Genomic DNA, 144,179 nt, shown 5'->3' on the forward strand with positions numbered 1-144,179 from the left:
CATGTTAGCACATGTATCTCAATCATAATCTACCCTTAACTGAAAAGAACACATATTTTGTCTTTTTGGAGTAGGTTACTAGTCTCTATTGAATAGGTGGTATTTGCAATGTTTTACCTTCATTTGGGTATCTAGAACCTTCTTGATGAGGTTGATGGAAAGAATGAGTAGGCCTATTGATTTGTTTCTTCAATGAAATGAGCTCATTAAACAATTTTTGAAGCATGGCTTCTATATTATTTAAAGTACTTGTTGTATTACCCCTAGTTCTAGATTGAAGTTCTCTTTTCCACTTACCAGAGGCTATCATGTCATCTCCATCTCCACAGCTAGTGTTTGGGCAGCTTGTAAGTTTGCTACATTTTCTCTTCTAATTTGATATCCCAAATCAGGAGGCATAAAGATAATGTAGAAATTCTTCTTATTTTTATCTGTAGGTGCACTTGTAATAGGTATTCTTTTGATGAGTTTATTGAAATTTGCATTAAAATTTCTCATAGAAACTGATGGTTCTTTCTATTAGTGCTCAAATTGCATTTCCATTTTGAGTGCCTATTCCAAATTTTGAGTTGCTTTGAGCCCCTATGAACGCTTTTCATGCATATGTACCCGACTGTTGTCTTAATGTCTAAATGGTGTTTTATGTTTCTAACACCCTTCATTCAGCCTATCCATGTGTTCCATATTGATAAACTAACATTTTGAACCATTCTGTGAAGTCCCATTTTGAGTTGTTTTCAGTTCTACATTTTTTGCCTGTGTCAAACAACGACAGGAGCCTAGTTTTCCTTTGAATATCTTTCACTCGGTTATGTTTCATGGCTTGCCACTTTGCAAAAATTTAATATGCATATCAGAGAATCTATGTTCCAATTTTGAAGTCATTTCGGATCTATTTGACTAGGTTTTGAACCCCTCAAAGTTGGTCAGTTACCCTTGCTGTAAATTTGCATATTGTTCATAATTTCGGATAGCCCTGTTTGATAAGCCATAACTTTTGACCAATTGACCCAAAAAATAAAATTCTTTTTTTAAAATATTCTAGGGGTTAGAGACTTTCTACGCTCTAGATTTAAGCTTATGAAAAATCCATTTGATTAGTTTTCAAATGTGATTCCATTTGCAATTTATAAAGTTTCACTGGTATTCTGAAGTGTAGATTGATTGGGAGCCTTTTCAGGATGTCATATCTTTGATTCCATGATTGGTGGGATTAAATGGTTTATTACCTTGTGTTCTCCATTGAAAGTACTACAAGTGTGTCAGTTTGCAAGTCTTGAAAAATCTGTCTACATATTTTTCCAGGGTCATTTCAGATGCAAAAAATACTATTTTACTGGTGTTCACAGTCCTGCAAATCCAAGTAGCCAACTTCAGACCTTCACCAAATGCATCTCGTGATTCCTCATGAGCCCAAATCATAGAATCATTTTCTCCTCATGACAAAGAACCCGTGCCCCAGTTTTCAGAACTTCATGTGACCATTTGCCCAGTTTTCAAAGTCAATTCCAAATGCAATTTCTAGTTTTCTGACATGTTCATTCATAGGCAATTTTAAGAAGGTAACTTCAGAGGTCGATATCTTTTGACCCCAATGTCATCATGGAACAAGATTTGGTAGACCTGTTGAATGCATTAGAAAGATAATATATCCTAAGTTTTGGAGCCCAGCCAAGTGTTTATGTCAGTTTTTAAAGCTAGGCAACAAGCCTCCTAACACAAATTTCACAGTGACATAAATGTTTTAATTTGAGTTTTATGTGATGATTCAACGTTCAAATTGGTTTCCAGTCAGTTCAAGGAGGTCGGTGGATCAATTTTTCATGTTATTTGTTCAGCAACGAATTTTTTTTAGCCAGACCCAATTTGGGGCCCAGTTGATTCCATCAGGTTAACATTGACTATAAAGGCTATGAGATGATTAATCAATGTTTATTATATGCTTAGAGCATCATGGAATTATTGATCAAATTTTAACATATAGCTTCATACTTGAAGATTTTTGAAGATTTTAATCAAAACCATCTCCCTACTGTGGCTTTTGGCCAATCCAGAGCACTTCATCTATCCTTTTGATTATGGTGTCTTCAAGTTTTTGTTCTTCCCTGAAAAATAATGTTCTCTTTTAAATAAGGGGGTTTAGTTTTTCAATCATTGCTACAAACGAAATAGAGGGCAGTCCCAAGCTTTAAAAGAAGGGCACATGAGGAGTAAGTGCAGGAAGATGGCAGGGGTCTCCATGGCATTACATGCCACTACCCAATGGATCTAGCTCAAAATAAAGGGATGACTTACGTCTTTCTTGGCAGAAGTTTGAGGAGTACATAGGATTACAAGTTTTGAAAACAAGGCCAGTCTTACATATGAACTCTGCTACTGTGCAAACATTGGCTACAACTATGGAGAAATTGTTAGGCCATCACAATGGCCCAGGGCCAATGTGCTTTGGCTGAGTGGAAATTACTCTTGCAATCACCAAGCCACCATTTACAGAGAGATTTTTGCATCTTTGAATCAGAATCCCAAAACTAGGCCGCCCTTTTCATAGATTTAGTGCTGATCAAAATTTAGAATCTGAGATTGACATTCAAATGGAAGCTCACATATTGCAGAAGGCTCCACGTTTTATTTGGAACAACCCACGGCTTCTACGCAGGTTGCCTGCATAAAGCAGCAAGGATGGAGAAAGAATCCATGCAGGGGGACATCTCACACATCAAACAGAGGGATTGCCATGTCCAAAGCATAGGACCATCCACATCCAATGAGAAGGAAGGCACCAAGCAAAGTCCAAGCCCACGATTTAATAGGAATGTGCAAATCCAAAATGACAGAATGTTGTCTCATGCCAAAATAAAAGGTGTAATATTTAATGAAGCCGCAACAGTATAAGGAGATCCACGTCTAGGCTGGAGAGAGTAGAGGCAAGCCGTTTGGCAGTGGGGTCTCCTCAAAACACAGCAAGGCACCATTTATGCAAAGGAGAATACGACAGGGGCAACCCATGCATATGGAAGGAAGGGTTTTTGTTTTCAAGTTTCATGCCATGGGGCAACCTATGCCATCTGAGCACATGGTAGTCGCATTGATTTATAGCCCACAGTGGAGCAGAGCACAACTTTTACACAAAATGAGATTTTAGTTGGGCATTTTTGTCCCATATGGTTGGCACAATTAGATATTTATTAGTTTATAATATGAGCGCTCAGATTGGTTAAGCAACACAAGCAGTCTACTTGTGGACATGCGAGCACATGTACTAGGTCTCATTCATAGCTTAACACAAGGTCAATAAGGCTTGACCACCTAGTCACATGATTGAAAGGAAAATTTTGTGGAGTCCCAACCTTATGACATTGTCATGTGGTCGGGGAATGGGCTTTGAACTCGTGCAATGATCCGAAAAATTTGTAAAATTGTAGGTGGAAATAAAAAGGTCCTCAATCCTATGACTTCATTGTATGATCGGGGCAAAATTTTTGATGCTTCACAATGTTGTGATAATGTCATGTGATTAGATGGTTGGGACATCGTAAAGCTTCAAGTCCATGATCTGCGATATTATGATGTCATCGTATGATCTGGAATGCCAAATTTGAAGCATGAGATGCTACGATGGAGAGCTTTAAAAATAAATATTTCAATGTATTAATATGTTTATATGATCTTTTCCATAAGATCGGAGAAACAAGTTTTCAATGGTAAGATAATACGATGAATTTGTATTTTTCAAATGTTATGAAATATAAAGGGGGTGGGGCCCATTCAGCGAATAAATGATGGACACATGGACTTGGAGATATAATGGGAAGTAGAAAATGATTTTAAAATCATATTTCATAATGTTTGAATGCTTGAGTTTTAAATTTGAAAGGATTTGAATTATTTTAAAGTTTATAAAGTTTATACTATACAATCTTTTAAATTTTTCAATTTTATATGTTCTATTTAGTCATGGGGACCAAATTTTTAGAATACTCTTAGGGAGGCAATTTTTATCCGAAATGTATAATGTAATATATTGTCGGAACCAGAAAAGAGAAAATTTTCCATTTTTGAAGTCAAATTTTGAGCAAGTGTCAACTTGTGGTAGCTACAGGAGGTTTTTTGATTTCGGGGGCTTCATAGTGAAAATTGAAAATTCAATGTTGCAGAGAAATTGCAATCAAATATAGAGATATTTTCATTTGATTTGACTTCTTTGGCAACTGTAAGGATGAATTGAATGTTTTTGATGTAGTTGGGAGTAGTTATGTTTTTGGAAACAACACAAGTGAATTTCACAGCAAAGCAAATGTGACATGTTCAAATCAGATTTTTTGAGCCTCAGTACAGATTGTGATGATTTCTTGATATTTCTCCATGAGATATTTGTATATTTGTAGGTGAGATATATTCGATATTTTGGGATCATTTATGGTTTTCAAGTGTAGGTAGATGAGGAAGTTCAGTTTCAGCAACTTGAGATTGAAAGCTCTTTTAGTAGGATAGATGTCAATTCCATATTACATTTCCTGAAAGATCTTCTCTCCTATATATCTTCCTTTCCTATTTGTTGTAAGGGTTCCAATTTTTTAGGACTTGTGAGATCACAAGGTTGGCTCCAATTTTTAGAGTTGTGATACCAGTTTTGTCAGTGTTTTTCCTATTATGAATAGCATATTGTATCTCTTTTGAAGCATTGTTATATTACACAGTCATTCCTTTGTGTATTTTTTGAACTTTGATATATAGATGATGTATTACTTTCAATGAAAATTAATGCAAAGAGTTTAACCTTCTTAGTTTCATTATGATTCTCATCTCCTACTTCTGTTACTTGCAATGTTTTATGCTTAAGAACCAAGGTCTTGAATTCAGTTGCAATCCCTTAAGGTTGTATATCAGAATAGATTTTCTGTTGGAACAAAGATCCAAGTAAATGTTTTTTATGCTAATAGGATTGCAAGTTGCACTAGAAGGATTTCATTATAAACACGAGATTTTTAATGAAGATTGATGTTTATTTGCAAGTCAAATAGATAGATCATATACCTATATATATGAGTATACTTTACATATCCATCTACATGTTAAGGTTTAGTTGATGCCCAAATGGATAAGGGACTAGTCAACTTGAAGGATACATGTTCTCTATTGTTGCATACCCATATGATGTTGAGATATAAATCTTAATCGAATATCTTTCCTTTTGTGTTTAAGAATTAAAAGAGTTTTCCCTCACTTGGTTTATCAGGTTCATGTGCTTTGTTATCAACTATTTCATCCATGAATGCTTGCATAAGCATAGAAGATTAAGGGATTTTATCTATTTTCTAGATTTAGTTGTATGCCTTTACACTAGTACCATATAAAGAGTATGAGGTCCACCTGCCTAGGTCTAATAGAGCCTGAAGAAGAAGAAGGATTTATCCTTATAGTTGGCCCAAGACTGCAGTCAAGTGCATCCATCATAGGAATTAGCTAGCCTTAGATGTATTGGTCTGGTTTCTTGTTTATTTCCAAAACTATTAAATCAAGAGCCAACACTTTCTTTATATGTGCCAATTGTAATAACAATACTTGTGCATCCTCTCTACTTTTATAACATTCTTCAAACCTTTTTCTCATAGTATCCCAATTCATGATGCATTGTGTAGGTAGGTCTTGAAACCGATCAACAACATTGCTACAAGGGTATTCACAAACATTCTGACAGCCACATCCTCATGTTGAGGATTTACTACACCACAGGCGTTGTGAAAAGAACTTAGGTGTTTTTCTATAGAGATGATACCATCATCATTAAATCTTGGGAAGGTCTTCCTTGATTCTCTTGGAAAATCATTATTAGCTCCAAGGGTGAGAGGACCAATATTATTTCCCCAAGGAAGTGCCATAGCTACTGGTAAAATGATATGGTGTGTCTAGAAAGTAAAAGAAACTGGAAGTGTTGTACCGATCAACAATAAAGCATCAAAAATAGGAGAAATAGAAGTCCTAGGAATAGGAGGAGAAGATAATTGAATTATCTATGTTCTATTACAAACAACTATAGATAAGTGAGTATCTTGGAGTTTTTTAGTCATAAATTCCCTTGCATGTGCTCTTCCTCTTCTACAAGTTCTTCTAGAATAGGAAAGTTGGCCTTCTTGAGTTCCTCATATATTGGGTCGATCCTTCCTCTTTCCTTGGCACTCATGGTATACTTGGGATCTAGGATGTATCAAATGTTATAGAAAATGGTGTTATGAGTTTACCTTAACCCCTATGATCAAGAAAACTTTACTAGTCTTCAACTTTGAATTAGCTTTCTTCTCTCTAGTAGGTTGAGTTTTTAAAATGGTATCAGGTTCTTATGGAAAATACCTGACTTCCAAAAGACCTTTTCTTGCAACTTAAATGTATATAGAACTAGAATGAAAATTAATATAAAGAAAAATTCTTCAAAGCTTTCATTTTTGAATTCTCCCAAGCGGAGTCACCAAAAACTATTGGTTAACAATTTTTCTCCTATTAGATTTTATAACCTAACTCTTTGATACACAATGTTTTGGAGAGATAAAAGGATGTCATGAAAAAATGGGTCAGTGTATGTGTTCTATCACTACCCTCTGAATTACAATGTACAACTCCATTATGACTTGTAATGATATGCAATTAATACATCTTTATTAGATTAGAAGTTTTGACAAAATAAGCTCTTAACCTGTGAGCAGTAAAGGATAACCAAATTTTTTGTAGGCACAAACAATTTAGGAAAAATAGATTTGGACAACCTATCACACCCAATGAAATGAATATAATATATTATCTTGAAATTTATGACTCTTACTTCTATTCTAAATGTAGATTAACCATCTAAATGCAAAATAGGAAAGGAGGAAGAAATGCACCTGAGAGAAAATGGAATTGTTTTGACTACTAGATTTGAATGAAATGGAATTCAGTAAGTTATTAAAATTTTCATTTACACTTATCCTTCAATTCCCAATGAAACTATCTAGCATGTTATGAAGCTAGCAAGAGAGGAAGAAAAACCATACATGAAGAAAGTAAATGGAATTACCTATAATACAAATATCAAAGTGAAATGGAATTCATTTGATTATCACAAGTTCACATGTAATTGACCTTCAACTCTTAATGTAGAACTAATCTAAGTATGGGAAACAAAACATGACAAGAAAATAGGGTAAATTGAATTACATAACCAATTCCCCATCAATTTTGTTGACCTTTATATTATCAAAAGAAATTACATTTATAGTTTTTTGTCATCCCTCAGTTTAGCAGAGCAACAATCACAAAATAGAAAAGACAATGATATGAAAATATAAAGTTGTCCATGTGGCATCTTTCCTATCAATTATTCTAAATCCATGGTACTTTAAAAACACACGATGACTATTCATCTTCATGCAATCTCAAGAAATACTATAGAAATCATCATTTTCTTCATATTTTCTTATTTGGTGCCAAGTCTTATAATTTATATTACAATGGTCACTATGCTTTGAATTTACATCATTGATCTCAAATCAATGGTAAAGATTAAATCATTATAAACCTTCTATATTTTTTCCCTTTGCACTTTCCTCTGTAGGTCCCTCTCTTTCATATCGCAGCTTCACAACTTTCATCCCTTCGATATCTTCATTTATGCAATGATGTAACTATGGTTTACTAATGCTTTTTCATTATTTTTTTTGTCTTGAATGAGGTTTACCTTTACTCTCTATGATGATACGACTATCATTGATCTTCAGGATTAAATAGATGAGATTCAAGAAACCCTGACTATCTAGTTTTCCTTATAGTATGAACTCACCTATTCCATGTGTCGTATTCTCATTTTATCACTTTGGTTATTCTTTGAGAAACTCTTTATAGATACATAATAATAGCCATCAATCAATTGATATCTGATGGTCACCATGAAAACTAAAAATCCTTTTTATTATGCCTTCGAATTCATGATTTGACAATTTGGCAATCTTATGATCCCCTATCTATCGCATAGTTGAGAGTCTGCATTTTCAGCTTCACAATGATAATATAACATGTAACACTTATGATATGTCAATAAAATGATCTCACTATGTCATTGCAGTATGTTAACCTTGATTCTAAAGGTTTTCGATCTTTCAACAATCATGACTTTTTTTTTTCAAGTTTACGATCATATGACAATATAATATTGTGACCTCTTTGTAAATTCTTAACTCTTTGACCTTAGCCTTTTGATGATATGATACACTTGACTATTCAAGATCTTATCATGATATGATCTTACAATTAAGTGTAAAATCTCAACCTTTCAAACTTAGCTTCCTGATCATATGATATCTCTTGTAGCTTATGATCTTATGATAATGTGATTCCATGACAAGCATAGTATCTCATCCTTTCAATTGAAGACTTTCAATCTCTTAACTATCATATCTTCTCAAATTTACCTTTAATTTCTTATGATCTAACAAAAAATCATAGCATCATATCTCTATTTCTTTCCTCTCTCAATCTTATGATGAGGGCATCATTGGTGTACCATCGTAACTGTTTGAACTTTTATGATCTAATGATCATTCAAAGCATAACTTGAAATGGAATGAATAGGACCTTACTAACAGGTAAGTGTTTAACTTCAAACTAGCCAATGGTGTCCATTATTTCATCAGTTTGACTTTTCACCAACCCATGTAGCTTGTTATGATCACATCTAAACCATCCATTCATTGAATCAATGATGTGCATTTACTTATTTGATAGTAAGGGTTTCTAACCATTTTCAAAAAATGAATTACTTTCTCTGCATATTGATCTTGAATTTTTGCAATGTCTTCCATTTAAATTGCAACATAGCATGAATCCTTGTCTTTAACATGATTAGGAACAAAGAAATATGAATCGATAGAATATCTAGACCTTCTTCTCAATGAAAAATGCATAACAAACCCTCCAACACCTAATCAGCTAGCCTTGGACTATTGCATTGCTCATATAATCTCCCACATCAGGTCAACATACAAGAATGATGAGAAGAAATACCATCCTATGGGTAATCTAGACTTAGACTCAAGACATTGACACTTGATTTGAGTCAAATTCTAAAGCAAAAAGTTATGAACTAAAACTTGGACAACACATTGTTGGTTTACTTTCATGTACAAGTTATAAAGTAATTAACAATATTCAGTTGTGGGAAAAAAATTTTAGAATACATAATCACATCCCCCCACCTCCACTCAATATTATCTATTTCTAATAGGAAGGTTGACAACATTTGATCTAGATAACTATGATAATTATGTTCCTAGTTCTAGCAATCTTGAGTCTACATTTGAAACCAAGTTATCACTGAAGAAGAAAATTACAAATTCTAAAGACAAACAATTTGAAAGTGAAGAAGAAGATAGTTTTGACAATGATCTTGAAGCCCTACTTTCAAGAACATATCCCAAAGGAAAAGGTAAACTTCCTCTAATCTATTTTTCTCATGAAGAAGTTGGTAACATTACAACAAGGTGTCCAAATAGAGAAGAAAAAGATGAAAAGAAGAATAGCAAGTACAAAGGCAAGAAGGAATTCAAAAACTACAAATATTGCCAGGATAAAGGTAAGAAGTTTTGTTTCATGGCTAAAGATTCAGATAGTAGTGATGATGATGAAATGGTTTATATTGCTGTAAAAGATGAATCTGATGATGAAGAAGATAAAATGGCACTTATTTCTCTTATTAGCAAAAATGATACATGGATTAATTATAGTGGTTGTTCTAATCATATGATCGGTGATAAACAAAGTTTGAACATATGGAACACTATGGTGGTGGGAGTGTAACATTTAAAAATAACAAACCATGTTGCATAAAAGGAAAAGGTTGTATTTCTCTAACTGATGAACTTAGATGTGACAATGCTTATTGGGTTGAAGGATTGAAGCATAATGTACTGATTCTAGTTGGGTCTAGTAACAAAACAAAAGGTAACTTATTCTACCTCGATCTAAGTGAAAGTTCATGTTTTATTGCTCAAGTTGAAGAAAGTTGGTTATGGAATAAATGGTTGTGTCACGTGAACTTGGATAACTTGATCAAGATAAGAAAAAATAAAAGATTCAGAGGTATTCATAGTTTGAGGAAACTTGATATGGGCCTATGTAAGAATTGTCAAATTGGTAAGATGGGAAAGACAAGTTTCTAGAGAAAGAACTATCATTTTGAAGAAGTCTTGAAGCTAGTTCATATAGACATTTGTAGACCTATTGGTTTAGAGAGGTATAGAGGAGATAAGTATTTCATTTTATTTGTTGATGATTATTCTAGAATGATGATAGTAATGTATCTAAAAGATAAGCTTGAAGCTTTTCAAAAGTTTAAGTGGTATTTGGAAAGAGTTGAGAAAGAAATAGTAAAGAAACTAAAGTTTTTAAAGTCATACAGAGGAGGTGAATTCATTTATAATGAATTCAATGAGTTCTACACTAAGAAAGGAATCAAAAGAAAAGTATGAGCCCTTGGTACACTTCAGTAGAATGGTATAGTAGAAAGAAGGAACATATCAATCATGGATTGTGCAAGAACCCTAATGATAGAAAAGAATATTGCAATCAAATACTCTAAGGAAGCAATCAATATAGCTAAAAAAAGACTCAAATCAGACTCTTTATGAACTATGATATGGCTACAAACCTAATGTAAGTTACTTTAAAGTATTTGGTAGCAAATGTTATATCTTGAAGGAGACTAGAAAAGGTAAATTTGATGTCAAAAGTAATGAAGGTATATTCCTAGGATACTCCAGTAGAAGTAAAGCATACAAATTTTTTAATCTAACTACTCATAAGATCATAGAAAATACTCATGTGAAGATTGATGAGTTTGTAGAAAAGAGTGAAGAAGAGAGTAGCAATGAACCTGAAGACTACAAAATGTTTATTTACTTTGAGCCTAATACATTGTCTAATGCAATTGGAAGTCAAAAAATTTCATCTCCCAAGTCCCCAAAATCTCTTGAAGTACCTAAGTTATAGCCAATATAACTCAAGTCACAATCTAAAGGACTTGAGTTGTAGTCAAAAGCTACCAAGTTTCAACCAATGCAACTCAAGTCTGAATCTGAAGGACCTGAGTCACAGAAAGTGGGACTCAAGCATGATGCTGAAGATCATGGTGAGGAAAGTGGAACAAGTTCTAAATCCAAAATGCATGTGCTACCAAGATATTTCATAAGGCACCATGCACTTGAGAAAATCAATGAAGACAAATCAAAAGGCATAATGACAAGGAACAAATTAAAAGCTACATGTTTTCTTAGTGAATTTGAACCTAATACAATTAAAGATGTTTTGGATAATGAAAGTTGGATTGAAACAATTAATGAAGAGATAGAATAGATAGAAAGGAATATGACCTAGAATCTTGTTCCTACACCCAAGAATAAGAATGTAATTAGCAGAAAGTGGGTGTTCAGAATAACCTGAATGAAGATGGAGAAGTTTCAAGGAACAAAGCGAGGTTAGTATGCAAAGGTTATTCTCAAGAGGAAGGTATTGATTATGGTGAAACATTTTCTCATGTTGCAAGATTAGAAGGTGTTAGGACTCTACTTTATTATGTTTCATATAAAGGAGTTAAAATGTATCAGATGGATGTGAAATTTGTATTCTTAAATGGAACTCCAGAAGGAGAAGTCTACATAGAAAAACCTGAAGATTTTGTAGATCCTAGAAAAAAGGATATGGTTTGTAAACTGCACAAAGCATTATATGGTCTCAAACAAACTCCTAGAGCTTGGTATGAAAGACTTCATAATTATTTGATGAAGATTGGTTTTCAAAGGACAAATGATAACAACAGTCTATACATAAAAGAAGGACCAAAAAAGAAGATTGTGTTGGCAGAAATATTTGTGGATGATACATTATTTACTAGAAATGATGATTTGTGAAGAAAAAAAATTAGAGGAAATGAGTAAGGAATTTGAGATGTCAATGTTTGGTGAAATCAAATTCTTTGTTGGCCTATAGATTTAATAGAAGAAAGATGGTATCTAAATTACTCAATCCAAGTATATCAAGGAGATACTAAAGAAGTTTGAAATGAAGGATTCAAGACCAGTTGGAATACCTATGTCTATTGGACATAAGCTTTCCACAAGTTATGATTCCAAGGAGGTAGATCAAACAACATACAGATCAATAATTGGCAAACTTCAGTATGTACTTACATATTAGAGCTGATATTGCTCTTATAAATGGAATTCTTTCTTGGTAAGAGACCAGTATCTTGGACAAGTAAGAAGAAAAATTGCATCTCTCAGTCTATAATAGAGGTAGATTATGTTTTAGTAGTAGTCTATTGTTCCAATATTGTTTGGTTCAAATAATTGTTCATAGGTATGAAGGGGGAAATCAAGGATCCAATGGTTATCTTCTATGATAACACTAATACAATCAATATATCAAAGAATCCTATTGTGCATACCAAGAACAAGAATATTGAAATAAAATATCATTTTCTAAGAGAGTTGGTGCAAGAAAAAGAGGTGAGATTAGAATATGTGAGTACTAAAGAACAAATTGCAAACATATTCACCAAGCCATTACCTAAGGATACATTGTTGTATCTTAGAGGTAAGCTATGAGTTATTCCCCTATCTGAAGCTCACTAAATAAAGTTTAGTGATGCATCAACTAAAGCATGTTGAAGATTAATCAAGTTGATGTAGTAATGAAAATGTTGATTACATATGAATCTGTACATCAGGTACATTGGACTTCATTGAATATTATCTTTGGCATAAGATGTCAAAGAGGGAGATTTTGTTGTCATATCATAGAAATTTTCTAAAGAAGGAGAGTCTACTATCATATCACAAAAAATTTTTTTGAAGATGTCAAAGAAGGAGAACCTAGTCTAATATCAAAGAGCGAGAGTTTTCTTACAGAGGGAGAAATTGAAGTCAGAAAGAGTTCACATTGAAAAAGGGAGTTCTCATGGATGAGAATCAAAATGAAACTAAGGATATTATTCTTATAAGAATTTTTCTTAGGGAAAATTCACCCAAGATCGAAGAACTCAAACACAAGCACAACTATAGACCAAAAAAGAGTATGGTCGATATATCATAGCATGTCTTGATACATCACTATGTTTAGATTAATTGTACACACTAGGAGTGCCTATTTATAAAGGCCTCTCAGGAAGCATCTAGAATGGGTCCAAAAAGAACCATGAGATAAGATAAGCATGAAAACTAAGCACACATCATATCCATCTTTCTAGATGAGAGGATAAGAATGACAAGGTGTATCTCAAATAGAGATGTGTAGACACCATGTGCTTAATTAGTGTGCTAACTCCTATGTTGTAGACACCATGTGCATAAAAGAGGTGCGAACTCTTGTGTTTTCAAAATGACAACTCACAAGAGTACACATACTCCTAGGTGACTAATAAATAAAGAATAAAATATGCATTAACTTAAGTAAACTTAAGTAAGTGTAAATAGTAAATACTTATTTACACCGACCCCCCCCCCCCACCCCCAAGTGCAACTTAGGGGAATGCTTTTAAGCTTACAAAAACTAGAATGAAATGCATAATGGGTCTCGACTACTAGGCCATGTTAGGTAGCTATATACATAATGATATATAATGTCTTAGAAAGTGGAGAAAGAGGGAAAACCTCATGGGAAAAACCCTCCCCCAAAAAGAGAGATGAAAAGGGATACATGGATGGATGGAGTAATCAAGATCTCTCCATTATGACATACATCTAGTATATACAAAAGAGGAAAAAGGAGAAGGACAAAACCCCCTAAGAGGAAAAAGTCCTCCCCAAAAAGGAGAAGAAGAAGGAGACAAGGTAGTCCCCCCCTAAAGCTAGTGTGTTGATTAGTGAGAAATGCTTCAATGTAGAAGTTGATCCATGACCATTGAATGTTGTTCCTCCCCTTTGGAAGAAACAATGGTAGAGGTACAAGTGAGATGCTTCCCTTGGGTGTGGAAAGAATCTCGATGATGAAAGGTGTCTCTAAAACTTGTTCAAGTGTCCTTGTGTCAATACTAATGGTGGCTCCTTCCAAAACTACTAAAAAGAAGTGCAAATTTAGCAAGGATTGTTGTAGAAACTATTTCAAAGAACCAACAGTCTCCTTAAATGATAGAGAGACCTCTTGCAACTACTATACATAAGGATCCACAATCACATTAGCTTGTAAAGACTAATCATGTAGAGAATGGACATGAGGATCAGAGTGAGCCCTCTCAACAACTATAGAAGGATTTTCCTTAGCAAAGAGAAGTGGAATATCATCAAATAAGTCCTCCAAATTTGTTGTGTGTGACTCTATAAACAAACCTGAAATGTTACTCAAGAAGTCATCACCTGAGGCTAGAACTGGAGGATAAAGTGTACCTTGTTGTGCTAAAGTACACTAATCTATCACTGCAAAAATAGATGAAGAATTCACCTTGAAGAGATGATGAATATCATCAAGGATGTCTCCCACATCATCAATGTGAGACTCATAAATAGTTGTGCAATGTCTAGAAGGAAGTCATTGCATGAAGGTAAAGTAGGAAGACATAAAGTTTCCTGTTGCACTGAATCTAAAGCATCTATGGCTGGAATAGGATCAATAGGAGCAATAGGAGCATTTGGAGGAGTGATCTCATCTAGAAAGGATGCAGTTGTAATTGGAAGCATTAGATCTTTTGAGAATGGAGGAATGTGTGGATCTCCATATGTCTCCCAAAGATGAATCTAGTGATCATAATGATCATTTGCCTTAAGGTCAATAAGTGAATCCAAAACCTCCATATCCATATGCAAAAAGAGAACAGTACCAATGAGGGAAGAAGTCTCAACATCATATGTAAGTCCTCTCACATATTGTAGTCCATTGTGCTGACTAAGATATTTGATAGCTAATTGACTCTATTCCTGATAGTTTTTTGGTGTCAAGTAAATCAAATCTTCCTCTTCCACGATGGACTAAGAAATGTAACTCCCAAAGATGCAAAAGAAATCAAAGAACTCCCCCTAATGTATGATTTAGGCACTTGGTAGCCACTTGCCAATTTAGGGTCTATTTTTGAAAGTAGTATTTTCATCCACAAAACCTATAATCTAATTGTAAATCTAGAAAGTAGACAAAAAAAATGCACTTTCCAAAAAATAGAACCTGATTTGGAGTCCAAATGAGCCCGTACTAAGTATTTGAATTGGCAAAAATTGGGATTTACAAGTTGTAGAAAAATTCAGGAATAGAGATCTCAAACCACCTACACCAATGTGTAGATCACAAAATTCTACCTCAAAACAAAAAAAAATTGCTCTAAAAAAGGAGTCTATATGAGTGAGATATCATTGTTTGAAAATTGTTGCCATTGTTATTTTTTCTAGATCATTACCATCGCACCTCCAAAAATCAAATGGCTCTAGATTTTTCCTCAAATATCTAATCTGGATGAAACAAAATCCAATTTGGGGTTTTTTTGACCTTCTAAATGTGATGCAAATATTTGATTTGCACCAGCAAGCACCAATCTTCACCTGCAAAAAATCTCTCCTATGGCCTGATGGCCAAAAAAATTCCAAAAAATAATGCAAGTCCAAAAAAATAGCAGAGATGCAGATGAAAAAATGCAAATCTAAAAATTAAATGTAAAGATTTGAAATGATCATAACAATTCTATAAATCGGTCCTTTGGGTGCTAGTTTGCAAAAAAAATTGCCTCACAATCAACTTTGGCCTAGGGTAGGCAACTTTATAGCCAATTTTCACCAAATCAATGTTCTAGATAGAATGGTGAGGTCAGATTTGGTTCTAGATACTCCTAATGAATGTGATACTCTGGATCTGGGCCAAGGTCTTGAAGCAAAAAGATGGTCTCAAACGGCTATGTAAAGAGAAATTCTCCAAGAGCTCTAATACCATGTAAGAATTTGTCTTAGGACAAATTCACCCAAGATCAAAGAATTCAAACACAAGCACAACTGTAGACCAAAAAAAGAGTATGATCAATATATCATAGCATGTCTTGATACATCACTATGTTTAGATTGGTTGTACACACTAAGAGTGCCTGTAGATAAAGGCCTCTTGGGAAGCATCTAGAATGGGTCTAGAAAGAACCAGGGGATAAGATAAGCATGACAACTAAGCACACATCTTATTCATCTTTCTAGATGAGAGGATAAGAATGACAAGGTATATCTCAAATAGAGATGTGTAGACACCATGTGCTTAATTAGTGTGCTAACTCTTATGTTGTAGATACCATGTGCATAAAATAGTTGTGAACTCCTATTTTGTCAACATGATAACTCATAAGAGTACACATATTCCTAGGTGACTAATAAATAGAGAATAAAATATGCATTAACCTAAGTAAACTTAAGTAAGTGTAAATAGTAAATACTTATTTACACCAACAATTTCTAATTTTATTTTTCTCTAAAATTTCATTGTATTATGGCATGTTGTGTTGCCATCAACGAAAAAGAGGGAGATTATTGAAAATAATTGATTAATTGTATATTATCTTTGATGTTACACAAGATTTCATATCTTTTCCAGTCAATGTCTATCAAGCTCACTAGGTGAGGAAGACAATTTCTTGTTTCTGTTGAGCATTCCAATATTTACCAAGTTCAAAAGATAGTTTCTATTGAGTTCACTCAGGTGCTTAAGAGAAATTCATAGAAGTTGATTGCTAACTGAGCTCACTTAGTTAACAAAGGAAAATTTGGATGGAACTAGTGTTAACTAAGCTTACTTGGTTACCAAAGAAAGATTATGAAGTTGCAATGTTAACCAAGTTCACTTGGTTAACACAAGAAAATCATTTCAGTGTTAGTGTCTATGGAGAAGGGTTATCTAACAAAAATTTCCTATTTTGGCATGTTGAGTTTAATAGATTTGTTTGTTAGTTCTAGCTAACTAAAGAGATGAATAATAATTGTTATAAGTTGTATTCATGCCAACCTGATAATGTACCTGGTATAAGTATAAGGTCAATTTGAGGATTGAATGTAAGTAAGAATGTGTGGAAGATAAGAAGATGCTTAGAATAAGTGAATTGGAAGGATAAATAGAATATCCTTGAGGATCTAAAAAGATATATATGATCAAGAAGGATCAAGTACTAAAGCTAGAATTGAGATATGAAATCAGAAAAGATAATTTTGCATTAACAATCTATTGGAAATGCTTTGGAATAGCTGAGAGGGGGGGTGGTGAATTAGTTATTCAAGGTCCAAATGTCCTGATAAAACTTTTTCACTAAGTATAGTGAGCCTATTAAACCAATCATACATCCAAGCTAAACATTCTTTTTAGCAAGTTAATGAAAAATCAACATGCAAGAATAAGACATGAAAGATCAACATATAACACAGTGATTTACATGGAAACTCAATTTGGGAAAAACCACCAGTAACATGCATCTCCTTTCTCACTCTTTTGAAGTGATGCCATGTGAAAGGCATGCCCTGTTAAAGGCTACAACACACTATTAAGTGTGACCCAATTAAAGGATTTCAACCACCCTATTAGAATTGGGCCTTGTTAAAGGACTTTAGAACATTCACTTGGAATTTCACCCTATTAAAGGATTTACAAAATGCTTATTAAACCAACCTAAGTTTGTGGGATTTTACCCTAACTGATACAATTGCTAGAGAGTAACAATAACATATTTTGATCTAATACAACTCACAACATAACTTGCAAATTTTAGATCTCAATTCAACTCACAAATTTACCTAGCCTTCAGTCTGTTTAGCTCTGACAGCTTGTCCTCCTTTCAAGCTTTGTCTCCCTAAGTCTCCATGTTTATTGTGCCAACGCAATCACCTATGTGGTCACCTATCAAAGTAGAGTCTCGATACTCTATTCCTCCCTCTTGATGCTTTCTTCTTAACATCACATACTCTCTCCAACCAACCACTATTTATTCTTGACCTGTAACTCCTTAAATAGAAGTCTAGAATGATTCTCTTGCTCTTATTTTTGGTTTGAATGGATTAGGTAAGATTCATTGAATATATCCTCAATCTTGTTTCTTCTAGAAACATCATGAAGAATCCACTTGTATTTTCCTAAAAATAGTTTACCTAAAATTTTGTGTCACCAGCTCATCATCCTTATCTTCCATTTGGTTTGCAAAATTCAGGTAACAAACTTATCATCTCAAATTCGGTGAATCTTTGACTTTTCAAGTAATGCAGCAGCTCAGCACTATTGACTTTCTAATGTTGAACACATACTATGTTACTTAGCACCTACTATGGATTCACTTAGCATCAACTAAGTTTTGCTAATGCTCAGTACCTATTACATTTGTGTCTATCTCGACACCTAAACTTGCTCGACACCTTCTGTTTCACTCGGCACACACTAGATTTTGTATTTTCTTGGCACTTACTGATAATCTATTTGGCATGAACTAGCTTGCTCGGCACCTACTAATGAACTTAGTCAAGCTTTACAAACAGCTTTGTTACAACTTATTCTTCTAAAGTTTCTAAGTGCAGCCAACCTCTGTATCTTCAAGTGTATTATCAATACATCATTTTACCATTGTCTTAGTTGATCCTTGCATTTTATTACAAAACCATAACTCAACCTTTCCCTTAGGTGCTTTTGTTACATCTTATTGATTAAATCCTCTTCATTAATTAACTAAGTGATAGTACTTAGATCTTATAAGCAATTGACATTCCAGAAAATAAAAAGTTTGACATCAGTGACAAAACAATGATTAAAAAAATTCTTTACTAACAATCTCCCTTCTTTAATAGTGATATTTTCAATTAGATTTCAACAATTTCCCTCTTGGCATTGATGGCAAACCAAACTGATCAACCAAGTTATCAAAATGCTAACTAGGTTAATAATAGTAAGTCAAATGCCAAAAAGAAAACTATCAACAACTTTAAATTTCTTATGACTACCTCTAAAAACTCCCTCTTTCAAAGTATTAGGGATATCTCTCTTGTTGATACACTATCTTCTCCCTTTTTGTTCTACTCCCTCTCTAATCTTGTCATCTTGATTGATTTGTTCTATTTTCTCTCTCTTAGCTATTGTTTTCTTTCTCCTTCCTTTCTGCTATTTTCCTTTTATTTCTCCCTCTACACATTTGATCTTGTAGATTTTCTATTTCTCCCTCTACATGTCTACTCAGTTTCTACTATTTCTCCCTCTTTGACAACGATGCCAAAACATATTATGTCAGCATCTTATCAAGCAAGTGTAGCTTTTTGTAGGAGCTCCAATTTCTCCCTCTATCACCTTGCTTGTGACTTGTTTGGAATTTTAGTGTTTTAGTTACTTCAGCAAAAAACTTAAAGCAAGTGTCCTCTGCATCAATTTATATCATTTCAACAATCAACTCATTTGATGTAGGGCAGTCTTGTTGTTGCTCAAATAGCCTTAGATAGGGGTATCATGCCTAACTTACCTCTAAGATATTCAAATGCATCTTTAGGTAGTGGTTTTGTGAAGATGTCAGCAATTTGCTCCTTTGAGTTGACATATTCCATCTTCACTCGTTTGTCTTCCACCAGTTCTCTTATATAGTGATACTTAATTGCAATGTGCTTTGTTTTGGCATGCATCATAGGATTCTTAGATATGTTGATGGCACTTGTGTTATCATAATAGAGTATCATATGTTCAGTCATCTCTTCTTCCATACTTTGCAATAGATGTTTGATCCATACAATATTGGTGCAGTTGATGGCTGTAGCAACATACTTAGCTTCATTTGTGGACTGTGAGGTACAACTTTGTTTGTTGTTAGTCCAAGTGACTAATCTTTTACATAAGAAGAGTGCTCCTCCACTGGTACTTTTTCTATCATCTATATTACCTCCCTAGTATGCATTAGTACAAGCATTCAACTCAAACTTTTCACTCCTCTAGTAGTATAAGCCAAAGTCATATGTTCCTTTTAGGTACCTCATTATTCTTTTTACTTCCATAAGATGATTTTCCCTTGGATTTGTGAAAAAACTTACCCCTATTCTAATAGGTAATGCAATGTCTAGTCTACTATGTACAACATACTGTAAATTTGCAATCATTGATCTGTGCATTGTTTGATTTACTTCAGCTAACTCATCATTCTTGGATAACTTATGTCTATTTTCCATTGGTTTACTGATTAGTTTTGAATCCTCTAAGCCAAATTTTTTGAGTATCTCCTTGATATATTTTGATTGAGTCACAAATATGCCATGTTTTAGTTGATGTACTTGCAATCTAACAAAGAATTTGATTTCTCCAAACATTGACATCTCAAACTCATATTTCATCTAATCAACAAAATCTTTGCATAGTGCATCTTTTCCTCCAAATCTTATATCATCAACAAAGATTTTAGATATCAAGATATCTTTACCTTTTTCTGCCTTGATATATCATCTATTCTTTCAAATCCTATTTTTACAAGATATTTGTGAAGTCTCTCATACCAAGCTCTAGGTGCTTGTTTCAAACCATAGAGTGCTTTATACATTTTGTAAACCATATCCTTGTTGTTGTCATCAAAAAATCCCTCTTGTTGTTCTATATAGACTTCATCTTCTAGTATACCATTCAAAAAAGCAGACTTTACATCCATTTGATTGACTTTAAAACCTTTGTAGGTAGCATATACAAGTAGTGTTCTTACTCCTTCCATCCTTACAACAGGGGCAAATATTTCCCCATAGTCCAGTCCTTCTTCTTGTGCATAATCTTTTGTAGATTAGTTTGACCTTATTTCTTGTGATCTCACCATTCTCATCTAGCTTGTTCCTAAATACCCACTTGGTACCAATCACATTCTTATCAATTGGTCTTGGAACTAAAGTTCAGGTTTTGTTCTTCTCTATCTGCTCAATTTCTTCTTCCATAGCTTTACACCAATAAAATTTGGAGTAGTGCTTCCTCAACTCCATTGATGTAATCATTGATGGGAACTTCAATAATATCCGAAATATTTTTTATGTTTAATCAAATTGAGAGGCCATGAAAAGTGTGCTCACAAGAGACAAAATTATATGCAAGAACAAAGATGATCCTTTCTCCAATTCATCACAATAGAAAAAAAAATTAACACAAGGCAAACACCAGAACTAAAAGATTGCACAAACATGAAAAAAAAAAGCATTGGCTCCATTATGATTAATGAACATGCATTCACAAAAATAACATAGTCTGAAAATAATAACTACACTAAGAATGAGAGCACTAATAACATATATTATTGCATTAAAATAACGACATAGTGTAAGAATTTGGTATAGCTCTGATACCATGTAAGAATTTGTCGTAGAGAAAAATTCACCCAAGATCAAGGAGCACAAGCACAAGCACATAGTAAGCCAAAGAGTATGATCAATATAAAAATGATTTCTATTATCAAAAGCATGTACATACACATTAGGAGAGCTTGTATATAAAGGCCTCTAAGATGCATCTAGAATGTGTCTAGAATGTACTAGGAAATAAGCATGACAACTAAGCACATATCCTCCACAATAAGAGGATAAGCACGATGAGGTGTCTAGAATGTTGTAGACACCATGTGCTCAAATAATGTGCTAACTCCTAAGTGTAAACAACATGTGCATAATTAGAGTGCAAATTCCTGTGTTGTCATCATGACAACTCACACGAGTATGCATACTCCTAGGTAACTAATAAATAAATAATAAAATATCCATTAATCTATGTAAACTTAAGTAAGTGTAAATAGTAAATACTTATTTACACCAACACCCCCCCTTAAGTGAAACTTAGGGGAATGCCCTTAAGCTTACATAATCTAGGATGAAATGCATGATGGGTCCTTGCTACTAGGCCATGTTAGGTACCCATGTACATAATGCAAAAGCAATCTCTCATAAAGCAGAGAAAGAGGGAAAACCTCATGGAAAAAACCCTCCCTCAAAAAGAGAGATGAAAAATACACATGATGTATGGATGGATGGAGTAATCAAGACCCCCCCATTATGAAATACATACAATAGAGAAAAATAAGAAGAGGAAGAGAGACAAGATAGGCTTCCCCCCACCCCAAACAAGAATTCCTACCAGTGACTACTATGATGAAGAAGCTAATCCAAGGCTACGTAATGGTGTTCCTCCCCTTAGGAAGAAACAATGCTAAAGGTAAAAATGAGATGCTTCCATTGTGTGTGGAAAGAATCCCATGGATAAGTGATGTCTCTAAAAATTGCTCAACTAGCTGAAGAACCTATCTCAAAGAACTATTTGTCTCCTCAGCTAATGAAGAACCCTTCTACAACTGTTGATCATAAGTATCCACAATCACATCAGCTTGGAAAGATTAATCATGTAAAGAATTAACATGAGGGTTAGAGTGGGCCCTCATAACAACTGTAAAAGGATCACCCTCATTAAAGAGGAGTTGAATATCATCAAAGAAGTCCTCCAAATCTATTGTGTGTGACTTGATAAAAAAACCTAAAATGTCAGTCAAGAAGTCATCACCTAAGGCTAGAACTAGAAGACATAGTTTACCCTATTGTACTAAAGTACATGAATCTATCACTGCAGCAATAGATGAAGAATTCACCTCAAAAAGAAGATGAATATCATCAATAGTGTATCCCACATCTTCAATGTGAGACTCCATGAACATGGCTTCAAGGGTGGGAAGGAAGGAAGTTGCATGAAGGTAGAGTAGGAAGATATAAAGGGTCCTGCTACACTAAATCCAAAGCATATGTGGCTATAACTAGATCAGTACAATCAACAGGAGTATCAGGAGGTGAGATCTCATCTAGAGTGACTGGATGTAGAATGTCCTCTAGAAATGGAGGAACACATGGATCTCCATATGCTTCCCAGAGAGCCATCCAAACATCACGAGGAAAACTTTCCATAAGAAGAGGAGCAAAGGATTCCTTACTCATACTATTATACATAAAGGCAAGAAGTTTAGAAAGATATTTGAATGAAGGTGGTATCTTTGAGCAAACAGAAGGAATCACTTCCTCATGTTCTCTTAGATGATCAAGCATCAAAGCACTCCAATTTTTTATAGTTTCTTGGTGTCAAATTTGGTCTTATACTAGACTGACATATGTGACAAGCCTCCATGAGATCAATGAATGTATGCACCCCCCAAAATATATAAATAATCAATCAACCCCCCTAATGTATAATTTGGCACTTAGTACAATAGCCACATGCCAATTTAGAGCCTATTTTTGAAAGTAGTATTTCTATCCACAAAACCTATAATTTGATTGTAGATCTAGAAAGTAGACAAAAAAATATGCACTTTCAAAAAAAATAGAACCTATTTTGGAGTCCAGATGAGCCCATACCAAGTATTTGAAGTGGCAAAAATTGGGATTTGTGACTTGCAACAAAATTCAGGAATAGAGATCTAAAACCACCTGCACCAATGTCTAGATCATGAAATTCTACCTCAAAACAAAAATAATTGCTTGCAAAAATGAATCTGTATGAGGAAGATATCACTGTTTGAAAATTGTTGTTATTATTATTTTTTCTAAATCACCACCATGCTTCCAAAAATGAAATGGCTCTAGATTTTACCTCAGATGTCCAATTTGGATGAAACAAAATCTGATATGGGAGTTTTTTGGCCTTCTAAATGTGATGCAAATATCTAATTTACAGCAGCAAGCTTCAATATTCACCTACAAAATATGTCTCCTATAGGCCTGATGGCCAATTTTTTTGGAAAAAATAATGCAAATCTTTAAAAAAATTGTAGAGATGTAGATGAGAAAATGCAAATCTAAAATTAAATGTATAGATATGAAATTATCATACCAATTTTGCAAATCAGGTCTTCAGGTGCTAGTTTGCAAAAAAAAATTGCCTCAATTTTGACTATTGCCCAATATAGGCAAATTTATAGTCAATTCACCAAATTGATGCATTGGACATAGTGGTGAGGTCTGCTTTAGCTCTAGACACTCCCAATTTCTACCAATTCTCTAGATCTTTGGATCAAAGGTGCTAAAGCAACAATGGTCTCAAATAGGCTAGTGACGAGAATCTCCCCAAGCTCTGATACCATGTAAGAATTTTTCTTAAAGAAAAATTCACCCAAGATCAAGGAGCAGAAGCATAAGCACACAGTAGACCAAAGAGTATGATCAATATGAAAATGCTTTCTATTATCAAAAGCATGTACATACACACTAAGAGAGCCTATATATAAAGGCCTCTAAGATGCATCTAGAATGTGTCTAGAATGTACTAGGAGATAAGCATGACAACTAAGCACATATCCTCCACAATAAGAGGATAAGCATGATGAGGTGTCTAGAATGTTGTAGACACCATGTGCTCAAATATTGTGCTAACTCCTAAGTGTAGACAACATGTGCATAATTAGAGTGCAAAATTATGTGTTTTCATCATGACAACTCACAAAAGTATGCATACTCCTAGGTGACTAATAAATAAATAATAAAATATGCATTAACCTAAGTAAACTTAAGTAAATGTAAATAGTAAATACTTATTTACACCAACACATGGAGTACATATTACATCTTGTATTTATAAGAAATCATCTCCTCCTTTTTTGTTAGAAGTGAGAACTCTTTAAATGAAAACTTATGCTAATAACTAATAAAAACAAATCTAATTATATACAAAGTGAATCTCTAAATGCTGCTAAGTACATCTCTATCCATTAATGGGTATATGATCCTTTATATGACATAAAAGAATAAAATAATGAGAATATAAGAAGATAGAAGTTGTAAGATCATCTAGAAGTCTCTAGAAGCTCTAAAAATGGGAGCTTGACCTTCTTTAGACATTTTTGGGAGTTTAACTATTGTCAAAATGTGTTTCTAATGCATAGAATGCTCTACAATAGCAATTGAAAATTAACTATTGGTGCACTACTTCTTCAAAATTATTGGTGTACCTCTTTGAAAAGTGCACCTGAGCACCTATGCACCTTGGTGATAGGTTCAAAAAAACCAAAAAATCTTCTATGTATCAAAACTAAATTTTCAGCATCTGGGTTTTCTTCCCCTTTATACCAAAATGATGTCTAAATGTTTATTTTTGAATTTCTCTATTATCTCTACTAGTGCACTGGATTTTGGTAAATATAAAGCATCATACTTATTCTTTACTATCTATTGGTAATTACTAACTTCTATCTAAGTCTATGTGAAATGCTTAAGCTTGGTGTCAAGTTCCAACAATGCCTCTTCAATTCTGAATGCTTGTCTTATACCCTCTTTTGATGAAGCATCTTTGAATTTTCCTTTGAATTGTTGGACTACTGATGGCACTGCAAAAGCTTGGTCTTTGAATCATCTTCAAAAGTCTCAAGGCTAGTGGCATTATAGTACCTTTTCACTTCCAAAAATTTCCCTTAAGCTTTGTCTTTTATCTATTGGATTCCCTCATGTAATCCCTCCATTACTTTATTACTTGTAGATATCATCTCTATCTAGTTGTCAAGCTTATCTAGCTCCTTTGCAACATATACCTCCATTAGCATCTAGTAGCTTTGACCCTTTATCAATTTGAGTTCTTGTAGATCATTTTCCTAGGTATGTACTTCATCCATTAGACCAAAATCTTGGTTTATAATGGGAACCAACTTGTTGTCATTTTATTGGATGTTGTGCAATAGGTTCAAATTTCCTTGTATTATCTACAGTCCCCTTTCTCCAAAATGTTCACGCTGACATGCTTCCAAAAAAGAGTTCATTTGTGGCCCTACTTGTTTCCTTCCTATTGTATCTCCAAGAGTGACTTCTATATTTTCTAGGTCAATGGATCAATGGGTCCCAATACTTCATGTAGGTAGCCTCTAGGTAGGGCATTCTTATTTCATAGTGTTATCAATTCTGATTCATCCTAATCCATGTGTTAAAATACCTCCTTCAGGCCTATAGTAATCAACACTTTAGCCATGTCCACCGTGGGCTTTCCCAAAATGACCTCCTTCATTTGATAATCTTTACAAGTTAGTTCTTCAGTGTCAGCATTAGGAGGAATGGAAATATGGGCCACAAGGTCCTAATCTTGATTCTTCATGATGAATGCAAGTGTTCTAGCATCACCCTTAGGTGGCTCAAGCTTCTTTATCACTTTGATAAATTCCTCCATTCCCTCCACTTATGTCACCTCTAACTGCTTCTTATGTCAAAACATAACATCCCCCTTTAGCCATGATGGTGTGGTCCCCATAGGTGACATGTAATTGGCTGAAAAACTTGGTCCTAAAGTAAGATCCTTTCCCTTATTACTCATCTCTAGAGTCTTCTCATATTGAGGAAGATCTTTGGAAGAAGTCTCTATGCTTTTTCAGGCTAAGGATATAGCCTCTGTATCTAGGGGAGTTTGTTGAGTTTATTGTATTTGCCCCTCTTCAGATACTTCATCGACATGAAGTTGTTGGTATTCTTCATCCTTAGTTTCTTGACTTTCTAGTTCCACTTGTATTGCCAGAGGAGGTGGAGCTACTAACCCTTTATCCAAAATGGTGTCCATATCATGTGGTGATAGTAGTGGAATACCCAGAGTTCCTTGAGGTAGAGAAGGCAATTGATTCCAATCCTCTCCTAATGGCTTGTTCTAGGAGTATCTCTTATCTTTTCACCCACAATCTCAGTGCCCACTTGCATAAAATTTAAGTCTAAGAGGTCAAAAAAATCTGTTCCTTCATCCTCTATCTCCGCTATCTACTTCTATTATTCATCCTCTGAAGCTTCTACTTGGATAGGCTCTCTTGGAGTGGATGGAGGTGTCTATGTATAACTTCTCCTCATCTCTTCCTCTGTTGCTTTGGCTGAGCTAGTTTCTCTAATTTAAGGGGAAATTTTCTATTTATCCCCCTTCTTCTTCATCTTCTACTTCCAAGATGGTCTCTAGAACCTGTAGGGAGGGAGTAGTTTTCTTCTTCAATCTCCTCCTTCGAACACCCACCACAGTTGTTTATGTTCTTCCTCTCTTTGTTACTAAAAGGGAGGCTTCTTCCTCTAAAGTTCTCAGTGGTGGCACCTCTTGTTCCTTTGGCACTTCCTTCTCTTTTTTCTTTGGATGAGCTTTCTCTAGTTGAGGTTGGTCGGCCAACTCTGATTCAACTTTCCCTTTCTCTTGTTCTAGCTCAACTTGTTGGGCCTATACTATTGGTTTCTTTGCCTTAGGTGTTGTCCTTTTCCTCTTTTTTCCCTTGTCTACCTCAAAATACTCAACGTCCCACTCATGTTGATGCACTATTTCTGGCCTCACTGAGGATTGGGTAGGTTTGTATGATGACCTTAGCACCTTTACCTTTCTAAGGCCTTGCCATAGTTTGTAGGGATATTTCTTGGGGAACTGGATCCATCTGGAATGACTTTTGGATCCATTCCCTTGTGAGCTCTACCATATGTCTAGCCTAATAATCTATGTCATCATTCTCTTCACACCCTATTTTTGCATTCATAATTATCCTGTCATAGATTTTTTCATTGTTATACAGAGGATCTACTACTTTTGGGATATCCTTGTCTAGAACTTTTAGAGGAATCTTTATTTTGAGTTCATTTTCTATCCTACAATAGTCCTTTATGAAAACATCATAGTCATATATTGCATTCATCCAATGGTCTTCAAGGAATTCTTTTTGCACAAACTCTTTTCCCACAAGATGTTGGACCATCCCAATATTATCAAACTATGGGTGAGGAGAGTTATGTTCTTCCAAGGGATACTAATCCCATTTTAAATCAAAGGTAGCAATATCTTGTTTTTGCTTAACCTAGAATGCTACAATGGTAATTGACTAGACCCAGGTCTTCTTATGGTGTTTCCTCACTCTATCATATATATTTAGAAGTGAGTTGGTGGACTATCTCCAATAGTATCAACCTATCTAAAGGGTATCTCAAGATTTTTTTGAGGCATAGAAGAGTACCTACTAGTTGAAGATATGTAAATTTTTTGACATGAATGTAGTAGAATCCTACTTCATTTATTCTAGATGCTAACTCTACTAATATTATTTTAGCATAATCTCTTTCAATGAACCTGATGATAGAAAAAATGAATCCATCATTGACCATCTTCTATTCTACACTTCGCAGTGGGAGCTTCTTCTTTACCAGTTGTGGATATACCACATAGGGCCAAGCATTTTCTTTTTGCATGATTCTTTTCCTATATAGCCCTAGGTAGTCAGTAATTTTGGTTGCTAATAAGTATACCATGTATGATGCAATGTAGAAGTGAGGGTCTATCTTGACCATGACTAATTGTTCATCCAATTTTTCACTTAGGATGGTAGCCCAATCAATTGGCATCTTTACAATTTTGATAGTCTTAATGAAGTGAACCATCCATGTTTGTAGGTGACCTCCTATAGGGAGGCCCATTACTCTACTGAGGAGGATAATCAAGTATCCAATTCCATCTTTCATATCCTTGGTTTATGTCTACTTTGCATAATCTTTAGCCCAGAGGTGTCTAATTAATCAAGAATGAAGTTTGGACCAATTTCTTCACCTCTTTCTCATTTTCTCTATACCACCTATCTACTCCATCATAAGATATTTGGAGGTATTGATCTTCTCTCAAAAGGTGGAACACTTTCTCTATGTTACAAGGTAGAGGGTTTAGGACTATCTCTCACGTGATATTCTTCAGGACCTCTTCCCTTACATAGTGTTCTGCCAGTGCCTTGATCAGTTCAAAAGATTACATTGATGTGGCATGTGATGCAACATTTACGAACCCACTTTGAATCAATGTAGATATCATCATTGACCTCTCCTTTAGTTTTTTGCATATTTTTAGAAAGCTATTCTAGTCAATGTGATCCAGTTCAATATGTTGGATCTCTACATGCCTGTCTTGGAATCTAGATTTCCTTGGCACTGCTTGGTACTTGAATACAACTAGTCTAGGTTCCATTTTCTCATCCATGGAAGATAATGATAATTTTTTTACATCTTCACAACACAAGAAAACATTATTCATCTTATGTTGAAACCCAAAAAAGGACTCTACGGGACTCAAACTAACAAAAAAATTGGTCAACACAGTCAAAATTGATAAAACAGTGAATAAACCCTCTTAAAAGCTAGTTTTGTGTCTTTAGTGCACCTAGTGCACCCTAGTAGGTGTATTAGTGCACTCATCTAGCCTTGGAAATGGCTCAATATGAAAGTACACACTCAATTCACATGGGCACCTTGTCAAGGTGCGTAGGGTTCTATTTGTGTAGGTGGGGGGCAGGGGGGCTTAATCTTGATTTTAGTTTTGGTCTTTTCTTTTTATTTGGTGTACACATCTGCACCTCTTGGTGTATTTTTACCTCAAGTTTGTGTGTGGAAGGCATGTGGATTAGTGAAGTTCTTGGAGATGTAGAGATTTAGCATTATTAGGAGTGTGAAGATAAGTGAATGAAAGGGGAGGGGTCAAGGGATTTATATAGGCCTAGGGAATGGACTAGTGTGCATTTCTAAAGGTGTGCACCTCTGATGCTGTGTGCATCCCCAAAGTGGGGGTGAATTTTTCTTGTGCATGATTGGTGCACAAGTGCACATATGTGCACTTTGAGTACAATAAAGTCCTACATCTTGATTTTTGCTTCTCTCCAACTACCTAACCCTTCTTGATTAGAGACTAAGGTTTGACCTAGAACCAAGGGAGGGTCCAAAATTACCAAGGCTTTGGACTAGATGCCTTGTAGGGAATTTTGAAACTAGGAGTTCCCCATTTTGAGTCACAAAATGGGACATGCATTGTGAGACCACAAAAAATAGCCCCAAGAAAAGAGAAGAAATAATAAAGGCATTTCTTCATTGGCAAGCATTCTTCTACCATATGTCAAGAGATAACTAGATTTATAATATTTCAAGTAGCTTTCAATTCATTTGGAAGTCAAAACTTTAGAATCTTAAATTTACAAGCTCAATGTGTGCTTAATGTATCAATTCCCTTTGACTTCTCAAAGTATAGTCTATCATGAGTATCTAGCAACTTGGAGAAAATCCTTGTCTCCATCAGTCCATTCATCAAGAATCCTCATAAATCTATTTGTTCATTATCTAGCCAAATGAGAGAATTTTTTCTAAGGGCTCTTAGCAAATTATCAATTCTTTCCTTTTGAATATTTGGAAATCTTATTTAACTTGCTTCGTGCATCTCATGTGTTTCCACTTGATTCTTCCTTGAAAATTTTTCATTTATTGTATAGAATAAGATAGACATTTTGGAGCATGTATCCCTCTATCTAATTACCTTTTGCAATCATCTAGAATATTTAGATGTAACTCCTTTTGTATTTCTTTCTTTCTTCACAACCTTGACCATACTTAAACTGTGTGGCCAAGGCATTGGTGTTGTTTTCCAGATCTGGTCTTTAGCTGATAACTCTTGCATTCCTCTTTTAATGAATTATTTAGGAAACTCTCACACCAAATAGTGATCTTAGTAGTTCCTTGAAGAGACTATTTGTCTAAACCGACAAGTTTTGAATTATTCCTTGCTACCATCAACCTAGATTCAAAAAAGACCTAGATAATAAATTATTAAATTTGTAAATTTTTGAGATCTATTGATTTACAATTCTGATCTTAAAATTGAAAGTCCTCTACAACTGCAAGCAATACCTATTTTTCAATTGGTTCAAGAAACAAAAAAATTTGAATGCTTTACCAAAGAAATACCTCTTCTCTAAAGTTGAAACCAAATGAGATGATCTATTTGTATGCATAAAGAAAGGATATTGATTTCACTTAGCTCTCAGACTAACAAGAAAATACTAACACAACTTTTTTTTAAAAAAAACACAACTGAAAGTAAACACACTTGTAGAAAAATAAACACACATGTGGAAAGTAATTTTTTTTTCCATCTTAGGCTTCAAATTAATGTTTTAGAAATTGACCATTGATTGGAAATGGAACCAATTCTCATTGTAAATAACATAGCCTAAAAGTATTTTCTCCAAAAATATTTGCAATCTGATAAGGACCAACCCACAGGCATTGAAACTTGGTATGACTATCTTGTTTTTCTTTTTCCTTTTCACATAGAAGAATAAGGTTTGAGATTCTAAAAGATTTTATCATGGCTCACTTGTTGAACCAACATTTTATGATACTCATATGTTTTGACATGTGCTCTAAAGTTGCTTTCCTTTTCTCATCCAATTCCAAGAGATTCATCAATCTAATTTGGAGTCTATCATCATCCTTAGCATACCCTTATATAAATCTCAACACTAGAATCTTAAGATTGAGTGGGAATAATAGTTCCTATTGGTAGATGAGTAGATATGGAGATGTTCCCAAAGTGTTCTTAATCCTAACTCTATTTGTCCATAATGCATTCTTCAATTGAGTGTGTTAGTCTTTTTTATTCTCCATGAGTAGGTGTGTTATTACCAACACCATTCCCTTGGGGGTAGTAATTGGATGAAAATTTGATTATAAGTTGATTTTCCAATGCCCATTGATTAAGGAAAATTGATGCAAAAGATGATCCATTATCACATACCAAGAAGAATGACATTCCAAACCTAAGTAACAATATGTTCTTCTAAGAAATCAGTAATCACTTTTGTTGTTCAAAAAGTTTCAGCTTCAATCTAATGTGTTCAATAATTTGTAGTTGTGAGGATGAACATGTGTCTAGTTGATGATGGAGGGTTTATTGGTCCAATAAAATCTATCCCTCACTTGGCAAAAGGTGTAAGGAAACTTGGCAATAAAGAATATAACCATTTCCACATAACCCATAATAAATCTAAAATAAACACGGAATTAAAAAATCCACATGCAAGAGAATAGACAACATACCCACAAAATTATGACACAAGATATACCCTAGGAAACCCTTATTGAGGGAAAAACCCAGCCTCCAAAAGCATCCATCACCATGTATTATTCAGCAAAAATACCATTGCCATACAACCATGGAAGCCTTCATGGCCATAGACACAACCGAGCAAACTATGTGAACAAGCATGAATCCACACATCCCATGCCATGCTTTCAACCTTCACAAATGCTCCCTTGGCTAACCTGTCAAGCCTTGTCCCGCTCGACTCTTGCCTTTTGTCTTCTCCTTATCAATCTCTTTCTCTCTACAACAACTACCCTTGTGGCTGCTTATATAGTAGCAAGTCCCACAAAACCACTAAGTGGTATTACATAAACCATGTGCTAAAACCATGTGTTACCTAACCCACTGACCCCACATTTAATATTGGGCATTTAATTCTTTTCCCCCAATATTAAATAATTACATGAAATATTTTCACAATGTTACAATGCAACTCATCAAGAATATTTCATGGGAATCTTTACATGTTGCACGTCCATCTAGGTACAACATTACATAATAAAAAATAAAATAATAAAATAACAATATTATGCAATGTGTGCAACACCCATTATCTCAACAAAAGGGTGTACCTCAAATAATGGTTGTAGTGGCATAGCTAGGTGACTTTTTCCATGTGCACTTGTTTGACAAGTGTGACAAGAGCATACATGTTCAAATGTATCCTTAAAAACTATAGGCCAAAAGTAACCTAGTCTCAAAATCATATTTGTTTTAGCTTCTATTGATCCATGTCTATTGCCTTATTATCATGATATTTTTCCAATACCTCTCTTGCTTCTTCACATCCCAAACATTTTAAATAAATTCCCTCATAGTTCCTTTTATAAAGTTTCCTATTTTGAAGCATGTAGGATTCACATTTCATCTTGATTCCTATGTGTTGAGAACTACCCATCTAGTGAGGGTATTGATTCTGTAAGAGGCAATACACGATATCTTGATACCAAATATTTGTGATTATTCCTTCATCAATGTCCACTTGAGACACCATAATCTATTTTTCATCATCATTTTTTATCTCATTATCAGCTATCATCTTATTCAACCCTTGTCCTCTCACTAGCTTTATTGGTTGAATTTCCAAATCAAACTCTTGTAATCTAGCCATCCATTTTTCTCTTCTTTTGACTAATTCATTATATATCAGTAATGACTTGACTATAGGATCAGGGACAATAGCATATACTTTATGTATCATCTTAAATGGAAGAATTTCCATATTAAGAGCATTTAGCCCTTATATTAAGTGGTATGTGGTCATATCAAGTGCCTTGAATAGGTCTTTGCATGGATCTATTTGTTCCTCCCTATTCTTCTTCTCTCTCCCTATTTCTAGCCTCTTTCTAATAATTTTCTCTATGATACTAAAGACTTTGACTTTCTAGCTCAAGGACAACTTGAAGGGTCAAGGTCAACCTCAACCCTAAACTAGGTCAAGGACAACCTTGACCCTAACCTAGGGTGGGTCAACCTTGTCCCTAAACCCAGGTCCAATTTTTAATTTCAGGATATCAGGTTTCAAAAAGATTCATTTTCCTGCTTCTGAGTTAGTTATTTTAGGTTTTGGAATGGTAGACTCTTAAATTACAATTAATCTATGTCCATTTCTAGGGATTAAGGTTAATTGGGATTTAATTCTCCAATGCTAGCCTTCTCTAGAATTTTGTGCCCTGGATCTCTATATAAGGAAGCCTTTTCTCTCATTTTGACATCCACTGATTATGAAGTTTTGACATCTACTTTTGGAAACCTACGAGAAATATCGAAAGAATGGTTTTTCTATGAAGGGAATATCTACTATCCATCAAGTGTTCAAGCATTCAAACATTGAATTATTCAAGCATTCAAATCATCAAGGAGATCCACTATTAGCCATTGAAGGATTCAATCTCTATAGAGCCTTGTTGTTGAGTATTTCTCCATCCACATCCATATTCATCCAAGCCTTTTCCTATGCAAAGATCCATTAAATATTGGTGTTGAAGATATAATGCCATTAATTTTAGACATCCTACATTCATTCCTACATTCATTTTGGAGCATTCATACTTGTGGATTCAAGGATTTGAATCCTCCAGAAGGATTTCAATATAAGCAAGGTGAATAGTTCCATTTTCTTTGTTTATACATATTACAATTTCAATCATATTTCAAGATTGATTCCAAACTAGGGTTTGACCAAGGCAAATCCCCCATCCAAACAAAAAAAATTATTTGTATTGCATGTACAGGTACACCAATAAAATATGAAATACTAAGAATAAAGACATCAAACCACCTGCATGAGTTTGGTATGGATGTTAAAAAACTAAATTAAAAAGAATCACATTGATATCTATTGTAGAAAAAATGTTATGCAATTTAAAAATAGTGTCACTGTTTAAAAATTAGGTTTTTGACAACATACCAATTTTCATTGGAGAAAAAAAAAATCAAATCAATTCTATATATATATATATATATATATATATATATATATATATATATATATATATATATATATATATATATATTATATACATAGAAAATCCTAAAGGACTCTAATTTATTTCATCTTCAAATTCCTAACTGTTAAATGGAAATTTGCATCTGAAAGTGAATATTTTTTGTAAAATTCATAGTTTAGTGTTAGTTTAGGAAAAAAAGTGTAACCCTCTATTGTGGGTTCACCCTCAGATATTTGTTCCCTAGAAGGTATTTAGTGGAGAGAGTTACAACCAAAGGATATCCAAGGTACTTCCTTTCCCATTATGGAAATAAGGTGTTGGTGGCTTCAGTAATTATCTAAGTAGAGGATGCATCTCCTACACCCAATGTATCTAATTGGTTAGAGGATGGTTCTTCTTGGTATCGGTTCAAGGAGGGTTATGATCATGGATTTTCTTTGCAACATTGTGGTGAATTATGTAAAAGATGTTCACATGTTCTAGGTTTGACCAAAGGCATTGTTGGGTATAGTAGAGGCCTCAACACAATATTATGGCAATGGAGAAGAACTATTTGGGATTTAAGGAAGTAGGGATTGAAGATTTTTTATCAATTAAGAAGTTAGAGGCTAAATCAATTAAGGTTATTTAGAAACTACAATTAGAGAAATTGTTGTGGGTTAAAAGCACAGATATGTATCACCTTTTAGGATACCAAAGCTTGTTTTGGTCAAATCTTGTTTCTCTATCAAAACTTAATTTTTTTCAACAACTAAAAATACCCTTTTATAAATCTTAGATTTAATATCATCATTATATAAATTTCAGAGTGTTTTGATGAGTTATAATATGTTATAATTTCAAAATATTATAAGTCAATATTTTAGTATTTCAAAAGACGCTCCCTCAAAAAGGAATATGTAATTTTTTTTCAAAAATGTGTACATTTGATAGAGAAGTTTTGATGGGAGGAAAAAGATGTTAGATTCTAATAAGGTCAACCTTGAGTACTTATAACAAAGAAAATATCCATCAAAAATATTTTTATTTTTTTGTTCCCTAGCTATACATGTCATCTATAAGATATTTTCAAATTAAAGTAAAAAAAGATGATTTGCATAAACCTGTTTGACAGGAACTACACCCTATATTTTTTACAATTAAAAAAGGGACTTCAAATTTTTTATAAAATGAATAAATTATTACTCAAAAAATTATAAGCATAAAATTCATCCAATTCCACACATTTCATGAGTTTACATCATCTTCAAATTCTAAACACAAATACCATTTTTTATGTCATTAAAGTTGAACAATTACATTCTGGTATCCTTTTTCCTTTATAATAGGTGATATAACTTTGTGCTTTTACCCTAATATGTTGTCATTGATGTCAAACCTATCGGTAGGACACGGTGTTAAACCTATTTGAGAGACATTCACTAGTAGTCTAGAGTGCCATATGATTTAATTGATCAAGAGTATTTTAAAAGAAGTGATCATGAGATGATCTAGTGAAAGGTTGAGTTGCAATATGTTAAGTGTCATGAAATACAATGTGCAATTGATAAGTTAGTCCTTGACAAGATAATATGTTTTTTAATAAACATGTGAAGTGTAGAAGACAATTGGATGAAGCTAAGACTTGAAACAATTCATAAGCATAAGCTTGACCGAGTATTAGTATTGCACAGTCAATGAAGGAATTAAAGCTAAGTAGAAGTTAAGTGAAATAGTTCAAGTTGAGCATTAGTGATTGCTGAGAAAATGTATGAACAAGTGTAATTGTGACCAAGCATAGTATTATTCATGTTGCTCTTGTTGATGATGAGTGAGAGAGTATAGTGTGTTGAGTTGCACCCTCATGACTAAGTTAAAGAACACAATGATTGTCGAGTGACAACAATAGTTAAACTTTGAGAAAGATTTGAGTTTGAGGCCAATTGATGGGACTCAAAATTACATTCTCATTTTGGGTACAATTCTGTAATTTTGAGTCATTTTGAGCCCTATAAATGCAGTTTCTTGCTTATGTACCTTGTTGGTCTGATTTTTCACAATGCAAAAATTATGGAAAAATTTAGTGAAAAATCATTTGAATCTTAAAATCTTTCAAAATAGGGTTTTTTTCCTTATATTTTGAGAGTCCATAGATTTCCCTAGTTCATAGCTTGGTCTCTATGTCTTTGAAATTCTATTAAATTCTCAAGGTTTGTCTTCAAAGAATTTCTCAGAAACTCTAGCGCCATGTCTTGTTTTACCCTAGTTTTGAAAACCCTCGAAATAGTTTTTCATAAAAATGGTTTTGAAAATATATCATTTTACCCTAATTTCGGGCCTACATGAGCATGGTTTTATTAAAAGCTCATTTAAAAAACTTATTGACCATATTATTTTATTGAGAAATGCCCAAAGTATTATTAATTCTGTGTGACCGTTGATCTTGTTTAGATCAACAGATATCACATTCCCACAATATTGAGATGCAAGGCTTTTAAATAAAGCGAGCAAGCAATTTTTGGACACGTATCAAGGTGGGGTCAGGAGTTCTTAGCATATGTTGCAGTGTACCAAATTGAAAAGTGATTGCTGACATGTACTACCAATTGTGCTATTAAGGAGGTTTCCCTGCCATATGTGATCAAAGTTTGGTCAACCATAGATCCTTCAAAGATCAAGGGCTGGTGCAAGCCTGCAATAAAGAACTGCTTGTTCAATAAGGAATACGAGAATGCACCTTTGTGTTGTGTGTCATAGTGGGGCCGAGATTAGGATAGGAAACTGAGTCATGCTATGTTGTATGCCACATATGCTTTTAGATGCTTAAAATCATCCCTAAATACTATATTAATTAATTTTAATATTGCTCGTGACATTGTAATTAATTATTTATTAATTAATTATATTGCTCACATTGTTCTACTTATTTAATTAAATTAATTAATTAAATGAGCTCATTCTCTTGAGTATTTAAATCTAATTTAAATACTTCTAGCCTTAATGTGTTAAATTAATTTAACACATGATCCTCCATGTTTTCCCATTTTTAAATAAATTTTATTTATTTATATCCTCACATCCCACTAATTCCTCTAAGCCCATGATTAAATTAAATCTCATTTAATTTAATCTTAAGCCTAGCCTAGAGCCTAGCCTATAACTATCATTTTCATCCTCTTAAGTCTACTTCTTCTCTAATCTCACTTAATCAACCTAATCACCCTTCTAATCCCCCTCATTAGCCTAAGAGTGTGCTCACACATGTGTGAGATGGCACTCTTGTCTCCCACTCTTTCTCTCAAGTTTTCTCACACATGTGTGAGAAAACTTTGAATTCTTGACCATTTGCATGGCTTGCATGTCACTTTATGTGGCATCTACATCGATGCCACCTCACCAAGCCTTCACTCAAGCCTATAAATAGAGGGCCTGTCTGAAGCATTTTACACATCTCCCATTATTGCATTGTTACCATTCCATTTTGAGTTTTGAGTTCTCATGCTAAGAGTTTGCAATTTTGTAGCTTCATTTTAGCTTGAATTTTTATCATAGTTTGCATATCTAGTTAGTTCTTTCATTTCATATTCATCCTCATCCTTGGATGTCTTCAAGAATGGCTCTCTCCATAGCCATTTCTTGAGGTATTCTTACTCTCATTTAGTCTAGATTCATATCTTACTTGCATACACACTGGCACTCACTCACTCAAGAGATTTCATTATTGTTGTGTTTGGGAGAGCTCACCAAACATACCCTCCATCCTAACACACCAACAAGGCCTCTCATGGGTGCCTTTGTTGAGCAATAGAGGTGGCTGGAAGGTTGGATTTGTTGGTTTCTTAGGGTTGCAAAACCCAAGCAAGCATTAGTTGATGTTTGTTCTTTTTATTTTGATGAATCTTTGATGCACTTTCAAGCTTTTAAACTAGTGTTTGTTTTTTAACCCATGCTTCTTGCAGGTCTCATTTTCTAGCACACAATGCTTAGCTGGAAGTACTTATGTTACAGGAATAGAAAGTTTAGAGATTAATGCAGTAGTTAGATTGGTCAAAGCACAAGAATTGAAAGCAATTATTTCATTGGCCCAAGTAGATGAAGCAACCATAAAGTGCAAATTTTTTCTTACAACATTGATCTTGTTTTGATCAATGGAGGGCACTTGCCCACATTGAGAACTTGAATGAAGTTTAAATATTGCGGGTATGCGCCATGCAGATACATGTCCATGGTGATGTCACTATTTCTAACTCAGAAGGATTAAAGGTATAATTAGTGTCACTGTTGATATTTCAAAGATCAACGGCTAGCGCAATCCCACAATATGGACATGCTTGTTCAATAAGGAAAGCAGAAATGTGCTAGCTTGACACATGGAAAAAATGATGTCAAGTATTCATTCGCTCAAGAGGTGAGATGGGACCTACTTGCATGGGAGTTTTCAGGAGGCACGGATTCACATAAGAGCTTTCCCATTGGTCAATGTAGCTGACTGGGCATTATTCATTTCAAATTTGGTATGATCGTTGAATTTATTTTGATCAACGAATACCGCTTACCCGCAATTTCAAAGTGCAAGAAATTTAAGGAATGTGGGTAAGCGGTAATGCACGTGACCATTTTTTTCCCATAAATTTCATTGCTTTTTTAATTAGAACCACTCAATGTGGTGAAAATCTATAGATAAAATTTAAAGCTGATTGCAATTTGGAGGTAACGGTTACTGAGAGTTAAATATGGCACAGAGCTTATTCGTGTGATTTCAATGCTTGAATATAATCTATGATCTTGCCATTATTTGAACTATAAAATTGAAAGAAATTAATAGAGCATAAAGAATTTTCAAAGCTAGGGCACAAAAAATTTATCTATCAATTTGGAGAGTTGTAGTGGGAATTATACAAAGAAGAAGTTTAAATTTTAGAAGGTAAGTAATCTATAACTCTAGAAAACCAAGGATCTGTTGTTGCGTAAATTTTAGGGTTTTCTCAAAATGCCCCCACAAAAGGAATTCTTTGGAAAAACTGATTACTTGAAGAGGGTCGTGCATGATGATTTCTTGGAATAGTTCCCTTTGTTAGTAAATGAAATAACTAAGGGAAGGGAGTTGATTCCTAAACACCCTAGCGTAGCCATAGCAGAGGGAGCTAGATCAAGTATTTTATGAAAGAATAAATAAGGTTATAAATGAAACGGGCCATTTGTTATGAGAAATGATAGATGAGGAGTTGGTAAAGGTATAGTTATTCTATAATATCATTAGAAAATATTTTGTTGATATAGAGGCAAATGCAAATTCTTTAGTAACTATACAAAGAGAAGTTCTAAGTTTTGATTGGCCGGAGGACATTGCTTATAATGAGTGGAAAGATAAATTTATGTCTATGGAGAAAATGGAAGAGGATGATGAAGTAGAAGATGATGAGGAGGAAGGTGCAAAAGTAAAAGTTACCCTCACAGTTAATGATGAAGACAAGGAAAATCCTCGGGTTAAAGTAAGTTTGCAGGTAATCAGAGATGCCTCATCACTTTCAACTTGATGGTCACTTACTCTGAGGGATCAAAGTAATCAAAGAATTAGCTAGTAAAACTTTTGTCTATTTAGGTGGAATAATAAAAAGGGACCCACAAAGGAATGTTTTATATATATGTATTTCTGTTATTTTGTAGTTTTGTCTTTTTGTGATAGGTGTATGAAAGTATCTCTTTGTGGAGGGACACCTGTCAATCACATTTTCCATTTGCTTGTTGCAACTCATGTCTATATAAGTGAGTTTTCAAGGCAATGTAAGGGTCCAAAAACTTGTATGATTTTTGTTTTTCTCAAGAAAAACACAGACAGTTGGTCCAATAGTATGCAGGTGCTTTGAGTTTGCTTTTGATTGTACTCTCTGATAACACATTGAAATGACAGAAATAGCAATTTGCTCTGGGCTTTCAATTGATTTCTATTGGCCATTGTTGTAGTCATCTGAAAGGATAATACAAAGAATCACCAATTTCTATCTCCATTTTATGAGTTTGTTTACTTTGAAGTCTCTTAAAAAAAATTTTAATTGGCTGAATGCAATCTGGATGGGTTGTATACTGGTTTTATTATTGCTTTTAATTCAGGGAATTATGGAAATGCTTCAATAAAATAGTAGGGTTTGTGAACTTATAAAAAGGATACTTCATAAGAATGGTAATGGGTGATTACAATTGATTCATTCATTTACAAGTTATTTGAATCAGATCTCCCGCCAATACTTAATTTTCTACCCAATGGATAAGGCACTGGTCACATAAGTTAGAAGTGAGCAAGAGTGAATTTTGTTGTTGCATATCAAATCATTTTTCAAAAATCAAAACCATTTCATTCCATTTTGTTTAAAGTTACAAATGTTGGTTACCACTTGTTTGCATATAGTTTTATGAGTCTTAGATAGCTGCTAATTCTAGGAATACTTGTAAACTAATAGAAGATTTATAACCAGATTTGCTTATAGGGGATGCATATAGATTTGAGAGCTTTTAGAGAAAATTGATAAACTGTGTATGTGCCTGAGGGTAGAAGATGAGAATCAAAATGAAACTAAGATAATTTCATACCATGATTTGCATTAGAATCATCCCTAGGTATACCCACCTTGGTTTAGTAGAGCCTAAAGAGTAGAAAACCATTTTTGGTTTTGTTGAAGTAGGGTCAAAGTGGTTTATTCATGTAATTTCTACTAGGAATTGGCTAATCCTTAGATTGTGTGAGTAATTTCACTATGATATTGAGCATTTTGTTGCTCAGTAGTTTCAAACACCAACATACCTAATTTTATTTTAAGGTCTAATAGGTGTTTAATGTTTCTAACACTTGCATTCAGCATGTCTATGCATCCTATGATGATAAAATATCATTCTAAGTCATTCTGTGAAGTTATATTTTGAGCAATGTTTAGTTCTACATTTTTCCCTAAGTGTCAAACAATGATAGGAAGCCTAGTTTGTGTTTGTATATCTCACACTCAGTTATGTTGCATGACTCTCCACTTTGAGATTTCTTAGCATGCATATCAATGGACCTATGTTTCAATTTTCATATCATTTTGATATGTTTTGACTAAGTTTTGTGTCATGTCCCCTCTTTCATGCTAGTTCTTTTGGCTCCTGGTTAATCCATCTCCACATCTGGATAGATTAACAACATTACTAGTAAGGATTCTTTCCAATCACAAAGGAAGATTTGTCTTAAGTTTTCATTTAATGTATTAAAGTACTTTAATAAAGTTACTTTATGTTTTAAAAAAGTCATTCACTTTATAAAGTTACATAAGTGACTAGAAGACAAAATTGGTGTTTTATCCCACTTCTCTTATTCCAGCACTCTTCCCCTCACTTTGAGGTTATGAATAAGAGACTCCATCTTGGGAAAGAGAACAAAAAATATATGCTATTATTCAAATATTAATTAGGTTTCTTTAATGTGACTATATTTTTTCTAAGGACAAAATCCCTTAAGGAAAAGAGAGTGAGACTAGATGCAAACCTAGCCTTCACCATTTTTGCTTCAGATTTATGTTTCCAAATTGATTAACATATTTTAGTATTGGGAAAGTAGTAGCAAGGATTATTCTACTATCTAAAGTTTAGTAAGAAGTAATACATACAAGTCAGTAAAGGTGTTTAATTTTTGGAAGATTAAAAGAAAATAATGGTCTTTCTTGGATAGTAAAATAATTTCCCATGTGAATATATTCCATTCTAGTCAACTGTGACTACTTTTTTTATCAACAAACCTCTGAATTTAATGTATCATTGTTAAGAGAACTGGACAAGGGAATTAGTTTATTTTAGAATAACATCTACACAGAATGTCATCACCAAGAGGATGGTCAGCTCAGATAGTAATAGTCCAGTAGCCATTATCTATAGTAGTGCACATACATTATACTACTAGAGTGTGGATGAAATGGCATAGCCCAAGAAGTTAACATTGTTAGTCTAAAACCACATACACTTGAGCATTAAGAGGCTATAAATGTGATAGGAGGATAGAATATTACTAACATCTAAGTGAGTGTATCATAGCCAATAATATAGTAAATTTGTGGCAGACATCTAAACATGAGCACATGAAGGGCATCCTACCACCTCTAGCTACCCTCAATGGCCCCCACACTATTAACAAGTTGGTATATATTTTCTATCCTATCATAACTCAAACATTGTGGAATCTTAATGTCTACATTCTAGGATTTATCATTTACATATCTATTAATGGTGCTAGTTCATTAGTCTGATCATAGACTATTTCTTCAATATAGAGTTTTCCTTCATAATATCATTCTTAACTTGACTTCATAAGTTAAACTTGTTATTTCATATTATTGGTGTGCAAAAATAGTATAGTAGCTGGTAGAGGTTATATTAATTTAAGTACTTGGTTACTAGACAATTGTTTTAAAAAAATGTATAGTTCAAGTGTAACATTTTTTATCAATTCTGACCAAGGATAGTACATTTTGAATCCCTCAAAGTTGGTTTCTTATCTCTGACATGTTGATGCAAATTTCCTCAAGTTTTGGAAGTCCTTGTTTGACTGATTATATCTTTGACCCAGTAGACTATACTAAGAAAATTCCTTTTGCATTGCATTCTAGATTTGATCTTATGATGAATCCTTTTGATTAAGTTTTCAAATGCAATTCCAAAATGCAATTTTTAACTTTTTACTGGTGTCAAGAAGTGTAGATTGATTAGTACTCCTATTTGGGATGTCGTAACTCTAAATCCACAATAGATGAGATCAAATGGATTATACCACTATGTTCTACTACAAAATTTCTTCAAGTATGCCAATTTTCAAGTCTTGACTAATCCATCTGCACACTTTCCCAGGTTCATTCCATTTGCAAAAACTACAGTTCTACTGATGTTTCCAGTCCTACAAGTCCAAGTAACTTACTTTGCACACTTGCCAAATGCACCCCATTATTCTTCATGATCCCAAATAATAGATTTATATTCTCCTCATGGAAATGAACTAATTCCCCAGTTTTTAAGCCTTCATGAATCCATTTTCCCAATTTTCAAAGCCAAATCCAAATGTACTTTCTAGTTTTCTAACATGTTTATTTGCAAACAATTTTAACTAAGCAACTTTGATGCAGGAGCATCTTGCATGGGAAAATTAAATTATTAGAAAGAGAAAAAAAAAAAAAAATTGTGGATGAGAGAGAAAGTGACGAAAATAGAAGGAAAAATAATTTAAAAATAAAATAAGGGAAAAAGGAGAAAAGAGGAATTTCTATTTTCAAGATGCATAGGTGGCATAAATAGAAAAATAATAAAAATAGTTGTTATTCCATTAATTGAGCTGTGTAGGTGGCATCATGCATAGAAAAATAATAAAAATAGTTGTAATTCCATTAGTTGAGGTGTGTAGGTGTCATCATGCATTTAATATTTGTTGTGATCCACAAAAGAAATGTAATTTTCTAATTGGGCCACATAGTGGTGCTTAGTTGTATTTAGGTGAAAATTCTAGAAGGTTGTAGATATTGTAGAAGGTTGAGGAGATTCTAGAATGTTGTGGATAAATCATGCCTTGGGTGGTAAGTGCCTATTTAAGAAAGGCCTATTATCATTTGTAATGAAGTTCAAGAAATGGAAGCTCTTCTAATGGAAGTTGGAGAAATAGAAGCTCTTCGAGACAAGCTCTTCAAGTAGAAGCTCTTCGGATGTAATTTCTTGTAGAAGCTCTTAGTGAGCAATCTCTCTTATATTGTAAGAATTTGGAGTTTTTCCATTTGGAAATATTCTAATGAATTTCAAGTATTAATGGAAGTTTTATGAAGAATTTTGTCATCTCTCTTGTCTCCATATTATTGCATTTTTGGTTGTAAGTTGGTACAGGTGGTGTGGCCCGTCATCAGTGGTATCAAAGCAGGAATTCCTGAGAGTGCGGACAGATCGCCGAACGTGAGGCAGTTTGCACCAGGACCTTGAGTTGGTTGAAGTTTGTCAAGAAGTTCTTGATTGTGTAGATAGATCGTCGACTATGAGGCAGTTTGCACAAGGTTCTTGTGTTGCATGAGATTTGTCTTCTAAAGACTTGATTATGGAGAAGAGAAAGAAGAAGATGACTTAGACTGGTTGAAGTTTGTCAAGAAGTTCTTGATTGTGTAGATAGATCGCTGAATGTGAGGCAGTTTGCACAAGGTTCGTGTGTTGCATGAGATTTTTCTTCTAAAGACTTGATTATGAAGAAGAGAAAGAAGAAGAAGAAGAGGAGCATCCAAAGGTATAAGGGCAATCCTGTGTCACCCAAAAAATGTACTTAGACTTAGTTTCTGTTTCATGTCTTTACATTTTTGGATACCCATTTGGCTCAAATAAAGGTTCCAACTCTCATAGTTCAACTATCAGTGCATTTGAAAATCCCAAAAAAATAGGAGCATGTATTTGGGCCATCATTTCAAAAAACTAGAAGGTGTGAATCGGCCAAATGAATGTAATCATGATTTAGAGCATTCCAGAAAAAGAATCAGGTCAATAGGCCCCACGGTTTGAAAGTTATTGCAATTTTTCAAGTTTTGGAGACCTCCTAAGAATGCTTCAAAGTCAGGTTGGGGCATTAAATGACCTTAAAAAGGGTCAAAAAATGGGGGATGAGCAAAACTGGTACATAGGGATATAGAGCACTTTGAGAGCTTTCCAAAAATGTAAACGGTTCATCAATCAGAGCTACGGTTCAAAAGTTATGCCTCCCAAAAGTTCGGTTACCATTTCTGGATTCTTCTAGATTTGCACCAACTTCTAACGCATCTTTCAGAACCTTCTATTTTTTTGGTGGATGCCTACTAGCACTTTCTAGAATGTACTCCTAGTCCTTAACCCTCCAGGGTCTATTTAAGGAGATTTCTGGCATTGTAAAAGGAGTTCGGAGTGGAGTTTGAGAGGAGTTGCTAAAAGGAGAAATATTCTCCAGATTTATGCTATTGTAAGCCCTTAGGGCATGTTCTGAAGTTTATTTTCTCTGTACTATTTGTACTAGCTTATTTTCTTAGTTAATATAATTTCCCTTTTCTGTTGTTTCCATTCTGTTTTTGGGTTGTGTCCCCATCAAACTTTGACGATCAATATCTTTTGACCTATATGTTAGAATTCTTTAGAATAACTAAGAGGGGGGGTGAATTAGTTATTCAAGGTCTTGTAATGTCCAATTCAAACTTTCTAATAAAACAGGAGTGAATTAGAAGTACTATCCTTTTTACTTTCTTATCATGCATACAATTTAAACATTAAACAATTATGAAAAGTAAACATGCATCACACCATAACACAAAGGATTTTGATGACCTAGAAACCCTCCAGGAATAAGAAGGTAAAAATGGAGTGGGGATGACACCCACAAAATAACTACGCAATTGATTTCAACCACTTCTTATGGTTTGCCCTGTTAAATCCTACAACACGCTATTAAATGTGACCCTATTAAAGGATTTCTACACCCTGTTAGGAGTGTGCCCTGTCAAAGGACTTAAGAAAATTCAACTTAGAATGTCACCCTATTAAAGGATTTACGTAGAGCTATTAGGCTCACCCAAGTCCATGAGATTTATAGTCACCTTCTCAAAAGAATCTTTTATCCCTCTCTAAGGATCTCCTATCCTCCTCCTAAGGATCTCCTATCCTTTTCTTGAGGATCTCTTTATCCTTCTCCTAGGGATCTCTTTATCCTTTTCCTGAGGCTTATCCACCTAGCTATTAAGCTAACCTAGCAATTTAGGATTTCAATATCTAATACAATGTTAAGAAAGTATTAGAAAGGTTTTTACCTGATAAAGATTGCAACCCTAACCTTGCAGATTTTAGATCAATCTTCAGTTCCTTTCTTTGCTTGGCTTTTCTCCCTTTCAGTGCTAACAGGTTGTTCACCCTTCAAGATCTATCTCCTTGAGTTCTTCCACTCATAATTCCAATGTACTCTATGGCCACTCGATCAACTCAAAGTCTTGATGCTATGTACTTATTCAACACTGTGTCCTTTTCTTGACACTTCACACTAGCCTTCTCTTGGCTTCTTCGCATGACCACTCTTCTAACCAACTCCCTCTCTCTTTTTTGATCTCTGACCTATAACTCCTTATAAAGAAGTTATGTTCTTCATTTCCCGCTCAATCTTGATTTGATCTTGAGAAAATAGTATTGTTTTCCCTCCAAATTGCTTCTTCTAGAAACTTCATGATAAATCCATTAGCATTCACCTCGAATTGGTTTGCATGGTTTACATAAAATTCTATAACATCTACTTATCATCCTTATCATCTAACTAATTCAAAAAATTTGATGTAACAAACTTATCGTCATTGATCTAGTGAATCTCTTGTCTTAACAAATAATGTAGCAACTCGGCATTATTGGTTTACTGATGCTCGGAACCATCTGTGTTACTTAGCTCCTTCTATTGTTTTACTGGTTCTCAGCACCTATAGTATTGCTACTTTGCTCAGCACTTGAAGACTTACTTGGAATCCATTACCTTTTTCTGCTACTCAGCACTTGAAGGATTCTGTGTTACTCGACATCTAAATAATCACTCAGCTTACACTAAAGTTGAACTTGCTTGGCTTCAACTAAGAATCTGCTCGGCTCTAACTAGCTTGCTCGGCTCTCTCCAATGAACTTAGTTAGGTTTTACAAATGACTTAGTTAAACCTTACATCTTTGATGTGTCTCAGTGTGTCCATCTTCTTAGAGTATGTCATCAATACACTATTTCATCAATGGCTTAGCTAATCCTTATACTTTTTTACAACATAACTTCAACCTTTCTCTAGGTGCTCTAGTTACATCTTATTGATTGCCTCCTCCTTGTCAATCAACCAATTGATAGTATTTGGATCACTTAAGCAATTTTCATTCTTGCAAGTAGCAAGTTTGACATCAATGAAAAAACAATGATTGAAAACATTCTTTACTAGTTCCATTATTCTTCATTCATGATTCTTTCAATCATTTCCAACACTATATATCATCATGACATGAGATCTAACAAGGTGCAAGAATGTAGAACAAAGTATTAGCGTGCCATCTTTTAGGGCTCTATTATATATTTCTATTATTTTTTAAAGCCAACCAATAGGACCTATTATTATAAAATCATAGTTTATAGATAAGTGATAAAATGAGTTCTAAATAATGGCTTAGTAGTTGAGTTTGATCTTGATTGGTACCTAATGTTCATCAAATTAGTTTGAATTGTTAGTTGTTTGAAAATGAATTTTTTTTAGGTGGAACCACTTTGGGGCACGACTGACTCTTGTTAGATTATTAAGAGGTTTGGGCATTGAAAGATACATTTAGAAGTTGCAATATTTGTAATGGTCAAAAATTTAGTTACATTATTCTTTTTGTGATGAAAGGAAAATATGGATTATAAACAATGCCATTGGATAAAGGAGGGAATGAGGGATCATTTGAAGTAAATCAAATGCTAAGATATTAGAAGGGGTGATCTGCTTAGGAGTTTTATGTTGTCTTCAAGATATAGGCAGAGCATGAAAATAAAAAAATATGATGGATCTAATGGGCAATGGTAAATAAAATGGGGGAACTTATTTGTAGTAATAGAATGAGTGTTGTGAAAATTTTAGAATGGAAAATTAATGTTTTCATCACCACTTTTGAGGAGGTTTTTGTGAGGAATCTACCTACCAATGGAGAAGTTTTTTAACATAGGAATAACCTTTTGTTGTTTACATGCGTGGATTGAGAAATCTCTAGCTTTGATGATTCCCACTCCAACTAAAGTCTTTTATTGAATCCTCTAAAATCACTATTCACAAATAGATGATGATGCTAGTATGGACTATGTATTGAAAATTGGTGAAGAAGGAAAAAGTTAGGATATGGAGTATGGATCAACATTTCTTGTGGAGTGCACAATGAATGAAGTTGTTGGACTTCATTCAGATGAAGGGATTCCTAGTAGTAGAGGTCTTTTCCTCATCTAGAATGGAAGCAATATCAGTCCCTCCTTTTTTCATTAGTGTCTCATGGTAGAATTGAGATGTGAGCCTAGCACTAGAATCAGATTTTGGCCACCAGATGGCTTGTTGCAAAGGAGGTTTTTTATATAGAGGAAACGAGAGTTGAAGAGCTACACTCCACACAAGAAGTGCAAGGCACCCACAAATAGGTCACAACTAGGGAAATCAAGCCATCTGTAGGAAGAGCTCCACATAAAGTGGTGTTCCACATTGGAGTAGACTCACAAGGCCAAACAAGAGCTCCAAAGAATCCATGGGGATGAAGGGGAAAAGGATGAGCATCTATAGTAGAGGTAGAGCTCCATGGTAAAAGGGAACATCCACAAGAACTCCAAAACATCTATGCTATTATGAATACCACTGCCCCTCACCCCCCCCACATTGAGAAAGATCTTCTCCATGCAAGTTAGGAGGCTTTGGTTATAAGGAAGCCCATAGAATGAGGGAGATGACAAAGCTCCATATCAAGAGCAAAGAAATCTACAGTGGGAGTTGGAGTAGAGCTTAATAATAGAGACATGAGAAGAGCATTTTCATTAAAAAAGCAAGATGTAAAGCATCCATGGCAAGTGCAAGGGTCATTAATGCTCATCTTGATCATGGAGCTGACAGTGGAGGTAGTTACAAAGGGTTGAAAATAGTAGTTCATGATAGGGGCAATATGTGCATATTTACATTATCCCACATGGGGGACATAGAGATCTTATTTGTTTATATTCCCATTGACCCAAATGCATTACATCTTTAATGACACACATCTTTTAATATGGTGAAGCTCAGAAGGAATCGGCTTGTGTTCCACATGGGAAGACATGAGGATAAGTTTTGGAAGGTTGTGCATAGGTCAAAGTGAGGCCACGTGGCAAGATTTTAGGAGTCTTGTCATGTGATTGAAAGACCAAAATATTAATGCTATGATTTTATGCCAAACACATGAGTTATAATATTATGAAGGCTTTGTAAGATCAAAGATGGAGAATGAAGGAGCTCCTACTATGATTTCCAGAAGATTAGAAGGCCAAAGATGGTGTAAGATATTACAATATGAAGCAAATATTGAAGATGGTCTCTCACAAGATTGGGAGAGAAAAAATTTAATGTTAAGATGTGACGATTCACTATAATCTTATATGGTCAAAGGATTCAAATTTCAAATCTCAAACATGCATAGGAGATGTGTGGCCCGCTTGGGTAAGGTGGCCAATATGAATGTGACAAGTGGCATCCAATGGTATGAGGAGATTAAAAAAAAATTGTGAGAAATTAAACTCAACTAATTTCTAATCTAAACTCTCACTCACATTCAAGATTTAAAAATAAATTTGATCTATTATATAGTTAAAACTATATATTTTTTTTTAAATTAATGTTATTGTTCAGTCCATGGCTTGGGGCCTAGTTTTTCAAATGCATCTTCAAGGCACAATTTCTACCTAAAATATATAATGTAATATATTGTCAAAACCAAGAGAAGATATACTATCCATTTCTACAATCTATTTTCACATAAGTATTCACCAAAAGGAGCAACAAGAATATTTGTGATTTTGGGGTATCCTTAGTGCAAATGTAGTTTTAATGTTTTCAAATGAAATACAATTAGATTTGGATGATACTTAGATAAGATAAAATTCATTAGCCACTTTAAAAGATGAATTGAATGTGTTTTAAATACAAATAAAGATATTATTTTTTTGGAAAATACAACTGAGTTTCATGGAAAAGGTAGAATGGGACAAACTAGATCAGATTGCAAATTCTTCACATTTTATCTAATAACAATTTCCTTTAGAAAGTGGTTTTGTTGATTACCTTTAAGGGGATATATTAGATACTCTCTAACAACAATTAATAGGACTTGATTTGCTAGAAAATGGAGAAGAGATAGTTTTCAACAACATCAGGATGAAGAATCCCACGTGGACACTTGGCATGAATCAAATTTTTGATCTGAGCTTCTTCTCCTCTATAATTTTTTCTTCTCTTCTCATTGTACAGGTTCCAATTTTGAGATTTTTCTCAATATTGTGAGACCATAAGGTTCTAGTTCTAGAGAATTTTCCCAGTGACTGTGATACCATTTTTCATCACTTTCTCTGATATCAGCAGTAGTATTGTACTTTCTTTTGAAGCATTTATACTACACAGTCATCCTTTTTGTATTTCTATAAGTTCTGGCATACATATGATGCATTGATTTAAAGGATTTGAATATAGAGTTTTCATTTACAGTTTCATTCTGAAGTTTATCTCCTTTTATGTGGGTCTACAGTTTTATGTTGATATGTGCCCACAGTGCATACTATCTAGTTACAGCTTGTTTTTAAGTTCTATGTTGTTGTATATATTTTTGATGGGTCAAGGACCTAAGTAATTTTCTTGATATTGCATTAATTAAATTGTAGCGATCATAGGAGGATTTTATAAGTATGAATTTTGTTTGAAGATTGATGTCTATTTGCAAGGTAGATAGATAGATCTAATATCTAAGTATATGAGTATATTTCACATATCCATGTGTATGTTAAGACTTAGTTTATGCCTAATGGATAAGGGATTGATTAGCTTGGAGATTATATATTCTTGTTGTTGCATACCTAGGTTATGCTGGTTCAACCATTAATCAAACATATTTTCCCTTTATGTTGAGAAGTTGAAAGAATTTCCCTCACTTATTTTATCAAATTCATGTGTCGTATTATTAGATAATTCATGTCCATGAATGTTGCATAAACATAAAAGATTTAGGGGTTAATATCTGTTATCTATATTTAGTTATATTCCTTTACACTGGTACCATATAAACAATCTGAGGTCCACCCACCTAGGTCTTACAGAGCCTGAAGAATAAGGAGAGATAAATAGCCTTGTAGTTGGCCCTAGTGTATGAATAGGTGCACTAAGGATGGGAGTTAAGTGCCTCTAGGTGTAAATGTTCTTATCACTAGGTTATTCAAAAGTTGTTAATTCAAAAGCCAACATTGACATAGTTGGAATTTTGAATTAGTCAAAGTGCATAGAAGATAAGGATTGATGAGTTGGAATATTTAATGCTTGAGGATAGTCTATTACACAATCAAAGGTAAGGATTTGATTAAAAAATTTGAGAAGAAAGAGGAGAATAAAAAGGTGGAAGGACTCAGTGAATCTAACCTAACCCTAAGATCAAAAGTGATGTTTAAGCAGAAAAAGATCAAAATTACCTATTTAAGAAAGCATAAAGAATGTGTTATAAGGTTGGTTCATTGTTGATTGTCAATCTTAAGGAGAAGTTGTGAAGAGGTGAACAATAGAGGTGAAGTGTGAAGAGTTTATGAAGTGTGATTGCTTCAAGAGGTGCCAAGCAAATAAGAAATGGAGATATCAATGCAAATCAGTCAATGAACCAGCAGGTGAATGAATGGAGATATAAATTTGCAAAGTGAGTTTTACTTTACAGATCAAACCTATTGTTACATTCCAACTATTGTATCAGTCCAAAAATCCTTTAATCAAGGTTGACCTAACAATCATTTTGTAAATCCTTTAATCAAGGTGACATTCTAATGGAATGTTCTAAAGTCCTCTAACAAGGCCACTCCTATCATGGTGATTAAATCATCTAATAGGTTCACATTTAATAGTGTGTTGTATAACCTTTAATAGGGTTGGCTCTTAACCAAGCTCACTTTAGAAGAGTGAAAAATTTGTAGCATGTTACTTGGTGGTTTTTCCCAAATTGGGTTTCCACATTAAATCCTAGTGTCAAAAGTGTTATTATCATGTGTGTATATTATTTTCTTGTATGTTATATTTTACAGTAATTTACTTATTGGTAGTTGACACATATATAGATAGAGAGTTAAGATATTGCATGGAATGTTAAATTGTTGATGATATGCTATAGAGAGCAAGTGGGTATTTGAGTTTATTTATGTTGTTTGAAGTATTTAATAGTTGAATTGGTACATATGGACCTGAGGATAATTGATTATCCCCCCTTTCTCAGTTATTCTAAATTATTGTAATAATCAATATCAGAGCATTGGTGTTTGTCACAAAAGTTTAAAGGGACTCAAGTCAAAGATCAAGATGTACAAGAGAGAGATACCTAAGATGTAGAACAAGGAGAACTTCCTAGCATGGACAAGGATCGTGATAGTATACTTATATGGAATTGGAGATTCCACATCCTACTACTTGGACAATGACTATATTGAGGTACCTAGACCTATGACAATTGAACTTTTAGTAGCCCTTAGTTATGTAGAATTTGATAATGTGAATGAATGTACTATTACTAAGAAAATGTAGGATAAGTTGGATAAACATATCAAAGGATCTAAAGGACATATAACTAATGAGACTATGATAAGCAAGGTATTGAGGACTTTAATTTCTATCTATCTAATTAGAATATCTACAATTCAAGAATTGAGATGTACACCTAATAATGATTTGACCTTGGATAGTCTGATTGGTAGATTTACTACATTTGAATTATCAAATTTTGATAATTACTCCCCTACAAGTGTTGAATCTATAGTCAAAGTTTAAATAACTCTTAATGGATTTAATCAAAAGGAAGAGAAGAAATTATGTAGCAAGTGGCAGTGGATCTGGTGACAACCTTGATGAACCTGAAGTATTATGGGCAAGAAGACTTCCCAGAGGAAAAGACAAATACAAAGGTAAACTTCATATCATCTATTTTACATGTAACAAAGTTTGTCGTATTGTTGATAGATACCATGATAGAGATGACAAAGATGGAAGAAAATATTTTAAGTATAAAGGAAAGAGAGATGAAAAGAGAAATAGAGATGAAAGAGACAAAGGTAAGAAATTTTTCTATTTTGTTGAAGAGGGTTTTGGTAGTAATTTTGATGATCATGATGAAGAATTTTTTATGTTGCAATCAAAGATGATTATGATGAAGATGAGAAAATGGCATTGATCTCACATGGAAGTAAGAATGACATATAGATAATTGATAGTGGTTTCTCACGTCATATGATTGCTGATACAAGTAAGTTTGATGGCTAGAAAATTATAATGGAAGTAGTGTTAAGTCTGGTAATGATGCACCATGTTATGTGAAAGGTAAAGGATCAATTAAACTGAATGAAAAGATAAAATATGACAATGCATATTGGGTTGATGGTTTAAAATATAACTTGTTGAGTGTAGAAAATTTGGTAATTTTAGGTTCTAGAGTTGATTTCCAGAATAAGAAGGAAAAGATCTATAGTGTTATTTGTGAACTATTTGGAAGTAGAGAGAAAACAAGACATAATTTGTTCAATCTAGACCTATCTAAAGATACTTGTTTATTTGCACAATGTGAAGATAATTGGTTATGGAATAAGAGGCTATGGTATGTGAACTTTGATAACTTTGTAAGCATAAGTAAAGTGAAAAGAGTTAGAGGGTTACTAAGACTAAAAAACATAATAAAGTGATGTAAAAAATGTTGAAAATAAATGATCAATTGTATATTGTCTTTAATGTTACACAAAATGTCATACATTCACCAATCAGTTTTATCGAGCTCACTCAGGAAATGAAGATAGTTCCCTGTGTCTACTAAGAATTCCTATCTGTACCAAGCTTAGAAGTCAGTGTCTACTGAGTTCACTAAGGAGAGAAAGGAAAGTTGGAAGACAACAAGTGTTAACCAAGCTCACTTAGTTACCAAAGAGAATTCACAAAAGGTAGTGTCTATCGATTTCACTGAGGAGACAAAGCAAGTTGGCATGAAAGTCATTGTTAACTGAGCTCACTTGGTTAATGAAGGAAAAAATATTTTGGTTAGTGTCTACTGAGCAGGGTAAGCTAATGAATGATTTTATTATTTTGGCATATTGAGTTCAATTGATTTGTTTGTTGGTTCTAGTTGACAAAGGAGATGAATATTAATTATTTTAAGTTGTATTCAAGCTAACTTGACAATGTGTAAGATATAAACATAAGTTCAAGTGGAGGATTAAATGTGTGGAAGACAATATAATATTTGAAGATGCTTAGAGGAAGTGAATTAGAAGGATAAGTAGAATATTCATCTTGAGCTGCAAAGATACATTTGATCAGAAAGGATGAAGTATACAAGCCAAAATTGAGATCTGTAATCAGCAATTTAGTTGCATCAAAAATTAGCTTATCTCATTATTACTCTCTAACCATTGTAGCAATGATCTAAATATCTTAATAGAGTTGGTTTAGTAGCTATTTGTAAATCCTCTAACAAGGTGGCATTTCTGAATTAAAGTGTCTAAAGACCTCTAACTAGGCCACTCATAATAGTGTGATTAAATCCTCTAATAGGGTCACACCTAATAGTGTGTTTTATAACCTTTAACAAGGTTTTCTCCTAATAGGGCTCACTTTAGAAGAGTGAAAACAATAACTAGTTACAATTGGTGGTTTTTCCCAAATTGGGTTTTCACGTTAAATCTTGATGTCACTTGTGTTCATGCTATTGTTTTTATGTCTATGCAACTAAGTTAAATTTAAGGTTAATCATAGTTAATCATTATTAAGATTAGCATATTTAGTTATTTCCAAATTACAATTGATTCTAAGTGTTTATCAAGTTGCAACATTTTCTAGTGTTAACCAAGAGCTTGTGTGTTTGCTGAGTAACAACTATATACAGTTTAATTAGATTTTATGTTTTGATTTGTATTGACATCTAAGGGATCTAGGATTTATTTTGTGGTAACTGATTCACCCCTCCCCTCTTAGTTACTCCTCTTATATTTCCAACAATTTTTATTAGAGCTTTTGGTGCTTACAGAGAAGGTTTCAAGGACCTAAGCTAAAGATCAAGATGTCTTATAGAAGAGAGATTCCCAAGTTGAACAGAGACAACTTTACAACATGGAAAGAAATTATGAAGTTACACCTGGCAAGTATCAATGATTCAAGTTGTAAATATCTTGATAATTAATACAAGGCTCCTATTGGAATATTGACACTTGAAGAGATTGTTGAAAAGAAAAATCATAACATCATTATGATTGGTATTGCTTCTACTCTTAATTATGCTAAATTTGATGAGGTCAAAAGTTGCACTACTGCTCATAAAATGTGGACCAAACTAAAAGACATTCATGGAGGTGATGACAATGTAAGGAGAGCCAAAGAAGAAACTCTTAGAGGCTAGTTTGATCAAATGAATATGAGAGAGGATGAAATTATTGCAAAATATGTTGAGTGAATTAAAGCAAGTGTGAGTGCAATCAAAGTATCTAGAAGAGAAATTGATGACAAATAGTTGTAAGCAAGGTACTCAGAATCCTTCTTCCTATCTATAAAATTAGAGTTTTTGTTATTCAAGAGATGAGATATGATCCAAATAATAAGATAAATTTGGATGCTCTAGTGGGTAGATTGTAGCTTTTGAGTTGGATAACTATGTCCTTAGTTCCAAAGGTATTGAGTTTGAATTTGAAGCCAAGCTTTCACTAAATAAAAAAGGTTGAAAATCAAAAGGAAAAAAATCAGAAAGTGAAGAAGAAGAAGAAAATTCAAATAGTGATCTTGAATTTGTTGAAGCCCTACTTGCAAGAAAATATTCCAAAGGCAAAGGAAAGTATAAAGTTAAGATTCCTCTAATATATTTTTCATGTGAAGAAGTTGGTCACATCACTACAAGATGTCCCAACAAGGAAGGAAGAGATGAAAGGAAAAGTAGTAAGTTCAAAGGCAAGAAGGAATTCAAGACCTATAAGCACTACAAGAATAAAGGTAAGAAATCTTGTTTTATGCAAAAAGATTTTGATAGTAGTGATAATGATGAAATGGTCTATATAGCTATAAAATATGAATCAGATGATGAGACAAATAAAATGGCACTTATTTCTCATGTTAGTAAGAATGATACATGGATTATTGATATTCGTTGCTCTCATCATATGACTAGTGACAAATCAAATTTTGAAGATATGGAACACTATGATGGTGGAAGTGTTAGATTTGGAAATAATGAACCCTGTTGCATAAAGGGAAAAGGTTGTATCTCACTAACCAATGAACTTAGATGTGATAGTGCTTATTGGGTTGAAGGACTAAAGAATAATCTATTAAGTGTGGCATAGTTGAATAAGATTGGATTCAAGGTAGAATTCATGAATGGGAAGGCCAAGCAGTCGGATGGAAAAGGAAATCTAGTCAGGTCTAGAAAACAAACAAAAGGTAACCTATTCTACCTAGATCTCAAGGAAAGTTCATGTTTTATTGCTCAAATAGAAGAAAGCTAGTTATGAAATAAAAGGTTGTGCCATGTGAAATTTGATAATCTAATCAAGATAAGTAATAAGAAAAGAGTTAGAGGTATTCCTAGTTTAAGGAAACCTGATATGGGCCTATGCAAAAATTGTCAAATTGGTAAGAAGGGAAAGACAAGTTTCAAAAGAAAGGACTATCATTTTGAAGAAGTCTTAGAGCTATTTCATACAGACTTATGTGGAGCTATTGGAATAGAGAGTTATAGTGGAGATAAGTATTTTGTTCTTTTTGTTGATGATTATTCTATAATGATGATTGTAATGTATCTGAAAGAAAAGTCTTAAGCATTTCAAAATTCTAAGTGGTCTCTTGCAAGAGTAGAGAAAGAATCTGGAAAGAAGCTAAAGTGTTTCAGATTAGACTGAGGTGGTGAATTCATTTCCAATGAGTTCAATGAATTTTGCATTGAATGAAGAATTAAGAGACAAGTATCAGCCCTTGGTACACTACAACAGAATGGTATAGTTGAAAGAAGGAATAGATCTATCATGAATTGTGCAAGAACTTTAATGATAGAAAAGAATGTTGCAATCAAATACTAGAAGGAAGTAATCATTACAGTAGTTCATACCTTGAATAGAGTATAGCAAAAGACATACTCAAATCAAACTCCTTATAAACTATGCTATAGCTACAACTTGAAAGTGTTTAGTAGAAAATGTTATATCCTAAAGGAATCTAGGAAAGGTAAATTTGATGTCAAGGGGGATGAAGGCATATTCCTAGGATACTCCTACAAAAGAAAAGCATATAAATGTTTAAATTTGTCAAATCATAAGATCATAGAAAGTGCACATGTAAGAATTGATGAGTTTGTAGAAAAGAGTGAAGACAAAAGCAATAAAGAACCTGAGGATTATAGAAATTGTGTCTACTATGATCCTAATACATTTCCAAATCAAATTGGAAGTCAGCAAACTTCACCTCCCAAGTCCCCAAAATCTATTGCCAAAGCAAACCAAGTGTGATGGACTTGATTCACAAATAGTAGGACCCAAGTTTGATACAGAAGATCATGGTGAGGTTAGTGAAAAAAAATTAAATCCAAATTACTTCTGTTAGCAAGATATGTCAAAAGGCACCATGCACCTGATCAGACCATTGGAGACAAGTCAAATGGAACAATGACAAGAAACAAATTGAAAGGTACATGTTTGCTTGCTGAATTTGAACCTAGATTAGTAAAATATGTATTGGATAATGAAAATTGGATTGAAGATATGAATGAACAAAAAGAACAAAAGGAATAAGACTTGGACTCTTATTCCTAGACCCAAGGATAAAAATGTAATTGGTACAAAGTGGTTTTTCAAAAATAAGTTGAATGAAGATGGAGAAGTTTCCATAAAAAAAGAAAGGTTAGTTTGTAAAATTTATTCTCAAGAAGAAGGTATTGACTATGGTGAAACTTTTGCTCCCATTGCAAGATTAGAAGGTGTTAGGACTTTACTAGTATACAGAACACATAAAGGATTTAAATTTTATCAAATGGATGTAAAATCTGCATTCTTGAATGGAATTCTTGAAGAAGTTTACATTGAACAACCAGAAGGTTTTGTAGATCCTAGCAAAAAAGATATGGTTTGTAAATTGCACAAAGCATTGTATGGTCTCAAGAAGGCTCCTAGAGTGTGGTATGAAAGACTTAATAACTACTTGATAAAGATTAGTTTTCAAAGAACAAATGATAACATTAGCCTATATATCAAAGAAGGACTAGACAAGAAGATTGTATTAGCGAAAATCTTTATGGATGACACATTGTTTACTAGAAGTGATGACTTGTGCAAGGCATTTTCAAAAGAAATGAGTAAAGAATTTGAGATGTTCATGTTTGGGGAGATAAAATGCTTTGTTGGATTGCAAATTCAATAGAAGAAAGATGATGTCTACATTACTCAGTCTAAATATATCAAGGAGATACTAAAGAAATTTGGAATGGAAGATTTAAAGTCAGTTGGAACACCTATGTCTACTAGACATAAGCTTTCAAAAAATGATGATTCCAAGGAGGTAGATTAGACCACATATAGATCAATGATTGGCAAATTACAGTATGTTGTACATATTAGGCTTGATGTTGCTCTTGCAATTGGTAGGGTGGCAAGATTCTTAGAAAATTCCAAAGAAAATCATATGATGTCAATCAAGAGAATCATGAGGTATCTAAAGGGTATTGAAGACTATGGATTGTGGTACAAGAAAGGAGGCAATCTAGACTCGAAAGCCTTCATAAATGTTGATTGGGAAGGAAGTGTTGATGATAGAAAGAGCACTAGTGGTGGAGCATTCTTTTTTGGTAAAAGACTAGTATCTTGGACAAGTAAAAAGCAGAATTGTATTTCTTAGTCCATAGCAGAGCCAGAATATATGGCAGCAATAGTTAATTATTCCAATGTTGTCTAGTTCAAGAAACTATTGGTAGGTATGAAGATAGAAATCAAGGATTTAGTGGTTATACTCTATGATAACACCAGTGCAATTAGTATATCAGAGAATCTAGTGATGCATACCAAAACTAAGCAAATTACTATAAAATATCACTTTTTGAGAGAATTGCTACAAGATAAAGAGGTAAGATTGGAATATGTGAATACTAAAGAACAAATTGTAGATATATTCACTAAGTCATTACCTAAGGATGCATTTTTGTATCTAAGAGGTAAGTTAGGGGTCATTCCTCTATCTAAAGCTCACTAAATGAAGTTTAGTGATGCATCAACTAGAGCATGTCAAAGATCAGTTAATTGATGCAATATTGAAAAGGGCACATTGCATATGAATCAGTACATAAGGTACACTAATATTATCTAAATATATTCTTTGGCATTGGATATCAAAGAGAGAGCATTTTGATGTCATAATTTATTTTATAAAATGAAGAAGAATAATTGAAGAACTTGTTCTGATATCAAAAAGGGAGAGTTTGCTATAAGAAGAAGATGTTGAAGACAATTTTATTCTGATAGAGGGAGAAACTAAAGGCAAAGGAAGTTCACACTAACAAAAGTAGTTCTCATGGATGAGAATCAAAATGAAACTAAGGATATTTTCCCTACTTTATTTTGCTCTATAAATTCCATTATATTATGACATATTGTGTTTCCATCAATGTCAAAGAGGGACATTGTTGAAAATAATTGATCAATTGTATATTTTCTTTGATATTACACAAAATGTCATACATTCACCAGTCATTGTTTGTTGAGCTCACTCAGACAATGAAGATAGTTCCCTATGTCTACCCAACATTCTTGTGTATGAAAAGTTTAGAAGTTAGTGTCTATCGAGTTCACTTAGGAGACAAAGGAAAGTTAGAAGACAATGAGTGTTAACCAAGCTCACTCAATTACCAAAGAGAATTCACAGAAGGTAATGTCTATCAAGTTCACTTGGGAGACAAAGAAAGGTTTTATGAAAAATAGTGTTAACTGAGCTCACTTCGTTAATGATAGAAAATCTATTTTGATTGGTGCCTACTAAGTAGGGTCAGCTGAGTAAAGATTTTCTTGTTTTGTCATATTGAGTTCAATTGATTTGTTTATTGGTTCTAGTCGACTAAGGATATGAATATTAATTATTCTAATTTGTATTCAATCTGACTTGACAATGTGTAAGATATAACTATAAGGTTAAGTTGAGAATTAAATGTGTGGAAGATAATAGAATATTTGAAGATGCTTAGAGGAAGTGAATTAGAAGAATAAGCAATATATCCTCAAAGGTACATTTGATCATAAAGGATCAAGTATACAAGCCAAAATTGAGATCTATAATTAGCAATTACATTGCATCGGAAATAAAATCATCTCATCATTACTCTCTGACCACTGTAGTAGTTATCCAAATCTCTTAATAGAGTTGGCTTAACATCTATTTATAAATCCTCTAACAAGGTGGAATTCATAGATTAAAGTGTCTAAAGACCTCTAACAAGGCCACTCCTAATAGGGTGATTAAATCCTCTAATATGGTCACACCTAACAATGTGTTTTGTAACCTTTAATATTGTTGGCTCTTAACAATGCTCACTTTAGAAGAGTGAAAATAGTAACTAGTTGCATTTGGTGATTTTTTCCAAATTGGGTTTCCACATTAAATCTTGGTGTCACTTCTGTTCATGCTATTTCTTTTATGTGTATGCAACTAAGTTAAATTTAAGGTAAATCATAGTTAATCACATTAAGATCGGTATATTTAGTTATTGCCAAGTTAAAATTGATTCTCAATGCTTGCCAAGTTGCAGCATTTAATAGTGTTAACAAGGTGCCTATGTGTTTACCGAGTAATAGCAGAATACAATTTAATTAGAGTTTATGTTTTGATTTATATTGACATCTAAGCGATATGGGATTTATTTTGTGGTAACTAATTCACCCCTCCCCTCTTAGTTAGTCCTCTTATATTTCTAACAATAATGTCAAATGGGTAAAATGACAAAGTCTAATTTCAAGAGCAAGATATATTCTTCTGATGAGACTTTGGAATTGGTTCGTACTAATTTGTGTGGTCCTATTAGAATATAGAGCTATTATAATGAAAAATACTTTATTATATTTGTTGATGATTTTTCAAGATTGATGATTGTGATGATTCTTAAGGAAAAATCTGATGCATTTCAAATGTTTAAGTGGTATCTTGCTAGAGTTAAGAAAGAAATAGGAAAGAATCTAAAATGTCTAAGATTGGATAGAGGTGGAAAATTCATTTAAGATGAGTTCAAAAAATTTTGCAATGAAAAAGGAGTCAAGAGACAAATGAGTGCACCAAGGACACCACCACATTATACTATAGTAGAGAGAAGGAATAGATCAATTATGGATTACACAAGAGCACTAATGATGGAGAAGGATGTTTCACTAAAGAACTAAAGAGAGGCTATAAGCACTATAGTCTATATTTTGAACCAAGTTCAAGTGAAGAAAGGAACAAATAAAACACCTTTTGAACTCTAGTATGGATATGCACCAAATGTGAATTGATTTAAAGTCTTTGGATGAAAATGTTATATATTGAAAGATTCAAGAAAAGGTAAACTTGATGCTAAAAGTGATGAAGTCATATTCCTAGGGTATTCCACTAAGAGAAAAGCTAATAATTTTATAAATTCTAGCACTCACAAAATTGTAGAAAGCATATATGTTAAAGTTGATGAATTTGTAGAGAAAAATGAAGAAGAATGAATGAAAGAACCTAAAGATTATAGAAACTTTGTCTATGTCTATGAAGGTGAATGTAGTGTTGGAAGATCATTGCAAGTGTGAATGTTGATGATATTCCTATGGGGAAGTATTATAGATATGTTACTATGATGATATGTTACATTCATGACTGAGTTTTTCATTGATGTCAACATAGCAATTTTCTATAGTATATGATAGAAGAATAGCAGAAAGATCAAGTTGTTATAGACGGCTAGTTGAGTATTCTAACTATCCAAGGTTATGGGAGATACTTTTGAGTATCTAGTATATGTGGTTAACATTGAAAGAAGAAATGATAAGTCTAGAAAAAAACTATGAAGTTCTGGTGATGTCTATTTTGAGATAGAGTTTACAGAGGCATTTTTTGGTAAACTTGTTATATCTCTTAGCAAAGTTGATATTCTAAGGATCGAGGTTGAGGACATGAAGAAGACATGTTGATGATGTCATGGCTAAGATTTCTCATCATAATAATGTGTGTACAGAAAGATATTCAAGTTGCAAGTGGAAGATTAATGTTATCACTAAGTGTAACATGTACTTAATGTGGTCCTATAATAATTAATTGAGAAGGTCTAACAACCAACTCATGGAATTATTTTGAGGACTCAATATAAAGGAAGGAAATTTTCCTTTATCATGAGAAATGATAGATGACATATTTTGGTTGATGTTGAGTAGTAGTAAGAGTGGAATGCAAAGTTGAGCAGAGCAGTGTACAAGTGAAGGAAACTTCATTGTCGAGGTTTTGATGAGTGATCTAAGGTTTGATATTTGGATCCAAGGTTCATGACCTATTTTACAAAGTTTTATAGTGATTGGTTCAATTTATAGAACAAATGAAAGAAGAGCATAATAGTAAATTACATGTTTGAGTAGTGAGCTCTTCTTGTAGTTGTAATTGCATGTTTGGGCAGTGGGCTCATCTTGCATACATTGTACTACAACTCCTAATAGGGATTCAAATTCTCCTAACAAGGTCTCTATGTACTAAATGTTGTAATAGAATCCTAATAGGGTCCATCCTCTAACAAGGAATATTTATATAAGTACATCATCTTGTGGGCATCATTCCCATTGGGGTTTTCCCTCTAATCAAGGTTTTCCCTAGTCAACATATCTGGTGTAATTGTTTATGTGCATTTTATAGTTGTTGTTTACTTTGGTTGAATGGTTAAGTTTGTTTAAAGAAGATGAATTTTTTAACTATCAGATAACTGATTCACCCACACCCCCCCACACCCTTTTAGATATCTTGGTGGACTATTGTTTCTAACATGTAGCACCATACATAAACCAAAAAAAGGTGGTTATTGAGCATCAACAGCTAGGCACTATCGAGGTTCTACAAAAGAGCTCTATCAAGTAGTAGCAATCTATTGAGCATCGGGCTATAGGATCCAAGCCATAGACTATGACCATCAAACAACAGAAAGAGGTAGTTGAGTTACAACCAACAATAATAGAAGATATTGAACATGTAGAATCTAGTGACCACCAACAAGAGGAACCAGGACCTAAACCTATATTGGAAATGTATGTAAGGATACATCATGCACCAAAATAAATTATTGGAGATAAATATTCAATAGTCATGAAAAGAAGAAGATTAAAGAATAACACATGTTTATTATGAGAGTTTGAGCCTTAATCTATAAATGATACTTTGGAGAATGAAGATTGGATCTGGGCAATGAATGAAGAAATTGAAAAAATTGAGAAGAAAAAAATATGGACATTGGTACCTAGACCAAAAGATAAAAATGTGATTGGAACTAAGTGGGTGTTCAGAAACAAGTTGAATAAGAAAGGTAAAGTCATGAGAAACAAGGAAAGACTAGTTTGTAAGGGATATACACAAGAGGAAGGGGATGACTATGGTGTAAAATTTTCCACATTTGCAAGGTTATAAGGAGTGAGAACTTTTCTTGCATATGTTTCTGACAAAGAACTCAAAGTGTACTAAATAGATGTAAAACCTACATTTTTAAATGGAGTTCTGGAGGAAGATTCTACATTAAACAACCTGAAATATTTTTTGATCCAAAAAAAAGAATATGGTATGAAAGTCATACAAAAATTTATACAGTTTAAAGAAAGCCCCTAGAGCATAGTATGAAAGGTTACACTATTATTTAGTAAAAATTAGTTTTGCAAGAACTAATGACAATAGTGATTTGTATTTGACAAGTGAGGCTGAAAATAAGATATTTCTAGTTGAAATCTTTGTTGATGACATCATATTTGAAGGAAATAATCCATTGAACAAATAATTTGTTGATCAAATGAAAAAGGAGTTTGAAATGTCATTATTTGGAGAGATTAAATTATTTTTTGGGTTGCAAGTTTATTAGATGAATAAATGTATTTTCATCACTCAATCAAACTACATAAAATAAATATTGAATACTTTCGATATGGAAGAATCAAGACTAGTTAGAAAACCAATGGTGACTAGACACAAATTATCAAACAATGATGATTCTACTGAGGTGAATCAAACATTGTACAATTCTATGATTGGGAAACTACAAAATATTACATGTTGCATACCTGATAGTGCATTTCTATTGGAATTATTGAGAGATTCTTAGCTAATTTGAGTGAAAATCATATGATGGGAGTAAAAAGGGTGCAAAGATATCTGAAAAGAACAGAAGATCATGGCCTATGGTACAAGAGAAGTGACAAATTTAAACTAAAAGTTTATAAAAAATGTTGATTAGGCATGAAATGTTTATGATAGAAAGAGAACAAGTGGAGGAGCTTTCTTCTTGGGTAGAAGATTGATTTCATGGACAAGTAAGAAGCAGAACTATATTTTACAATCTACATTTGAGACTAGATATGTTGCTACACTAGTGAATTATTTAAACATTATATGGATCAAGCAATTGTTGAAAGGGGTGAAGGAAGATATCACTGAATCTTTTGTGGTTTATAGTGATAACACAAGTTCTATAAACATATCAAAGAACCTTGTGATGCATACAAATACTAAGCATATTGAGATCAAGTATCATTACTTGAGAGAGCTAGTACAAGAGAAAGAAGTGAGACTAGAATATGTGAACACAAAGGGGCAATCAGCTGAAATATTCACTAAGGCACTACCTAAGGACTCTTTTGAGTATCTAAGAGGCAAGTTAGGGTTCATCCCCTACCTAAAGAAAACAAAGTAAATATGTTGTATTGCATGAACATTGATGTAGGAGGTCATATTTTAGGAGCTACCTAAAGGTGTGAAATGGAAGACACCAAACTATGAGTAGAAGAAGCTACAAGGATTTTATGAAGATGTGACATTGATGTATTAGTCAAAGTAGTAACATGAAGTTGTATAGTATGTCTTTGGCATTGTTATCAAAGAGGGAGATGAGTGTTATCAAGTTACCATACAAAATATTAGATAGATAGAGAGAGAGAGAGAGAGAGAAAGAGAGAGAGAGAGAGGTGTACAAGTGAGTTACCATACAAGGATAGATATATAGAAGGAAAGTATTATAGAGAAGTGTATGTACTAAATTGATAGAGGGAACATCTTGAGACTAGTTGAATAAGAATTAGAATAAAACTAAGAAAGAGAAAATCCAAACACAGAGCGAACAATATACTGTTGAAGATTATTGGATTGCATTATAACTAGTACTATAAGTGAAGTATATGATGTGTAGGTGTTTTCATCAATTCCAAAGAGGGAGATTGATGGAAACTACAACTGGAGCAATCGTTATGTTGTCATTGATGTTAAACCTATTGGATAGACATTTAATAATAGTGTAGAGTGCCATATCATTTGATTCATAAATAGAATTTGAAAAGAAGTGATTATGAGATGACCTAGTGAAAGGTTGAGTTGTGATGTGTTAAGTATCATGAAACACAATGGGTGCTTGATAAGTTAGCCCTTGACAAGATAATGTATTGTTCAATCAATACATGAAGTGTAAAAGAAAATTCAATGAAGCTAAGAGTTAAAACAAGTCATAAGGATAAGCTTGAATGAGTATCACTATTGTACAGTTAATTAAGGAACTAAAGTAGAAGATTAAGGAACTTAAGTACAAGTCAAGAAAAATAGTCAAGCTAAGTGTATGTGATTCTTGAACAAGTGTATGATGAAGTGTAGTTGTGACTAAACATAGTAATGGTCATGCAAGCATTTTGATGCTGACTATGATAGTATAATGTGTGTCAAGTTACATAGTGATGACCAAGCTAAAGAACACAATGATTGCCAAGTGACAACAATAGTTATGGTTTGAGAAATATTTGAGTTTGACATTGACACAGCTAGAATTTTGAATTAATCAAAGTGCATGGAAGATAAAGATTGATGAGTTGGTATATTTTATGTAAAGGATAATTTGCTACATGATTAAAGGAAAGGATCAAAAGTTTCTAGAAGAAAGAGTAGAACAAAAATATGGAAGGATTTAATGAATCTGACCTAACACTAAGATAAAGGATGATGTTTAAGGAAGAAAAGACCAAAATTACCTATTTAACGAGGCATAAGGAATGAGTTGTAAGGTTGGTTTGTTATTGATTGGTAATCTTAAGGAGAAACTATGAAGATGTGAACAATAGAGGCAAAGTGTGAAGAGTTTGTGAAGTGTGATTGCTTTAGGAGGTACCAAGAAGGTTAGAAATGAAGATATCAATGAAGGCTAGTTAATGAACCAAAATATGAGTGAATGGAGATCTGAATTTGCAAAGTGATTTGTACTTTATAGATCAAATAGGTATTGTTACATTCCAACCATTGTATCAGTTCAAAAATCCTTTAATCAAGGTTGACCTAACAATAATTTTATATATCCTTTAATTATTGTGACATTCTAATGGAATGTTATAAAGTCCTCTAACAAGGCCACTCCTAACAGGGTGATTAAATCCTTTAATAGGGTCACATTTGTATAACCTTTAATAGGGTTGTCTCTTAATCAATATCACTTTACAAGAGTAAAAAATTGGTAGCATTTTACTTGATGGTTTTTCCCAAATTGGGTTTCCATGATAAATACTAGTGTTAAAAGAGTTATTATCATGTGTGGATGTTATTGTCTTACATGCTATATTTTGCAGTAGTTTATGTCAGCATGAATATTGATGGTATTCCTTTTGGGGAGTATCCTAAGCATTGGTAGAATAGTTGGGGATATTGTTAGTATGTTTTATATGTTACATTCATAATTGTATTTTTAATTGATGTCAACATAATATTGTTTCTGTAAAGACTGGCAGAGTAGTAGATAGAGAATAAGGTCATAAGGATTGTGTATTGATGATGAGATCAAGAATAGTGGAGTATATGTTCTATTATAAGTCCTAATGATGTCGACAAGTGTGTGTGCAAAAAGTTCCAGATATGTGAAAGTTATCTGTGATTCACAGAAGACAGTGTACAGATACAAATACCTAAAAAGTAGTTTTTTGGTGTTCGGATTGTATCTCCTAACAAGGATTGAATCGTGATATGAAAAAATTAGATAGTGATAGTAGACAACCTAATGATGGCATTAATGACTGCATGAGGTCCAAGGTCACAAATATGAAAAGTTGTAATTACTTTGAGTCGACAATGTTTTGTAAGTGTGAAAAGATGTAATGAATTGTATTATCTTTATGAGGTCATATTATATTTAATTGGGAAAGCCTCAAGTCTGACTAAGAATTATTTTGAGGACATGGTATAAAGGAAAGTTGTTTTCCTTGTGATAAAGTGTAGAATGAATGCAAGTGTAAGAAAACCTTTTATTGGATATGCATAGTTGGTAAATGTGAGTAAGCAATCAAAGGGCTCAATGTGATGTGAATTTGAAGATCTAGTGTTGAGATTGAATGGTACTTGGTGTAGTATTGACATGGTAAGAGGACAGAGAAAGAGTTTGAGTTGCGGAGATAAGTTTCATTTCTATTATTCTGAAAGGCATAATATAGAGGTCAGTTGGACAATGTGTTTGGTGGTCTTACCCTTGAAGTTATTTGGATACCGGTTCATTCTTCCTTCTACAACTCCTAATAGGGATTGATATGTATAGAACGTATTTCATTAGCTCCTAACAAAGTCCATACTCTTACAAGAAAATTTTATATTAGTACATCATTTTGCGGGTACCATCCCCACCAAGGTTTTCCCTCTAATCAAGGGTTTTCCTAGTTAACATATCTGGTGTTATTACAATAGGTTAATCTCAGGAGTCAATGGTCCTAAGGAAGGCATTAAATCCAATATTTGATATAAAATACTAGCAATATGAAGGGGATGACTGAGCTTAGATCTGGGAGAGATATTTTCTATCAACCATGAACTTCCTTACTTGGAATGTCAAGGGCTGCAATGCCCCTGACAAGAGGCAATTGATAAAAAGATGTTTTGATCAAGCAAAATTAGATGTGGTTGTCATACAAGAAACTAAAATGGAAGTGGAAAATGTAGCTAGGGTGTTTTGTGTATGATAACAATGGTTTATATTCTTGAGCTATTGGTGCATCTAGTGGTTTGGGTATTTTATAGAACTCAAGGAATGTTAAGCTTGAGCTAATATTGAAATTAAGGTACTTCCAATTGGTTAAGTTCAACTCTATAAAAAATAAATTTTCTATCTTTTTAGTGAATATGTATGGACATATCAAAACAAATCAAAAGAAGATAGTTTGGGAGGAAATTTCTCAAGTTTTGATTGGGTTAATTCATAAAATGGTTATTATGGTGGGTGAGTTCAATGCTACTATATCCCCAATAGATAAGAGGGAGGATTTTGTATTCCCAATAGGGTGCAGATGGACTTATAGGATTTGATGTCCTCACACAATTTGTGGGAGGTCAAGGCTAAAGGTGGCTCTTTCACTTGGATGTGTTGGGACTGAAAATTGCATGGTCAATTTTGAGTCACATATTGTGAATCTTGAAGAATCGTGCCCTAAAGTGCCTTTTTATGCATATGTAGTTGATTATCAGTTTGAGGCCTAGATGGTGTTTAATTGGATTAACACCTTTCATTTGACATATGCATGTGATCCACAATGTTATTTTGCAATCCCGAATCATTCTGTGAAGTCCCATTTTGAGCTAGTGTCAAAATCTGCATTTTTCCCCAAGTGTCAAACAATGACAGGAGGCTGTGTTTGCCATTGAACATCTCGCACCTAGAAAAATTGTATGAAAAACCACTTTAAGAGTGTCTAGTGTCCATACCTAAGAACCTATGTTTTAGATTTTGAGTCATTTTGAGTCCGTTTGACTAGGTTTTGAATCCCTCAAAGTTGGTCATTTACTGTTTCCATGCTTTTGCAATTCATTCTTAATTCTGGGAATCCCTGTTTGACGAGCAATAACTTTGACCCAATTGATCAAAATGTTGAAATTCCTTTTGCATTTCATTTTAGACATTAGAGACTTGTTATGTTTCAAGTTTCAGCTTATGATGAATTTGTTTGATCATTTTTCAAATGCGATTCCAAACACAATTTGTATCTTTTTACTGGTGTCAGCATTTGCAGATTTGTCAAGACCCCTGTTCGAGATGCCGTAACTTGAGATCCATGATTTCCTAGATCGAATGGATTGTACCATTGTGTTTTCCACTAAAAATACTTCAAGTGTGCCATTTTTTAGGTCTTGACGAATCCATTTGCACACTTTACCAGGTCAATTCCATTCGCAAAAAAAATGCTGTCATTGTTTCTAGTCTGCAAAATCCAAGTAGCCCACTTTGACTGATCACCTTTTGTGCCCAATTATTCATCATGAGCCCAAATCGCAGATCCATAATGTCCTCATGATAGAGAAATAGTGCCCCAGTTTCCAGATCCCCAAGTGCCCATTTGTCTAGTTGTCTAGGCCATTTCCAAATGCAATTTCCAGTTTTCTAACATGTTTATCTACAGGTGAATTTAAGTTGGCAACTTCAGAGGTCAATATCTTTTGACCCTAATGTCGTCATGCAACAAGATCTGGTAGGCCTATTGAACATGTCAGAGAGAACAAAGGTCTTGAGTTTTAGAGCTTTGTCAGATGTTTGAATTAGTTTTTAAGGTCAGTCAATGGACCTCTTGGCACTAATTTGACAGTTTGCAAATAAGTGGTAAAGCGGGTTTTATTTAATGTTTCAGTGACTGATCTTGATTCTAATCAGTCTGAGGTGATGAATGGATCAATTTTCTAGTTCAAGTGTTTGAAAAGGAAAAATTTTTAACCAAACCCACTTTGGGGTCTAACTAATCACATCAGGCTAATAGGTACGTGAGGTTGTGCATATTTTGGGAGATTGAAATAACGGTGACTCATTGAATGTTAGTATCTGATTGATTATTATCAGTTGGATGATCTTTTAACTTGTAAAGAGAGGGTTATTCGTAACAAAGTTAGGGAAGTTGTTGAAGCTAAAATTGTTCCTATAATTGTAACACATCTACTAATCGAATAAATGGTTTATTGTTAAGAAAGGAACTCCTAAATAAAGTCTCAAAAATAGAAAATAAAATTGGGTTGAGAATTGGTTAGAATGGAGATATTCTTACAAAGGGAGTTTTTGTTCTTGATGAGGATAGGCTGCCAGGCATCAATTCTTTTCAAGGGACTTACAAGAGATGCAATAGATAAGAGTAGCTCATCACTAAAGGTAAAATGCAGTCAAAAAGGGAGGAACACGCATAGCAAGGCAGTGTCTTTTAATTAAGAAGTGTGTGCTAAAATGGATTCATCTAGTCAATTGCAAGAGGAACCATCCACGTGCAAGGACAGGAAGACAAGGCGTGCACACACCCTCACACTTCAACATCATCAAAGAAGGCCCCACGTCTTAGCAAATTAAAGCCAACCATCCAAGTTCCTAAGCCGCTAAAACATGAACTATCCATGCATAAAAAGGAGCAATCGGCTAGCAAAGAAAGGCCAGAGCAAAATCACATTTTTAAAGAGGGAAGCTGCCCACATCAAGTAAAATCCGTAGTTTTTATGGTGAAATTCACTAAACAGAGAAGCCCACGACTTTGTAAAGGAACAAATGCATTTTTTTAAGAGGAAGCGCCAAACAAAGACCAAGCTTTTGAAGCAGGGAGCTCCATGCAGGTGTTTAAGGGAGTCATGCCATTTTGAGGGAACCTGAGCTGCTAGTCAAAGGTCCAAACATGCAGACCAGACATGTCACGCCCAGTGGAAGAAGTAGTTTAGAGTAGGACATTGATAGGCAAGGGAGCATCCATACAGGCACAAAGAAGAGAAGGAAGGTGCAGGGAAAAGCCATTAAAGGCCATTATCCCACATTCACCGTAGGAGGTTCTTTTCATGTTTTTAAATGTAAATTCACACATACAACTAGTTGTCTTTAAGACAATGCTCTTTGAAAGGGCAGGGCTCATGTGTGTGGGCCCGTGCATCAATGGATGCTACTTGGAGGTGTGACGTCAGTGAGGTCACATAAAGAAAAATTTTAAATGAAAGTGCACTAATGCTGATGTGGCGACGAGGACCAAGATTTTGACAAGTGGCAAGATTCAGCGGTGCCCACTTTCTCGCAAAAACAAAGTGTGCACTGGTTAAATATTGCAGGAAAGTGGGCTCTGCCATGTGGCAGTGCAGGACCTAGACACAATAAGATGGCACAGATGAGCAAGTTCAAGGCAGATGCGCAGGATGCTACCACGTGGTAGATCCTGTGGTGCCCGCATTCTTGCAAAAAGAAGATGCAAGGAAGATAAATAATGCGAGAAAGCAGGCAAGTGCCACATGGCGCAGGCCCTGTGGCGCTGATGTGGCAGATGATGCAAAAGGCTTAGCCAATCAAATAGTGCCACGTGGCATTTGGTCAACAAAGGTTTGACCTCGAATTTAAAGGACAAGGGAAAATATGAAGGCAATAAAAAATAATTTTTAATTATTTTCACAAAGTGGGTGATGTGCAAGATTTTTTAAATTCAAAGGACAATTAAGCTAAAGTTTGAACTTTAGGTTAATTTAAATTTTCAAATTTTAAATTTGAAAAGAGTTACAGACCTGAACATTTATAACAGAGGGGCATTTTTCAAAATGAGATTCAGGGGGTTTCCTAAAGGCCAAATATGCCTTATTATATATCGTCAAAATCAAGAGAAGATGAACTTTTCAATTTCAGGGTCAATTTTTGCATAGGTAGCAGTGTGTCTGAGTTACAGGGGGATTTGTCTCAGGTACCTATCTTGCAATGAAATTTAGGTATCAGGATTCAGTTGTGATTTCTAACAAGGTGATGACCTGAATATGGTTAAAGGGCAGTAAAATTTGTAGTTAGGGTCGAATTTGTTCGAATTTCACTGATATTTCATGAGGCAAATCAGATATTTTGAATGACTCAACAAGTTTTCATCATTGAACAAGGATATTTGCGAATCAATAACAGAATAATGATGAAACCTAATCAGATCAGATGAGAAGAAAGAAGAAAGAGGTTTTTCAGTTGCTAGAAGATTGAATTTCAGGTGGACACTTGTCAAGTAAAGATCAGATCCAAGAATTCTTTCTTTTCTATATCTTTCTATCTTTCATTCTTTGGAGGCGTTCCAATTTTTGTGACTGAAGAAACCAGTAAGTTCCAGTCTTGGTCACTGAGAAACCAGTAGGTTAGCAGCTTTCTCTGGGTAATACCAATAGGGTTCCATTGATTTACTGTGAAACCACTTTCCTTTCAGCAATTTTCTCTCTTGTATGAATAGCATTAGGAAGATATATATAGATAGTCCATATCTGTTAGGTGATTTTATGTTCTCATTTCATGCATATGACAGTATAATTTCAAGGAAATAATACAAAGAATAGCAGATGGTTGAGTTTCATCTTTAATCCTGTCTCCTTTATCAGATAATTTTCAATGTTTTACAGTCTTTGACATAGTGCTTAGGTTGTATTTGCAGTCCCTTAAGGCTGTATGTTATTCATTGTTGCTTATGGCCCAAGGGTTTGTGTAAATGCTTTAGGGAATCAACAGGGTTGCAAGTTTACTAATGAGGATATCATGTAAGAATGGGATTAAATTTGAGTATAGATGTCTATTTACAAGTTAAATAGATAGATCAAATATCTAAGTTTATAAACAAGTATCAGATATCCATATGTGTGTTTATGATTCATGGATTTGCCCAATGGTTAAGGCACTGATCGATTTCAGGATCACTAGGTCTTACTGTTGCATATTTGAGAGTTTTCTGAATTCAACATTATTAAATCAAATGTGTGTTACCCTTTCATGTTGAAGTGGGCTAAAAAGAACTAACCCTCACTTAGCTTCTAAGATCCATAGGTCTGCACCTAGCTACTATAGGTCTATGTTATTTCATGAGTTATTAGGAGAAATAAGGGTTTTATCTGCTTCATGTTAGATTCAGTGTATGCTTTGATAACTGGTACCATATAAAGAATCTATAGGTCCACCCACCTAGGTTTTGCAGAGCCTGGAGTAGAAGAAGGGTCATGCCTTATAGTTGGCCTGTTGTCAGAAATGGCATGTTGAAAATGGGAGTTAGCTGCCCGTAGATGTGTCACTTTTTCAATGGGATAATTGAAAACCCTCCAGCGTTTTCAAACACTAACAAAATGGCGACTCTGCTGGGGAGATAAGATGGCAATCCATTTTTTTGAAAGGATAAGAATCTCTAGTATATAAGTTGAATATTTTAGTCCTACTCTCAATTGGGTTTGGCCCATCTGAAACACCAACAAAATGGTGACTCTGCTGGGGAGTTGTGTTGAGATTCATGATAGACAAACCTTGAGAATTTAAAGGAATTTAACACAACATAAGGAACTACATGGACAAATTTTTTGTACAGCAGTAAGTTAATGTGTTCAATCCATTTCCTTACTAAATTTTCATGTTCCCTAGTTAAGCTTTATTCATAGACAACAACATGTTGTGAAATTGGATGTAAATTGTGTTCTATGACTGTTATAAGTCTATCTTCAATCAATTCAATCTTTGTAAGTGTTGTTGAGGAATTTTCAGAGTCAAGAAATTATTTATAAAGTGTATTTTCTTTTCAAGGTGTTAGTGATCTACAAGTGTTTCCTACATTGAAGGTCTAGTTCAGATTTGTCAAGTGACAAATTATGTTTTATTTCTCACATGAATGAGTGGCAACTCTCGAATCTCTGTACCAGTTTGTTCCTAGTTGATTTCATTGCAAAATTTTGAAGGACTTTCAATTGTATGGGTAGATCTGAAGTTTTTGATAAGTTCTTGGAAAGAAAGTTTTAAATTTTTGACAAGTTTATGTGGTTGCTTGTGTCTACTGAAATAATTCATTTCAAAAGGTGAATCACTATTGTGATTCCATTTTCCTCTTCAAGGAGGTGGTGGCTCTACAAAGGATTCGATCATTGGTGTGAAGGATTTCATGCTTGCACCTATGCCAGTCAGCAGATCTGAAGTTTTAGATAGCAACACATAAAGGTATTTTCAATTTTCATATATGTGCATTTCGTGAAAATTGAATGATAGAAATGGTTACCTCCATCTAGTGTTTCAGCACTAAGAAACAGAGGTAGGATTTTTTTTAAAGTTTAAAGAGATGGATTCTGAGTCTAGATATGATGAGTTAGAAAATCTTCATGTAGAGATTGCTAGATTAGAAAGAGAAGATCATGATAATCTAGTTGTCATATTAAGAAGCAGAATTGGTGATGTTAAGGGTCTTGATGGATTGCAAATTTACATGAAGTTCAAATCATCAGTCATGAATCTTCATGAGTCCTGTAGACCAAAGAAGTCTTCATGGCCAATGTTTCTCTTAGAAAGTTTTACACCGCATTCGATTGATTGGCCTGAGGAGGCAAGATTCCAAAAGATTATTAAATTTCATGACATTATCATAGAATTTGAATGTGAGTTAAAGGCTATTGAGTATAATGTTAGTGAATGTAATGAATTTGTTGAAATCAATATAGAAAATGAAGAGTCTAGTTTTATGAATCAGAGGATAGTAATCAGTAGTCTGATAATATGCATGATGTCAATTCATCTTCTTCTGATGATGAGTATATAGAAGAAGAAAAGTGTAGCAATAATGATAATATTTCTTCTAGTGATGAATTTGATTGTGTTAAGATGCCGGTTGTTGAGGTGTTGTCTCAGGGGGAAGAATTATGTGGTGATCATATTTCTAGTTCTTCAGAATGTATTACTAACAAATTTGCTGTTACAAATTTGTCAAGCTATCCAGATAATGATCTAAGCCAAGGAGAAGAAACCAACTATAAAGTCTTGTTAAGTGTTGACGAGATTTATGATTTGTTGGCTTGTGATTTTGAAAGGTATGCGAACCAATTTAAGGATGCTTTTGTTTTGAAATGTTATGAAAATTCATGTGGTAAAGTCAGTTCCCCTAAATTTGATGTTGAAGAGGATGTAGTTTCAGAATATGTTATCTCAGGTTGGGGAGGTGTATGTGATAGTAATTCATATATCAATGCACATGATGACTTCCATGTTGAGAATGAAGAAATAGAGATAAAGTTTGTTGTTGTTGATTCATTATTTTCTTGTTTTCATGAGACCAAGATAAATTCAAATAGCTCATATGATGAGATAAGAAATACTAATGAAGTGGTTTATCCTAGTAAGCTATTTGAAAAGGAATTTGATGCGGATCAGTATATTCTAGGAATGCAATTTCATGATAATGTTTGTGATTTGGGATCTAATCACTTGTTCAAAATATGAAGAAGATGCAGCGTATATTTAGTCTAATATACGGTGTACTAATGTTGCAAGTGAGGATAAATCAAATTTTCCATACTTTTCATATTTGGAGGCACAAGGTGAGTTACCATCTGATTCATGTAACTCGTTCAATGAAGTAGAATATCAAGCTTTTGTGTTTCTGGTTGAAGGAATCCATGACTCAATCAGTAGTGATCAGTTTCATTTTTAGTTTGATGTCAGTTGTAATGATCATGTTGATTCATATTTTCATAGTGAGCAAGGTGTAGACAGTATGTTTGATTCTTATACGCACTATGAAAATGATGACAGTAGTTTTGTTTTGCCTGATGAGCTTATTGCAAATGTTGATGTGCTGGGTGAAACAAATGGAAGTGAGATTTTCAGTTTACCTCAAGAAGATGTGAATGAAAATAAGGTATATGATAGAGGTAAAAAATTTTGAAACTTTTTGGTGGCCTGGGGTCATCACTTGTACATAGTAGTATAGTTGTTTCCCTATTTTCAATAAAGTTGTTTGGGAGAGATTTTGAAGTTCAGGAGTGTGGTCAACTTCTCCCAAAGATCTAAATCCTTACCATGCCTGCAAGAGGCATGCATCCCCATAAAGAGCCATTGTTGGGACTAAAAATTGCATGGTCAATTTTGAGTCACATATTGTGAATCTTGAAGAATCATGCCCTAAAGTGCCTTTTTATGCATATGTAGTTGATTGTCTGTTTGAGGCCTAGATGGTGTTTAAGTGGCTTAACACCTTTCATTTGACATATACATGTGATCCATAATGTTATTTTTCCATCCCGAATCATTCTGTGAAGTCCCATTTTGAGCTAGTGTCAAAATCTACAATTTTCCCCAAGTGTCAAACAGTGACAGGAGGTTGTGTTTGCCATTGAACATCTCGCACCCAGAAACATTGTATGAGAGACCGCTTTAAGAGTGTCTAGTGTCCATACCTAAGAACCTATGTTTCAGATTTTGAGTCTATTTGACAAGGTTTTGAATCCCTCAAAGTTAGTCATTTACTGTTTTCATGCTTTTGCAATTAATTCTTAATTCTGGGAAGCCCTGTTTGATGAGCTATAACTTTGACCTAGTTGATCAAAATGTTGAAATTCCTTTTGCAGTGCATTTTAGATGTCAGATACTTGTTATGTTTCAAGTTTAAGCTTATGAAAAATCTATTTGATCAATTTTCAAACATGATTCCAAGCACAATTTGTATCTTTTTACTAGTGTCAGCATTTGCAGATTTGTCAGGACCCCTGTTTGAGACATTGTAACTTGAGATTCATGATTTCCTAGATCAAATGGATTGTACCATTGTGTTGTCCACTAAAAATAATTCAAGTGTGCCAGTTTTTAAGTCATGATGAGTCCATTTGCACACTTTCCCAGGTCAATTCCATTCGCAAAAAAATGTTGTCATTGTTTCCAGTCTGCAAAATCCAAGTAGCCCAATTTGACTGATCGCCTTTTTTGTCTAGTTATTCATCATGAGCCCAAATTGCAAATCCATAATGTCCTCATGATAGAGAACTAGTGCCCCAGTTTCCAGATCCCCAAGTGCCCATTTGTCCAGTTTTCTAGACCATTTCCAAATGCAATTTCCAGTTTTCTAACATGTTTATTTGCAAGTGAATTTAAGTTGGAAACTTTGGAGGTCAATATCTTTTGACCCTAATATCATCATGCAACAAGATCTGGTAGGCCTATTGAACATGTCAGAGAGAACAGAGGTCCTGAGTTTCAGAGCTTTGTCAGATGTTTGAATTAGTTTTTAAGGCCAGTCAACGGACCTCCTGGCACTAATTTGACGGTTTGCAAATAAGTGATAAAGCAAGTTTTATTTAATGTTTCAGTGACTGATCTTGATTCTAATCAGTCCGAGGTGATGAATGGATCAATTTTCTAGTTCAAGAGTTTGAAAACAAAAAAAATTTAGCCGGACCCACTATGGGGTCTGACTAATCACATCAAGCTGATAGGTATGTGAGGTTGTGCATATTTTGGGAGATTGAAATAATGGTGACTCATTGAATGTTAGTATCTAATTGATTATTATCAGTTGGATGATCTTTTAACTCGTAAAGAGAGGGTTATTCATAACAAAGTTAGGGAAGTTGTTGAAGCTGAAATTGTTCCTATAATTGCAACACATCTACTAATCGAATAAATGGTTTATTGTTAAGAAAGGAACTCTTGAATAAAGTCTCAAAGATAGAAAATAAGATTGGGTTGAGAATTGGTTAGAATGGAGATATTCTTACAAAGGGAGTTTTTGTTCTTGATGAGGATAGGTCGCCAGGCATCAATTCTTTTCAAGGGACTTACAAGAGATTAACAATATCAAGCTAGTAGATAAGAGTAGCTCACCACTAAAGGTAAAATGCAGTCAAAAAGGGAGGAACACGCATAGCAAGGTAGTGTCTTTTAATTAAGAAGTGTGTGCTAAAATGGATTCATCCAGTCAACGGCAAGAGGAACCATCCACGTGCAGGGACATGAAGACAAGGTGTGCACACACCCTCATGCTTCAACATCATCAAAGAAGGCCCCACGTCTCAGTAAATTGAAGCCAACCATCCAAGTTCCTAAGCCACTGAAACATGAAGTATCCACGCATAAAAAGGAGCAATCGGCTAGAAAAGAAAGTCCAAAGCAGAATAGCATTTTTAAAGAGGGAAGTCGCCCACATCAAGCAAAATTCATAGTTTTTATGGTGAAATCTACTAAACAGAGAAGCCCATGGCTTTGTAAAGGAACAAATGCATGTTTTTAAGAGGAAGCGCAAAACAAAGACCAAGCTTTTGAAGCAGGGAGCTCCACGCAAGTGTTTAAGGGAGTCACGCCATTTTGAGGGAACCTGAGCCACTAGTCAAATATCCAAACATGCAGACTAGACATGTCACGCCCAGTGGAAGAAGTAGTTTGGAGCAGGACATTGATAGGCAAGGGAGCAGCCATACAGGTGCAAAGAAGAGAAGGAAGGCACAGGGAAAAGCCATTAAAGGCCATTATCCCACATTCACTGTGGGAGGTTCTTTTCATGTTTTTAAATGCAAATTCACACATACAACTAGTTGTTCTTAAGACAACACTCTTTGGAAGGGGAGCACTCATGTGCGTGGGCCCATGCATTGGTGGATGTCACTTAGAGGTGTGATGTCAACGAGGTCGCATAAAGCAAAATTTTAAATGAAAGTGCACTAATGCTGATGTGGTGACGAGGACCAAGATTTTGACAAGTGGCAAGATTCAGCGATGCCTGCTTCCTTGCAAAAATAAAGTGCACACTGGTTAAATATTGTAGGAAAGCGGGTTGTCGCCATGTGGCAGTGCGGGACTGAAACACGATGAGATGGCACAAACGAGCAGGTTCAAGGTGGATGCGCAAGATGTTGCCACTTGGCAAATCCTACAGTACCTGCATTCCCACAAAAAGAAGATGCAAGGAAGATAAATAATGCAAGAAAGCAAGCAAGTGCCACGTGGCGCGGGTCTCGGTGGTGCTGATGTCATAAATGATGCAAAAGGCTCAGCTAATCAAACAGTGCCATGTGTCATTTGGTCACCAAAGGTTTGACCTCGGATTTAAAGGACAAGGGAAAATATGAAGGCAATAAAAAATAATTTTAAATTATTTTAACAAAGTGGGTGTTGTGCAGGATTTTTTAAATTCAAAGGACAATTAAGCTAAAGTTTGAACTTTAGGTTAATTTAAATTTTCAAATTTTAAATTTGAAAAGAGTTACAGACCTTAACATTTATAACAGAGGGGCATTTTTCAAAATGAGATTCAGGGGGTTTCCTGAAGGCCAAATATGCCTTATTATATATCACCGAAATCGAGAGAAGATAAACTTTTTGATTTCGAGGTCAATTTTTGCATAGGTAGTAGTGTGTCCAAGTTACAGGGGGATTTTTCTTAGGTACCTATCTTGCTATGAAATTTAGGTATCAGGATTTAGTTGTGATTTCTAACAAGGTGATGACCTGAATTGGGTGTTGTGCAGGATTTTTTAAATTCAAAGGACAATTAACCTAAAGTTTGAACTTTAGGTTAATTTAAATTTTCAAATTTTAAATTTGAAAAGAGTTACAGACCTTAACATTTATAACAGAGGGGCATTTTTCAAAATGAGATTCAGGGGGTTTCCTGAAGGCCAAATATGCCTTATTATATATCACCGAAATCGAGAGAAGATAAACTTTTTGATTTTGAGGTCAATTTTTGCATAGGTAGTAGTGTGTCCAAGTTACAGGGGGATTTTTCTTAGGTACCTATCTTGCAATGAAATTTAGGTATCAGGATTTAGTTGTGATTTCTAACAAGGTGATGACCTGAATATGGTTAAAGGGCAGTAAAATTTGTAGTTAGGGTCGAATTTGTTCAAATTTCACTGGTATTTCATGAGGCAAATCAGATATTTTGAATGACTCAACAAGTTTTCATCATTGAACAAGGATATTTGTGAATCAATAACAGAATAATGATGAAACCTAATCAGATCAGATGAGAAGAAAGAAGAAAGAGGTTTTTCAGTTGCTAGAAGATTGAATTTCAGGTGGACACTTGTCAAGTAAAGATTAGATGCAAGAATTCTTTCTTTTCTATATCTTTCTATCTTTCATTCTTTGGAGGCATTCCAATTTTTGTGATTGAAGAAACTAGTAGGTTCCAGTCTTGGTCACTAAAAAAACCAGTAGGTTAGCAGTTTTCTCTGGGTAATACCAACAGGGTTCCATTGATTTACTACAAAACCAATTTTCTTTCAGTAATTTTCTCTCTTGTATGAACAACATTAGGAAGATATATATAGATAGTCCATATCTGTTAGGCGATTTTATGTTCTCATTTCATGCATATGACTATATAATTTCAAGGAAATAATACAAAGAATAGCAGATGGTTGAGTTTCATCTTTAATCATGTCTCCTTTATCAGATAATTTTCAATATTTTACAGTCTTTGACATAGTGCTTAGGTTGTATTTGTAGTCCCTTAAGGCTGTATGTTATGCATTGTTGCTTATGACCTAAGGGGTTGTGTAAATTCTTCAGGGAATCAACAGGGTTGCAAGTTTACTAATGAGGATATCATGTAAGAATGGGATTAAATTTGAGCATAGATGTCTATTTACAAGTTAAATAGATAGATCAAATATCTAAGCATATAAAAAAGTATGAAATATCCATATGTGTGTTTATGATTCATGGATTTGCCCAATGGTTAAGGCACTGATCGATTTTAGGATCACTAGGTCTTACTGCTGCATATTTGAGTGTTTGTTGAATTCAACATTATTAAATCAAACATGTTTTACCCTTTCATGTTGAAGTGGGCTAAAAAGAACTAATCTTCACTCAGCTTCTGAGATCCATAGATCTACACCTAGTTACTGTAGGTCTATGTTATTTCATGAGTTATTAGCAGAAATAAGGGTTTTATCTACTTCATGTTAGATTCGGTGTATCCTTTGATAACTGGTACCATATAAAGAATCTATAGGTCCACCCACCTAGGTTTTGTAGAGCCTGAAGTAGAAGAAGGGTCATGCCTTATAGTTGGCCTATTGTTAGAAATGGCATGTTGAAAATGGGAGTTAGCTGCCCCTAGATGTGTCACTTTCTCAGTGGGATAATTGAAAACCCTCCAGCATTTTCAAACACTAACAAGATGAACAAGAGATCTAGTTTTTTTTTAATATTGCTGAAAATCTTGAATGATTTTCTTGGCTGGGAATTAAAAATTTGTGTCCTTACTTTTTCAGGCAAACATAATGGGTATTTCAAGTTCATACCATTTTTCAGTCTCCTAACTTGTTCATAATGGTGTAGTCCCTATAAGGTGTCCTTTCAAGGTTGAACTGATGTGGTTCAGCGAGCAGAGCTTCATGAAAATGGTTTTTGATTGGTAGAGGTTTGTACCAAAGGAGCTAGTTTATCTTTTCAATTCTTAAAAAATTAAAAATTTATCAAGATGAATCATAAAAATGGAAAAAAGTTCATTTTGGTAATATTTTCACTAAAAACATCATTGGAGTGACTTGTGGGCTCTAAATAGTAAGGTGTTGGTTAAGGGTATGGATGTAGAGGATTTTGAAATGGAAAAGGATTTATTAGCCTGCTATGGATAAATATTTTAGAGGCAAGAAGTCTACTAGAAATAGAAGTCTCAATAGAACTGGCTTAAGGATGGGGATCATAACACTAAATTCTTCTATATATTTTTCAAAGAAAGAAGAAGTGTTGACAAGATATTGTTTATTGATCTTGAAGATTGATCAGTAATCAAAGACCTAAAAACCATTAGTTAGGAAGTTGTTGGTTTCTCCTCAAGGTTGTGGAGTATAGATCCTACCATCAAGGATAGTGCACAAGGCAAGATTCTGGAGCTAATCCCTAAAATAGTTTATGTTGATGAGAATTAGATGCTGGTAGAACCTATTATTATTAAAGAACTCATGGTTGAATTTTTCTTGGGTAGAGGAAAAAAATTCTAGGCCAAATTGATTTCAATAAAATTTTAGAGGAAATTATTCTACAAAGGGAAAAACTATCTTCCTTTGATAATTTTCAATCAATCTCCCTGTGTAACATGATTTTCAAGATTATATAAAAGGTGGAAGAAAAAAGGTTTAAGTTAATTCTCAGCAAGTTGATTTTCCCTTAACAGAGTGGCTTCACTCCTTACGAGAATATTGTAGATGGAATTATAGTGGACCATGAAGAATTTCATTTGGAAAGAGTCAACAACGAAAGGTGAATGATGTTAAAAGTGGATATTAAAAAAATCATACAATCAAGTGGATCAAGGCTTCTTGATCAAGGTGTTGAAACAAATTGTCTTTGGCAAAAAATGGATTAAGTGGATAGGTAGTATGTTCTTAGATTATAGAACTTTGATTCTTGCCAATAGTAGTCTACATGCCTTCTTTGAAACATCTTACGATATTCAATAAGGGGATCCTATATCTCCCTTTTTAAATTATTTTGCTAGCAGGATTTTTAGGTAGAATTGTATCAAGGAATAGGGTCAGTGGTAAGTGGGAAGGTATCTATAATACAAGGGGGATTTACACTGCATCCCATTCTTAGTTTACAAATGACAGTTTCTTTTTTGGTGTTCTTTCTATGGATGAGGCAAGAATTATGAAAATAGTCTTAGAATCCTATAGCTTGGCTTTAAGATAGTGCATTAACTATAACAAATTGGATGCCTATTTTTTTAATACAGAAGTTGGCTCCTAGAGGGAAATAACAAGGTTCTTTGATGTCCACATTGGAAGACTGCCTGGAAATATTCTTGGAATGTCATTTTTTTAAGGTATTGGAAGGGTTAAAGATTAGAAGGATTAAACTTGTGGATGTTGCTCTCAATTGGCAAGTTGGAAGAATAAATGGTTCATACTATCTATTAGAGTTCTTAGTAGTAAGGAACATACTAGGTTGCTTTGAACCTAATAACAAAGTGTGCAAGACAAAGACCAAACCTAAGGAATAGCTAAAACCAATATTCAATTGTGTTTTTCTTAGCTTTGGATGAACTTCAATAGAATTAGTAGGACTCTCTTCACTTTAGGCTCTGCAAGGCCAAGGTGAGCGAACCTCAGGGATGTTTATGACTATTTCTATGATACTCTCCTCTTCAAAACTATCCCCTATAGAAGAAAATGGTCAATATTCTTCCATGATTCACCAATAAATTCCTTATCATACTAGCTAACTATAACTAAGAAAATATTGCAAAAAAGTAATGACCAACAAATTTAGTTCTTTATTATATAAAATGGTAAATTGATTGTTTGAATTTTGTGTGTTCAACAACTATATGAATCATCTGTTTGCAACTAAAAATTGGTGACCAGTGCCTTATCCATTGTTATACAAAATAAAAATCAGAAACTCAGACCTATTTAATCAACTTTTAATTAAATCTGTCAATAGTGAACTATGAATTCCATTATTACCATATCCTTCTCATAAACTCTTAACCTTATCACTTACATAAAGCAATTACATAATTCATTTAACTAACAGCAATCAACAAGAGATATACAATTCATTCAAATTGAATTAAACTAAAAACTTGCTCATTTCAATCTCAAGATCACAGATATATAAGGAAGGAGAAAAAACTCAAAGACACATATATATAGGGTTTTCTTTTTGTATTGATTTCCCTTTAAAAAATGAATACAATATTGATACTAATTAAAGTATAACTCAGAACTTGACAACTAATACTTGGTATTTTCTACATTCTCTAGTATACAAAACTAATTACATTTGTATAACTACCAAAATTTGGACAGACTGTAAAAAAGGCATAAAACATGAAAAATTCTATAAAGTACCAACCTACACTCCATATCTTAGGAATCCTTATATAGAGGATTGCAACAAGCTTCAAATGGGAGGGCAAGTGTCAAAAACTATCTAGTCAAAAACAAAAGGAAAAAACCTTTGAGAGATTTTAGTAATACATTCTTTGCAGTTGGAAAATAGATAGGAAAGTGGGTGCAAAAAGTAGATGACGTTTATGACAAAAAAAAATTCCTTAACTATATTGTCCTCTTCCATCTCCTCTTGTCATCTCATAGCATCCTCCTTGTTTGTATCTATCTAATCATCCTTCTGCGATGGCAAAGCTTTAATATCTACTATCAATTCCCATATGACTAAATTTGAGTCTATCTCAAGCCAAGTAGCATCCCTAACTGCATTCAAATCCCCTACACATTTATTCCATTTAGAATTAGTAATAGCTTTTACATATCCTAAGACTTTACTCATATATGCTTCTATCCAAAAGATAAAATCAATTAGAACATAAACAACACTTATATCTGTCTCATTATTATAATAGGTCAAAAACCTCAGATGTCTCAAAATATCTTCAAATGAAGAAGACCATTCCTACCATTCTTTAAAATTTCCATCACTATCTATAATATCAAGGATGAAATTTGGTATCCCTACAATAATTGTTTTCATTTTCCCTTGGATCAATTGTAACTTTCTTGTGAAAAACCAATGCAACTCCCTTGCCTTATTTGTCATTTCTTTAGTATTAATGATTACTAGCTTGGGTAAATCCTTTTTCTGGGGTAGTAGAGGGCCCAATTAATCAACAATTGAGCATAGGGCCCCCAAGTTGTGAATAGAGGGGATAAAGGGTATAATGCTTCTGAGCACTTGTACTCAACTCCTTATAGGCTAATATAGGTATTGTGCACAATTTGTGAAAGAATCTGTAGGGGACCAATTTTCTCCATAAGGAAATTTTGAATTGTCTTTATTTCTCCCTCCTTAACAACATCCCACTCATCAATGTCCATATGATGGGCTTCTCCAACAACTATGATGTCAGCTTCAGTTTGGGCTTCATGGTCCTTTACCTTTGTAACAGGTCTACCCACAACCCTTAGACTCCTTATTTCTTCCTCCATGTCTGCAATTTTCTTCTTTGGGACATAAGTCCTCTTTAGTTCTTCTTCGTATTTTTTTCTAGCATCAATGGATATGCTATAAGTTGTGTATAGTTGTTCTTGCAATGTATCCATCTTACTCTTCCCCATTAATGATATTGTATTCACCAAATTATGGATTTGGTCACTCGATATAGAGGAAACATTCCAAAAAATTACATTTCCGTGGGGGGACTCCTTTATCTCCATGACAGTTGGTTTATTACCATCTAGAGCCATGCTCCATATTGCCATTCTCTTATTGTCTATGATAAAATCAGCCCCTTATAGTTCACTAATGATATTAGTCTCTTCAAAAGAGATTGATCTCTATTATTTACTAATCTAGTCTAACATAAAAGAGGAAATAAGTTCCCAACTAGGAAAAAGCAACATTCCATTTCTCATTACTAATTCTCTTTCTTCCTCAACTATGAGATTCTCACTATTTGTATCATAATCCTATAACTTCTGAACTAATTCTACAATTTTCTTAGGTGAATCTCCAAGTTGCAACTATAGTACAAGTTAATTTTGTTTCACTTTATAAAGGAATGACTTAAATTCATCAGAATTTAAAAATTGGTCATCTTTTGTGAACTCCTCTACCTAAATTATTCTTTAATCCAATATTTGAATCTATAATTCAGTCATGTTGGGGATCTTTTCATGATCACCTACTTTTTTGATTAGAAAATTGTGTCTAATTGTATCAAAGAACTTTGATCCGTAACGAATAGTTTGCAATGCCTTTCCTCTGACCTTGTCAAGGATATGAATCATCTTTTTCTTCTTGTTTCCTTTAGCCCATGAAGAGATCTCTGGTTCATCATCCTAAACCTCCACCATTATAACATCCTACTATTGAGGAGATGGATTTTATGCTCTATCTCTAAACTTTACAAGCACTTGTGTCATCAATTCATCAAAATTGTCCAGATACTCATTATAGCTATCAAGATATGGTACATCATGGTGAAAACCTTTGAAAGATGGGTCTACTACCCTTGTGGCTTCTTCTATCTTCATTATCTTTCTCCAATTATGAGTCCTCTATCTACATACATCTATTTGTAGGCAATTTATGATGTAATCTTCCTCCCAAATTGGCTTACTGCTAGGAAGATTTCACTTCCTCATTTGTTTAAGATTATTCCTCACCACATCATTTGGATCACAGGTTCTAGTTGGGGTAGAGAAAAGTTTAAATTCAGCTAAACACTTATCAATCTCTTTTGTAGCATCCTTCCCTATCAGAAAATCACCTATCTTAGTGTTTCTAGCTACAGAAGAGCCTTTTCTAATAGCAGGGCCTGGATACTCTCTATTCATCATTAGTAATTGCCAGAAGAATTCTAACTAGCCTAATATTTTAGGGACATGTTTAGGTAATAAATGGGGAGGCTAAGGACATCCAAATACTCTTATAATTGAAAAATTTTCAAATAAAAACAAACTAGTCCAGTCATGGCTAAGTACTTTATCCCCATTTGGACAAATAGATGGTCTAATTAACATTCTTACCACCTTAGGTACTCTTTCATTTATATCCATTAACATATGCATGATTGGAAATACAAAATCATTATAGATAACAATAGTATTAGCATAGGGATAAAACCTTTTCTAGAAGTGAGTCCACAATTGCACAAGTAGAGTTTCTCCATTCTCCTTAGTGACCTTGATAAAATATGGACTGATGTGCCCTATATTCTTGAAAAGGATGATGTGCATCAATAGTGAATAATCAAAAAACTTAAAGTTTCCGATGTCTCCCTTTTGAGCTACCTCAATTTCTTCATTCATCCTATCAATGATGTATTCCACAAAATCATAACAAAAATTATGATTTGAATCCTAGATATCCATTTCCATGATATATTCATAACCTAGGGCATTCATGGTGCCATCAACTTCCAACACCTTCCCAATCCGAAAGATGGTATACCTAAAATAGTTGTAGAAAAATCTAGTGGCATTAGTTCCCCTACCTTCTTAGGAAATTCCCCCTTTTCCTTCTTTGATTTAGGAATGTGCCTGCTCATGACAGTTCCAATGTAGAAACTCTTGAAGGTCTCATTCATTTTTTCTTTCTCAATTTTCTTTGTGAGAGATCCTCTTAGGTTAAAGACTTCACCAAAGGTCTCCCTATCCAATCTACACAAGACACTCATATCATTTCTATGGAAGGCCTTGGTTGTTAGATTGTAAGACTTGATTAGTGCCTTCACCAAATCAACATCAATTATCACCTTTGGCATTATCAAGCTAAATTGGTGATTTGGCATACCTATTCTAATGAAAATACCAAAACAATTCATTCTCATTGGTTTTAGGTACAATAGCATCCCTATAGAAAGAGTATACATCTTTGAAGACATGGGCACTTAAAAATTATGCATGCGAAGACCTTGGGAGAAAATACACCCACTCCTCTACATACAAAGTGGAAAATTTTGTTTTTGTCTACTCTATATCCTATGAAGATTCTTCCACATCAACCTAAGCTATCATCATTCCATTTTCCTATGTGCCATGTTCAATGCAACTAAAGATTTTTAGGATAATCTATCAATACTATCTCTGAGAAAACTAAAAAAAATTGCAAATTCTTGGCACTCAAACTCTAGTCTCTAAACTTATGCAAAATCTTGTAACTCAAGAATCTATTATACCAACTTATTTATTGAGAGAATGAAAAAGACGGGAATTTATGTATCTTAATGTCATGGTGTGTAAGAAATCTCAAAATCTAAAAAAGTGCCAAGAAACAACATGTACAGCCATCTTTTAAATTCTTTTATGCACTATTGATAGGACATAACCTTTAAAGTCATAATGAAGCTTCTAAAAGTCATTTCTCACTTAACATTTCCTTCTCACGACCCAACAACCATAGCATTTTACTTCTTTTTGTCACTTCACAATCTATCCTCTATTATTGGTGACTATTTGTGTGACTAAGTGATCATAGGTTTTGATCCTTTAATTTGCTTCAATTGTGTGGTCACCACCTCATGTTAGTATCTAAACTTAACATCACTAACCTTGTGATCACCTTTACTTCATGAAGTTGCGAAATCCTTTCCTATTGTAATTGAGTGATCATCACATTCAACTTTGGAATCAACAACATCGCATGGTCAAAATCAGAATTCCTTTTATGTTTACTAAACACGTGACCAAGTGATTAAGCCCTTTGAAAGTGGGCCATCACCATGTGTCATCCTATCGCTATCTTCCCAAGGGTAAATCATCTCTAGATTTTATAATGACAAAGAAACAACCCTTTATTATCTTTAATTTGAACGTCCAAGAAAACTCCAGCTTGTTTTCTGTGCTAGTAGCCTTTGACCAATGAGAAACCATCTTTATGACATATCATTCTGACACCTAATTCCCACATCACCAAGCTCAATCCACATGGTAGCATGTCACACCTCTACAACCTTTAACCATGGTTTTGATCTAACTCTAGTGACCTTGTGATCCATAGTAATTCACCTTTTCACATTTCAAACCCAAGGTTAGACTAAACCTCATGCAAGCCCACAATCAAAGACCACTCACAAGATTTTAACCCTCATTACACAATCGTGGTTAACTATAAACTTTTATTAACTAAGTGCTTGATTGTGCAATCAAAGAAATCTCCCAATCACTGCCACTATTTGATAAAACATATTTTTGAGGTGACCATGAGACCAAGGCCATCTTAACTACTTCACTCAATCGCAGTCAAGGAGAAACTTAACCACCAACCTATTATGACTCAGAAATTAAATGGAAAAAACCTAACTTCGTAGGGTTGTACCATTTTTTGATGCAATTTGATAAGGAGCCTCAACCATGTGACTAACCAGTCACATGGTCACATATTTAAAATATATGAGCCTTTATTAGAAATAAAAGATTTAACATAAAGCACCATTCTTTTGAACTATTCAAAAATTTAAAATTTGGAGGGTGTGGGCATAAAAACAAGATTTTTCCTAGGGTAAAGTATTTTCATGAAAATCTCATAGAAGACTTAGGTGCCTAGCATAGATGATAAATTTTAAAATGAGGGTTTCTCTAGGGGATGAGAACATATTGTAATTAATCCAAATCACTCAATGGTTTAGAACAATTTAGCAACACAATTTGGATAAAAAGGCTTGTTGAAAATTAGGGCTAACACTATCAAGACATTTTCTTAATTTGAAGATAGTCATTTTAGTGATGCCAATTTTCTCAATGTCATGTTTTACGCTCCCCTAGAAGGTGATTGGGGTTATTCAATAGAGGATGTGCAAATTTATGTGAAATGGTATTCCATAGCATGATAAATTCCTCCTTGTGGCATGGGATATTATTTTCCAAACCAAAGGAGGAGGTGGAGTAGGCTTGAGGTATTGTAAACTTCTAAACATGGCAATGGATACCAAACTGATCTAACAGATGTGTGCATAGGCTAATTAGATATGGGTAAAAGTTTTAAGGGACAAATATTTGGATAGTCTAGAGGATGAGAGGATCTTTACAATTCTCAACTTCCTCATCATTGTAGAATTATGAGATCAGACCACTTCACTTTGCAAGTGGGGAATGGTTAGCTATCCAACTTCTAGTTTGATTCCTAGAATAGTCATGAAATCTTTGCAGATGGATGAAAAAAAAAACTATTATTGACTCTACCAAAAGATAGTGGGGAGAGAACATGGGTGACTTTTTGGATCTAGTTGCTTTTTGCTCCAGGGAGGTTTTTGAAGTGGAAAGATCTTCCCCTCCTAGGTCTCTCTTTACCAAACCAGCTAGATTAAAATTTTCTTTTAAAAAGGGAAGTTATAGGTTTCATGGATTCTAATTTTCTAAAATGGTATGGCTCAAAGAGCAGGAACTACTCTATAACAATTATGTATACCGTGCTAGAGAATGTTCACAAGATAGTAGAATATAATTGAAGCTTATGTTGGCATAATAATTTTCTTCCAAAAGCTAGAACTTTCATATGGTTGGTTGGAAATGGTTATGTACCTACTGGAGATAGGTTAATGTTGTTAGGTTTTGCAAGTCCATTTAGGTGTACTCTATGTAATTAGCTGGAAGAGACTTTGGCATTTCACCTTTCAAATACTAAATTGACAGGGGCCTATTGCCAACCAAACTGAAGGAATGGTTGGAATATTGGTCTATTTTTAATTTGGCCTCCATATTTACAATAATTTGGCCCATTTTATCATCCACTACTTCATGGGAGCTATGAAAAAAGTAAAAATGGAGGGTGTTCCAAGATAGGGAAAAAGAAACATCAAGATTCTTAGTTATTGGAATGGGTTATCTCAAAAATAGTTTCAAATGAGACATCTAGGATCAACCTACGAAAGGTATCTTTTAAAAAAGAGATTCTCTAATACAATAGAGTCAACCATTGGTGAAATTCAGGCCTATTAATGGGCATAGGAGGGACAATCCTTTGCTAGAAGCAGATGCAAATGATAATGTTATTGGTTATCTTTTGATCTAGGATGGATCAAACTGAACTTTGATAGAGCTCTAAAGGGGAACCTAAGTCCATTAGGAGTTGGAATTATAACAAGAAACACAAATAATAATATCTTAATAATTGGGGAAAAGTGGGTGTCAGATGGGACCCATAATTAGACAGAGTACTTAGCAGCAATTGGTGCGGTCTTGTTAAGTATCAAGTTTGGGGCTCAAAGAATTCATCTTGAAGGCAATTTACTGTCAAAATATAGGATTGATAAATGTTGAGAGTGAGGGGGAATGAATTAGTATCCTCTAAAACTTTTTCATTTTGACAATTTTAGTACTATCTTGTTTCCTCTATCACTCGATTAACATTGAACATATAGAAATTTACTTACAAATAAAACTAAAACATATAGTTCAACATCAACACATAAAATTATAATACATAACTCATAACATAATCATCTTTGTATCACATAAACCCTTGGTTAGAGGGAAAATTTTGGTGGGGATGGTATCCACAAATCCATTACTATTACAGTAAGAGGTTGCCTTGTTAGAGTTACAATGTTAAGTCACTTTTCATAACTTTCTCAGTTAGGGGTATACAATAAGATCTACAAGGATCTACCTTTTACAAGGATTTTTAGACAATCATCAAATGTGTACTTGATTAAGAGATTTACATATAAGACTATTAAGTCCACCTTTTTCAAGGATTTAGGAAACTACTATAGTGATTAGAAAGTAGAAGCAAATGACCTCTATTTACAACTTACTTTGCTTACTAGATACCTCTTCTACTTAATAATTATCACCTTCCTATGATAGAGTTCTAATTGCTCTCTATTATGTCCTTGACTTTGATCTCTAACCTTTGTTTTTTATTATTGCTTTAATTCTTTACTCGATAGTTTTCTCTTCTTGACAAAATAACCTCAACCATACCATCAGCAACAACAACTTCAAACTGATCTCAACTGCTCCTTTTATAATATTCTTTTTTTATTTTGTAGCTTGACCTAATTAAGGTTTTAGAACTTTGTGTAATAGTTCTATGATCATGATCAATAGTTCTAAAATCATCCATTATTTCCTTCCTTTGCATATTTACTTCTATTAGATTATATTATCTTGAAATCATCAACAATCACTTCCCATTCTTCAAGGAAATCTTTTCAAATCTTTACCTCAATTCATGTAAACTATTTTCCATGCTTGGTAGAATCTTATTGCATTAGAATTTGTGAAAATTCAAACTTTGATTTCCTCTTTGTGTTGCTTGATAAATACAATTTTCTTCCTTACAAAAACTCAGTAAGCATTTTCTCAACATCCTCCATGTAGCTTGGTAGACTCTATGCTTGGTGTACACTAACTTCTCCTTAACGCAGTGTAAGTAGAATTTCTTGGTGAACACATGAGTTTGGGTATAATTAACAATATTTACTTCTCATCTTCTTCATAGGTCAGTCAATATGATAGCTTGGTTACTATATATATTTTTACACTAATAGGCAATATAATTCTTTTTAGACATAGCATTCTACCATTTGATGTTAAAGTCAAAAATAGTAGTACATAGATAAGTCAGTTGTTGTACAAAATTCTTTAACTTATAAACTTCCCTTATACGTATACTTCCCCTCAGTACAATTTTTTGTTTTGCAATTTTTTTTCAAAATTTATTTTGTTTGTAGTACATGTATAATCTAACCTTATAACTCCAAAATACATACAAAAAAACATATATTTTCCCCCTTTTTGACACATGTTAAAATAATATAGAAGAATACTTACTTCGAGGATAATCCAAAATCTTCTAATAAATCTTTGTGATTTTTTAATATTATCTTCATAGTATTATCCCAATTTGACCTTATCAATTCTAAACTATGATTTTTAATGTTCAACTTGGCCACAAGATCAATCATATGAAAGCTTTAAGTCATTCATTTTTGCTCTTACAATGTGCTCCTCTTGTAGTAATTCATGCTAAAGTCCTATGAGGAATCTCACTCGGGTATAGTTTAATGAAGATGTGCTTGGGTCTTTTATCAACTCATCTACACTAGACTTGATATCTTCATTAATTTTCCTCAATTTATCTTTAACATTTCTTGTAATAAATGGAATATCACACACTTTTTTAAATAAATATAAAACATTTTGAACTACAACTTCCATTGCAGTAACAATAGTGGTTAAGCCCATTTTCTCGATAGGAATCTCAGTTGAAACTTTCTCCAAGACTTTGTTTTCAAAATTCTTCTCACTATTCTACATCAATAACAAGTTTGTATAAATATTTGGATCATTGAGTTTATCAACAATTTTAACCAATTGATCCAATATGGGTGTTTTCTCATTCAAAACTATATCTAGCACAACTTCAAGCAATATATCTTTTATGTCATAAAGGACTTGCTTATGCTTATTTTATCTTCTCATCCTATCTGGCTCCTTTTTCCTTTCACATAGATCTAGATAAATAGCCATTGGGTCATCATCTAAGGTATTTGGATCCCAAATCAATATAATGATTTCTTCTTCCAAAGTTACTAGGTTTGATCAAAATGAATGTGATTCCTTCTTTTTACTCTTTAGTTTTTTGCCTCTATTGGTGTTAGGTGAGACAAATTGTGGTAATGGAACTTAGATTTCCAAATTTTGTAATATAATTCTTATTTTTGTTTTTGAAAGTTCCCCTTATTTTACTTCTTCACCTATAGATAATTGTGGCACAAAAGGTACAAGTTTCATGCTTGATGATGCGTCCTTTTCCTCATTATCCTTGATCTTTTCACTCGATAGCTCCTACAATTTGGCTCCAGGAAGCTTCAAAATTGGTTTCTATAGTAATATAGGATTAATATAGAAACTTTTCAAATCACTTAGCAAAGTGAAACTTCCTCTTTTTGGTTCTTTTGTAATCATAAGTTGGCCATGCCCAATTATTCCCTCACTCAAACATGCATGGGCTGGTGTGAGAGCACTTGTAGTATAAATTTCTTCATTGTGCTCCATGGAGTCTCCTCCAATTTGAGCATATTCAATTCCAATGTCCTTATCTCTAGTTCTTCATGTATTTCCCCCTTGAGCCTATTGCTCGCTATTCTTACTCATTTGTTGTCTATCGGTTTTAACTATGGTATTTGCTAGCATGTGTAAGGAACTAACTAGTATATCATTAACATCGTGTTCCTTTGGCTTCGGAAAATCTTTGATTTGTTGAATGATTGGATGAAATATATGGATGTGTACACATACAAGATTGGTTGTTACTGTTACTGTGGGGAAATTGTGTCAAACTCATTATCTTGATTTTCCAGTTCAACCTTGTGCTTGATTTGTGTATCATCAACATCAATTGTTTCATTATGATCCTTTATGTTGTAAAATTGTCTCCATATCATGTAAAATCTTTGTCAAAAATTTTCAAATTATCAAATAAGACATAAGTAGCTCCATGTTTATGCACAAATTAGTTCTTGTATTTCTCTAATGCCTCGGCAATTTCTTCCAAACAAAATTTGGGCATTAGATTTGCCAATGATTTGATCATCATCTCTTTCTCTGTCCTTAATGCATATTGGTGTTCACCCGAAAGGAAATTTCAGTATTGTCAATTAGTTCAAAACACTTAATCATTTACTAGGTAGAGTTGATTGGTCACCATTGTAATCACCCAAAAATGGTCACCTAGACCATTAGCCCCCTTTTCAACATTTTGGCTAAATTATTTAATTATTTGCCTAGACGAAATCTTTAAAAATCAATTTATAATATTTTATCATATAATTTGACCACTATATCCTAAGTTCATATTTAATTAAAAGTAACATGTCCCCCTTTAATTAAATAAAATACTCCTTTCACCCTCTTATCCTAAGTTGCATACATAAAGCATTTTCCCCAATTTAAAAATAAAATAAAAGATGTTTTGTCTCACACGGAGGTGCAAAAGTCAACTCTTTCTCATTGGTGGACATGATCTTGTACATGGATCATGCTAAAAGTCAAAACCCACTCTTGATCATTTATCTCTTGATCTTAATCTCAACCATTCATATATCTTTAAATGGGAGAGCTCTCACATCATCTAAGGATCCTGATTTTGAGCTATTGTTATGTTGCAGGTTTACTTACAATTTTTCTTGGATCATTTTGTGGATAACTTCTATTCTCTCATCTCATTCTTTCATGATCATGATAGTTTAGTCTCATATGCATTAACTTATTTTTCTTTGCAATAGCATAGTTCACTTAGATTAATTAGAATGGTTCTTGTAATACTCTCATGTTGTTAATATAGTTGAATCTTTGTATTTCATTTTAGCATAGTTGCATCTTGCATTGCATCATTTTGGAAGCTCTTTGACACTAGCACTCTTGCTCTTGTCTAATGAATCTCCCATTTCATGGTTTACTAGCAAGGGTTGCATCTCTAAGGCTTAGTGGAGAGTTATTTTCATGCTTATGCACATGCCTTTGCACTCCATGACTAGGGATCTCTAAGCCACAGTCTGAGATTTCCAATGAATGGAATACTTTGGATGGAATGGTTTAGAGGAATGCACAATTCTAGTATACATTTTTGACACCCATCGTGGGGCTGGAACTAGTTTCTAGCTCTACATTCTTGTATTTAGCATTTATATTTTTTTATCTTTCTATGATTATGGATGAAACAACACTTTTGTGTAGCTTTTTTATGCTCCTACACTCTGTTTCAATGCTTCTACAACTTTTTGTAGCATGTTTGAACACTAAAATAATGCTTTTGTTTAGTATTTTATCATATTTAATTAGTCTTGTAGAGTTTTTTTCCCAATTTCCAGTTTTATGTTTCAATTACTGTGATAATTTTGTCTACAGGGTTTCAGTGCATTTATAGATTCCTATAGTGCATTTGAGCATTCTTGTAGTGCTTATGTAGTGTATTTTCTTATTTGTGCAACATATTTACTTTCCATATTGTTAGCTTCCTTTTGTAGGGTGTTTTCCTGCATTTTCAAATGTTTTAGCTTATTTGAAATTTCTATTGTGCATTTACATCACTCTATAGCACATTTACAACTTTCTATAACACATTTGCAACTTCTTTTAGCTCTTTTGAAACTTCTTTTAGTGCATTTGAAACTTCCTACAATGCATTTACAACTTCCTATAATGTATTTGCAACTTCTTTTCACACATCTAAAACTTCCTACTATGCATATGCAACTTCTTCTAGTGCATTTGAAACTTCCTACAACACATTTGCAACTTCCTATAATGTATTTTAATATTTTTGTAGCACAGTTGCAAAATATGTTTTCAACATCTTTCTGATCATCTTGCATATTTTGTTGCACCTTTATCTTTGTTTTAGAACACTTACAATTTGTTTCAGCACTTTTTCAACTTTCTGCAATGCCTTTGTTACTCTCTATGACACTTTTATTTCTTTTTTCAATGCTTTTAAGGTTTTCTAGTGCTTTTATTAATTATGTTGTGCATTCTTAGAGACCAAATTCCTTTTATTTCAATTCTTTGATTTTCTGATAGGTACTAACACTAGTTTTGTAGGGACTACATTTAGTTTTCATTATCTTTTTGATACCCTAACTTGGTTGTTTTTAGGGTTTCCTAAATTTCTCATTAAAAGAACGCATGTCATAGACTATTTTCTAAAAGGGACTACTAATTTTTTTTAGGGTTTCCCAAAGCAAAAACAAACAACCAAGTGTGCTTGTGTTTATTTTATTTCATGTGTGGCAATACACTAGTTGTTTATTTTCCATAGGCACATAAAACTTATGAGTAGGGTCTCTTAGTGGTAGAAAAGTATGCTCTTCACCCTTGAGGTGAATCATAAATCTTTATCCACCCCTAGATCTTGAAAGTGAGTGGTATACTCCTCTTTTTAGTGGTTTTAATTAAGCTTCTTGGTGTGTTTGGGAAAGTGCTTGGAATAGGAGAGTATGTTCTTCACCTTCTAAGGTGAATCAAAAATATTGACCTCCAAGAGTGGATCCATTTTGTTGCTATCTCCTAGGTAGATATTTCCTTTAGAGTGTATTCTATTGGTGGAAAGATACCAATAGGAATGACCCAAAGTGGGAATGAGAAAAACACAACTAACCTGACTCACCATAATCACAAACCCCATGACAAAGGCAAAAGCCTTGGGGGGCGTAACACTTTTCTTTTCTTACTAGAAGTACTTGTGGGATTGGTACCATGAGGAAAATGCTAATCAAGAATGCTTAAGGTACTCTTGTGGCCACAAGGTCCTTTACCTGCCACAAGCTATGGTGTCTTATTCATAGGTGCAAGTTGAGTGTTGCAAACAGGACCCTTTCTAAACACCATAGGAATAGAAGCTACCTTGTTTTTCCTTTGAACATCCTGTGCAAGGATCGATCCTAGAAAACTACCCAAATCACCCTAGAATATTTTTATACTCACCATTTGTGTCCCCTTGGTTGTGCCAATGGAACCACTATGGCAAAACCAATATCTATTGTGGGCAACCATTTTGTGTAAGGAAAAAGGACATCAAGTGTGGCCCAAGGTGTTGAGTAAAGAGTCATGACTTTAGGTAGTTCATCTTGGAATGTTTTTTTTAATGTGGCAAGACTTGTGTAAACATTCTAAAACATCAAACATGGTGTTAACATTCGTAGGATTTTCTTTTTGATATCACAATTTCTTGTGTTGACAAGGTTACTTTGTCCCTTATTCAACTATTTGATACATATTTATATCCCCTATTATTTTCAAACCATTATTTTTTTTGCTAGTAATCAAAATTATTTTCTATTACTTTTACATTCTAGCCCAAAATATCAGACATTCAAATTGAAACATAGGATTTCTAGGCACACTTTGCACAGTTCAATGGATCTCTATCAAATCACAATCTAGAGAAATATCATGCAATATTTATTCTTCCCAGAAGTATCACACTTCTTAAGGGATTGTATCACCCCTTTGTGTTAGGTTCTATCATACTAATTTTCAAAAACTATCACATGTTGAAAAAGTATCACTTGAGCGTAGCAAGGATTATCGTACAATAATTATTGTTGATCTTATATTGCCTCGTTTATTGAGAATTATCACCCAACCTCTATTTCTTGAGAAATTGAGTTAGAATTATGTCTTATATGATTTATGGATTTCCTCACTCTACCCTACCCAATTTTGGTTTGAAATCTTTGTGTTTGGTCTTGTTCTAAGTTGAAAAGATGGATCTAGTTTGTTGGATTTGAGCTAAAACATCACTAATGATCACTTGTTGAAATCTGGTTACCTTACTATTCTAGCTACTTTCTATCAAGCTTCTTGCTCAAATTCTTGGCTCAAATCATTAGTGTTGTAAGTTCTTGAGCACTCTTGAAAATCCACTCATTTATATCTTTGACAAGTGATCATTTTGACTATGTAAACTCTAAATCTAGAAATCTTTATCCCAACTCATTAAACAAAGACATATTCTTACATTTTAGTTTTGACTAGGCTCCAAGTCAATCAAGGAAGTCATCCCTCATTCACCTTTGAATAATTAACCACTCCAACTAGATGTCCATGTGGGAAAACCTATGAGGAAGAACTCATCCTTGATAGGCAAAAAGAGATTAACAGTTGGCACAATCCACTTTATAGCTTTGATAACTTCTTTGATACCCCCTTTGACACCCCTAGGGCTATAGACAACATTTCACTCACCATGCATCCTGAAGAGAGGAATTTCTACCTAGAGGCACTCTTTGCACAAAAGGAGGAACAAGCACATTTAGATAGAAAAAGATTAGAAGAGAATAGATGCACAGCTTCTAGAGAGGGGTCATATCAACACGTCAATACCATCACTCATGTACATAACATTGAGAATAGACATGCTCATGGTTGCTACAATAATCCCTTCATGGATAACCTATCTAGTGGCAATAATGGAAACAATACACCACTAAAGTCTCCAAAAAATACACATAGAAGCATGTTCTTCTCCACCTAGACACTCACAATCACATCACGAGAGTGAGGTAGAGGATGAAATTACTAGTGAAGATATTGTAAGGTTCCAACCAAATGAAATCCTTCAAAAACTCATTCTCAAGGCTTTAGAACAAAATGATGACCAATATTTCAAATACATGACCTCTAGGGGATGGAAACTCCCCCATGACTATGATGTTCAAAGGATCATACAAAAGAGAACCCACTAAGGCCAAAATATTGAGAAAATAGATGCAAGAGTTAAGAAGCCAACTTGCACAATTACAAATGGCAAAAGAGCAACTTAAAATGTCTATTGTTGAATCTACATGCACTCTACCATTTGATAGGAGTCTCTACATGGTACCATTTCCAAGGGATTTTGAGGTTCCTAAATATGATAAATATGATGGAAATGGAAATCCACATGACCATGTACATCACTTATGTGCTCTTAGCATGGATTCTATGTACAAAGATAGATATCTCATGAGGTTTTTTCCTAGAAGCTTGAGGGGACAAGCTATGGAATGGTTCACTAAATTGTCACCCCCTCTCAAAATGTTTGATAAACTTGCACAATGCTTCATCCAACAATACTCTTACAATATAAAACATCCCATCACTATGTTGGACTTGTACAATATCAAAAAAAAGCAAGGTGATCCATTTTCTACATACCTACAACATTGGAGATCATTACAATCAAGATACCCTAGGAAAATACTCAAAACTAAGAAAATTGACATCTTTTTTAACACATTGTTACCATTTTTCATGCCCCTGCCAAAGATTCAAATTTTAAATGTCTTACCCACCAACAGCTACTTGCCAATTTTAATGATATTTTAATGACCAAGGTATTTCATGTTTTGCCCTGCCAGCGTGCAACTTCGCTCGCCCTTGGATCTTCCTCATCATTGTTCTCTTCTAGACTTAATGCAGTAGTTGTGGAGTAATTGAAAAGAAGAAGACATCTCAGTTATGCCTGCAATATAAAGGCAATTTTTGTAAATTTTGAAAAGGTCGATCATTCTCTGATTTTTCTCTGTTGTTTCTCTACAACCCCAATGTAAATTCCCCTACCTCTAAACTGTATGACATTCTATTGTATTCTCCTTCATCCATTGGTATGAAAGTGTAGAACTCTTTGCCTTCGCCATTGTTTTGTGGAAATCAGTGATCTGCATGACTGTATCTCCTTGGATTTGTGAATGATATATAAGTGAATACCCCTTCCTTGTGTCATTCATCTTAGTGTTTTGATCTGCATGTGGTTATTTGATTGAAATAATTCTAAATGTGTAATATCTTGAGTTTCATTCTAGTTCAATAGTGCATATATGGGTAGAGATTGGTCTGAACACTCTGAACATTCTATTTTGGTGCATCACCTCTTTAGACTAGATTAGGTAGATTTGCTTTCATGCTCTCCTTCTCCCTTTTCCTCTCCAAGAGTAGTTAGGTGCATCCTGATAGTAAGAGGAAGCAGACCTTCTCTGGAGACTCAACCTCATAGTTCAAGTCCCACAGCTTGGAGGTTGTTTCCATGTTTCACTAGGTTGTCCTCATGCATAGGCTCTGGACAAGGGTACAAACCTAAGTGACAACACACACTTGTTCCTGAGTTATATTATAATCTTAGGAAAAAAAAATTTACCTCCTTCAATGACATGGTTGAGAGCGCTTACCACATTATGGATGTCACCATCAAAAAGGGTGACATCATGCTCAACAAAGACAAAAATGCCAATGGAAATGGAAAAGACAAAGGCAAACCCTAGAACAAAAACAAACACGTGGTCAATGATGGAGTCATAGATTCTCCTAAAGATAAAGAATTGGGCTTTAATCTCTCCAACACCATATATGTTGAAAAAAAACAAGAGACCTCACAACCACAACCTTCTAACAAGGCTAAGAGGTTTTTGTTATCCAAAAAAGCCCTCTCACTAGAAAATCAAAATCAAATAATAGGCCATTCAATAGTCACATAGGGTTTTCAAAAATTCAAATATTTAAAAGTTTTTCATGAAATAATTTAACATTGGCTATATCCTTTGTCCTAAGTTTATGCAACTCTTTTAAGTTATGTCATAGAATGTTTTAAGTTTTAACCATTTGAATCACCCTTTGGTTCACACAGTCACAGTAGGGTAAGAGATAACTCAAGTTCGAGTGGTGAAAAGGTGATTGCAATATTTTTACTTGGTCATAGTGAGTTAAAGTTTAATTGAGGTTTAGGCCTCAATGACATGATTTCACTATGCTTTCTTGATCACAAGGTTAATTTGATAGATAGTGGTTTAGGTCATGACAGTGTAGTAAGGGAAAAAAATTTAGTATTTCAAGGATGCATTTCACACCATTAGATCTTTTAGATCTATGGCTAATGCATTATTGCAGAGTTATGATCAAGCAACTTCTTTGTTTCACTTGGTCACAAGGTTAGGAAGTAAACCTCAGGTCACATGTGATGGTGTGAATGTAGTTAGGATCTAAATTTTTGTAAGGTCATGGTGATTAATAAAAGGTGTCAAGAGCATGCTATAAAGAAATTACAACCAATTAGTTATGGTTTCACAATCAATATCTATTAATGAAGAAAAGTGGTGGCGAAGCTATGATCATAGGCAGTAAACATAAGACATAGAATTAAATGTTGGTAGAGTGGAAAAATGGTAAAGGATGATTGGTCCATGTATCAAGGACTGATGGTTTGACTCTAGTTTACCAATGACATAGCTTATTTGGTGCACTTAAGACAAAGGAAGTAGCTCTTTGATGATAGATCCAAGCTCTTTGATCTCCTGCAACCACTTTCATCATTTCCTAGGTCTGAGAAATGCAAAAGAACTCTCTATCACTACCAATTGGTTTTCCTACTCAGTTAGAATATTTCTTGCATTTGAATTTGCATTGTGATCAAATCTTTTTCAATTTTGTAGTAATTTATTCTTTGCAAATTTGAATGCAGTTATTGAGTTTTATCTTAGAGTAGAAGCTATCTAAGTTATGCCTATGCTATAAAAGAAGATTTTGTAATCTTTCTTAGGGTCAAATCTTATATGTTTCTCTCGTATTGCTTTGGAATACTACAATAAATTCTCTTTTTACCTCTAAATTATATGACACCTTATCTTATCCCTTTCATCTATCAATGTCTTGTGCAAGCTTTATTTGCCTCTATTTGATATACTATGGGTATCTATAACCTACATGTCTTTATCTCTTTTGGCCTCTGAATGATAAGAAGTGAATCTCTTCTTCCTTGTGTCACTCATTTGGTTGTCTGATCTGCATATCACTATTGGATTAAAACAAGTCTAAATCTGTATATCTTTGGATTGTTATGATAATTGTACTATGCATGTATGGGCAGAGATTGGTCTAAACACCCTATTTTGGTGCATCACCTACTTAGAATAGATTGGGTAGTTTTCTTTTATGCATTGCTCCTCCCTTTTCCTCTCCAAGTGTAGTCTAGGTGCATCTTGATAGAAAATGAATCTGGCCTTCTCTGGAGACTTGACCTCATTTTTCAAGTCCCACAACTTGGAGGTTGTTTCCATGTTTCACAAGGTTTTCCTTAGGTAAAAACGTTGGACCAGGGTGCAAACTTTTGTGACAACCAAAATGATTATATACACCAAAGGTGGAACCCTATGATGTGGTCTTGAAGACATTTATTGCTAACAAGCTCATATCCTACCTGATAACTCCTAACCCTATGACTGACCCATGAAGTCTACTTAGTGGAGGGAGGATCATTATTAAAATTATCACAAAAGAAAAGGTCATAACACTCAAAGTTACTTCAATCCCAAAGACATTATTCAAGATCTTATTAATGGAGGAAAAGTTTCCAGAGATGGTTTAGTCCAAACTTTGATCACAATTTTTTTTAAGAAACCCTTACTTAAATATGAGAAAGGAGACTCTTTAAAGGAAAACAAAAAGGGGAATGACACTAAGGTTAGCTATGCCTATACCATCATAGAATATGTGATTAACATGATTGAACCTCTAAGTGAACACATTTACATAATGGGCCCCAAGTTTAATGAGGAACCTAATTATGATATAGATGATTAGAAGCCTAAAGCAGTCTTGAGAACACACACCATGTAAAATAACTATAGATATACTAGGCCTAGGGTGACTCTTAAGGTGGAAAAATCTTCCTCTTCACATGGTGATACTTTAAGCATTGTCACCAAGACACTATCTAAAGTTGTTCTCAAAGTAGCAAACAATCCCAAAAAGGCCTCTTCCTCCAAATAGGTGTCTACACTAGCCATATCTAGTTATGACCTTGTTAGTTAATTACAGTGAACCCCTTTATAGATTTCTATTTTTGAGTTGCTAGTGTTGTCTCCTTTGTACAAGGATATCCTAGAAAAGGCTTTGTGCATAGCTAATGTCCCCATAAACATTGATGTTGACTGATTCCAAGAGATGGTTAATCATATCTCTTCAGCCCATTACCTCACATTTTTTAAAGGGGATGATAAATCTCTTAGTTATACCCATAATCTCTCCCTTCATATTGAATTCCAATTCTACCACACTCGAGTCTAAAGGTTCTTGATAGACAATGGTGCAAGGTTAAACATTATTTCCTTTAGCATGATACACAACTAGGAATGTTAGATTTCACAATTAACCCTAGAAATAATATCACTATCAAATCATATGATAAGGTTGAAAGGTATTCCAATGATTTAATCATCCTTCCTATCTATTTGGGTCATGTTGAGAAGGATGTGGTCTTTCAAGTGCTAGATATTCCACTTGCATATAATATTTTATTGAGTCAACTTTGAGTACATGAAATACAAGTTGTACCATCCAGATATCATCAATGCATCAGATTTCCATTCAATAGTGCAAAAATACTAATTCCTGGGGATAACTCCATGTCCATCAACATGCTTATAGTTGTTGAGTCACTAGTACCTCACAATCAACCCGCTAGTGATATTAAACCATCTATTGTAGAATGTGAAAAGAAATTGAAAATTATGAGCATTGAAATGGGAGAGTACACTTTAGACTCCATTGTAGCACAACTAGTTTCTCCATGGTCTTATGGGAAACCCTCTGAGAAAATGAAGCCTTCAACTTTTTCCATGAAATTTTTTGGCACATTTGTCCACTCCTTTACTCCTTTGGAATTTGAAAAAGAAGACCAAGCTATTAGAGACTATATTTATAGAGAGGAAGAGGATAATTCTGAGGTCATTGTAACTACACCTATTTCTCCTAAGTGATATGGAAAGGGCTATAAATTTTTGACAAAAATGGGCTATCAAGGTCAAGGACCTTTAAATAAAAATAAAAATTATCTTGTTGAACCTCTAAGTCATAGTGAAGGTTGAAAAAATAAAGATATTGCAAGCTTAGGATACGATGTTGAAAATGACTTATTGTGGTTTCATAGGGGAATTCCTTTTACAATGAGTCCAAAGATGATACTCAATATGTTGCTACTACTTTGACACATGAAGAAGAACTCACCCCTTCTACCTCCCTTCTCTAGGGAGAATAAATGCCATTTTATGATGATAATATTGAAACCTCCACATCTAGACAACCTAAATTTGATGAAAAATATCCTAATACAAAGAGAATTAGAAGAAACATAGCCTGACTGATAGATTGTGATCAAAGCAATGAATCACAAGCATATGAGTGGGAGTCTCTTTCTAATACTTCTTGTGAATTGGGTGTGGATGTAGTGCACACCTATGTTACCCAAATAAATGCAATTGATGAGCCTCGTATAAGATCAAATGACTTGGATTCGCAACTTTCTTTAGTAGACCACAATGATATCCCTAATTCAACTCCTAATTTAGACTCTTTTGGGGCTTTCCTATAAGTTTTTCCTCTTTCTCACCAAAGACAACCCCTATAATGTTAACAACCTTGAAGCTTCCACCTCACTTTCCCTCATGCACCCAGATCTCATATATTGGTCAGTCTAAAATCAAAGACTAGAGCTACCATCATTTCAAAATGATTATGAGAATGTATGTTACCTGAAATTCATTGAACTTGTAGTTTCTTCCACCAATGAACTGATTTTCAACATGACTAAAATGAACATCCAATACCTTAGTCACAAACTAAAGAGAAAAATGAAAAAGAAGTGTCCAGATGGAAAAAACCACCTTATTGTAGTATCTAAACCAAGAAAAAGTAAAAAAATAAATATGTATCTAAGGATGAAAACCTCTTTGAGGCACCAAAGGATAAGGTATTGGGTAGTTTCCCAAGATACTTCTAGGATAGATCTTTGGTCTTGATAGAACCAATGCAACCAATCAATCTTGGTATTGTTGAATCTTCTAAAAGTATACATGTAGTTCAATCCCTACCAGTAGAGGAAAAGGAACAATTCACTCAATTTTTCCAAGAAAAGAAGACCAATTTTGCATGGACTTATGTTGATATTCCTAGGCTTGATACAAATCTCATTATGCACCATCTTTCTATAGCTCCTTGTGTCAAGCCCATTAAACATAAATTGAGAAAGATGCATAGACATGTGGCTCTACTCATGAAATATGAGTTAGAAAATCTCCTAAGTACCAAATTCATTAGAGCTATTGATTATGCCAAATGGATCTCAAAGATTATCCCTATTTCCAAACATGAAAAATCCATTCATGTATGCATTGATTTTAGGGACTTAAATAAAGCATGCCCAACGGATGACTTCCCACTATCGAATATAGATATGATAGTGGACATGACTATGGGTTATGAAATGTACTCCCTCATGGATGGATTTTTAGGATATCAATGGATAAAAATTTCTCCTAGGATCAAGAAAAAATAACTTTCACATGTGAATGGGGAACCTTTTGCTGGAATGTCATGCCTTTTAGTCTCAAAAATGTACGAGATACCTATCAAAGGGCTATGACCATAATATTTCATGATATGATGCACAAAAAAATGGAAGACTATTTTAATGACACCTTAGAAAAATCCAAACAAAGAAACACTCACTTTGTTGGCCTAAATCTAATACTAGACCGTATGAAACAATTTCAACTTGGATTTAATCTAAGGAAATGTGTTTTTGGCATCACATCTAGAAAACTGTTGGGGTACATCATCTACCTTAAGGGAATAGAAGTCAATCCAAAAAAGGTACTATCACTTATGGAGATGTCGCCTCCTAAAAATATTAGCCAAGGAGTCTACAAATTTGCCTTCAGTCTATGAGGAGGTTTGTTTCTCAATTAGTTGATCTGTCACAACCTTTTAACCAAAAATTACACAAAGGATCAACATCTATATGGAATAAAGAATGTGAGAAAATATTGCCACAAATAAAAGAATACTTATCTAATACACCTATTCTCATGTCATTGATTCAAGGGAAACCATTGATCTTATATATTTCAGCTATGAAAAATTCCCTAGGAGCTCTATTAGTACACAATGATGAAAATGGAAAGGAAAGAGTTATATACTATATTGTTTGTACCCTAGTGGATTATTAACTTAATTACAAGAGTATTGAGAAGTTTTGTCTTGCTATAGTGTTTGCATCTCAAAAGCTTAGATACTACATGCTTGCTCATACAACACAACTAGTTGCCAAAATTGATCCTCTAGAGTATCTCTTGTGTAAGGCTGCACTTATGGGTAGATTGGAAAAATGGAGAATAATTCTCTCTAAATTTGGCATTCAATATGTTGAGCATAAGGATGTTAAAGGACAAGCAATTGTTGATCAATTGGTTGAAATTCCCATCATAGTCCTCCGATGCAAATTGACTTCCCAGATACTTCCATCATGTACATTATAGACATAACTTGGAAGATGTTCTTTGATGGGTCACATACTAAAAATGGTGATAGCATTGGGATTCTCTTTGTTACACCTCATGGTTACACTATCCCAAATTCCTATAAAGTGTTGTTTCCATGCACAAACAATATAGTTGAATATGAAGCTCTTCTTAATGGAATCAAGCTGGCTCTAGAATGGAGGGTAACTGAATTTCATATCTATGAAGATTCTCAACTTGTCATCAACCAAGTGACCAATGAATGCAAACTAAAGATGAAAAATTAGTACCTTACAAGAAACTAGTTGGTGCCTTGAGGAATTACTTCACATTTTTCACATTCTAGCAAATTCCCAAGGTAGAAAATAAAGTTTTTGATGTTATGGCTACTTTGGCATCTATCCTACAACTACAAGAACATGAATCTCACTTTGATTTCTCAGTGGAAGAATTGCATCATCTCACCTATGAATCCCCTAATGACTGAGTAATCTGTACTATTGTTAGTCATGACTCCTCTCATTATTCTACCATTTTCTCCTACTTGTGTGACAAAATAATTTCTAAAAACCTTACATGCAATAAAAAATGCCAAGTGATATGTAATGCCTCTCACTACACCCTAATCTCTAGTTACTTATATAGGAAGGGCTTAGACATAACACTCCTTAGGTGTTTGGAGATAGAATAGTCTAAAAAGGCACTAGTTGAAGTCCATGATGACATTTTCGGGTTACACTCTGATGGCCTTGCACTTGCTTGAAAATTGCATAGGGCAAGTTACTATTTGCTAACTATGCAAGTCAATGTTGTCAAATATGTTAAGTCATGTAAAAAGTATCAGTTACATGGAAACATGATTCATGCTCCTGGGCATGAACTCATTCCTTCCATCACACATTTTCCTTTTCAACAATGGGCCTTTGACTTGGTTAGTAAGATTCACCCAAGTTCCTCTAGTGGACATAACTAGTTCATAATCATAGCTACTGAGTATGTTACAAAATGGGTTAAAGTTGTTATGTTATTTATTACAATAGGTAAACATGTTTCCCTATTCATAATGAATCATATCATTTGTTGCTATGGTATCCCTTCTTCCATAGTCACTAACAAAGGGGATAGTTTAAAAGTAAGGACCTAAAGTAACTCTGCAAAAAATTTAACAATACTACCCCCAAGGAAATGGCCAAGATGAGGCCTTGAACAAAATGTTGCTAAAGATCTTGCATCAAATGGTTCAAAAGTTAGGTAGAGATTAGCACTTACAGATCAATCTGGCATTATGGGCCTATAGAAAAACCTTCTAAACTCCTACATAGGCTACACCCTTTAAACTATTCTATGGCTTTGAAGTTGTCCTTCCTCTAGAAGTTGAGATTCCCTCTCTATGAGTCTCTTTACATTGATTAATTACTGATGAGGGCCATAGGGCTATGCAATTTCATGAGCTAGAAACCTTAAATGAGTGTTAAAAGGCCACTTTTGACAACATGCGAGCTTATCAAAAGAGAATGTCTACTAGCTATAATAAGAAGGTCCATTCATGTGAATTTCAAGTGGGTGAAACTGTTCTCCAAGAAAACTCCAAGAACCAACAAAATAGATAGCAGAAGGGTAAATTCAAACCAAATTTGTTGGGTCCCTACATTGCTACTACAATATTTAGATCTAGTGCTTATCATCTTTCTACAACTAAGGGAGAACAACTCTCTAAGCCCATCTATATGCAAGAAAACATACCTATTGGAAGCAAGAGAAAATAAGCAAACTTTAGCTACAATAGATATATCAAGTATCCAAAATAAATGAAGCATAACTAACACTTGCTTGAGTTTTGCAACTCAAAGCAACCAAAAGACCAAGTCCTCATGCAACCTCAAATAGCTCAACAAAGGCACCCATGAGAGGCCTTGTTAGTGTGTTTTTTATTGGATGGATATTGGTGTGCTCTCCCAAAACACAACTATGGTGAATCTCTTGATAGGAAATGCAAATATGAGAATGAACCTATGCTAAATGAGTGGAGAATACTTCAAACAATGGCTATGGAAGTAGCCATGTCTGAGAGCATTCAAAGGATATGGAGATGGATGTAAGAAAAAACTAATCTAATAATACAAAATGAGATGAACTCTATCAACTACCAAATGGTTAGTAACAATGCAACTATGAAAATCACTAAGAGCTTTAGCAAAAAACTAGCATGATAACAATGCATATGAGAGAGATGTATAATGCTTCAGAGAAGGGCTCTATTTATAGGCTTGAGAGAGGCCTTGGTGAGGTGGCATCTATGTGGATGCCACAAGGGAGACATGTAAGCAAGTCATGCAAGTGGTCAACATTCAAATTTTTCTCACACATGTGTGAGCAAGCTTAAAGAAAGTGGTGGGGGACAAAGGTGTAAGAGGTGTGGAAGGCATGAGGGGTGTGAGAAGTTTGAGGGTTCCTCACACATGTGTGAGAACACACTTAGGGGGCTTAGCAAGCTGTTTAGGGTAATTAAGTGGGATTAAGTAGTGGGTAGGCTTAGAAGGATGAAAGTGATGGTTGTAGACTAGGTTTTAGGTTAAGTTTAAGAGTAAATTAAATAGGTTTAATTTAATCATAGGTTTAGAGAATTTAATGGAGATGGAGAAAATTAAATAAATAGAATTTATTTTAAAAGGGGATTTATGGAGAATCATGTATTAAATAAATTTAATACATTTGGGATGGAAGTATTTAAATTAAATTTAAATACATTAGGAAAGTGAACCTATTTAATTAAATAAATTTAATTAAATAAGTAGAAGAATATGATCAATATAATTAATTAATAATTAATTAATTATAATGTCAAGGAAAATATTAAATAAATTAATATAGTATTTGAGACAATTTTAAGCATCTACATTTTGCTCATCTTTGATGTGATGTCAAGACAACATTATATCGAAGAAAAGAAAATATAGGTTGCCCCAGAAAGGATAGGAGTCCTAGGAGTGGTGTTGAAGTGACAATAGAGGAGGAGGGTGCCCCCTTGCAAAAATTGTGCAAAAAATAAATTTTGAGCAATTTTCGTGAAAAGGTCTTTGGAAGAAAGGAAATGAGTAGAAAATGGAATAAATGAAGACTTTGCATAACTTGTGGGTAAAAAACAAGGGACTCATGTAGCTCTGAAAGGACATGGGCTCAAAAAGGGGTGTTAGAGGGCCTATATAAGTCTTCAAGGGGCTCAAGGAAGGGTCATTTGCACACCTAGAGAGTAGAGAAGTAGAACGAAAGATGGACCCTACCGAACGATTATAGCTTGGCGAGCGCATCTAGGAGCACCAGAGACTAGCAAAGATGGGCCCACCAGTGAGTTGACTAACCAACCTTGTTGATTTGTCAGTTTGGTAGGCTAGGGTGCATTTATTATGCCTTAAATAGCCTAAAAATGTGGTCAAGGTAGAGACAACAATCTTCACCCTGTCATCTGTGCAAATGACAAAATAGAGACTACAACATCTACAGAGATGATAGGATCTATCCTATCATCTATGCAGATGACAAAAGGGTGATGGGAGGTCTGTAGAGATGACAAGATACATCATGTCATCTATACCGATGACAAAGGGGTGAAAATGGGAAGTGGAGATGATGGTCAGCATGTTTTCATCTCCACAGACAAAAAATTGGCAGCCATCAGTGGGAAACCAATGTCTGCATAGCCGCTATAGATGTTGAAATTGTGTCTCTACCAACTATCATCTACATTGATCAGCGTCTTTAGTGGTCAGCATCTACATAAATCGGTGTTTGTGTTGATTAGCATCTTCACCAATTGGGACAAATTGGTGGAGGACAAGGGAGGATGCCCCATACTGAGGATGACATAAAATAAAGGAAACTGAGCATCTATATGTCTATGCTATAGGAGGAGATAGTGATATTTTGGTTGAGGGAGCATTATCCTCTAACCATGGTGCTCAAGGAGAGTCTAACAGAGGCTGAGTGGGGACACATGCAGCTATGAGGACTAGAGCATGTGCATGAGTGGTTAGATCTATGAGCTCATTTAGCACAGGTATCAGCAGTGATAGAGTGATGGCACATGCCTACATCTAGCTTCCATCTACCTACTGGAGAGGTGACAGTTACCCTGCTTGATGTGTGGCATATACTATGAGCATCCATTTGGGGGATGTATCCTGTAGGGCCCATTTGTCGTTGCACCAAAAGCCATGACTGTTAGTGAACATGGAACACCACATAATTAACCACCTGTGGGTAGGGGAGCATGTCGCATCACCCAACAATCTCCCCCTCGATGTGCATACCGGGTGCTTACGCGGGTTGGGATGGCACCGGGGAGATTTGAACCCATGACCAGGCCAAAACCAGGCTCTGATACCAATTGTAGGGCCCATTTTCTGTTGCACCAAAAGCCATGACTGTTAGTGAACATGGAACATCACATAATTAACCACCTGTGGGCAGGGGAGCGTGTCGCATCACCCAACATATCCTAAGTATGTACTAGAGGGTGTAGATCCCTTTCTACAGGAGTGCTTTGGGTGACGCCAATAGAGACTTCCTATTCAGAGATCCTGGCTCACATGGTGGGAGGCACTAGAGTAGCGATTGCCCTAATTTGCTATATACCTGGCATTACTCATCTCGAGGATGGTACCAGATCATGTTGGGCATGGTTTCCCTATTGGATGGACACAAGTGTTGAACACCCTACTATAGGATGATGGTGCGGTGTTTTGTTGAGGCGAGGCCATTCTGGTGAAGTTGTATCATGATCTACACATGTGCACCTACATGGCATAGAGGACCATGGGGCCAGGGTTGACGTTGGTGATGGTATGGTCATGGGAGCATATCGATGTCACATGGTCGATTACTAGACAGGAGACCAGATAGCTTGGGGAGTCTTTTACATGCAAATATAGGCCACCCATTCAGTATACATCCATGGAGTCAATGGGATTTTTGCGTAGGTGCATTGACAAGATCATGTTTGAGTGGATACCATATGATGGTGTAGAGCAATGGGGCAATATATTGGCAGCGAGTGGAGAGGATGACTAGAGGATCAAAGGTATCTCCCTTACATGCAGATAGACTACTTGCTCATCAACAGGTCCATGTATGTCATTATGAGATATATGCCCTCTAGGGTGCGAAGATAGTTCAGGAGAGTACAAGATGCAGTTCCTAACAGATTCTTATATCCTGTGGTGTCCCAAGAGTATGGCAGGGTATGGGGTCATGAGACCAACTTTTGATTAGTACAGATTTCTTGGTGATCCATGTAGCTAGTGCCCTGGGTTCACGAGTAGGATATAGTTGATGTAGGTATGACACCAAATTATACATAGTGGTGGGCAGCACATCAACCCGTCAAATTAATAATGCCTAGAGCACCACTAGCAACAAAGCAAACACAGGGAGAGGGGGATGGTGCAGGAGATGGGAGGAAAGCAGTAATGATGCCATTGCTAGCACAGGGGGTGCAGGAGAGGCTGCAGGGGTACAGAGCCCATGCGAGGAGGGCACCAGCATAGGGGCCACCATAGGGGCAATAGGTATAGGGGCCACTAGGGCCATAGGTATAGGTGCTGCTAGGGCTAGAGGATGCAAATATGATGAGGGAAAAGTGGGATAGTCTTCATATGAAGGTTGCCCAAATCTAGGGTGAGGTATAGATAGAATGATCATGGGCTAATAGTGCACATCAAGCCCTGGAAACACTACAAGTAGAGGTACAGGCACAAAGGGCTACAAAAAATAGTGCGCAGGAGGCCTTAGTAGCCTTATAGGCATGGATTGATGCCAAGGAGTTTGTCAATTTTTATATGGATGAAGATGTTGAGAACCACATAGAGATAGAGGCACTCCAGTGAGAGGTGGCCACCCTATGACCAGAGCGAGGTACCCATCAGGCCCAACTGGATGAGTATGGCAAGCAGTGGGACATAGCCAGGTAGGTAGTGCAACCTAGGGCAACTATGGCAAGAGGCTATGTTAGCCCACAGAGCAGAGACATGACCAGTGTGAGAGGCAGCCTATTATAGGTCTTTATATCATGATGTCATGCCTGCCAACAAGCGGCAACCAAATTTCTAGGCAGCCTTGAGCTCATGGACTACAGGAGGCAGGGACAGATTAGAGTAGTCCATGGGATAGTGCTAACCTCCATGAGGCGAGGGTATAGGGGGGGCTGGGCCCTCATAGCAAGCTTCCTAATTTTGTATAGTGATTAGTTTTGATTGAGATGTAGATGTAGCAAGTTTTTGATGATGCATTTGTACATGATGATACTATATGATTCCTTTGTATATGGACTGTATAGACATTTATTCTTTGCTATATATATGACATGATTCGATGGGCCTATGTATACATGTATGATTATGGTTTATGCATATGATTTATATATGATGCCTAACATGTGTATGATGTAGGTTTGCTAGCGACTATGAGATGGATGTATTGTGTTATTTTTACATGTATGGATGCACTATATGTATTGTGAGATTTTTTTATGATGTATATGCCACTAGATATGATGCTTAGAAATGGATGCATGTAATGAATTAATGTAATACACTAATGATGCAATCTAATAATGAATAAAGTGCCTAATGAAATATGACAATGAATTAATCCTAAAATGTCAGTCACTAATAAATGCAAAGTGAAATGATCAAACCTAAAAGGTAAATATGAAAATGTGACATGAATGGACCTAATGAATGGACACGTGTCAAAACTCCTCATTTGTAAGAACCAAGTAGTGTAGCATAGGAGGGGGGAAATAAATAGGACCCTTGTCTCAAGTAGGGCTCGGTGAAACCCTATACTACATTAACCCTAACTACATGATACCAAGGGATTCAATTGTGTTTATATGAAAGAGCACACCTTAGTTTGATTTTTCAAAAGAGTTTACACATTATATGTTATAGAAGCATAAGTGACATGGCTCTTTTGCATGGACTAGAGACTTTAGAACAATATGTGTAATTTGTAGAGTTATGGTGGAACAAATGTTGTATATGCTCTGGAGAGGTCTAGGTACACCCAAAGTCTTTTTAGGGGTCTTTCGTGGAAAGTGTACTAACCTATTTCCCCCATTGCACAATGCATAAGCATAGCCTAAAACTGACACATATGTATTAAAGCCTCAAAAATAGATCATACCACAAACAACATGTGTAGTCAATGAGAGCAATTTAGGTACAACCAAAATATGGAAGGTCAAGGCACACCATAAAAGGCTTCCACTAACACACAAAATGAAATCAACCAAAAAGAGACCTCGTGACCAAGTAGTCATTTAGTCCACAATTCCTGCCAAGAACCTTAAAGCCTAAAGGTGAATATCATAATGCTACATATAGGAAGGATTCATCCTATGCAAGTTTTTTTTGTTTGACGTTAGTTATCACAATTTTTTTTATGGCAAGTGCTATGAAAAGAACAAGTTTCCCAGATCATTAAGTCTCAAAGGTGATTTTGTTTAAGTCTTGTTGTAGTCGTTGTTGTGGGAAAAGCTCAGTGTAATGGGATTTGAACAAGCACTCGATAGGAAAATGCCTTGTGAACTAGAGGTCTTTGGAAAAATGGGAGTGAAATGAAGCCTCATAGACAAGAGGTCTTTTTTATTGGATGTATGAAAAGTGTAAGCTAGATAAGACTTTGCACAAATAGGAAGATAAAATGGTGGAATGGGGTGAAGCGAGCCTTATAGCTAATCGACCAAAATGCTTTTTTAGAACTTTTTCTTCTTTTTAGTCTTTTTTCAAGAACATTTTATGATTTTTTTTGGATTTTTTTTATTTTTCTTTTTTTTTGTATTTTTGTGAAACTATAACAACACTATATAGGAACTGCAAAACTCAAGCATAGAACCGCTTGAGATGTTGGATATTTAAAGGCTTAGGAAGAAAATCTCCCTCTAGAGTGGCAATTTGATATGCCCTAGAATCATATTTGGCTGTAATGATAAACAAACCAAGCCAATTAGCTTCAAATTTTCCTTTCTTTTCACAGTTCTAGAGATTCGTTATGTTGCAAAACTAAGTCACCCACCTCAAATGCTCGTGGCTTGACTTTTTTGTCATACTAAAGCTAAAGGCAATTTTGATACACATGGAGGTGGTTTAGGGCATTAAGGCATCTCTCATCAAGAAGTTGTAGCTCTTGCAAGCGAGCAACTCTATATTCTTCTTCAGACATTAGATTCTTGAGACATATTATGAGGGAAGGGAGCTCAATTTTAATGGGTAAGACAACTTTAGAACCATAAACAAGGGAAAATGGAGTGGCTTCTATGGGCGTACGAATGGAGGTATGGTAGGCCCAAAGGGTGGGAACAATTTGGAGGTGCTATTCATGGCTAGTTGCGTCAATGGTTTTCTTTATGATTTTTAAAATAGTTTTATTGGTAGCTTCAGCTTGGCCATTTCCTTGAGGGTAGTATTTGCTATAAAAATGTTGGGTGATTCTAAATTTCCTACACAATGTGGCAACTTCCTGATTTTTGAAATGCATTCCATTATCAATCATGATATCTTGAGGTATAATGAAACAATAGATAATGTAGTTCAAGATGAACTTTGAAATCTATTTTTTGGTGGTGTAGGTTAATGGGATAGCCTCGACCCACTTTGTGAAGTACTTAGTGGTGGAAATAATGTACTTGTGGCCATTTGCAAAATTTGGATATACTTGACCAACATGATTAAATCCCTAGCGAGAAAAGGGCCATGGGGTAATGGTGGGTTGGAGGTCTTGGGCGGGGGCATGTATCAAATTGCCATGCTACTAACAAGGAACACATCTCTTCACAAAATGATAGGCATTTGCTTCCATAATAGGCCAATAGTAACCCATTTTGAGAAGCTTTTTTGCTAACTTAAGGCCATTAGAATGGGCACCACAAATCCCTTGGTGGACCTCTTCTAAAATTGTTCTGGCTTCATCTAAATTGAGGCATCAGATGAGGGTTCCATCAAAGTGTTTTCAAAAAAGTGTATCACCTAGGATAGTATAGCAGTCAATGCGACAAATGAAGGTTTTACTTTGATTTGGGGTGAGGGCTATGGGAATGGTTTTGTGACATAGATAGGAAAAAATTTCAGCTTACCATGGAGACTCAGGACTGAAAATCTCACACACCAACTCTGAATCATTTTGCTCATAAGCAGGAATAAAAAGATTCTCAACAAGAAACTCACAGTTAGGACTATATTCAAGCATGGCAATCATGGAGGCAATGGTAGCCATAGCATCTATTACTTTGTTATTAGCCCCTAGTATATGCTAAAAGACTATCTTTTAGAAGTGTTGTTTAAGATTCTCAACTATTCTATGGTATGGCAACAACTTTTCATCCTTTGCATGATATTCATCTGTAACTTGTTTAATGACCAATTGTAAGTCTCCAAAGACAAGAAGGTTTTTGATATTCCATCAGATAGCCTGGCACAGCCTTGTGACTAATCATTCATACTCAGCTATATTGTTTGTGCAAGGGAATGATATCTTATAAAACTTAGGAATGAGATCTCCTTGCAGTGCAACAAACAAAATTCCTATCCTCGATCCCTTTTTTGTGAAGGAACCATCAAAAGTTAACTTCCAGTGTGTACTAGGAGTAACAACCATAATTGTGTCATCTAGAAAGTCTAATACTATGGGATGGTCTCCTGGAAGAGGACCTTTAGCAAGCTGGTCTACAATTACTTGTCTCTTGATGGCCATGTGCTCTTTATAAACAATGTCAAATTCACTTTAAAATCAATATTCATTTTGCAACTTGATCAGTGAGGGAAGCTTTTGATAGAAAATGTTTGAGTGGATCTATTTTGGAAATGAGATGTGTGGTATGATTAAGCATATAACGGTGTAGTTTCTACATGCAAAAAACTACGACCAAACAAGCTCTCTCAGTAGTAGTGTAATTAAACTCATAGCCAACTAATGTTTGACTGAGATAGTGTATAGCTTGCTTATTACCATTTTCATCTAGTTGTGCCAAAAGAGCACCCAAGGCAACTAAAGTGGCTAAAATGTATAGGATCAATGGTCATCCTACAATTGGAGTGACTAGAACTGGAGGATTAGCCAAGTATGCCTTAATTTGTCCAAATGCTTTATGAAATAGATAATCCCACTAAAACTAAGTTTCTTTGCAAAGAAAATGTTGAAGTGGATGGACCCTATCTACTAATTGGGCCACAAATCATCTAATGGACTATAACTTTCCCTAAAAACTATGGAGTTGTTTCAATGTGGTAGGTGGAGACATTTCCATGATGGCTTTTGCTTTGATGGGATCTACCTCAATACCTCTTCTTGACACAATGTAGCCTAATAATTTTCCTGATTTGACCCCAAAAATACATTTCTTAGGATTTAGGTGCACTTTATGTTTCTCCAACTTTTCAAAAATGGTGGTGAGCACATCAATGTGGGAATCACATGTCTTTGATTTTCCTAGGATGTCATCAACATAGTCCTCCATTATGGCATGTAGAAGATCATGGAATATTGTGGTCATTTTGTCTTGATAAGTGGCGATGGCATTCTTTAAACCAAAAGGCATGACTTGATAACAAAAGGTTCCCCATGGGGTGTTAAATGTTATTTATGTTGATCTTCTTTTGCAATTTTGATTTGGTTGTAACCAAAGAAACCATCCATCAAAGACAACATCTCATGTCGAGTAGTCAAATCCACTATGATGTCTATGTTAGGAAGTGGAAAATCATCCTTAGGACATGCAAGATTTAAGTCTTTAAAATCTAAACAAATGCAAATGCCCCCAGATGCTTTTCCTACAGGAACAATGTTGGAGACCCACTTAAGATAATCAATAGGATGGATAAACTTTGCCTCTAACATTTTCTGCGATTCTACTTTGACTAAAAGTGACACCTTAGGATGCATTTTGCGCAACTTTTGCTTCAGTAATTTAATCTTGGGATCTATTGTTAAGTGATGCACAACCAAATATGTGTCTAAACTAGGTATGTCTTTGTATGTCCATGCAAAATTTCCTTTTTCAAGAATTCAGTCATTTCTTTTTATTCTTTAGGACTTAAGGTAGCTGCAATATAGGTGGTTTTTGGATTATCCTTTGTACCCAAGTTGACTAGAATAGTGTCCTCATTTAAGATGGATGACTTTTTTGGTGGTAAAGATCTAAATGTAAAGTCAACCTCTCCCTCTTCTAGTGCCTCTAGGAGGTTTTTACCAGAAGATGCATCCCTTATTTTATCTTTTTCTTCATCTAAAAGTGCCCTAAAAGAGTTTTTACTAGAGGATGTTTCTTTTATTTTTCCATTTTTATTTTCTTTTTCACTTTTGCAACTAAGAGAGTTGACTTCACTACCAAAGTAGGCTTCCTCGTTGTATTGGATCTCATGTTTGTAATCTTGGAGATTATTAAGGCCAAAGAGTGCCATCACTACTTTGTCAGAGTTACAGATATTGAGAGTCGGTGGTGTGTCCTAAAGGTCACAGTCTATCATGTCAGGATTAGTGAGAGGTAGGTCATTGGATGAAAGGTCAGCTATGGTAATGGCACGAATATGGTTATCTAGGTCATCCTCAATGTTTTGGAAGGGTACTTTGAAATATTTCTACTCTTTGATCTTAGAATCAAGGTCAATTGTACAATAGTCAATTGTACTTTGAAATATTTCTACTGATGATGGATCACGTAGTGTGATTCGAAACGTTGATGACAAAAATCTCCACACAATCTAATCCAGAAAATTGATCAACATAACTATGTACAATAGTTGTCAACAAAGGACACATTGGGTTTAATGGAGCCCAAACCACATCCTTTAGAATGGCTATTAGCCTCAAAGGGTTGTTTGATTCCATCTTCTTTAGGTCGAAGGCTAGTACAATGATATCCCATGTTTTTGATAATGGGAGGGGCCTTAACATACTTATTCTTGGGAAATTCCACATGTTAATCTTTCCCATCAAAATATAGCCAATTTAGGATATTAGATTCCATATGATCATCACTTAGTGAACCCCAGCATGTTCAAATGTCATCTTGTTAACATGCATAGTATCCTTGTTGGTAAGAGGTGGTAATTGTAAAGGTTTTCTAAAGGAATGGGGGAGAGTGGTAGTTAAATAAAATTATTTAATTAAATGGAAAGGTATTTCTAATTAATTAAGAAAAGTTATTTAATTAAATAGGGAGTCATTCTTAATTAATTAAATAAAGTTATTTAATTAAATAGAAAAGTATCTCTACTTAATTAAATGGAATTATTTAATTAAATAGAAAAGGTATTTATGAGAGCATATCTCATTTTATTAAATTAAATATCTCTCCAAAATTTCTCTTCAGTTCAAAAAAGGGAAATTCCTAGTTCACTACTGATCAAATTGGAAATGACTCAGATCACTTACTCTGACACTAAAGTCTATCTAAGTTGACTAACTCTTACACTCAGATCTGAGCCAGTTAATTCCCTTTGATTTAGGAATCTTCCTTTATGACTGAACTTCATCTTCAATCCTGACCGTTGATTGAAATCGATCTCAACCGTTGATGGATTCCAGGAAAGTCTATTTAAGAGACCCTCATCTCTTCATTTTGAAGATGGATGAATTGAATTGCTATCGAAGTGCTGTTAAAATTCATACTCACATTTGCTCACATTTTCTCATATTTTACATACATTTGCATCCTTAGTTTAATTTCATTTAGTATAATATGCATATGATTAATCTAGTTTCCTTTACTTGTTCTTAGATTAAATGGATATCTTATCATAGATTACTTTGCATTCTCACATAGATTAGTTGCATATCAAATCCTTCATTCTTAGAGGGTCTGGTTGCTCACACCTCGACTCTGAGGATATCAATAGGCAAAATCCCTTTAGATAGAAGGCAACAAGTTGGCTTGTTGGATGATTTTCGGATGGACAATCTAATGTTCATTCCAGGATGAATCCTCATATAAAGACCATGTTGAAGTGTGTGTGAAGCATAAGGCCACATTTCGCATATATATTTCTGGTACCCACCATGGGGTCGAGAAAATCAATTTCTCTAGCCTTACTCTACATTTTTAAATCATTTTTTGTGTTTTATGTCTGTATGATTACATACAGGTTCTGAATCCTCGCGTGACACTATTCATTTTTGCTTGAAGATTTTGAATCTTCATGCGAAGATTCTCTGCGTGTCGCGCGAGAAAGTACCTGAGCACACAAAACTTTGCACGGCACCTGTTTCTTCACGCAAGCCATAAAGAAATTTTGCGTGAGCTGAAAATAGTTTCACACGGCTCTGTCAAAGATCTCGCATGAGATCTTGTAACAACAGCTTTAATTTTGAGCATTTTTTTTCGATATACAAATTATATGATTTCACTAACGTCTTTTATTTTGAATCTATTTCTTTGACTTCTTGCAACTTAACTATTGTTTGCAGGATGTTTGCTGAAGATTCCTTTTAAAACCCACTTGAAATGGATTAATAGTTTGATTGCAGGACGATTGTCGAAGATACGCTTGTCAAAGATCAATATTTTCAAAACTACAAAACAATGTGTGTCTTCTCTTATTGCTTTCAAAACTAGTCTAATTAGGGGCTTGTGAACTTCCTAGGGTACAAGATGAAAGAATAGGAGAATATGCTCTTCACTTCTTAGAGGTCATGACCAAGAGTGAATCAGAAACCTAGACGCTTTTGAAAGATAGCATTTCGAAGAAGGAAAGTAGCTTGGTGGTTCTCCAAAGCTTGCTCTCTTCTATGATAAGACAATGATTTCTTTTAAGGGAATCAAAATCTTTAAGGAAGAATGAGTTTGGATTGATTAAGCCAAGTCGGTAATTAATTTTTCTTGTGTGTTTGGGCGAGGAAATAAGGTAGAGGATTATGCTCTTTCCCTTTAAGGGAAATCAGAAACTTAGACCCTTAGATCTAAACCACCAGTTTGTGTCAATCCTTTAGAGGGCATACCAGAGTGATCCAACCTCCGAGAATGACCCAAGTGAGCACACTCCTTTCACCAAAGATTCCAACTCACTATAATCAAGATGCCTTATAGAGTGAAAGACTCCAAAGCTGGATTAATTTCTTCCCCTTAATTTTTGATATCGCATATCAAAGGGAAGCTCTATTTGTGCACTAGTCGGCGCCGGCCCCTAGCTTGCTAAGCAAGTAGTGTGCACTTTTAGATGCTGGTGTGGGTTGCTAGCCTTAACTCCACTTGCAGAGCCACTGGGGATTAATTTGAATGGAAGCCAAGTAAAAAACCTCTTAGTAAGAAGCCACCTGGTTCACCTCTAAAAGGAGGCATAATCTTTGTGCAAGGAGGGGGAAGAATCTCTCCTATAGAACTCACCATAGGCATGCTACTGGACGTTTGAAGGTGGTATATGTGCTCATCCCCTACCACAAGGGTGCTCGTTTAGCGTATACTATTGAGTCCTTTGAATATACCAAAAACATGGACGCCCTCTAGGGGACTGACATGACTGTGTGAGGTACACGCATGCGCATAATATGTGGGATAAAGGTTTTTCCTTCTCTAGCAATTTTTTTTTTAGGGATAAAAGCGTGTTTTTTATTGAGTCATCAACAAAGTCCAAACTTGTTACAACAAACAAAGGTCAAGACTCCCCTATCCTGTCTAGTTGCTTTGTCCTTGGCAAGAATATATTCAACAACTACTTGCTTCCCATTGTCTTGTTTAAACACTTTACCTGGATTGAAAACTTGAAACTTTGTCCAAACATCTTGTGAGGTCAATCTTATTGTCTGCCCAATTGAATCTATCTCAAAAATATGTCTATTCTGTCCAAAAAGTCTAGAAATCTTGTCAAAATTAGTTGTTGTTGTAAAATTGGTTTGCCTTCTCGCGTGAAAATTTTTTCAGTCTCGCGCAAAATCATTTTGTCCTCACGTGAAATTAAACTGCTATCATGAGTCTTCATGTGATCCTCTGAACTTTCTGACGCAAAATTAAACAATTCTCACTAACCTTCGCACAATCTAGGAAACTTCTTCGTGTGGCTCAGAAAACTTCCTTGCGTGGCCTATAAAGGTTTCTCGCATGAGATCTTGTCTCAACATTTCCACTTTTCAATCTGTTTTAGCTATTTGCGGCCTACACACTGCCCTTTTCTACATCTGTTTGTCACTTTTTGTTTGCGAACATTCTTGAAACAGTGACACTTTGCTTTACTAAGGGCTTGTATCTTGCACTTTGACTAGTCTCATCTCATAAGTTACTTTTTGTCCTCATCTTAATGCTTGTCATACTTCATGTCGCATTGGTCATAATATTTGGTTGTTCTAGCCTTTAAATTAGACCATTTGTGCCTTAGTGAACAGTATTCTTGCTATTATCTTGTCCTTTTTGAGACTCGATCTTAGTGTAGTCCTTGTCCAGGTTCTAGCTTCTTGTCCTTGTCTATGACTATCGCAACCAAAAGTGGCAACGTGTTTTATCCCCATAACCTTAGACATGGTCATGCTAGGGGTCATAATTGTAGAAAAGGTCATTTACCTTTCATTACATAATCTGTATCTACTTTGGCTAGTGAGGCATCTTCACGATCCCCTTCACTTGCCAGGTCACCTCAAATTCAACAAACATTTTCCATAAATTTGCAACAAATTAAGAATCCTTTGTACCAAGAGGATACTGAGACAGATAGAGATCCTGTATTACCAAACATGATGTCTAATCCTTTTTTCAGAGGATCTTTTGAAACACAACACACTAAAACTGCACACGTTCCTATAATGACTAATCGTGAACCTGAACATGGTAGTCATAGTCGACATCAAGAAATGCCTAAGAATGACAAAGAGAAAGAGAAAGACTATGACACCGATGAGGAACAAGAAGAGGTTGAAATACTCCCTGAACACATAGCAAAATTTCAAAGAGACAAAAACTTCCAAAAGGTCATGGGAATCCTACTCAACGAAGAGAAATAAAATTACTTTCTCAAACTTGCCCAAGAGGGAGCTAAACTACCCTCTCATTTCAATGTGGAAACCATTATCATGCCTAAAGAAGAAACTGAGACTTCTAAACTCCAAAAACAACTAAAAATTATGTAAGATCAATTGGCTCAGATGATGCATGAGAAAGAGAAACCCACAAAGATATATACATTGGATGCTCTTTGTCCATTTCCATTTGACAAAAGCATAAACATGTCGCCTTTCCCACGAGGTGTAGAGCTACCCACATATGACAAGTGCTTTGGTACTACTGATCCCCAAGATCACTTGCAAGAATTTGGTGCTTTGTCTATGGAGTTTATACACGATCAAACCTACCTCATGCATTTATTCCCTAGAAGCCTCGGTGGTCAGGCTTTGGAGTGGTTCTCACATTTACCTCCTAGTATCAAGACATTTGACAAAATTGCCAATCTATTTGTTCAGCAATATTCTCATAACATACAACACCCTGTCAATATTCGAGATCTATGCAACCTTAAATCTAGAAAATTGGAGAACCTTTTCTCACATTTCTCCAACGGTGGAGACAACTATACACTAAGTATTCTCGTAAAATTCTAGAAATGGAGAAGCTTGACATTTTCACTGATAACCTCTTACCTGATTTTGGATATAGATTCCAACTACAAGGTCCACATACCTTTGAATATATGATTATATAGGCTATCTGTATCGAAGAATTTATGGTCAAGAAAGGTGAACTCACTCTTTAGAGAGACATAAAACAAGGTTCCACTTCAAACAGGGACAAAACCAAACATGTCAACAAGAACCGAGAGATTGTACATGATGGAGTTATTGATAATGTCACACCCAAACCTGCTAAAATGGCATTTAATCTCATAAATGGCCTCAAAGCGGCCAAAAATGCTGAGAAACCTCCTCTTGACAACAAAACGTCTGGAAACAAATCGAGAAACTCATGGACAACAAGCCCCAAATGAGAGTATACACCTTTTAGAGAACCTTTGGATATAGTTTACAAAACATTGCTACAACATAAGCTTATTTCTCCAATGGATAACCCTCATCCCTATGATCCACAACCACATCCATGATGGTGGAATGAGAACTCATTCTGTGAGTATCACCAAATCAAGGGACACAAAACTAGCAACTATATAAATTTGCATCATAAAGTCCAAGACATGATTGATGTTGGTGATCTTGTGGTAGATGGACATAACAAAAACACGGATCACAAAGCGTTCAAAGAACCTTTCCCAGCTTATGAAAAAGGAGAGACTTCGAAACCACAACCCTACAACAAGGTCAACTATACATATTCCAATGATGATAATGTTATTCACATGGTTGAACCTATAGATTCTGAATAGTGCGACATTATTACCATTAAGGGCAAGCAAGATAATGACAAACCCAAGATTCCATTTGTCTTGAGGGGCCCTACTTCTATTGAAATGGATAATATGCCTTCAAACCACTATGCTAATGTTGTTACTTGCTCTCGTGCCAAGTTGGTGCTCAAAGGCCCTGCACCTCCTACTTCAGGTCTTGAACAACACAAAGACAAAGCCCTTACTGGTCCATCTGGCAAAGGTGCAAAGCCCACAATGAACTTGACTACAACTAGTTATAGTATTCTTGATCAACTAAAATGAACTAATGCTCAAATTTCCATCTTTGAGCTAGTTAAAATCTCACCTACTCATAGGCAGATTCTGGATAAAGCCCTCGCTGAGGCAAATGTTCCCTAAGACCTTGATCTTAAGCAATTTCAATCCATGGTAGGTCACCTGACCTTGCCATATCTTATGACTTTTTCTAAGGAAGATGACAACTCGCTGAGTCAACCACACAATCAACCTCTACTCATCAAGGTTATGATCCATCAGACATGTGTTCATCGGGTACTCATTGATAACGGTGCTGGCCTAAATATTGTCTCTGTTTCTCTGCTTAGACAATTGAATTATTTTGAGGACTCTATTGATCCTCGACGAAAGATCACTATCAAAGTGTACAATGAAGTGGAATGAAAGTCTCTAGGTCTTGTGGTTTTACCAATTTGCGTCGGTCCTATCAAAAGGGATGTCACCTATCAGGTGCTTGAAATTCCTTTGGCCTACAACATTCTGTTAAGATGGCCATGGATACATGAGATGCGCATTGTACCATCCACATACCACCAATGCATCAAGTTCCCATTTCATGGCTCTGAAGTTACTATTCCTACCACTACTAGCTACACCTGCAATATGCTCAAAGTTGCTAAAACTTTCATCCCAGCTAACTATGAGTCCACTGATTATCACAATAATAAGTTGAAACAAATCGAGCAGTCACTCAAACTAAAAGAAATTGGTATGGGAGAGTACCACATTGAACTAGTGTTGTCATTAACATCTCTCCCAGAGTCCCCTCAACATTATGGGAGACCATCAGAGGCAAAGAAGTCGTTCGTGCTGACACCTCAGACCAAGTATAATGGCACTTTTGTCAAGGCTATAGTTCCCTTAGAAGATTAAAGTGAAAACAGAGCCATTGTTGCATGGCTTTATAGAGAAGAGGCTCTGGTGGACCTAACAAAACAAGCTCAAGAAATCACTCCTAAGAAATATGGACTTGGTCTTAGGCTTATGAAGCATTTTGGTTACAAGGGAACTGGCCCTAATGGGTGCAATAACAATGGCTTAATTGATCCTATCAAAACAATAGTTCAAAGCAATAGTGATACAACTGGCCTAGGGTTTAAGAAGGTCGCTTTCCATTTGGGATCCAATAAATTCATCCCCAAACCTAAGAGTTCATCTGAAAACAAGTCACAATCAGATTTAGATACTCGAGAAGAAGAATCTGATGATGAGGATTCTTATCCTCATTCTATTCCTTATGATCTCACTAAATTCTTTGCTAAGCCAGATGACTTTGTGCCACGTGTTAGCACTATGGATGATACTAGTGATTCTTCTAAGGACAATACTGAGCAACTCCAATATCATTCAGAAAAGGGAGAATCTAGTCAGTCATGTCGTGTTGAGTATTTGTGTAAGAACCCAGAGGATGAAGGTGACTATGTCCCTATCACTATTGGGGAGTTCTATAGTCTCTCATCATGTAGCACTGATTCAAAGGAATATGAGTTTGATTCTCTTTCAAAAGTGACAACTGATCAAGACATTGACTAAGTGCATGTCTATGAAAATCAAATCAAAGTGGATGAAACATCTAGGATTAGGTCACATGGGTCAGATCAAACTAGTGTCCTAGAGTCATCAATTACTGACATTTGTACTTTGAGCTATTTGAACACACCTGTGGACAAGGTCATCGTAGGTCTCAAATTGCTGGTCCAAGCACTTAATGACTATACTATGAATGCAATTTAATCAGCCACTACTCTCTCACTCACATATCTCAAGCTTATAGACTGGAACCCTAATGCATCTAGTGAAGTCCCCACATTCCAGAATGACTATGCTCTCACCTGTTACCTAAATGTTATTGAACTTGTAACATCTTCCACCAATGAGCAGAGTGTCAACATGACTAAGGTTGACATTAAATATCTCAGTCACACAATTAAAAAGAAAAAATGCAAAAGGTATGATGGTGAAAACCACATTGTGACAATGTCGGAACCTAAAAAAGTAAAAACAAAAGACATATCCAAGGGTGAAAACCTCTCTGAGGTGCCTGTAGATGAGATATTTGGTGTCCTTCCCAGTCACTTTCAGGAGAGATCATCAGTGTTGATAGAGCCGACGTAGCCAATTAACCTAGGCACAGAAGAACATCCTCATATGATACATCTGGCACAGTCACTACCACCTGAAGAGAAGGGAAAATTCATTGCCTTCTTCAAGGAAAAGAAAATAAATTTTTCTTGGACATATTCTGACATGCCAAGATTGGATCCTAATCTTATCATGCATTATTTGTCCATAGCACCTGGCATCAAACTAGTTAAACAAAAGCTTCAAAAAATGCACCCTCACATTGCATTCCTCGTCAAAGCAAAATTGGAGAAACTCCTAAAGGCTGGTTTCATCCATGCAATTGATTATGTTGAATGGATATCCAATATTGTTCCAGTTTCCAAGCATGATAAATCTATCAGAGTTTGTACAGACTTCTGTGATCTTAACTTGGCATGTCCTAAAGATGACTTTCTACTCCCTAATATTAATATGATCATGGATATGATAGTTGGCTATGAGATGTACTCATTTATGGATGGTTTTTCTGGATATAATCAGATAAAAATTATGCCAAAAGATCAGGAGAAAACGGCTTTCACATGTGCATGGGGAACCTTTTGTTGGAATGTGATGTCATTTGGTTTGAAGAATGTTGGTGCTACATATCAGTGGGTTGTTACTACAATTTTCTATGACATGATGCATAGAACCATGGAGGACTATGTTGACGATACCTTGGTCAAAAGTGCTAAATGTAATACTCATCTACAATATTTGGGTCCCATCCTAGATCGTATGGAAAAGTTTAGTCTTCGGCTTAATCCTAAGAAATGTGCATTTGGTGTCACATCAGGAAAGTTGTTGGGATACACTATTTTTGCAAAAGGAATTGAAGTAGATCTAGAGAAAGTAAAAGCAATAATGGACATGCCACCACCTTGGAACATCAATTAGATGAGAGGACTACAGGGAAGACTTCAATCTATTCACAAGTTTATTTCATAATTGGTGGATAGATCACAACCCTTCACAAAAACCTTACATAAGGGTGTGAAATTCAATTGGAGCCAGGATTGTGAGCAAATCTTAACACAGATTAAATAATATCTTGTCAATCTGCCAATCCTGATCCCTCCTATTCATGGGAAGCCTTTGCTTTTATACATTTCAACCACTGAAACATCTTTGGGCATCCTATTGGCTCAGGAAGATAATGACAACAAAGAAAGAGCTATTTACTAATTGAGCCGAACATTGGTCTCTTATGAGAAGAACTACAGCATTATTGAGAAAGCTTGCTTGACAGTTGTCTTTGCTTCCCAAAAGTTGAGACACTACATGCTTGCCCACACTACATGGCTTGTGGCTAAAATAGATCCATTAAAGTACTTGCTTAGTAAGGCAGCTCTTATAAGAAGATTGGTTAAATGGGTTATGATACTCAGTGAGTTTGACATCCAATATGTTGAATGCAAGGCTATCAAGGGACAGGCAATTGCAAATCAACTGGTTGATGCACCCATACAGAGTCTTTTGCAAATGAACATTGATTTTTTGGATGAGTCAATTTTGACACTCACACACCACACATGGGTTATGTTCTTCGATGGGTCTTTCACACAAAAAGGATCAAGTGCTGGATTACTCTTCATTACACCATAGAGATACTCATTGCCCAAAGTGTACAAGATTTTTTTTCCCTATACAAACAACATTGTTGAATACGTGGCTTTGATCAATGGCATGAAAAATGTCGCTGAATGGAGAGTGGATCAGTTATATATCTTTGTTGACTCTCAGCTTGTTATCAACCAGGTTAATGATGTGTACCAAAAAAAGGATGAGAAACTAATTCCTTAAAAGCAAATGGTTGATGACTTAAAAAAATATTTTGCACACATCACTTTTCAGCAAGTTCCACGAGCAGATAATAAAGTGGTTGATGCCATGGCCACTCTGGCCTCTCTACTACAAATGCCTAAAAATGATCTCCAACACGAGTTCTTGGTGGAAGCATTACACTACCCAGCCTATGACACCCTTGATTCTAAGATGATTTGTTCCATTATAGGACAAGAATCATCTCACTATCATCACATCTATTCTTACCTTCATAATCAAACCATTTTGAAAGGTCTGACCCGGAATGAAAAATGTTACCTAATCCGTAATGTTTCACATTATGTCATTATAGCTGATGATTTGTATAGGAGAGGTATCGATGGAACACTCCTTAGGTGTTTAGAACCCAAAGAGTCCAAACACACACTAATTGACATTCATGAGGGCATTTGCGGATCTCATTCTAATGGACTGACACTAGCTCGCAAACTCCTTCATGCTGGTTACTATTGGCCCAAGATGGAGCAAGAAGCTATCAAGTATGCTAGGTCCTGCAAGCAGTGTCAATTACATGGGAATCTCATCCATGCTCCAACCAGAGAGCTGATTCCCTCTACTACAACATGGCCATTTCAACAATGGGCCTTTGACTTAGTGGAACAAATCCACCCAACCTTCTCTAATGGACATAAGTTCATTATCATGGCTATAGATTATTTCACAAAGTGGGTAGAGGTAGTACCTCTCATAGTTTTTGGTGGCAAAACTGTAGCGCTTTTCATCACAAACTACATCATCTACAGATATGGTGTACATTCCTTAATCATTACTAACAATGGAGGACAATTCAAGAACAAAGATCTCAAGGAACTGTGCAAGAAATTCAAGATCACACAACATTGGTCTTCTATTTATTACCCCTAGGGTAATGGCCAAGTTGAGGCATCCAATAAGGCGATCCTCAAAATTCTTCATTGCACATTCAGCAAGTTAGAGAGAGACTGGCATCTCCAAATCAACCCAACCCTGTGGGCATGTAGGAAAAGCATCAAGACTCCAACTGGCACGACTCCCTTTGCTTTGGTATATGGGGTAGATGCTATGCTTCCAATAGAGGTTGAGATTCCTACTTTGAGAATCTCTATGAAGGGCCTTATCATTGATGATGACTATAGGATAGCTCGGCTTCAAGAGCTTGTGTTACTAGATGAACGACGACAAGTGGCATGTGATCATTTGTAAGTATATCAACAAAGAATGGCCATAAGCTACAATCGAAGGGTCAAGCCACATGACTTCTAGCTCGGTGATCTCATCCTAAGAGAGAACCCCAAGAATCAACAATAGTGAGTACAAAAGGGAAAGTTTGAACCAAATTGGCTCGGTCCGTACATCATTGCTGCAGTATATGGATCTAGTGCCTATTAGCTTTCCATAACTGAAGGAGAAGTGCTTAAAGAACCTGTCAACACTCTCCACCTAAAGCGGTTTTATAGTTGATCTAATATCAGTAAGCTCTTTGTACATATCTATATGTCCTAAAAAAATATAAAAAATTAGAAAAAGTCCTGAAAAAAATTGTCACCCTGGGAAAACCTAGCAATAGGCATCTTGGTAACACCAAAAAAAGTGAAAAATCTCAAAAATACAAAAAAAAAAAAAATAACAAACAAACAAACACGTAATACTACATGAGATGTTAGTCCATTTCCATATGCATTGCATACATATACTCATAATATCTAATCTACATGCTCATAATCACATCACATCACTGCACTCATCATCATATTGACATCTCATGTGCATCAAAGTAAAGCAAACTAGACAATGACATGTACATAGGGATACTTGACTCAAGTTCTCTTTTATATATATCAAAAGAATGGATCAATACAAAAATGGGCGCTACTCGAGTGCAATCGATCAAAAATGATACATGTGGTGCTGGCACACCAGTCGATACATAGTCAGAGATCAAAATCAGAGTCAGGCACAGAGCGTCTAACTCTGTCTTGTACCCTTGCCTCTAGGAGGAGCAGGAGCAACCGATGGCAGAGGCGGTGATGGCATATCTGATTTGATAGGAGCTCATGCACCTCTAGACTCTCACGCATGCTGAGAAAATTGTTGAACCTGAAGTGTCTCATCTAGTACCGCACTCATTTATGAAATGTAATAGTACGCTACCCGAGTTGACTAAAAGCGGACCTCATCCTATGCCAACTCCAATCTCTACTTCGCAGTCTCTACACGCTCTCTCCATCAATCTATCTCCCACTGTCTCTCCACTAGCTATGCATCCTGGACTGCCACTGAAATCTGCAGGTCCCCCAACTGCTAAGAGGCCTGACGAATTTTCTCTCAGTACCACCGTACTGTGTCCTATACCCTACTTGCAGGTTGATCTGGCATGTCCTCATCAAGCATCTCAAGTGCCTACCACTGTGGTGGTACTTGCTATTGTGGCGGTACCTATGGCTATGGTGGCATTTGCTGCGATGGAGCCTCCTGCTATGGGGCCTCCTCCTCTGTCCTCTATCACTGCCACTGACTCTATCTACTCCCACTACCTCTGGCACTTGGGTTTGATCCCATCTGCCATAGAGGAATTTTTATTTTTTGTACCTAGTGTCAGACCTATGGCTACTGCTATGGCTAACCTAGCAGCTATGGGTATGCCTGCTACTACTGGCGCACCTGTCTCTGTGCCTGTCCTACCATCCCCAGTGGATCTGTAAAGTGTGGGAATAGATGGTTGATCAAAAATGCCTGATACGTAGGCATCATCCCTACATCTACTACCTCTAGCAAGTAGTCCCACTAAAATGCAACTAGGCTACAAATATCTATCATGGACCACCCTGGATCCATCTGTTCTAGCCATCCTCACTCAACATCCTTCTACAACCTGGTATAGGCGTAGTACTTAGGAGAAATGTCCTGTGATTGGCCATACTGCCGCCACACTCATGAACCACTAGAGGTCGAGAACTAAACATCCAGGATAGCTCTCTTGGGGCATCATCCCAGTCCTATGTCTCTTGCTAGGGTCACCATACAACTAAGACTAGGTCATCAAGATGTATCCTCTAGTGCTTAGTCTTACCTTGGTGGACCTGGGTAATGTGCCCTTGATATCTACATATATAGGGCTCCATAGGCTCTTTGGCATCCTCATGAATAGGCTTGCATATGGGAATGTGCTCCCATGCCCAGATCTGCAAAATGTAGACTCCAGCTACCATCATCTTCTTCTCATGGAAGACTACCTCGTGCATCTCATGAAAAAGGTGGGCCAACATGCATTGACCCCACCCAAAGATCTCAGGTGCCTCCAACATCCTGTGGAGCATGACTCCCCACCCGCACTTCAAACCATGTTGTTTTCTATCAGGACATAAGAAATAGCTCAAAAATATAGCCAGCATAGATGCTAGCCTGTACGTCAATCCGTAGGTGTACATCAGCTCATCCCAGCTGATGGCCCTGCCCCTCGGTAGCTCTCTCTCAAACATAATGGATAGTGTCGTTGTCCCTGCTCGGGGCACTGTATCATAAATGACCCAGGTGCCATGAAATGGGATCCTCAGTATCCTCCATATATCCTCTAAGGTGATCATCATCTCACCCATCGGCAAATGAAAAGTGTTCGTCTATGAATGGAAATGCTCCACCAAAGCTGTCAATAAGCCATGATTCACCATCATGATTGGAATCCGGCATAGTGAAGATAGACCCAATCAAGCAATGTGTGCCCAATCAGCATCATCAAGACTCTGCAATAACTCCCCATATGGTGGGTAGTGCGATCTGAATGCGACATCATCAAAGACCTCCTGCACGCACAACAAAAATGACAAATGAAACAATCAGTATCAAGTCAAAATGATACACTAAAACAAATTAAAATGCAATTTTTGAGCATGAAAGTGAAAATTTTAAGCATGACTATCACGAGATTTCGCGTGAAGTGTGAAACTTTGCGCGAAGGTTGTGAAATTTTGCACGAAACTCACAAAATCTCACGTGAAGATCTTAAATCTCGCGTGAAAAATCATGTTGTCACATGAGAAGAGACCTTCACGCGCGAGAAACAAATTCACTTCACACGAAGAATCTCTCTCTTCGCACGAGAGATGACTGCCTCCTGCGCAAAGATCCTCCCCACCGCACTCAAAGAAACAATGCAACCTGTTTCTTCACGTGAAGAAAGAAGATATTCACATGAAAGATGATAGGTCTTGCATGAAGACTGATTGGACCTTCTAAAAATATGCTAATAAATGCAATAAATGACCTAGAAATGTGTGATAGCAAAAGTACATAGGTAAGGAATCAATGACTCATCGGTGGTCTATAGTCTGTTGGCCGGCTGTGACTTCTAGAGCACTCGAATCGATGATATCTCACATTAACTACCATGTCTCTCTCAAAGCTCAAAATAACTAGAAGACAAAAGCAAAAATGAGTTTGAAATGACACCTTGGACCCTTATATAGGGGTGGACCTAATTTTTGAAAGTTCTCAGATTTGAACAAAAATCACACCCCTGGCTGATTGGACCATTTTGGATCCATTTTTGAGATCGAATTCAAAATTTGACACACTTAAATACCTCAAAAATGCATTTTAAAGTTTTGGGGATCGACGCAATCAAACACTTGTATAGTATGAATTTATCAAATATCTTGGGATTCCAGAAATCCTTTCAAATTCTAAATTCCTCATATTTGCCAAATTCATTTTGAAAATCTTTAACTCAAGTCAACTTTTCTTAAATCTAGTCAACTAATGGTCAAACTTAGTCTTTTGGACCTCAGAAGCACACTAAACTGACTCTAAATCATCTTCTGATCATTCTGATCTCTTCCATATTCTACTGAATCTTGGATTTCTCCAATATCTCTTTATGTTGCCTACATCATATTTTTGGTGTGTCATCTTTCGATTTCGCTCTCAAGGGAGCAAGATGATTACATCATTGAACTAAATGTAACTCAATCTCAATCTCATTGCTTGGGGCATCTGGTTCCCATCTTATGTCCTTATCACTTGGGGCATCTCATCACTTGGGGCATCTTGCTCCCTCTTATCTAGCATCTTTTCCATCTATCTTATCTTTTCATCAAATTGATCAACCTTATAACATCTCTTCTCAGAGTTCGATGGACAGGTATTGGGATAGTCTAAACCTCGACTCCTAAGGATCAAGCCTTGTTCTAGGGAGGATTCTACCACTCATGATTGGATCTTGTTATGTTTTATCAATCTCAAGTATCTAGGTGTTCTATCTATATCCTTAAAGGTTAAGCTCCATTTTGGAGATGATCTTTTAAATGCTTTCAATCTCAAGTATCTAGGTGTTCTATCTAGATCCTTGAAGGTTAAGCTCCGTTCTAAAGATAATCTTCTAAATGCTATCAATCTTAGGTATCTAGGTGTCCTATCTGGATCCTTGAAGGTTAAGCTCCATTCTAGAGATAATCTTCTAAATGCTATCAATCTCAGGTATCTAGGTGTTCTATCTAGATCCTTGAAGGTTAAGCTCCATTCTAGAGATAATCTTCTAAATGCTATCAATCTTAGGTATCTAGGTGTTCTATCTGGATCCTTAAAGGTCAAACTTTATTCTATAGAAACCTTTTAAATGCTTATCAATCTCATGTATCTAGGTGTTCTATCTGGATCCTTAAAGGTCAAACTTCATTCTAAAGAAACCTTTTAAATGCTTATCAATCTCAGGTATCTAGGTGTTCTATCTAGATCCTTAAAGGTCAAACTTCATTCTGAAGAAACCTTTTAAATGCTTATTAATCTCAGGTATCTAGGTGTTCTATCTGGATCCTTAAAGGTCAAACTTCGTTTTGAAGAAACCTTTTAAATGCTTACCAGTTTTAGGTATCTAGGTATTCTGCTTGGATTCCTTGGGATTAAGCTCTATTCTAGAGATAGTCCTTAAAAGCTTATCAATTGGTCTTCATATCATCAACTTCGAAACCAATCTCATCTTTGCATCATGCTTTCTGGTTTTTTTTGAATTGAACATGCTATTCGCACATTCATTCAAAGAGGGGCAAAATGTAATACCCCAAAATTGGCTTATTGCCACGATCACCAATTCTGGTTTATTTCTAAATCAATTCTAAAGTCCTATGTCACTAGGCAATTCTTATTCTGCTACTCGCTACTTGACTTAATTGTCAAATGCAGAAAACCTAAATCTGCATTCATCATACTCTTTATTTAATTCCTAAAGTATTGATTCATATTAGTCACATTAAACCTACTGATTACAATTTAATTTAATTTAAAGTATACACTTTAATTAAATTAAATTATGTCCTAAGGCTAATGTACTAAGGAATTAAATTAATTTAGTTTAATAAATACGCCTATTTTAATTAAACAAAATTATTTAATTAAATGGAAAGCTATTTTTAATTAATTAAGCAAAGTTATTTAATTAAATAGGGAGTCATTCCTAATTAATTAAATGGAGTTATTTAATTAAATAGAAAACATATCTCTAATTAATTAAATGGAATTATTTAATTAAATAGAAAAGGTATTTATGAGAGCATATCTCATTTTATTAAATTAAATACCTCTCTAAAATCTCTCTTTAGTTCAAAAAAAAGAAATTCCTAGTTCACTACTGATCAAATTGGAAATGATTCAGATCACTTACTCTGACACTAAAGTCTATCTGAGTTGACTAACTCTTACACTCAGATCTGAGCTAGTTAACTCCCTTTGATTTAGGAATCTTCCTTTATGACTAAACTTCATCTTCAATCCTGACCATTGATTGAAATTGATCTCAACCATTGATGGATTCCAAGAAAGTCTATTTAAGAGACCCTCATCTCTTCATTTTGAAGATGGATGAATTGAATTGCTATCAAAGTGTTGTTGAAATTCATACTCACATTTGCTCATATTTTACATACATTTGCATCCTTAGTTTAATTTCATTTAGTATAATATGCATATGATTAATCTAGTTTCCTTTACTTGTTCTTAGATTAAATGCATATGCTATCATAGATTACTTTGCATTCTTACATAGATTAGTTGCATATCAAATCCTTCGTTCTTAGAGGGTCTGTTTGCTCGCACCTCGAATCTGAGGATATCAACGAAAAAAATCTCTTTAGATAGAAGGCAACAGGTTCACTTGTTAGATGATTTTCAGATGGACAATCCAATGTTCATTCTAAGATGAATCCTCATATAAAGACCATGTTGAAGTGTGTGTGTGAAGCGTAAGGCCACATTTCACATATACAGGTGGAAGTACTCCACTTTGGCTAATGTATTGATATACAGTCATTGGAATTAGCATAGATGTTTTCACCATACTTGTTGGAATTTGCAAATAAGAGAAATATATTGGTTGCGTTGGAATTTTCATCTATTGAGTAGACCCTTGCCAAATGTTTAAGCATCCTATAGTTCAACCTATTAAGGTGGACTATAGAATACTAGCATACATAGTATTTTTGGGTATGGCACTAATGATTTATTGGATATGTTATGCACTTAATTGGAATGTTGGTTGTGTGGTGACACTTGATGTAGATGTAGCATTGGTTGTCACTGTGGGTCCTTTTCCAAATTCTTGAGTTGTGTTTGGAAATACAAGAGCACCACCCTTCATAATCTATCTAAACAAGGTGGTCTCATCAAAGCTCATAGGGACATTAACACCATCTTTAACCAAGTTTAGGAAGATCTCAGTCTTGTTTGCCCTAATAGATTTTTCCATCATTTTGACATTGTATGGATCTGCAAGGAATGTTCAGACATGATTAGGGATATTGTTGTTGTCAATAGGGTCTTCCTCTTGGTATACTTATTCATCATTACTTCCCAAAGTTGTATTGTGGAAAGGATCTTCTAGTTCTTATGTGTATGTTAAGCTAGGCATGCCAAAGATTGAACTAGAGGGAAATGCTCCCCCCAATGATGTTGTGTGTGGAGGAAAAGGATTCTCCATCTCTTTTTGCCTTAATGATTCCAACAAGAGAGACATGGGATTAAATGTGAATCTGTTAGATTGTGTATGTACAATACAATAGTGACCAAACTAATGGGTGGCAAACTATGGAAGAAAAAGAGGAAAGTGAGAGAGAACTACTGAACCTTAGGCGATGAAAGGGGCCAACAACCTAAATGTAAAAAAAAGACCTTGATTTAGCAAACAAAGTTTTATTATAGGCTAAAAGTATCTTTCTCCTACTAAAAGATGGTCAAGTGGTCTTTAGGCAAGATAGGACACCAAATTGACTATCCACTATTAGGAGATGGACTTCTGATCCCAGATGAGTGATAGGTGTTTGCTTTGTGGATAAAAGGTCAAGTGTTGTGATCTTGGAAGGTGTTCTTATGCCAAAGTTTTTAGGTTCAAATGATCAAATTTTCTACAGCAAGTTTGCAAATGGAAGACTAGAAATTTGGGGGGAAAAAATGGGGTTAATGTGGACCATGAAGGTGTGGTGGTCACTTATGCAGTTAACTCAATCCTCGCTTACTAGGAACAAAAACCTTGGGTTTACTCTAGGGAAGGTAGACCAATTTCAAAGTTTTGCATTATACTCAATTCTATCATAACAGTCTTGTTTAGCCTCTTCTTTCTAGATGTCTTTGATAGTATATCGAAATTGTTTATCACTGTGTGCTAGGTTTTTCCTTTCCTTGTAGACAAATAGTTTGGATAATTTCACCTTCTTAGGTTTGACTTTGTCAATCATGGTAGGAACAAAACAAAACTCAATTTTAAGCACAAACTATAACTAGACTCAACCAATTTCAAATGCTAGACCAATATAGAACTCTTGAAAATAATTGTGAGTCAAGAGGACCCACTTACCACTATTTCACTCACTAAAGTTTAGCTCACAATTTCACTCATTTTTGCACTTGTTTGATGTTTGGTGTGGTTTTGAAGGTTTAAATAATCAGGCATACATAACACACCAATAATCCTAATAAGGTTGCTACTAAGATGTAGAAGGATTATCTAAAGGGCGCCCTTGATATACACAAGATACGTGAGGCCCAAATTTGTAGATGAAAGAAAATAATGCCACATAGTTGGGAGGAGACGGTAACCCAAATCTCCACCTTCACTTCTCAAAAGTGTAAAGTTCTTTGGGGCTTAGCCAAGAGTAACAAGATTTTACTTCCAAGAAAGGTGCCTTTTGATTCACCTCTCGATTCTTATACTCTACTTGAACACTGGAGTTGAGGTTGTCCCAAGGGGTGATGATATCCCCAAGTAGGCCTCCTAAAAAATGTAAAACAAGACCACTTATTTCTTGTGCACTCAAGATCACCTAAAGGTGCGAGAGGAGAGAATACATAAGTGGCCTCAAGGTTGAAAGACACTTTTTCTTTCCCAATGAAGCTTTAAGTTTTGTAATCTACTCTTGAAGACACATGTGTTTAAGCATACATTGTTCTTTCCAACTTGAAATCATCATCAACATAAATAAAAAGTGTAGATTTGTCAACAAAAAGTAAATTTCTCATGAACATAAATAAATTGTTGAAAATGAAACCAATTCCCTTAAGTCATTCAAGATTGAGCAAGTTCATTTTAAGTACCAAATCCAAATGTTTTCCATCCTAAACATTCATTCCAATGAAAGCATGTCAATTTCCTTAAGGCATTCAAGAGTGTGTTTGCTATCTAAACATACATTCCAATAAAATGCATGTCAATTTTCCTTAAGGGATTCAAGATTGTGTTTACTTTCTAGGCATACATTCCAATGAAAAGCATGTCAATTTTCCTTAAGGCATTCAAGATTGTGTTTGGATTTTAGATATTAACTTGCAACATACATTCAAAGATAAGTCATTATGTCATGCAAGTTCATTAACCTTCTAATCCTATGAGTGATAAAAATCACTACAAATTTCTAAACCTTTTAATCCTATGAATGATAAAAATCACTACAAATTTCTAAAGTGATTAAAATCACTATAAGTTTCTAAATCCTCCAATGTTTGTTCTCTGCAATGCAAACTTTTTAGAAATCCCTGCAAAACAACTAGTCAACAAATTAAGTGTTTCAAATTTAACAAATCTACCAAAAATTGGAGACGATAGGCTACAGGTGTAGATGACAAAACTGTGAGGACACTAAAACACATAGATGACAAAGTACAGGGTGTACAATTTGCAAGTGCATGGCAACTTTGTCAAATGCAAATGATAGCATAGGATTTTAGATGCTAAAACTCATAGATGAAAAAAGACTTCAGCACACAATGCAAACAACAAAACAAGAATAAAAAACAATAGAACTAGGCATTGCAGATGATAGAACTATGGGTGACAGAGGATAAAGTACACTACACAGATGATAGGTGGGTTTTTAGCAAGTTTAGGTCCACCCAAAATGGAGATGATAATGTAGATAACACAGACGACAATCAAGATTTTAGCAAGTTTAGATCTACCCACCACATAGACAATAGATTAAGTTTCATAGATGCTAAAACTAGGTTTTAATATAGGATAGTAGGGCTCAAAGTTATAAGGCAGTTACACCGATCTGCGTAGACACTGGTCTGCATAGATGCTAGTTTGTGAAGACAACAAAACACAGATGACACTGCGTGTTGCGTAGAGAACAATGTGCGAGTTTTGGCAATAAGCATGATTTTTTAACACATTTTTAGAAAGAAAATAGAGATGTGGGTCCCACCGAGAGTGCCAAAATGTATACAAGAAAACCTACCTATTGGAAGTAAGAAAAAATAAAAAAATGTTAGCTACAATAGATATATCAAGTATCCAAAATAAAATGAAGCATAACTAACACTTGCTTGAGTTTTGCAACTCAAAGCAACCAAAAGACCAAGTCCTCATGCAACCTTAAACAGCTCAACATAGACACCCATGAGAGGCCTTGTTGGTGTGTTTTTGATTGGAGGAATGTTGGTGTGCTCTCCCAAAACACAACTATGGTGAATCTCTTGATAGGAAATGCAAATATGAGAATGAACCAATGCTAAATGAGTGGAGAATACTTCAAACAATGACTATGGAAGCAAACATGTTTGAGAGCATTCAAAAAATATGGAGATGGATGCAAGAAAGAAATTAATCTAACAATGCAAAATGAGATGAACTCTATCAACTACTAAATGGTTAGTAACAATGCAACTATAAAAATCACTAAGAGCTCTAGCAGAAAACTAGCATGATAATAATGCATATGAGAGAGATGTAAAATGCTTCAGACAAGGGCTCGATTTATAGGCTTGAGAGAGGCCTTGGTGAGGTGGCATCTATGTGGCATCCACATAGGTGCCACAAGGGAGACATGTAAGCAAGTCACGTAAGTGGTCAACATTCAAAGTTTTCTCACACATGTGTGAGCAAACTTGAAGAAAGTGGTGGGGGACAAAGGTGTAAGAGGTGTGGAAGGCATGAGGGGTGTAGGAAGTGTGAGGGTTCCTCACACATGTTTGAGCACACACTTAGGGGGCTTAGCAAGGTGTTTATGGTAATTAAGTGGGATTAAGTAGTGGGTAGGCTTAGAAGGATGAAAGTGATGGTTGTAGACTAGGTTTTAGGCTAGGTTTAAGATTAAATTAAATAGGTTTTAATTTAATCATAGATTTAGATAATTTAATGGAGATGGAGGAAATTAAATAAATAGAATTTATTTTAAAAGGAGATTAATGGAGAATCATGTATTAAATAAATTTAACACATTTGGGATGAAAGTATTTAAATTAAATTTAAATACATTTGAAAAGTGAACCTATTTAATTAAATAAATAGAAGAATATGGTCAATATAATTAATTAATAATTAATTGATTATAATGTTAAGGAAAATATTAAATAAATTAATATAGTATTTGGGACGATTTTAAGCATCTACAACATCAATATCCTACATCTAAAGAATTTATATGATTAAGGCTCCTATGGCTCATCTATTTGTACACATTTTATGATTCTAAAAAAAAATTCAAAAAATCATATATGATTCTGAAAAATCTTTAAAATTAGAAAATATCCTTAAAAAATGATTATCTTAGTGAAAACTTCACAATAGGCACTTTGATGTATCACCAAAAAAATACAAAAAAAAATTCAAAAAATACAAAATGTTTTTTAATAAAAAGTCCTAAAGGAATTGGCAAGTAGTAAAAACCTAGAAACAGGCACTACTTGAGAACCTTGCACCTATGTTTACGAGTCCTTCTTTTTGCTCACTCACTTCATTTTTGTCTTTCCTGGCTTGGAATCAAATTATTTCTAGGTTTACGGGGCATAGTTGTTTAGCTTATAAGGGTCTCTTTGTGCATTGGTACTTCTTTGGCAAACTTGATCATCAATATTTCTCAACACTTCCTTTTGACATCAAGTATTTCTCAACACTTTTTAGATACCTTAGTTTCAGTCTAGGATGTTAGAATATTTTTCACTCGCAAACTTGTGTCCTAAAGAAATGGTCATGTGACTTAACACACATACACACACTTAAACATTAAATTTGTTGAGACTTGATTGAACTTTATTTTTCATTTTGTGTTGTCTATGATGATTTCTTTGCTAAAGGTTCCCTCCCTAATAGTCTCTTAAGGATGTCATGGACAAGAAGACTGGGGGCTTGGGGCATATTTTACTTGTTTTTTGCTTGTGGGTATACTTTGTCAACCTAAATGTTATGAGCATTCATGCTTGCCCTACTTGACATTTTGGAACTACAACATATCATCCTTGTCTATTTTTGCAAGATCACTGTTGGGGGTTATCCTTGCACTTATGCCTTGATACTAGTGTGATCTTGCTATATTAAACTTAGTGAATCTAACTGCATTAGTCATGTTGACTTACATATCTTTGATTCTTAGGTTGGATTCCCACATACCCATTTAATATAGATCATATTCATATCCTTGTAGGTATACTAGTGAGCATTATATGATCTTTCGATGTCCCTAATAAAGCTCATTGATGAGATCAGAGTCTAAAAGTTATGTGTCTCTTACAAGTAAACCTCTTTGCATACTAGTTTTCATTTTAAAATCATTCTAGCTTAGTCTTGCATCTTGCATATGGATAGAGCTCTCTATTCATCTTTCATGGACATGTCAGCTAGCTACATACATTTATTCTCATTCCTCCTTGATCATATCTTTTGCTCCTCGTCGATCATGTCCACTTGATGATTTTTCTATCAAGTCATCATAAAGGGTTAATCTCATAACCATATCTATCCCTTTTGGGCCCCCTTCTATAACTTTTTAACTCAATTTTGACCTAATTTTTGAAATCCTTGTAATTGCATGGGAAATTGCACCACTACCTAATTTCAACATCTTGGATCCATTTTTAGGTTCAAAATCAAAATCTACGTTCATCTTGATGGTTAAATTTGTATTTCAAAATTATTACATCTTCTATGCAGCTGGCTAACCCTTTGAGGCCTAATCTTCAAGTCTTATTGGGGCATCACTATTTTTTTGTCATTTTCACTATCTTCCATCCTCTCAGATCACTCCATGTCATCTCTTTTTGTCTTTCTTCTCCCTTTGACCTAATATTTATGACTTATTTTTCTTGGTCAAATCTAGTCAAACTAGGGCATTCTATCACTTCTTCATAGCCACTCTTAGGTTTTAATCAAATATGCATCATCAAGGACCATGTTTTATCTCAATTTGTTCATATATTGCTCATTTTCTCATCCCCTTTACCTCATTTTGATTTTGATCCCAAGGGGGCTAGAATATTCTATCATTATTGTAAAATTGCTTGCTTGTTATGGCTATCTATTTCTAATGTAGGGGCATCTAAGGTTCCTAAATATTTTGGCATTTTTGGTGGAAGAATTAAGATGCTCGGCCATCTTTGTGTTGGATGTTTCTACCAGAGTGTTGTTTTGTAAATATGGTTAGCTAGGGTTTTTGGATTGGATCTTAAGGGATCTTGCAGAAATATTACTTGCTTTGTATTTGGCCATAACTTGGAAGGCCTTATAACCTGACACATTGCATGTAATCAATTATTTTATCAATAAAGAGTTGAGTTTGGTATCAGATCATATATCTTGTATTTTGCTTCCATTGTGCAGTTATTTGTTGGGGTGTTGGCTTCTAAATTAAAAATTTTCTAATAACCCAGATACACCTAGGGGTAGCTAATTCTCATGTTCAATATACCTATTCAGATACCAAGGCCAACTATAAGGTTATTTATTCTCCTTCTTCTTCTTCTTTAGGCTTTGCAAGACCTAGGCGAGTGGACCTTATATTCTTTATATGATACTAATGTCAAAGCGTATAACTAAATCTATATAATAGATAAAAACCCCTGAATCTTCTATGCTTATGCAAAAAACATTGACATGAAATAGATAAATATTATGACCTATGAACTTGACAAGCTAAGCAAGGGTAACCCTTTTGAGCTTTTCAACGTGAAAGGGAAAAGACTTTGATTAATGTGTTGAATATAAGTATAACCCAAGTATGCACAACAATAAACTTGTAATCTCCAAGTTGATTAGTCCCTTATCCATTGGGAATTAAATAAGTCAGTTGATACACAAGGATACCCAAGATATACTCATATACCCAGATATCAGATCTATCCATTCACCTTGCAAACAAACATCTATCTTCAAAATGAAACTCATACTTATCAAATCCTCCTATGATCCTTGCAATCATGTCAATGCATATCAAGCAATTTACTCAAGTCCTTGACCCAACAGAAAAATACACAATGGCATACAACTTTAAAGCCAAGCTTCAACTGGACAATATGCACCTTGTGCATATATCATAGAAAATTACAAACCCATAAAGAGGAGACAAGGTTCAGATTGAAACTTTCAACAAAGCTTTGTATTCATTTCCTTGAAACCAACACATCAAATATATGCAAAAACTTAGAAAATACACAACAAATGATTGCATTATCTAAATGCTTTAAAATAAATTACAATGTTGTTCATAATACAAAAAAATGTTGATATGATAGTATCCCAGCAATGGAAAACCTTCCAAATTGGAACCAACCTTGTGGAATAACAGTAGTGAAAAATATCCAAGAACTAGAACTAATCAATTGTCTCATAGTAACAAGACCAGAACCTCTTTTAGTATCACAATCACTAGGGAGACTCTTGACCCAAAAAATGGAATGCTTACAATGAGAGAAGAAGAGAAATATATAGATAAGAAGAAACTCCCAGATTAGATCTAATACTCCCAAGTGTCCACATGAAACTCTTCCTTCTGCTACTGTAAAACTCATCTTTTCTCCTCAACTATGATTCAAATTTGATCACTATCAGACAATAGACTTGCAAAAATATCTTTGTAGAATAATCAAAAAAAGCCTTCTTTGATGGGATATCAAATAAGCATAAAAAATGTACAAGAGCCTTTAATTTGATTTTTTTTGTCCTCTACTTCCCTCAATCTTAAATCTTTAACTACTTTTGCTGACATAGCCTTATCATCTACAATTGCTTTTAAAAACATTAATTTCATCCTTGATGGCCTTCAGTGGTTATGATCTCATCTAATCATCTATATCTGATTTTATCCTAGTTGAAACAATCAAATCCTCATTATTGCTGAGAATGCTCTAGAATTATAAAACTACTTGTATCTTTTGTTACTGAAGACTTGAGAAAATTATGACTGTTAAAATGGAAAATTTAGCTTCTCTCAATTTTAGTGGTATATTATACTCCATATTTTGGCAACAAATAAGGCCTAGTGCTCATTTAAAAAATTTGGCCCTTGGCCATGAACAAACCATTTTAATGTTGAAAATATTTGATCATTTCAAAAAGTTTGAACTATACAATATATCCCAAATGTATTTAAAATTTTCATATCTTAGAACGTATGTACATGTTGAGGATATTATTTTAAATGTTTTAATATTTCAAACTTTATATTTAACTTCCACTCTACCTTGGTCAAACCTATAGTTGACTCCATCTGGGTGCCACGTGGAAAACTATGATTGGTTTAGATTTGCCACCTCATCTTCATGAGGGATAAAAAAGATCCCTACTAAAAAATGTGGGGTGGGATAACACACACATTAACCCAACTGTGTACACCTATACAATTGACCTGAAAGGGAAAAATCTAATTTGCCCCCAAAAAATGAACCGTTGATATAAATCATCCATTTGAAATGGATAGCTTAGGTGCTGCAATAAATCTCCCAATGAATGGTTAAACCACAACCGTTGATGAAGGAAGATTTGAAATTTGATAGTTGGCACAATTTTCAATGCACGGTGGAAGAACAACATATAATTTTGCTATTCATATAATTTTTCTATTCAACGGGCTGCCAAAAAGTGCCTTTCCAAAATTTCAAAATGGGATAACATGCAAATTTTCCCACTGCCATGTAGCACAAACCCATTTGTTAGAA

The sequence above is a fragment of the Cupressus sempervirens genome, chromosome 8, assembly GCF_028749045.1.
Source record: "Cupressus sempervirens isolate cs-2001-9-10 chromosome 8, ASM2874904v1, whole genome shotgun sequence".
NCBI lineage: Eukaryota > Viridiplantae > Streptophyta > Pinopsida > Cupressales > Cupressaceae > Cupressus > Cupressus sempervirens.